The 143,869-nt window shown below is 39.7% G+C and overlaps 10 protein-coding genes across 13 annotated transcripts; 2 read left to right on the forward strand and 8 right to left on the reverse strand.

Moving 5' to 3' along the window:
* Nucleotides 1-4,085: 4,085 nt before the first annotated feature.
* LOC135626243 (uncharacterized) lies at nucleotides 4,086-13,232 on the reverse strand. 2 transcript variants are annotated; one of them, XM_065131418.1, is made up of 2 exons: nucleotides 12,762-13,232; nucleotides 4,086-5,464 (listed from the first exon to the last, which is right to left on the reverse strand). In XM_065131418.1, exon 2 carries the CDS (start codon nucleotides 5,396-5,398, stop codon nucleotides 4,466-4,468), a length of 933 nt encoding a protein of 310 aa, XP_064987490.1. In that variant the 5' UTR covers nucleotides 5,399-5,464; nucleotides 12,762-13,232; the 3' UTR covers nucleotides 4,086-4,465. The 2 variants fall into 2 exon arrangements, with proteins under 2 accessions (XP_064987490.1, XP_064987489.1); XM_065131417.1 differs by having other exon boundaries at nucleotides 4,086-5,512.
* On the forward strand, nucleotides 13,220-15,109 carry LOC135627537 (pentatricopeptide repeat-containing protein At2g27610-like). Its single transcript, XM_065133661.1, has one exon. The coding sequence runs from the start codon at nucleotides 13,220-13,222 to the stop codon at nucleotides 15,107-15,109; it is 1,890 nt and encodes a 629-aa protein (XP_064989733.1).
* Nucleotides 15,110-15,201: 92 nt separating this feature from the next.
* On the reverse strand, nucleotides 15,202-18,754 carry LOC135626242 (uncharacterized). The gene is made up of 5 exons (XM_065131416.1): nucleotides 18,457-18,754; nucleotides 18,002-18,130; nucleotides 16,440-16,604; nucleotides 15,554-15,859; nucleotides 15,202-15,454 (listed from the first exon to the last, which is right to left on the reverse strand). Exons 1-5 carry the CDS (start codon nucleotides 18,724-18,726, stop codon nucleotides 15,314-15,316), a joined length of 1,011 nt encoding a protein of 336 aa, XP_064987488.1. The 5' UTR covers nucleotides 18,727-18,754; the 3' UTR covers nucleotides 15,202-15,313.
* Nucleotides 18,755-20,052: 1,298 nt separating this feature from the next.
* On the reverse strand, nucleotides 20,053-42,025 carry LOC135626244 (uncharacterized). Of its 2 annotated transcripts, XM_065131419.1 has the most exons (7): nucleotides 41,882-42,025; nucleotides 41,728-41,776; nucleotides 41,502-41,639; nucleotides 40,253-40,486; nucleotides 20,538-20,577; nucleotides 20,360-20,457; nucleotides 20,053-20,289 (listed from the first exon to the last, which is right to left on the reverse strand). In XM_065131419.1, exons 1-7 carry the CDS (start codon nucleotides 42,007-42,009, stop codon nucleotides 20,272-20,274), a joined length of 705 nt encoding a protein of 234 aa, XP_064987491.1. In that variant the 5' UTR covers nucleotides 42,010-42,025; the 3' UTR covers nucleotides 20,053-20,271. The 2 variants fall into 2 exon arrangements, with proteins under 2 accessions (XP_064987491.1, XP_064987492.1); XM_065131420.1 differs by lacking the exon at nucleotides 20,053-20,289 and having other exon boundaries at nucleotides 20,364-20,457; nucleotides 20,538-20,579; nucleotides 40,254-40,486.
* A 1,154-nt stretch (nucleotides 42,026-43,179) lies between these two features.
* LOC135626860 (probable BOI-related E3 ubiquitin-protein ligase 3) lies at nucleotides 43,180-45,851 on the reverse strand. Its single transcript, XM_065132630.1, has 4 exons — nucleotides 45,692-45,851; nucleotides 45,517-45,602; nucleotides 45,129-45,415; nucleotides 43,180-43,928 (listed from the first exon to the last, which is right to left on the reverse strand). The coding sequence occupies exons 1-4, from the start codon at nucleotides 45,766-45,768 to the stop codon at nucleotides 43,407-43,409; spliced, it is 972 nt and encodes a 323-aa protein (XP_064988702.1). The 5' UTR covers nucleotides 45,769-45,851; the 3' UTR covers nucleotides 43,180-43,406.
* A 27,229-nt stretch (nucleotides 45,852-73,080) lies between these two features.
* LOC135627374 (uncharacterized) lies at nucleotides 73,081-74,781 on the reverse strand. The gene is made up of 2 exons (XM_065133454.1): nucleotides 74,016-74,781; nucleotides 73,081-73,452 (listed from the first exon to the last, which is right to left on the reverse strand). The coding sequence occupies exons 1-2, from the start codon at nucleotides 74,628-74,630 to the stop codon at nucleotides 73,378-73,380; spliced, it is 690 nt and encodes a 229-aa protein (XP_064989526.1). The 5' UTR covers nucleotides 74,631-74,781; the 3' UTR covers nucleotides 73,081-73,377.
* A 360-nt stretch (nucleotides 74,782-75,141) lies between these two features.
* On the reverse strand, nucleotides 75,142-82,981 carry LOC135626247 (mitogen-activated protein kinase kinase kinase 1-like). Of its 2 annotated transcripts, none has more exons than XM_065131425.1 (9): nucleotides 81,530-82,981; nucleotides 79,901-79,985; nucleotides 79,642-79,704; nucleotides 79,112-79,269; nucleotides 78,512-78,587; nucleotides 78,374-78,433; nucleotides 77,551-77,658; nucleotides 75,984-76,137; nucleotides 75,142-75,675 (listed from the first exon to the last, which is right to left on the reverse strand). In XM_065131425.1, the coding sequence occupies exons 1-9, from the start codon at nucleotides 82,639-82,641 to the stop codon at nucleotides 75,644-75,646; spliced, it is 1,848 nt and encodes a 615-aa protein (XP_064987497.1). In that variant the 5' UTR covers nucleotides 82,642-82,981; the 3' UTR covers nucleotides 75,142-75,643. The 2 variants fall into 2 exon arrangements, with proteins under 2 accessions (XP_064987497.1, XP_064987495.1); XM_065131423.1 differs by having other exon boundaries at nucleotides 75,889-76,137; nucleotides 81,530-82,978.
* A 1,093-nt stretch (nucleotides 82,982-84,074) lies between these two features.
* LOC135626249 (partner of Y14 and mago-like) lies at nucleotides 84,075-88,654 on the reverse strand. The gene is made up of 5 exons (XM_065131427.1): nucleotides 88,302-88,654; nucleotides 88,078-88,191; nucleotides 84,890-85,138; nucleotides 84,398-84,517; nucleotides 84,075-84,318 (listed from the first exon to the last, which is right to left on the reverse strand). Exons 1-5 carry the CDS (start codon nucleotides 88,476-88,478, stop codon nucleotides 84,229-84,231), a joined length of 750 nt encoding a protein of 249 aa, XP_064987499.1. The 5' UTR covers nucleotides 88,479-88,654; the 3' UTR covers nucleotides 84,075-84,228.
* Nucleotides 88,655-89,495: 841 nt separating this feature from the next.
* On the reverse strand, nucleotides 89,496-90,779 carry LOC135627538 (sugar transport protein MST6-like). The gene is made up of 3 exons (XM_065133662.1): nucleotides 90,321-90,779; nucleotides 90,036-90,206; nucleotides 89,496-89,957 (listed from the first exon to the last, which is right to left on the reverse strand). The coding sequence occupies exons 1-3, from the start codon at nucleotides 90,777-90,779 to the stop codon at nucleotides 89,496-89,498; spliced, it is 1,092 nt and encodes a 363-aa protein (XP_064989734.1).
* Nucleotides 90,780-91,964: 1,185 nt separating this feature from the next.
* Nucleotides 91,965-96,958, forward strand: LOC135626248 (uncharacterized). The gene is made up of 8 exons (XM_065131426.1): nucleotides 91,965-92,580; nucleotides 94,015-94,256; nucleotides 94,375-94,497; nucleotides 94,811-94,927; nucleotides 95,034-95,216; nucleotides 95,321-95,462; nucleotides 96,133-96,295; nucleotides 96,423-96,958. Exons 1-8 carry the CDS (start codon nucleotides 92,148-92,150, stop codon nucleotides 96,436-96,438), a joined length of 1,419 nt encoding a protein of 472 aa, XP_064987498.1. The 5' UTR covers nucleotides 91,965-92,147; the 3' UTR covers nucleotides 96,439-96,958.
* Nucleotides 96,959-143,869: the final 46,911 nt, after the last annotated feature.

Here is a 143,869-nt window from a genome sequence, read left to right on the forward strand (position 1 = left end):
AAGGGCGAAGCACCACTTAGGTAATGCAAGCTAAGTTCGCGGCCAATCGCGAGACATCGGGACTTGTCCGTCGCTCGTTCTTTCGAACTAATCAACTTTCTCTCTTTTACAAGTCCTTCGGGACCTGTCAGAGGTTACAAGTTGGCTGATCTTTATGGAGTAATATCGCAAGGGCGAAGCGCGACTTAGGCAACACAAGCTAAGTTCGCGTCTTGGCCGCAAGGGTGCCTCACGCCTTAAGCAATTCCAGCTAAGGCCGTGACAGAACATTCGGACTTCCGACGAACTCTCAAACTCCCAACAAAATCATGTTCTTGACTTCGGGACTTTATTTTGCTTTATGTCTTACTATCGTAGTTAATCTTGCACACATAAAACCTACTTTGATCTAGACAATTATTACAAAGCAAATCAAGTGTTGTCCGGCATGTCATTGGTTTATCGGTGCTTCGTCTGAATCGACGCATTGTCCTCTCTTACGGCCTATTACCCAATCAGTTAGTTGACCTCCGTAACTCTGATTTACTTGGCACAATTTTTGCTCTTCTTGGCCCAATGCCCGAACTCATAGCCCGAAGCCTTCTGCCGATACGTCGACCAATCCTTTGGCTCAACGTATAATCTTCTGACATGTTTTTCTCTGGCCCAACATAATTCTTCCTACTTTAATTGTCTCTCTCTGATCGAAGCATCCTGCATCACTCAAAACGTAGATCAAATCATAAACACTATCAATTGGTTTCATCATCAAAATCCAAAATTTAACATGTACCACCGCCTAGACTAGCGGTACCACCGCCTGACATAGTCTCGAAGATTATGCCACGACGGTTTTACCTATTGGGTCACTGTTTGGTCCTTTTCACTTGGCCCAACACAGTCCAAACTTGGGCTCAATTTTTTTCTAATTGAGTTGGCCCAATTCCAACCCAATTATATGCTAACTACGAATTTTAAGGCATACACTGAGCTAAATAAGCCCGGTAAGTCTAGGTTTCTTTCGGCGATCTTCCAACGAAATTCCGACGATCTCTCAGCAATGTTCCAACGGACTCCTAGCAAGCTCCTAGACTTCACGACGATCTTTTTGGCGAGTTCCAACGAGCTTTTTTGGTAAGCTCCTGGACTTCTCGGTCAATTCCGGTAGAACTCCCGATGAACGTCTGAACTTCCGACGAACTCTTGAACTACCAACGAAGTCTTATTCTTGACTCTAGGACTTCATTTTGCTTTATGTCTTGATCAATATCATAGTTAATCCTATACACTTAAAACCTACTTCGATCTAGACAATTATTATAAAGCTAATCAAATGTTGTCCTGCATGTCATTAGTTCATCAGCACTTCGTCCGAATCTTCGACGCATCGTCCTCTCTTGTGGCCTATTGCCCAATCGACCAGTTGACCTCTACAACTCTGATATCCTTGGCACAATTTTTGCTCTTCTTAGCCTGATGCCCGAACTCATGGCCCGAAGCCTTTTGTCGATACGTCGATCGATCCTCCGACTCGACGTCCAATCTTCTGACATGTTCCACTCTGGCCCAACATGATTCTTCCTACTTTTAATTGTCTTTCCCTAATCGAAGCTTCCTGCGTCACTCAAAATGTAAATCAAATCATAAATACTATCAATTTATTTCATCATCAAAATCTAAGATTCAACAACCACCACCTGACACTGGGTGATACCATCACCCAATCTGACGGTACCATCACCTGACATAGTCTCGGAGACTTTGTATTGGAGACTAAGCCTTTGGCAGTGCCACCACTTAGACTGACGATGCCACCGCCTGACCCAACTTTTGGGTCACTGAATGGGTTATTTTCTTAGCCCAAAATAGTCATTCTTTGGGTCTAGTTGGCCCCTAATTAAGTTAGCCTAATTACATTCTAAACCAATCCAATTAAGACTAAAACTACTTCAATCTAGACAATTATTACAAAGCATTAATCACATGTTGTCTGGCATATCATTGGTTCATCAGCACTTCGTCCAATATTTCGGCATATCATCCTCTTTTATGGCCTTTTGCCCAATCGACATGTTAACCTCCACAATTCCGATCTCCTTAGCATAATGTCTGCTCTTCTAGGCCCGATACCCGAACTCATGGCATGAAGTCTTCTACCGACTTATCGACCGATCCTCCAACTCAACGGCCAGTCTTCTTACATGTTCCACTCCGATCCAACATTTATTCTTCCTGCTTTAATTGTCTCTTTATGATCAAAGCTAGTCCTGCGTCATTTAAATGCACATTAGATCATTACTTTATCAATTAATTTCATCATTCAAATCTGAGATTCAACACCTAACACTTCTTCATCTAGACTCCCTCTTTTGTTATCTCTGCTGCAACAATGTACTCCACCTCTATAGTTGAGTTAGCAGTAGTATCTTGCTTGGAACTCTTTTAGTATACTACTCCTCTATTCAAGGTGAACACATACCCTAAATTAGATTTACTATCATTAACATCGAATTGGAAACTCAAGTTCGTGTAGCCCTCAACCCTGAGGTTACTTCCTCTATATACCAGTAAAAGATTTTTAGTCCTTCTCAAGTACTTAAGGATAGACTTTATTGCTTTCGAGTGCTTCAAGCCTGGATCCACTTGATACCTACTTGTGACACTTAAAACATACACTATATTAGACCTTGTACATAGCATAACGTACATGATAGACCCTATCGTTGAGGCATAAGGTATCCTATCCTTGTCTGTCCTTTCTTTAGGAGTCTTTAGGGATATACTCCTAGAAAGCGATATCGCATGTCTTATCGGTAATGAGACCTCTCTTGAAATTTTTCATACCAAACCTTTTGACAATATCGTCTATGTACCTAGACTAGAACAAGCCAAGCATCCTCTTGGATCTATCTCTATATATCCGAATCCCTAAGATATAGGATGCTTCCCCTAAGTCCTTTATGGAGAAATATTTAGATAGTCAAGCTATTACTTTGGAGAGCATCTATACATCATTTCCAATGATCAGGATGTCTTCTACATACAATACCAAAAAGTTGATAGCTCTCCCACTTACCTTCCTATATACACAAGGCTCATCTTCATCAGGGTCACCCTCATGTCATTGAATATACGCTAGTATTGCGTCGACATTTGCGTTAAGGTATTGTGGGAGAGCTATCAACTTATGGTATTATATAGGTTGACATCCACATACGCTAGTATTGCGTCGACATCCACATACAAAAAGGTTGGCTACTACTCCCCTGAATGAAAGTACTATAGATCAAGGGCAAGCCTCCTTGCTCGGGTGTTTGTTAAGAGAGTTGGTATATAGAAATTCCTATGGCATCTCCTTCTAGCGACAAATATTAGGGAAAAAAATTATTGACATCTTGGTCAGCCCGACATGGTTCGAATCTGTGTGCACATGATTGTTCGAGGTATCTCTAAGATAAAAATATCGAGCTCCCAAGGTGCCACATACATAAAGACCGAGGTCAGAAGAGGTTTCTCGACCAAGTCCATCTGATGCCCAAGTTTGTAACTCGAGATGTGTGAGTGCGAACATGAGTGGTCGAGCCAAGTCCTCCAAAAAGGTTAGTTTGTCCTATTTTATTATGCTTATCTTCACGATGAGTATTTATACCTAGTTATAAATGGCAAATAGGAAATTGGTCATAAAAGATAAAAAGGAAGCTCGTGATTATCTTTCTTATTATAAAGAGTAGGAAACAAACTTACGATTTCCTGCTTTGGATCTTCGTCCATGTGAGCAGATAGGTGAAGGGATGACCTTCGTCTTCTTTTCCCTCTCTAGATATCACATGACGATTACAGATGATGATTAGTCGATAATAATTTCCCTATCAATTTAAATGTACGATACAAATTCAAATAATTTTAGTTGAGTATTAGCAAGGAGAAAATTCATAACATTATCTGATGTCATGTTAAAGAACCGATTAGGTGACTATTAATTTGAAATTTTTAAGCTGTCATGAAAAGACGAAATTATTTATAGCCTTCAACAATATCTTTGCAGGTAATCAGAAAACAAAACAAATAACAGAAATTTGGAAATTCAACTTGATATTCTAGAAAAGTTGAAGATGAATCCAAGTGTCAGTGACCGGTTACATGAAACATGCTGCATCTACACTATAATACTGTTGTATACACCATTTTGTGTTGTGATATACCATTTTATACCAACCAAAACATTAAGAAAAAGATATCAATGGAGATAAATAAATGTATGTCTCTCCTGGAGGAACCAATCATTTCTTTCCATAAGTACATCACCATCTAAAGCATTAGTTTCCTTCATATTTTGGATCTGCCAACCATGTTATGCTAAGCAACATTAAGATGCCAAGAAGTTTCATATTTGTTGTAGTTTCTGTGTACGTATCTGAATACTTCTGATAGTTACACTGATACACCACGTGAAATCTACATGACAAAAGATGCTTATTCATTGTCATCAGTTGAAGAACCACTTTAGCTTCCGCATGATGAATCTTCGAGTTTTTTGAAGAATCGATTGCTTCTTCCTCACCTCCTTCTCACTGCTTTGCCTTCTTGCTCTCCTTCTCAGGTGCTGGTAGTATCCTTCAGTCTCTTTCAGCTTCCCTTGCAGTGGAGAAGCTTTGGTTTTGGTTTTCTTATCTGCTTCTAAGTGTGCTTCTTTCGACATGCCTCCTGATATTTCCCTCTCTCTTTGAAGAGCCTGCAGTCGTTGCAATGCATTAGCCTTTCTATCTGCTGCTGCACGACGCTTGCCATCCCACCATACAATCTGAGAACTTGCTGCTGCAGCCTCTTCCTCCATTCTCCTGCACATCACATTGTATTCTTCATGTGAGAGAGCTATCATCTTGTGATCCGCTCTCAGATGTTTTGCTTGATGCAGAGTGGCATCCACTGATTCATTTACTGCTTCCATCTCCATGTCAATCGCTCTCAACTTAAGTTGCAAGGCTTTCAGCAACTGGCTTTTGATTTGAAGCTTCATCTTTACCTTGTTCCTAGATGCACCCATCTCTTCCATCTCCACCTTCAGGCTCTCCATATCCTCACGTCTCCTGTGGGCTTCTTGACGCATCTCTGCAGCTGCCATCTTAGAGTTGCTCTCCTCTGCTTGTTTATGTCTGATGCTTCTGCCAGTGGAGTTGAGCAGGGAGCAGAGCGATGCAATGGCTGTGGTGTACATGGTAACTCTGTTTCTGGTTCTTGAGAGGACAGATCTAGAACTTTCGAGCTCATCAATGGAGGGCATGGAGTCTATCCAGGATTCCACCGCACTTTCCCGAGCTCTCTTGATCTCCTCTCTCGTCCGTACCAATTCCTCCAATGTGATATCCAGTGAATGCTTGTTCGGCATTCTATCTGCAGGATTGGTAGTGCATTCTTCCATCCTCTCCTCGATAAATAACAGGCAGAGTATTCAGGCAACTACAGGAACTTGTTGATGAACTTTGCTCTGTGATAGAACCAATGCTGAATTCGTCTTTTATGGTTTCTTACAAACCTGGTATGTAATTTTCTATTGCTTTTTAATATTGAAGTAGGTTGGTGATGAATACTAAGCATTCAAGACATTTCCATACGTTGGTTTGAATGTCATACTCAATCTGTTTGGATCTTTTGTGAAAGAGATTACTTTTGTCTTATCTGCATGTTTGAGGAAACATAGAAATATGGGAACATAATTTTCTGGAGGTTTAGAGAACCATTCCAAACTAGCACAGAGAACTGTGGAGGTTTAAACTTGATTGGATATATTGTGGTTCTCAAAATCCAGTCTATAGCCGCATGGCTACATGCATGTTAATTTTCTTAGAGGTTAAAAAAATATCAACCTCCAATGAAAAAGTTGACAATGGGCATTTGAGCCATTGAGGATACTCATTCAACTAGCTAATTTGTCATAACATCATCGACTCAAAGTGTAAGATTTTCCCATAATAGTCTGAATATAATAGATAAATATTCTCATAAACCAGACCATTGGGATTTCAATGCTATAAAAAGGGTATTTCCTCATATGTAACAGGAAACTATTTTTTTTCAATGTGGACTCCACTATACATATTTTGGGTGCTCCTGTGCCTCTATTTGTGCATGTCTTTAAGCCTGGCCAATTCTTTCTTGCCGATGCTATCTTCACACCCACCTCAAGTACTTCTTAATTCCAAAATATTTGGACAAAGTCCCTAGAAAAGCTTCTAATTTTAACTTTGTTCCTTGTAGAGCACTCCCATATAGCTTCTTTCTCGGACAACTAATTTATCTTTTTATTCCTTTTCCTCCATTCTAAGTTAAAACCAAATGAACCATATCATTGCACCACTTAACTCAATATTAGAGTGGTCTTAAATTAATAATATTCAATAAAATCAAATAATATTAATATATTTTCACTTATATCATCAAAAATATAAAATAATTATAAAATTAAACTTAAGATTAAAAATAAATTATTTTAAAAATAAATTATTTTAAAAATAAAATTTTATTAAATAATAATATAATCTAATATTATTTAATATTGACAAAATATAATATAATGATATTATTTGTATATTTTTTATGAATAACATTAATGTCATTAAATAAACCAACAAATGATAAATATTAATCTAAAAAAATTTAAAATTTTAGGATAGTTTAAAAGATAACTTACAAAGGTCTAACTGATCCTTTTTTTTATTTTTAAACTTTTAAAATAGGTATTTTCTATTTATTTCAGCCGTTAAAAGCATGAAATTAGTCTTTTTTTTTTAATTTTACCTAATTTAAGATGAATTTACAACTCCTTTGGGATAAAAACCACATAAATATTATTATAGAAGGTCTTCTTTAAGCCTTTAAAATAGGAAGCATGAAATTAGGAAGCTTTACAAATAACTTACAAAGTTATAAATACCATTCTTTAAGCCTTTAAAATAGCTATTTTTATATATTTTAGCCTTTAAAAGCATGAACTTATGTCATTTTCTTAATTTCATTCAATTTAAGGTAAATCTACCACCCTTTGGACAACAACCAACTAAGTTTTAAGGACATTAAAAAATTTTTGAAGACCTAAGACTAAATCACACTGTTTCTAAATGAGATTCCACCATTTTTTGGATTCTATTTAAAACAACATAACCTCATTAAAAAATAGTATTACTCACGTCCCACTTTTATAACAAAATGTTAAAAAAGATATTTTTACCTATTTCAGTCCTTTACAAATATAAAATAATGTTGTTTTTTAATTACCCAATTTAAGATGAATTTATCATCCCTTTGGGATAAAAACTTGAATGTTATTATAAAAGGTTTTTAAAGTTTTATGGTAAATTTTTGGAGACTTGAGTTACACTAATAATGGGTTCTATTATAAAATAGTGTAAACTCATTCAAAAATAATTTACCTCACATCTCACTTTTTCAATAAAAATCTCAAATTTTCTTAACCTACAAATAACTTCTAACAACCTAAATATGTATATTTTATCTATTCTAGCCCTTTAAAAGCATGAAATTATGTCATTTTTCCAATTTAAATTTACTACCTCTGTGGGATAAAAATTACTTGAATATTATTAGAGAAGGTTTTCTAAATTTTGAAGGACACGAAAGACTGTTTGTGGGACTTATTCAAAAACAATATAATCTCATTCAAAAATAGTGTAACTTATAATCTACCTTTTTCAAAAATTCTTAAATTTTAGAAAACCTTAAAAATAACTTATAAAGGTCTAAATGACTATTTTTTATTTTTAAACCTTTATAATACATTTTTTATTTATTTCAAGCCTTTAAAAGCATGAAATAATATCTTTTTTCATGTTATCCAACTCAAGATGAATTTACCACCTCTTTCGGATAAAAACCACTTAAATATTATTATAGGTTTTCTGAAGTTCGAAGGATACAAAACTTTTTTTAAAAAAAACCCAACCTAGTTTTTGAAATGGTTTGGATCCTATTCAAAAACAGTGCAACCTCTTTAAAAAAATATATAACATCTCACTTTTCTTTCAAAAGTCTTCAGTTTTTAGAAAACCTTGCAAATAACTTACAAAGGCCTAGTTGACCATTTTTTTCTATTTTTATGCCTTCAAATTTTTTTTTTCAGCCCTTTAAAAGCATGAATTTATGTTTTTTTTAGTATTACCCAATTTAAGTTTAATTCACCACCCCTTTGGGACAAAATCCTTGAAAACTATTATAGAATGTTTTCTGAAGTTTTAAGGACACAAAAAAAAAATTTGAAGATCTGAGTTACACTATTTTTTGATAGAGGGTCATACTGTTTCTGAGTCTAATCTAAAAAATTATAGCCCATATTTTACTTTTTCCATAAAATATCAAATTTTTAGGAAACTGACAAATAACTTATAAAGGTCAAAATGATTATTTTTTCTATTTTAAACCTTAAAAATAGATATTTTATTTATTTTAATCATTAAAAGCTTGAAATATGCTTCTTTTTAATTTTAGCCAATATAAGGTAAATTTACAACCTTCTGTGGCAAAAAACACTTACATAATATTATAGAAGGTCTTTTAAAATTTTGAGGATATAAAAAAAATTGGATACCTTAGTTATATGGGGTTTGGGTCATATTCAATATAACCTCATTCAAAAATATTATCTCTTTTTTAAAAATTCTGAAATTATAGAAACCCAAAGAAATTACTCACAAAGGTCTAAATAATTTTTTTTTTTTTAGACCTTTTAAAGTAGATTTTTATTTTTCGTGAAATTATGTTATTTTTAAATTTTACATAATTTAAGGTGAATTTAAAATTTGTATAGAAACAAAACCACATGAATATTATTATAGAAGGTCTTTTGATGTTTAATGACACAAAGAGTTTTGGATATTTGGATATCTTAGTTACATTGTTTTTAATAAAACTATACTATTTTTTAGTCCTTTTTAAAAATAGTATGCCTATATAAAATAGTGTAATTCACAACCCACTTTTTCAAAAAAAATCCCAAATTTTATAAAAAAAACTTGCAAATATTATACAAAGCAATGATTTCAATAGGCGCTCGAGCGCTCGACTAGACGCTCGGGCAAGGCGAGGTGAAGCTCGAGCGCCTCGCTTCATTTCCAGACGGCGCGCTTCAAAGAGGCATCACCTAGGCTCGGGCGCTTCAAGCGAGCGCCTGGGTTAAACCAGGCGACCGAAACAGCATTTTAAGTCTGGTTCGATCTCCGGCGCTTTAGTTGGTTCAATCGAACCAACTAAAGCACTGATATCAGTGCGAATTCCCCAACCCTAACCTTGCTCGTCGCTCTCGCTGTCGTTGCTCGCTGCTACCATTGCCATTGTCTCCACTCGCCGCTCCCGCTCCCATTGCTCGCTGCTGCCGCTACCACTATCGCCGCTTGCCACCCCCGCTATCGCTACTACTACTCGTTGTCACTATAGCCACTCGCCGCTCCCGCCGCTCGCTACTACTGCTACCGCTACCGCTGCCACTGTCGTCACTCGTCGCTGCTACTCCCGCTTTTCTCAGTCAGCACCCTTGGTCTTTCCTTAAACTCTTCTCTTCTCTTTTAATAGTATATTGTTAATAGTATATAGTATACTGTTAACTGTATCCTAGTAATAGTATTTGTATTTATTAGATTAATAATATATTATTTTGATTTTAATACTATTAATTTTTTATTTATTTGAACTTATTGTTAGGTTTTAGGATAAATAGAGTCTCTAATGGCATCAAAAAACGATCCTGCATGGAAATATAATTATCTAAATGATCTGATAGATCCTAATGCAATGACTTGCATGTTCTGCAATAAAGTATAATCAAGCTTTGAAGGCTCGTCATGATTTGCAAAATAGAATTGATCAAATCTCATTGCAAAATATTGATGATTCAAATGAGTAGTTGGTGGGATAAATGGATGCCAACTTGCACGATGCCGAAGACGAGCTTATATTTGAAGATGATAGATTGACATAGGGAGATGTGGCAAGAGCTTCAGGTGCTGGAGAATTACAAACATACAAGACAGATGACAAAGAAAAAAATAGTGAAAAAGCATCAAGCTCGACTCCTACTATTATTGAAGACATAGAAAATGAAACATATTTTGATGAAGAGGAAGGACAAGAGGAAGGACAAGAGGAAGAAGATGAATTCAATGAAGATGATTTGTATGAAAATGACGATAATATTGATTATAATAAATGACTTTGATGTAAAATTTTATTGTTTTGAATTTTGAGACTTTTTGTTAATGTGACATTATGATTTTATACCTTAGATTTTCTTAATTTAATAACATATTTTTATTTAAAATTTTAAATAATTATATTTATTAATTATATTATATATTTTTATATTTTAGCGCCTCACTTCGCTCGGGCGAGCGCCTAGCACCTCCGACATTTTTGGACCTTGGCATCTAGCTTTTTTTAAATCACTGGTACAAAGAACTAAATGATCATTTTTTTATTTTTAAGCCCTTAAAATAGATATTTATTTATTCAACTCTTAAGAGAATAAAATTATTATTTTTAATTTTACCTAATTTAAACTAAATTTACCACCCCTTTAGGACAAAAACCACTTGAATATTATTATAAAAAAATTTTAAAATATAAAACATTTTTGAAGTCATGAGTTACATAGGTTTTGAACAGGAATGGGTTACCGTGTTTTTGGGTTCTATTCAAAATAGTGACCAGTTTAAATACAGTATAACTTATCTTTTATATTTTCTAAAAATTCTTGTATTTTCAAGAAATATTGGAAGTGACCTACAAAAGCCTAAATGACATTTTTTTATATTTTTAAACCTTTAAAATAGTTATTTTTTATTTATGTCAGTCCTTAAAACTTGAAATTATGTTATTATTTTGTGGAAATTATTATAATTTTAACATTAAATTTATGTTTTTTATTTTTATTATTATAAATATAAATATAAATATAAATATAAATTATATTATTTAATTTATTATCTATTATTTATATTTTGGATCAATCTGAGTTTTGGCTTACTTAAACAGATTCGATTGAATTAGTTGGTTCACAAGAATGTGTCGGTTCAATATGAGTTTGAAAAGGGATGAAAATGAGGAAAAGGATAAAAGAATTGTTGAGGGTACTTTTATCATTTTTTTAATTAGGGACGCATAGCGAAAAAACTTATAATAGGGGTATTCTGTGGGGCAAAAAGAAAACATAAAACTAGGGATTGTTTTAGGGAATTTACCCAAAAAAGTGTCTCTTAGTGCTCTTAATGATTAGACAACCTTATATAAGGAAAAATGCACTGTCTTAGCTCTTATCTTCCACCTCGGATGGACGATCTCAATTTGTCTCATCCTATAAAATGAATAACTTGTATGCCTATTTAGTATGTAAATTTTTAGCATGGATAAAGCATATCTGCATAATTGTTTTTTCCTCTTCGTTAATTATTTATAAATATGTCCACTTGAAATTGAGATTGTTTTCACTTGCCATCAAGGAATTGCCAGTGTTTACACTCTTCCTAAGCCATGCATTAGTGGGAATCCCATGCAGTTAAAGCAACAAGCTTCATGTTTGGTTAATCATTTGTAAGTTATATGACTGGAGTCCAAAATCATAAAAATAACCTCTCACCTCTTTGCTTGTGAAGATTGTAGTTATGTTAAACCTTCCTAAATCTCACATTGGCAAGACCCTCGTGAGGTGGTTCATCTCTTTTTTATTTTAGGTAGACACTGAATTTGATTAAACTCACCGGTCATAAAATTTTGTTTCAAATTTACCAACCTATAGATATTTTTTTAGAAATCAAAAGCTTTTACCAGCAAGAAAAGAAAATAGTAAAAAAAAATACAAATTTCATAATTATATCCAGGCAAATTTCCTTACCTAGATAGTGGCAACATGATCTAGCCTACAAAAGAGTTATTACCTGCTTCAGTAATTGTCAAATTCAAGGAGCTATGAAATGAATCACAAGTCACCATATTAAACAATAAAATTCACAAGAAAATTAAAACATTAAAATGGTCACTATATTACGTTCTTATCATTTAAAAGCTTTGTATCACAAGTCATATAATTCATGAGGAAGTGATGTAGTTAGACAAAAAAAACTAATAAATTCATATGTTTAAGTTGTTTTATGCACCATACTTACGTTACTTGTAAATATAACCTAAGAACGGTCTCCTACTTTTCCCATCCTCTAAACAGTTCAAACACAAACAGCGTCAATTTGTAGACAGAAATAAGCCTCACCCCATCCAACAATTTACAATAGCTAAAACATGTAGATGGTCTCATCCCCTCTTAAAGTGACTTCCATGAACAAACAGACAATGTGATGTCAGTTTCTTTACTGCATGACCTAAAATGCAACAGATTCAGTAGGCTACCCTGACAACTGACCATTTGATTGTCTGTCATGACCAAAACTAGAATAATAAAGTCTTGAGGAACCCTTCCTTGAAGCCTTCATATCCTAAAATCTCTCATGCAGATTATGATGATACGACAACTGGTAGTAGCTAAATTATCCTCGAGACTAGCTATGACATTTTCATTCATGTTTCCAAATGTTGTCATCTTTTAGCAAGATCTTTAACTACAATAATGAGAACAAAAGAAGTAAATGAACTTTTAATAAAGAACTTATGAAATCTAAAGGAGCTGAGAAGCAAGTTTAACCGTAAGGAAATAACTTCAACAAATGAATTGGCAATATAAATAGAACAGAGCCGGTCAAGTAACAAATAAGGTTATCTAGCCTAATTACCTGGCAGTCAATCAAGGTTCCACTTGGTGAATCCAACCAATCAAACAAATGCATCAGGTTGGAGTAGGGAAATTGAATAAGGGATTGGAAAGGTAAGGGGGGGGCCTGTTGGCTATGGTCGTGGCGATCGTCTTGACGGCGAGAAAGAGGGTGGCGGTCAGGTTTTGTACCGAGGCTCTGCCACTGGCTGAGGGAAGAGGAGAGGAACTCCGCCTGGGCATCCTTTGGCTTTGGAAATGACGGTATGGAGAGGCTGCACTCGGAGCACGCCGTGTCCCCCACCGAATGGTCGGACACCACCGCAGTGCTCTGCGATCAATCTCTCTTGTTTGGTCTAATAGCAACAATGAGTGGTTTACTCAAACTAACCCAAATTGCGAACCGGACAGGTACCAAACGGCTCTCCCAGACCCAGATCATAAACCCTAACGATTGGCCCGGGCCGAAGTAATACCGAAATGAGATGGCGAACCCCGATCTTGTCGGCGTCCTCCGTCCGGTCGCTTCTCCGAGAAGTCGCCGCCACCAAATCCTTCCCCCAGATCGCCCAGCTCCACCAACACCTCACCGCCGCCGGCCTCACCGGGGACCCCTTCCTCTCCACCAAGCTCCTCGAGCTCTACGCCGACGCCGGCGATCTCCCCTCCGCTCTCAGCCTCTTCGCGGTTCTCCCCTCCCCCTCCGTCTTCGCCTGGACCCCCATCCTCGCCCTCCTCTCCCGCTCCGGCCACCACCCCCGCTGCCTCGCCGCCTACCGCTCCATGCGCTTCGCCGCCATCGCCCCCGATGGTTACGTCTTCCCCCCCGTCCTCCGCTCCGCTGCCGGCCACCACCACCCCGCCGCCACCGCCTCCCTCCACGCCGACGCCGTCAAGTTCGCCGCGGCCACCGCCCTCCCCGTCGCCAACGCCCTCATCAATGCCTACTCCAAGTCAGGCGATTTAGCCGCTGCTCGCCACGCCTTCGACTTCGCGGACGGCAGCGATCTCCTGTCGTGGAACTCCATCATCGCCGCCTACGCCATAGCGGGGTGCATCGAACCCGCGCTGGGCCTGCTCGACTCCATGAGATCGAACGGCTTCGACCCGGATGTGGTAACGTGGAACACCATAATGGACGGCTACTGCCGCGCCGGTCGCTGCTCGGAGGCTCGTGAAATCTTAGATGCGCTGCCGCAACCCAACGCGGTCTCGTGGACCACCGTGATCTCCGGGTACTCTCGCAGCGGGAATCACGAGGCAGCCCTGGAGATCTTCAGCCGCATGATGCACGCGGGGACTGTTCCACCGGACCCCGATACCTTATCCTGCGTGGCCTCCTCCCTCCGCCACGTGGAGGCGCTTCGGGCGGCCCTCTCGGTCCATGCTTACGGGCTCAAGACGACCGCGGTCGACGCGTTCTACGGAGTCGCTGGAGCAGCGCTGGTTGCGTTGTACGCCAGCCGCGGTCGAATCTCGACCGCCAAAGCGGTGTTCGACATGATGAGCCCGGCGGACGTGGTGACGTGGAACGCCGTAATCCTCGGTTTCGGCCGCGCGGGTTTGACGCGTGTGGCGCTGGAGTACTTTAGTGCGATGCTGTCGCGGGGCATCAGAAGCAACTGCACCACCATCGCCACGGTCCTCCCGCTGTGCGACATGAAGCTGGGTAAGGAAGTGCATGCACACGTGATCAGGCAAAGCGATGCGTACGCCAGCAGCACAGTGCAGAACACGCTGATAGATATGTATTCAAGAGCAGGGTGCGTCGATCGCGCAAATCAGGTGTTCGCGAAGATCGAGGTGGACGATGTGGTCACATGGAACACGATGATCGGCGCCTACGGGGCGCACGGACTGGGGACGCAGGCGCTGCAGCTCGCGCACCGGATGGTGAGGCGCGGGCTGAAACCCGACGCTGTCACACTCACCAGCACACTGGTGGCGTGTGCTCGCTGCGGCCTGGTGGGCGAGGGGCTCGAGTTTTTGGAGACGGTGGTGCGAGATCTCGGGCTCGTGCCGAGCAAGGAGCAGTATGCTTGCGTCGTGGATTTGCTCGCGCGGGCCGGGAGGTTCGAGGAAGCTGCCGGATTGGCGGGAACGATGCCGACGAGGGCGGGGGCGGAAGCGTGGGGGTCGCTGCTGTCGGCGTGCCGGACGCATCAGAATGTGGAGGTCGGCCGGTTGGCCTTCGAACAGCTGCTTCGGTTGGAGCCTGGGAATCCGGGAAACTACGTGACGATGTCCAACATATATGTGAGAGCAGCAAGGTGGGAAGATGCCAAGAAGGTGAGGTTGATGATGCAGAGGAAAGAGTTGTCGAAGCCATCTGGCCATAGTTGGATCGCAGCAGGATCAAGAACAAGATGATCAACTATATATATATATATATATATATGTATATATATATGTATATATATATATACAAGATGATCTGCTGTAGGCATTGCAAAACGAAGGGCTACTTACGATGCGGCTTTTATGCGTTTTGTTTCAATCACAAAAAGAGATATTGCCAACATACAAGCATAACGATAGTAATTACCACAATTATTTTTATTGGAATTACCGAATTTAGTACCGAATCATCCCCAATTCCTTGAGCCAAAGAAGGATCTCAGAAAGGCCTTCATGCAAGCTTCTAGGGTTATAACCCAGTTCTGCTTTGGCCTTATCACAGGAGTATGCCCATTGATGTCTCAACACCCTCACAGCCTGCAACAAATGAAGTAGAAAACCAACCGGGTTGAGAGAAGAGTATTCCTGTAAAGCAACCAAAAAAGAACAGTTAAAGAGGATTTCCAATTTGCATACCGGGTAGCTGATAAGTGGAAGCTTTCCTGTGATGTGAGAAAAGAAAACCGATATCCAGCCATAGATTTCTATTATTCCCAGAGGGATATGTAACAATGGTCTCCTTGTTTTGGTGATGGCCGCGACGATGTCTAAAACTTGAACGAATGAAGCGTTATCTCCAGTTAGCAAGTACCGTTCACCCGGTTGGCCCTTGTGCATAGCTGCAATATGGCCACTTACCACATCTTCAACGTGACAAAATGGCAGCCTATCATTCCCGTCTCCTATATAACCAGGTAATCTCCAATTGAATCGTTCGATCAGCTGCAAAAGGGCAAAGGGAACTTCATCATAATTTTAAAGAGAATGCATAAAGAGTTGCAGATAATTATTGATGAATAGATCAAAAAGGCAATACAGAGCAAAATGCCGATAGAGTTAATTTTAGATGGACCTCACTACCCTTTAAAATTAAATTCTCAAGGGAGTACCTGCGTTCATACTTGGTTTTATCAAATAACAGAGCAAAATCAATTTAAACCATGAAGTATTAAGTTCACAAGCATGCTTATGAAATTTTGAAATATCGGTGACTGTTCTATGCAGTAGCTGGAGCTAGTTTTGTCTACCCAGATACTCTGGAGATGTTAATGCATAAGTTGAGAATCCTAGGAATTTAAATCTATAATGATAACTCCCTCTGGTTAACATGAGAAGGATAGAGCCATAACAGTTATGAATAACTCTGATCATGGTACCTGTGCATCTTTTACCAAGAGTTCAATGAGAACCAGGAAAATGAGATTCTGTTAGATGCTGAATCTGTGCCCTAATCAAATAAAAGATTATCCCTATTTCACAAATTAGCATCCCTTATCATCTGAAAATGAAGAACAGTTCTTACTATTTTTGCAATAAAATTTCCAGATGTCAGTTTCCCTGAACCATAGATGACTCCTGGATAGAGAAGAACAATTGGTGTCCCATCAGCTGCAGCTTGCAATGCAATTCCATCAGCAACAGCCTTGGATTTTTCATACTCCGTGCAAAACATCTTTCCCTGATGCATCTGGAATTACAAACAATAGACAAATGATCTTGTCTTAATTGAACAAGAACCAAAGGCTAAGGCATTTCTGTGCATTCTAGAAAGTGAGATCCAAAATGAAAAATGACACTTGCCTACTTAGGAGGGAGATGTATAGCCGCAAGACTACTTCTGTGACTGTCTTTATTTGAAAGATTGAATAAACTGATGTGAAAGAATCATGAAACTTGATACTTCATCGAGATTAAAAACAAACTTCAAGAAATTATTAAACATTTTCCCACTAACTAGGACCAGTGATGTCCACATGCTCTGCATGAGGATAAATATTTATTCTAAACCTATAGAGAAGGCTTTTTTGAAGTCCACCAATAGCTCAACAATACAGACAATGCAGGCAGACAGGGAGAAAGTGGAAGGACCAAATAGGGAACATGTGAGGGGACATTCAACTCCAATCATGTGATGCCAACCATTTTCCAACATTTATAAGGCTACTCCAAAGATGCACTAATTACAAACAACTCATAGAGTTTCAAATAGGCACTAATCTAATCCCTCTGTATCAACAAACTAAAAAAATAACAGAAATAAGGTCAATGTTTTCAAAACTCACAGCAGATTTTTTTACTATTAATAAGAAAAGTACTGTGCCAATCACTCATCAAAGTCTAATGCACCAAAATGAATATGGTAAGAAGTGGCATCATAAACTTAAACTCAGTTGACACACAGCAATTTTCTGCAGCAAATATTTTTTAATTAGCTAGATCATCATATAAGGTTAATATCTCCCGAATATATATGACAAAAGATATTCACTGAAATCTCTGGATAGAAATTGTTAATTCACAATTAAAAAAAATATTACTCAGCCTTTTTGAAAGAAAATGATTTACATATTCATGATTACGTACATTCCACCATGTTTTGCAAAAACAAAAAAATTCTTTTCCACAGACATTTTAAGTCGGCAACTATGAATTCCATTCAGAAGCATGAGATATCAACTATTTAGCATAAAGTTAGCATCCTAGGTTGTGCATTACTCAAAACACTCCATTGCGAAGTTTGAAGAGCACATGACACTACAAGATTTATCTCAAGCACTCTTTTGATGAGGGTTTAAACTGTTGTCATGCAAAGGATGAGATATGAAGAATCAGCTTTGTTAGCTGATTCTTCTTATCTGGTATCAACTATTTAGCATAAAGTTAGCTTTGGTTTAATCAGAGAGCGTTAGCTGTATTTTCAGCTTTGTTTTCCCAACAAGACATCCCAAACATAGCTTCCACTGGGAATAATTACATAGCTAGAGCTTCCTCAAAACTAGAACAGTTGGGAACATCCTTTGTTATTGTCTAAATTTTTTAACTTTAAATATGAATCTGGTTTCCCAAATTAAGGATCAGAGATACCTGTTTCTCGTCTGTCACATAGCCATCTGTTGGTCCAAGAGCAAAAAAAGATGACGTATAAATTATCTTCCGCAGCGTCTTCATTGCTTGGAAAGCTTGCAACACATTTCTCAAGCCTCCTACATTCACCTACATTCAAGAAACAGGGAAATGTTTTCATTTCTGTTTTTAACGCTAAAATATAAAGATCCTAAACATCATTCAGATGAACCATACTGTGGAAGAACAAATTCTTGAACCAATTTGTGAAAGATCTGACAGTTAATTTCCTGAATGGTCATACTAATACACAAAACACAAGCAAACCAATATACCTAGCATAGGTAGAAAACTTAGCTTAAACTATTGAACCTTAATTGCAGTTCAATCAAAATCGAACTCTTCCATTCTACCAATCAGTGTCCTATCGATAAACTAAAGACCCCAAAGTAAGGGAAACAAGGGTTTATGTTCACAGCAAAGAATCTGGAAGGATCGAGAATCCAGGGTTCGACGAGGGCGGCGGTGTGGAAGACGACGTCGCAGCCGTGGAGGGCGTCGATAAGGGAGGGGAGGTCGGTGACGTCGCCATAGGCGAGCTCGAGAGTGGGGTGGGACGAAGGGAGGGAGCTGAGGTCGCCGCTCCGCCGCACGAAGGCCCGTACGACGTGGCCCTCCTCCAGGAGCCGGTGGCAGAGGCGGCCGCCGAGGTAGCCGGTCGCTCCCGTCACCAACACTTTCACCATTTCCTGATAGACGGAAGAAGAGTTGGGCATCGATTGGTCAAAAGTCAAACACCACCTCTATATTTGCATTTGAACCCCCCTGACTTTTTTGTGCATAAGTCCTTCAGAGATTATTATTTTATATAGTATATCCATTTTTATTTTTTTAAGTGCATTTATTTTATACTTATAGTCGATCTTATATTTTGTGTTTAACAAATTTTACAAAATCCCAATTATATTTTTCCAATGAATGTAGTAACCTTTTTTATAGTTATAGTCATTTTTTCCATAATAAAATTCCATTTAAACATTAACAGTAATAAAAATCAGTAGTAATCAAGCTGTCTATTTCCTTGATTAAGAAGAGCACAAAGGATAAATCTAATTGATTTGAATGACCAAAAGAGGCTCTTAACGATAAAAAGAAAACGTCCATTAATATATTGGTGTTAGTGACTCTAGTATTTTCAAACGAACAAGTTTTCCTCTGATTATTGAGAAATCATGAAAAAATTGCAGTGTGGAAGGAACTCACGTCATACTGACAGCTTCATCTCATTGAGCATCCCTTTCTGTTCTCCATCCATTTCTGTAGAACATCATGCTGAAATATTATTAGACAAATACTACAGCAAACTGTCTTCCTCAAATTATTTGCAAGACAACATATTACAGATCAAATGTGCCTGTAAAACAATTCAGAAAATTTAAGAGACATGCTATCTTATGGCACAAATCAAGGAGTACAGATTTCTCGGTGTAGCATCAAGCCGACATAATAGAAGACTTTTGTTGAAATACAACCAAGAAAGCTTTCAAAGTGTAAAAAGCTCGGGAGAATTTAGCAACATCCAAAGATTCCTTGGAAATATAGCAAATATAACTAAAATTTCTGAACAGGAGTTAAAAATATTTTTAAAAAATAGTACACAAATTAAAGACGAGGAATATGACATTTGTTCTAACTATCATCCTCATATTGCGGAAGATTGTCCTCTTTTTTTGCAATGGGACCTGCATAGAGATACATAATCTAATATTCATCAAGACTCTGACGCAAATAGCTGCCACTATCTTGTTTCATCACTAATCACCACATGAGAATGTCTTTTTTGAGGCAAGTCTCAGGAAAACTTAAGTTCTTATACCTTCATGAGATCACCAAGTTTAGAGCTATCTTGGTGCACCTCAAATAGCAAATTTTTACATGGTAACACATATTTGCTAAATTTAGCACAAGTGTAGAACTTAGCTGCATGGCCTCCATTGCAAGGAGTAACAACAGCTTCCACCATACATAGGCATTACCAAAATAGGAAATAACTCAGAACATGCAATATCTGCTACCGCACAAGATGATAAGTCAGCTGCAATTACTTATTTGATCACAATTGCAAGTTATTTATGTTACAGATCTTTTCCTTCACAGTGTTCATGAATAAATTACATGTTAGTATCATCAAAAAGTATCTTTCTATACAAGACAGTAGTAAAAGATTTGATCACTTGGAAGTCCTTTGTCTAGTAGCTGTGAACAGCTCTTAACATGTAGCGAGAAGAATATCATAGGATCTCAGAGATCTGCAGGGTGAAAAACTGACTCAGTCAATACTACGTCATTTACACAAATTAGCCTAAAAGCTCAACTCACATTTATGGGCATCTCTGCAATGATGAGACCACTGTTCTCCTCGAGCCCTTTAAGAGCCACTACCTCACCTCCAACAACCATGTTGATCACAATCCCATCTGCAGGCCCATCATATTAAGTCACTACTATGAATTCAGGAATGATGTGCTGTACAAAAGGTGAAACGAAAAGGGGAGACCTGCTGCTAAACAGGTTGACATACGTCTCAAATATGTTTCCTGCAGGCAACACAGAACTTCATAAGCAAATACTTCATTCCATGTTAAAAGAGCTTTACATTTAAACTGAACAAAAAATTGATATAGAAAGCCAACCCTAACAATAGTTCTGCTCATACATAAATCAATTCTATCTAATGTATTTTTAGTCAAAACCAATGTAGCCAAAGGCGCTAGGCGCTAAAAGGCACCAAGGTGCCAAAATGTCGACCCTAACAATAGGTGCTCGCAAAGCAAGACGCTCATGAAAAATAAAATTTAAAATATAAATAAGAAAAAAATATGAATAATAAAATAAAAAAGATAAAATTTAAGTATTATTAACAATGATTAACATTACAAGAGAAAGAAACAAAGGGATGAAGAGGGAGAAGAAGCTAAGAGGAGGAGAAGAAGAGGGGGGGTGGGAGATATTGGTCGGGAGGGTAGCCATAGGGGAGGAGGAGAGAGAGGGGGCTGACAGTTGGTAAGGGAGCAAGAAGACAAAAAGGGAGGGGACAGAGTTACTATAAGAAGCTGTCATTGGAGGGCCACCTTACACAAGAAAGCTGCTTGGCAATTGTCGAAGGGCTGCCTTCACGCACATCGTAGGAGGAAGATATAGTGTTCATCATTAGGGTTTAGGAGGAAGACACGATGATCTCACTTTATTCAGGTGCGTGACTGAGCTGCCCAACGTCTATAGGTTGGTGTTAGAATGATCTCACTTTATTCTACAATCTGCATCACTGAGTTAATGACTGTCTATAGGTTGGTGTTAGAATGATTCAACATCTTTCATGGTATTTCCTAATTTGTTATGAACTGACAAAGAAGATGAATAGGATGAACACACTTTTCTTTCCTTCGCCATCGTTTTCTTCCATGACATTATTATACAATATCTTTAGATGACAATTCATCATCCTTATCAGAATCTGCACCATACTTCCCAGTCTTACACTGTTTTAGAATTAGATCTAAAACATTGAGAATTTATGCGCCTCAGTGATTTCTACTGTGCAAGGTTGTTAGGATCCCTTTATTTTCTGAGCTTTTGAATAATGTTTATTAAGTTTGTTTAATTCAGTAAGAGTCGGATAGAGATTTATTTAATTTTTATTTATTTTTAAGAGTCCAAGTCCTGATGGACTCTGGATTGAAACTCTATAAATAGGGATGTAACTATTTCTTTTCGACAAGTAATAAAATATTATTCAGTCCTTTGACGAACCCTAAGAGGTCGATCCCCTCGAAATGATCAAGAAAGCCGATACCCTCGAAGTGATCAAGAAGGTCGATCCCCTCGAAGTGATCATCCCCTTTCTTCTATGATAAAACCCTAAGGGTCTTATCATTTGGTATCAGAGCAGTGATCCTCCACGTTCTCGTTGTAATTTCTCACAATACCTCGTCGCAGTTATCATCATCCAAGAAAAAAAAAGGGGGGAAAGGGAAAGAGAACGCAGCCACATCCTTCTCGAGTGAGAAAGAAGCCCGGCCAGCGAAACAGAGTCCATCGTCGCGGCCAGCCAGAGTCGCTGCCGCGACCACTACTACCATCGGTTGCCACCACCGCCGCCCCTTCTTCCTGGCCAGCACCCCCCCTCGTTGCACCGTAGCAGCCCTCCAGCCGTGCACCCTATCCCGCTCGAGCGAGAAAGGGTTGCCACCGCTGTTCCCGGCCAGCGGACCACCCCCTCACAGCGCCTAGCCTCGGTGACCCTTTGCTGCTACTCACCCTCAGCGACACTGCTCCCAGCCGCACCACCACTGCTACCTCTCAACCCCGACAGCAACCTTCCCTTCTCCCAGTGACAGAAACAGAGCATTGTTCCATGCCGCACCACCACCGCTGCCCCTTCTTCCGGCCAGCGACCACCGCTGCCGCTGCTCTCCGGCTAGCACCCCCCACCCCCCCTTCTCCATCAACATCCACAATAGTCGCTGGTTGCCACCGCAACAGGGAAGGAAGAAAAGAGGTGAAGCAAGGCAACCATAGCCATCGGTCCCTCTGCTACCGTAGTTGTCGTTGCTTCCCGACCAGCGACCATCGTTGCCCACCTCTCAACTGTGACCCTCATTGCCTTCCCTTAGGTCGCAACCACAACCACTAGATCCACCATCCCTACATCTTCTACCGCTCGACCATCCCCCCTCGTTCTGCCGTAGTCGCCCTCCAACCACAACCGTCGCAACCACCGCAGCCGCCGTAGCCACCTAGGCCTCAACAGCCGCACGCAGCCTCCCAGCCCTCGGCAACATGCCTCCTAGTCGAGAGCAGTGTGAGGGCAACCACGCCCCATCCTGCTCAAGCGAGAAAGGGCCGCCGCCGTTGTTCCCGGCCAACGGACCACTCCCCACGCTGACGCCGCCTCCTCGTAGCGACCACAGCGCTCTCACCCCAACGCTACCCCAGGCCAAACTTCATAGCAATCGCACCAAATAGTGCAATACTGATGCCCTTGACCCGACACCAAAAACAGGAATCGGAGATTATAGATCTATAGTCTTACGCAATGGCTACCAACAACTTAGTGAAAGCCCAATTAGAAACCTTGGAAACCATAATTGAGAACTGACTACAAGAAACCCTTAACGATTTTAAAAAGAGTCTATTAGAGAGCTTCAGCAAATTTCAACAAGATGAAAGTTCAAGTCTTACATTGAATCGATCTGAAGACATGGGAAAAAGGAACCAAGAACAGGACACAAGCTACCCACGCATGAAGGTGGAATTTCCAAGATGGGAAAATGAAGATCCAACCAGTTGGATCTCTAGGGCAAAAAAAAATTTTCGTTTTCACATAACTCCAGAAGAATCCAAGGTAGAAATAGCTTCAATCCAACTAGATGGAGATGCAATCCAATGGTATGATTAGTACGAAACTTGTCACGGGGTTCCCTCATGGAAGCAATTCAAGAAAGGACTTCTTATTCGCTTTGGATCATCTGAATACGAGAATGTTGATGGGCAGCTCGCCAAAATTCGTCAGACTTCCACAGTGTTAGAATATCAGAGCAGATTTGAACGATTGTCAAATCAAGCCAGAGATTAGTCCGAACAACAACTGATGGGTACATTTATCGAAAGACTTAATTCAGAAATCTGGTGAAGTCAATGTTAGGATCGGAGCAGTACTAAGGGGGGGGTTGAATTAGTGCAGCGGATTAAAACTCGTAAGTTTAAAAACGATTTCATAAATGCGTAGAGATTTCGATTCGACAAAGAATGACTTGGTAAAAGTAGCTCGAGTAAAGTAAAGAGTTGAAAACCAAAAATTTACTGCTATGTAAATAAAGGTTTCTGAAAGGTAAACACTCACACATTCAAGGAACACACCAATTTAAAGTGGTTCAGTCAAATGACCTACATCCACTTGCGAAGCCTTCTTCGATGAGGCTCCAAACTTCCACTAGCAAATCACTTTGAAGGGGAAGGACAAATACCCCTCTTACAACCTTTTACAAGTGGTTCACACTCTTACAGATTTTTCAAAGAGAAAGAGGGAAGTAAACACTTAAGCTATTGAAAACAAGACTTGCTAAATACTTTGCTAAGGCTTTTTCTTAATCTCTAACTTCTCAAAGGTTGTATTCTCTGCTGAGAATTGAGGGGTATTTATAGACCCTAAGAGGATTCAAATTTGGGCTCCAAATTTTGAATTCTCTTGGGTTCCCAATGCAGGTGGTGCCACCGCCTCTGTCTGTCGGTGGCGGTGCCACCGCCTGTCAGTGTCTGACACAGACAATGTACTGGGCGGTGCCACCGCCCAGTCCAACGGTACCACCGCCCGATCCTTGGGTTCTAGGCGATGCCACCGCCCAGTCCGGCGATTCCACCGCCCGACCTTACGGGTCACTAGATGGGCTTCAAATCTAGCCCAAACTAGGTAATATCGGGCCCAGTTGGCCCCTAACCAGGATATAGGATTATCCCTTAATCCTAACCCTAATTACATGCAAACTACGCAACTGAAAACATAGTTCAAGTTTTCAACCGGCAAATGTCGAGTCTCCTTCCGGTGAGCTTTCCGGTGATCTTCCGGTGAACTTCCGATACACCCTCGGATTTCTTCCGACGGACTCCCAACAGGCTCCCGATCTTGTGGCGAGTTCAGCGAGTAGCCGAGCCTTCTCGGTGATCTCCGCGAACCTCCGACGATCTCTTCGGCGGACTTCCGGAAACTCCGACAAGTCCCCGATTTCTTCTCGGTTTGTTCCGGCAGCATCTCCGACGAATCTTCGGACTCTCGAACACCCATCGAACTTGACTCCGGTAGACTTGCTTTATGTCTTCAAGCTATCGTAGTTAATCCTGCACATGTAAAACAAAAGTTCGATCTAGACAATTACTCCTAAGCAATTAATCAAGTTGTCCGGAATATCATTGGTCCCTCGACGCTTCGTTCGATTCTTAGGGGCATCATCCTCTCTTGTGGCCTATTGCCCAATCGGCCAGTTGACTCCGCAACTCCGATATCCTTGGCGCAATACCCGCTCTTCTTGGCCCGATGCCCGAATCCATGGACCGAAGCCTTCTGTCGATACGTCGACCGATCCACCAGCCCGACGTCCAATCTTCTGACATGTTCCTCCGGCACAACATGATTTTCCTGCTTTAATTGTCTCATCCTGATCGAAGCATCCTACGTCAATCTAAACGCAGATTAAATCATAAACACATATCAAGTGGTTTCATCATCAAAATACAAGATTCAACAATCAAAGCTCGCCAACCCCGCACTATGACAGTCGCAATATCATTTGCACGTTTACATGAGGAAAAAATCAGTAGGGAAAATCACCAAAAGTGACAACAAACAGATGATCAGCAAGCCACCTGCCCCCATCTATTCCCAACCGGAACCCTAACACTTGGAGGCTAATCCGAGAAGAACTCAAGGAAAGATCAGCGAAGGGTTTGTGCTGGCACTGTGATGAAAAGTGGAGTAGAGAGCACCGATGTAAACAAGGGCAACTTTTGATGATTGAACCAATTGGGAACTCATTTTCACTTTCGATTGGCATTTCGTTGAGAAATGAAGCGGACAATCGACTCTCAGTAGCACTGATCACCGTTGGTGAGGATATGATAACTATTGTCTTCCATTATCTTCGAAGGGTCTTTGAACCTGTGCAGAGCTCCTCTGCTAGATAGATAAGAGAATTGGGATACTCGGTTTCGCCCATTCTCTTAAGTGTTGAGAAGGCAAAGGTTACTTGACTTCGCCCGCCTTCTCGAGGTTGTACTCCATGCATCGAGCTGGTTACTAGCCTTCGTCTACTATTTGCTCACACTTCTGAAGCACTTGAAGTGTTTGCACTCCTTGCGTTGAGTTAGTTACTGTGATTCACCTTCTCAATACCATCAAACTTCTGGAATGCAGGAAGTTTTCACCCCAACTTGGAGTAAGTCTCTAGTAGTTTTGGTCGCCTTTGGGATTGTGCCGTCTTCTCCATCAACCCGACCGCCTACTCCACTGAGTAGCAAAGGTATAGTACCGCATACTACTTGCTTCGTTCCTTGGTCGTGCACTCTTGCATGACCCGAAGTCCTTCACTTTCGGCTATCTTGATGAGAAGCTCATTGACACCGATCTTACAAAGTTCCTTGGCCTCTGCCCTTCAGCCTTGTCTCGGTACTTGGAGTTTGCCTCTGCATGCTCCGCCTCCTCGGCCCTTTTCACGACCAAGCGCTCTCCCTCCATAAGAGCAAGGGATCAATGACTTTCACGGAAGTCCCGCCTCTGCGGTACCATGGCGCTACCATGCCCATGGCCCTACTATCTGTCACCTCGCATCTGCATCCCTTTTCTTCACGATCAGTAGATATGTCTCTGTGGCACTCCTCCGAGTTCACCTCCATTCTAACTGATGCTTGATTTTGGGTAGCTAAGTCCCTCTGGACTCATCGTCGCTTCCTCGCCCCTTTCGATCTCCTGCTTCAACACCTCTGTGTTCTCCAAGCAGCTCCCTTTGGTCGATGGAAAAGACTGTAACTCTCATGCATGACCTCTGCCATCACATTGTAGGATTTGCACCGATTCTGTTCTCCTTAGCTTCCTTGGTAGCAACGTTCGCTTACTCCACCTTGTCCTCTGACTTGCCGGGCTCCCTTAAGCAAATATGGGCTCTGGAGTAGTCCAACTCTCCAGCTACTTCGATCATACCTCTGCATGATCAAGTCCCTCCCATGGGACTCACTGGTACCTGCATTCGAACTTTTCCCTTGGTGGAACACAGCCCCCATATGCTGATGACCAAGGCTTTCATCCGATGCAAAATTCGATGCACGCACGGAAGACCCGCCTCTGCGGTACCATGGCCTTCACTCCTTGAATCCATAGCCCTTCTTATCGTCATGTTGTTCACCGAAGTGGAGCTTCCAGTAGCTCCCGATCATACCTCCATATGATCTAGTCCCTCACGGGACTATGTTATGTGTATCGCATTGCCACAAACTGTTCCACCACGATCCGCTGCACCATGTCGTCTCCTGGTGACATCTCTATTGCATTCTGATCCTTGTGGGATAAACTCGAATTGTGATCCCTCCATGTGTGGCCTCTGCCAATACATCGTAGGGTCTCTTTCACCTTCGATTTTGTTCGCTCCTTTGACAATCGGCATTCATCCACCCACTCTTGGGTCACACCTAGATGAAGCACCGCTCTAGGACAGTCCATCGCCTAGTAGCTCCCGAAGTCCACCGATTTCGTTGCAATTAGTGCACCATTGTCTGGATCCTGGGCCTCTGCCCCTACCAGCACAATCTCCGCTGCGCATCGCTTCCTGCCTGGCAACTTGACTGGCAACACTATGGCATATTCTTCAAGAGTACCCGCCTCCGCATCCTCTTGCCCCGTGCCAAGGCCTTCTGAACCCAACTTCGCCTCCGCAAGTTGAGTCACCTTGGTTCCTTAATGTTTCTCCGAAAGAAGGTGCATGTACCCAAAAGCTCCCTTCGTCTTTGGCACCATGCAATATGAGTCTGCTCCGTCAAAATGAAGGACCCATGGAGCAACATGATCCTGCTCTTGCCTCTGCAAAAGTTCATGTCCTTGACCTCTGTCCAAGGAAAGCACTGTGCCTCCGCTCCATGTTCCATCTTCTATGTTGGCTTCGTTCATGCAGCTTGGGTACTTTGCCAAGTTACACCGAAGTTGCTCCGCTCCTCGATTTTGCATTGAGTTGATGGTGGCCGTCGCGCCCACCATTCCACGAGTCAACCCTCCCATTGAGTCTGATCTCCATATCGACTCCAACTATGTCTTCATTTGTGTTGCCTTAGGTCGCTCCCCCACTTGATCTCGCAATGCATCCACCAATGCACTCTCTCAAGCGAGATCATGCGACGACTCCTCGTCGCTCGCTCGGTCCGTTGAGCATCGTGGAGTTGTTGTTTTTGAGGTACTACTCCTTAACATGTGCGGTCTGTTGCACATGATTCTCCCTCTGGAGAGCTGGGACTTATCCCTCCTGGATATCTATCCCGTTAGAGCAATATCTCTCTTCGTTTCGGAGACCACCATCCCCTTGGACTACTCTGATTTGCTGAACAAACTGCGCATTGTTCTGCCTCCTACAAACGCACTTGCTAGATTGTGACTCCACGTCAATACAGCCCCGCTGCACCACTCAAGGCCTAGCAACATGCTGAACTTGCTGCACACTTCAACCTCCTACGGACGTATCCTTCACATGCCGAAGAGAAAGTTTCAATGCTCCATGGCGCCGAGTATCGGTCGCATTGGGATGGCCGCGAACATTCCATCGTTTGCATACAAGCCCATGCATGAGTACCGAATTCTTCGAGTTCGCAATTCCCATCACCTCTGTGAGCTTTGCACAACTCTTTTGGTCGCTGAGCAACTCATTCCACCTTGCATGGTCTCATCCTTTACCAAGCGCCTCGCTTGCCTTGAGCACCATCAAGTATGGTTGTCAACGTTGAGCCGTAGCTCAAACATAGTCATCCCAACCTTTGTAAGCTCCGCATTCTTCCAAGTTTGCTTGTTCTCGTGGTGCCTCTTGCACGAAGGGTTGGCTATTCCTCTGAATGCTAATCTCAGATGCCCGCTCCTCCGAGCGGCTCCTTTTCCCTACATCTCCATGCCCGTTTTCCCCCAAATGGTCGTGCGTGTGCTGACTGCCCTCAACACAGCCCCGCTAGGTCCCCCACGTTTGCATGCCAAGTGTTTCTATGAGTGCTTGTCCCGCTCTGATACCATCTGTCACGGACTTAGCTGGTTTTGGCTAAGTCGTGCGGCACCCTTGCGTGTCCGTCCGCAAAGGTCAGCCTCCCCGAAGCCTCCCATGATCCCTTAGGACCTACAAAAGAGAAACTGGGTTAGAGAAAGCGCCTCACTCAGGATCCACAAGCAAACATTTCAGGAAACACTTCATAGACAATGCAAATTATAAACAGACTTTACAAGCTCTGAACAGTTGCACAACAAGGGGTCAAAATGATCCACTACAGATCGAAAATCTCTCACAAGTGTCCACATGACACAACCTTTATTTACAAGCCTAAAGCAGCCACCAAACCCAACTAAAATTGAAATATTAAGTCTTTGGTCATCCCTCTACATGTTGTGCAAAGCATGAACATACCAAAAGACACGGACATACATAAGCATTACATCAAACATCCTGTTTAGAAGTTTGTCCGTGACAGTCTGCTCAGCTCCATTGGGTAGCTTTATCTTGCGATCCGCCAAAATGGTTTCAACTCGCTTCTCGTAGGAGGCTTTGGTGGGGGGTAGCCGAGTTGGAACACTTCGGGAAGCATCCTGCGGATCTGAGTGGTAGGCTTTCAAGTTGCTGACGTGAAAAACGTTATGAATTTTAAGCCACGCCGACAGCTACAACCTGTAGGAGACGTTGCCCACTCTACTGATAATTGGAAAGGGCCCTTCATACTTACGCATCAATCCTTTTTGTACTTTGTTCCTAAAGAATTGGAGTGATGCTGGTTGGAGCTTCACCAACACCAAATCGCCGACTTTGAACTCTTACGGTCGCCTTCCCAAGTCGGTCCACTTCTTCATCTTTTTGGCTGCCTTCTCCAAGTCCGCGCAATATCTGCATTTCAGTGCCATTCCTTTTGCAAAGTGATATGTTGACGGACTACTCCTAGTGCATCCGATAGCCAAGGTGTAAGGAGTCGACGGTTGTTGTCCTGTTAAGATCTCGAAGGGGCTCTTGGTGGACGCAGAGCTCCGCTGCAAGTTGTAGGAGAATTGGGTTATGTCCAACAGCTTTACCCAATCTCGTTGGTTGGCACTCACGTAGTGCCGAAGATATTGCTCCAGGAGCGAGTTTATCCTTTCGGTTTGGCCATCTGTCTAGGGGTGGAGGCTAGTGGAGAAGTATAACTTAGACCCCAACAATTTGAATAGCTTGGTCCAGAATCGTCCTAGGAACCGAGCGTCTCGATCACTGATAATATTGTTCGAGACTCCCCAATACTTCACCACATTCTTCATCATCAGCTTGGCCGCCTCCTCTGCTGAACAGTGTACGGGTGCAGCAATGAAAGTTGCATACTTTGAAAATCAATCGATCACCACAAGTATCGATCCGAGTCCCCCTACTGCCGACAAGCTTGATATGAAGTCCAAGGAAATGCTCTCCCACAGCCTTTCTAGTATGGGCAACGGCTCCAAAAATCCCACCGGCTTCCGTTGCTCCACCTTGTCTTGTTGGCAAGTGAGGCACGTTCGAACATATTCCTCCACATCAGTCCCCATCTTCGGCCAGTAGAAGGCCCTCTCCACGAGAGCCAAGGTTCTGTGAATGCTCGAATGTCCAGCCCAAAGAGAATCGCGACACTCTCTTAAGAGCTCACACCTCAAATTGTCCACTCGAGGGACATAAACCCTATTCCCTTTTATGTAAACGAGTCCCTCCTGGACCCAAAATCGTCGTGCCTTGCCTTCTTTGATGAGTTGCATCAGGGTTACTGCCTGGGGATCATTGTACAATCCATCCCTAATCTTGAAAAGGAAGTTGGAGTGCAACTGACTTGCTTGGCCTCTGCCCTCCAACTGTACGGCATTCACTCGCTCCACTTTCCGGATCAATGTATCGGCCACGACATTTGCTTTTTCGGGCTTGTACTCCATTACTATATCAAACTCAGCCAGGAAGTCCTGTCATCGTGCTTGCTTTGGGGAGAGTTTCTTCTGAGTTTGGAAATAGCTCAAAGCGATGTTGTCTGTACTCAACACAAATCGTGATCCAAGAAGGTAGTGCCGCCAAACTCATAGACAGTGGAACACTGCTGTCATCTCCTTCTCGTGCACCGGATACCACCGCTCGGTCTCGTTGAGCTTGCGGCTCTCATAGGCCACCGAATTACCCGCCTGTATGAGTGCTCCCCCAATAACGAAGTCTAAAGTATTTGTATGGACTTCGAAGGGTTCCCTATAGTCCGGCAATTTGAGCACCAGTTCTTCCAACACAACAGCCTTCAGATCTTGGAATGCAGCTTCACATTTATCATACCACCTCCAAGGCTGCTCCTTCTTCAGCAACTTCGTCAGTGGAGTTGCACGCTTCAAATACCCCGCTATGAAGCGTCGATAATAGTTGACGAAACCAAGGAAGGATCTCAGCTCTAGCACCTTCTTTGGAGTTCGTCATTCCGCAACAGCTTGCACCTTTGATTTGTCCATCTGAATGGAGCCATCACCAATTCGATGCCCCAAGAATAAGATCTCTGTTTAAGCAAAGTAGCACTTCTCCCTTTTCACGAACAAAGTGTTCTCCCTGAAAACCTAAAAAATTGTCCGAAGGTGCTCGACATGCTCCTCGAGCGTTTGGCTGTAGACGACGATATCGTCCAAGTAGACGACCACGAACTTATCCAAATACTCTTTGAATAGTTGGTTCATAAGAGTACAGAACGTGGTTGGAGCGTTGGTTAAGCCGAAAGGCATCACCAATAACTCAAACGCCCCATACCTGGTCACGCAAATAGAGTCTCCAATGGCATCAAAAAAAGATCCTGCATGGAAGTATAATTATATAAAGGATCCGAAAGATCCTAATGCAGTGACTGGCATATTCTGCGATAAGACTACTAGAGATGGTATTTTTCATGCAAAACAACATTTAGTAGGAAATTTCAAGAATGCAGCAGTTGGCAAAAAGTGTCCACCTGAGGTAAAAGAAGAGTTGCTGAGTTATATGAATGAAAAGAAGACACAAAAGAATGAATCTTACAGGAATTTACCAGAAGACAATGTTGAACATCTCAGGGATGAAGAAGAAAATTATTCTATGAGTATTAACCCAAGTAGGAAAAAAGTATACGATAAAAAAGCAAAAGAAGTTATGAGCACTAAGAAGGGTAAAAAAAGACCGATGAATCTATATATGTTTCAAGGATCCCAGAAGCAACAAGGGCAAGCAGGAGGCTCAAAATTTAGACGAACAAATATAAGTGATGCTTGTGATAAAGAAATAAGAGGAAGAACAATTCAGCACATTGCTCGCTTCTTCTATCAGGTTGGTCTTCCCTTTAGTACAACTCGTTTAGACAGTTTTAAAGATATTGAAAAATATGGTGCGGGATTAAAACCTCCAAGTTATTATGAGATGCGAGTTTCATTATTGCAAAAATAGTTGAATTATACAAATGACTTACTAAAGGGTCATAAAGAATCATGGGCAACACATGGTTGCTCTATTATGTCAGATGTTTGGACTGACAGGAGGCGCAGGAGTATAATTAATTTTATGGTTAACTGTTTTTTAGGGACTATGTTTGTAAAGTCAATAAATGCTTCATCTTTTGTAAAATCTGGAGACAAGATATATGATTTACTTGACAACTTCATGGAAGAAATTGAAGAACAAAATGTTGTTCAAATCATAACCGACAATGGAAGCAACTATGTATTAGCTGGTAATATTCATCTTTTGAATTTTTTAATTATTTTATCTTCAATTAAATGTGTTAAAACTCTTAAGTCTTATCATTTTTGTTATCCTTTGTCTCAGGTAAATTACTTAAAACAAAAAGACAACACTTATATTGGACTTCATGTGCAGCACATTGTATTGATTTAATGTTGGAGGATATTGGAAAGATCTTAGACATCAAGAAAACCCTAGAGAAGGCAATTTTTGTTGTTGGATTTCTTTATAATCATATTGGGGCTTTGAATATGACGAGAGAATTTACAGGGAACAAAGAATTAGTTAGATATGATATCACCCGATTTGTTACTTCATTCTTGACATTAGTGATCCTTACATGCTCAAAGACCTCTGAGAAATGGGTGACAAGCAAATGGGCAAAAGAAACAAAAGGCAAGAGGGCTACTGATATCATCTTAATGCCATCCTTTTATAATCATGTAGTTTATATATCAAAGGTAATGGGCCCTCATGTTCGAGTCTTTCGGTTGGTGGATAATGAAAATAAACCTGCAATGAGATATATTTATGAGGCTATGGATAAAGCAAAGGAGACGATTAAAAGGTCTTTTAATGAAAATGAAGAAAAATATGATAAAATTTTTACAATCATTGACGAAAGATGAAATTGTCAACTTCATTGTCCCTTACATACAGTAGGATATTATTTGAACCTTGAATTCTTTTATAAGATTAAATCTGTTGGGTTTGATGCAAAAATTTTGGATGGGTTATATCAGTGAGTTGCAAAATTAGTTCCCAGTCTTGAGGTTCAAGATAAGATTATTCGTGAATTATCTTTATATAAAAATGTCGAATGTCTTTTTGAAATTTCAATTATCGTTCGATCTAAGACAACTACGTCTGCAGGTATTAATAATTTGATATAATTAATTTCATATATATTATGTTACTATGTTATTGCTAATAATAACATAAATTTTGCAGCTGAATGATGGAGTCTATTTGGAAATTCCACCACGAACTTACAGTAATTTGCTATCAAAGTACTTAGTTTGACATATAATGCTTCGGGTTATGAGCGAAATTGGAGTGTCTTTGAGCATGTAAGGATCACTAAATATTTTTATTTTAATTTATTTATTTATTTAGATAGATGTATTAATATATTTTTAAATTATATGACATTACAGATTCACTCGAAGAGAAGTAATCGGTTGGAACATCAACGATTGCACGATCTTGTTTACGTAAAGTATAATCAAGCTTTGAAGACTCATCATGATTTGCAAAATAGAATTGATTCAATCTCATTGCAAGATATTGATAATTCAAATGAGTGGTTGATAGGAGAAATGGGTGCTAACTTGTAAGATGCCGAAGACAAGCTTGTATTTGAAGATGATAAATTGACATGGGGAGATGTAGCAAGAGCTTCAGGTGCTGGATAATTACAAACATATACAAGACGGATGACAAAGAGAAAAATGTGTGCAAAAGCATCAAGCTCGGCTCCTGCTATTATTGAAGACATAGAGAATGAAACATATTTTGATGAAGAGGAAGGAGTCGAAGGACAAGAGGAAGAGGACGGATTCAACAAAGATGATTTGTGTGAAAATGATGATAATATTGATTATGATGAATGACTTTGATGTAAAATTTTATTGTTTTGAATTTTGAACTTTTTGTTAATATGACATTATGATTTTGTATCTTAGATTTTATTAATTTAATAGCATATTTTTATTTAAAATTTTAAATAATTATATTTATTAATTATATTATATATTTTTATATTTTAGCGCCTCGCTTCGCTCGAGCGAGCGCTTGGGCGAGCGCCTAGTGCCTCGAGCGTTTTTAGACCTTGGCGCCTAGCGCTTTTTAAATCATTGGTTCTAACTTCATAGCATTAGCAGCCACGAATGTTAATTCGTCTTTTCGTATCAGTTGTAATACCGATATCTGTTAAGGTTCCCTGGTTCCTCTCTGAGAGACGGGAACCACACAGGGGTCGTCACCTCCCATCATACATAGAGAGTTTAGGAATGACATTGGCATCAACTTCGCCGCGTGCATGAATTTCATTCCAAGAATCACTTGAAAGTCGTCCAGTGGCACCGCCATCATGTTTGTGCTCCCACTCCATGTTCCAATCTTGATAGGAACTCCCTTTGCCAATCTGGAGATTCGCTTGGCCTCCGAGTTCACCGCCTTTATTCGACTTAGGTTCTTCTCCAAGATCAGCCCAAGTCGTTTTGTTTCTCGATCGGCAATAAAGTTGTGGGTAGCTCCCGTGTCCACCATTACACGGGTTGTTTGGCCATTGAGCTCAATGTCCACGTACATCAGTTCACTACTCTCTACTTTCAATAGCTTTGCCTTCATGTTCTTCCCCACTTGACCTCGTAATGCATTTAACAAACGCATTGCTCCCATTCAGGGACCCTACGACTCCTCATCGTCGTTGCTAGATTCTAAACTGCTTGAACTAAGGGCGACGGCTTTGCCCTTGTTTGATTTAGGGGGATGGATGGAAGCTGTTAAAGCATTGAGTGCTTGTTTCTATGGGCACTCCCTCACCATGTGCGACCCTCCGCATAAGAAGCATCCGCCAGGTTTCGGGGCCTTGCCTTTTGAGCTTGGCCCTTTGTGGGAACTCTTCTTCCTCTGTTCGCCTCCAAGCTCCTTCCCTCGAGAATATTTTGGAGGGCGATTTCCTGAAGATGGTTTCCTTTTTCCCGGGTCCTCAGAGGAAACAAAGTCAATGAGCCTTTCTACGACAGCAATTGCCCCGATCACATCGGTGACATTTCTTCGATGCAGTTCTTGTTGAGCCCATGGCTTCAAACCATCAAGGAAGCTGAATAGCTTATCCTTCTCGGACATGTCCTGTATGTCCAGCATTAGCGCAGAAAATTGCTTCACGTAGTCTCGGATGGAAGTACTTTGGAGGAGTTGTCTCAACTTCCTCCATGCGACGAACTCTGTGTTCTCAGGTAGAAACTGAGTTCTCAACTCTCACTTTAAGTCCTCCCATATGTCCACCCGACACCGACCTTGTTGGATCTCCGTCCAACGGGTTCACCACCAAAGTTTTGCATCCCCATTCAAATATATGGTTGCTATCGAAACTTTTGTTTCTTCAGAATCAGACCTCGTAGCTCGAAATTATTGTTTCATGTCGAACAAGAAATTCTCGAGCCCTTTAACATCTCGGGCGCCTCCATAACAATGCGGCTCGGGTGCCCTCAAGTTTTGTGGCGGCGCAACACGGGTGTTGCTTCCTCCCGCATTCAATACCCTTGTGAGCATGGTCACCCTGGAAGTGAGTTCTGCCACGACTTCCTGCAAATGTTGCACGGATTCTTTGGTGTCGTCCAACAGTCGATCGACTAGGGCCTCGACCTTGTCGATTCGGGATTCAACTTCTTCTTGCGAGCTCTCTACTCCAAGAAGCCTTCGCTGGCCTTGGTAGAGTTCCTCCAAGCTCACTTCAAGAACATCCAAGTAGGTTTCCGCCGTTGTGAGTCTCTCCTTATGGCTCTTCTTCCCGATTGGCGTTCCAGATTGCGCCTCCTCCGCTCGCGGAGAGTAGCCAATTTCTCGCTCATCAGATTTGCTGCCACGATCCTCCAAAGCGGCTCCAACGACATAAGAGCGACTTTGCACTTGCAGCCCACCTACGGCTGTTTGGGGTAAAGGTCCGACTTGCCCTGCCTTGCTTGATTCTCCACGATGCTTTGTCATGGCGAATTTACAAAGTTCCTTAGCTGCTTGCTCGAATTGCTTGCCCGCTCTGATACCACAATGTCACAGACTTAGCTGAAATTTCCTAAGTCGTGAGGCACCCTTACGGCCAAGACGCGAACTTAGCTTGAGTTGCCTAAGTCGCGATGCACCCTTGCGCCAACTTCTCAAACTTAGCTGGGATTGCCTAAGTCTTGAGGAGTCCTTGGGACATATACGTCCGCAAAGGTTCAGCCTAGTTGCAACCTCGTACAGGTCCCGAAGGACCTGTAAAACAGAAAGTTGATTAGATTGAAAACGAGCGACGGACAAGTCTCGACGTCTCACAAAGAGGGAAGCTTTACAATCAATTCAGCAAACACCTTGCGTGCACAGGAGAAAAGAGAGGAAGGAGGAAAACAAGGACTTTAGAAGGTAAAACGAACAGTTGCAAGTCCACAAACAACTGCTCACCGAGTGTCAGCCGCGAAGGCAAGTTCCCGTCAAGAAAACATGCGAACTTGTGAAGATTGTTCAACGCCTGACAATATACCGAAGCCTCATCCAGCCCTGTGCCACCCGGGGGGTTCCAAGGTGCTGAGATGGCTGATATTTCGCGTGTTGCAGCGAGCTGCAGAAAACAGCCCGCGGCCCGCGAAAACAGAGCCATTTTGGGGCTTTTTGGCCCAACGCGATGAGCGATTGCACTGTGCACTGCAACCTATTCGAACATGTATTTTTACAAGCAAAAACACAAAACTAAGACAAAACAGGCTGCCATGTCTCTGTTCAAGCATGCAAAAGCGACGAACGGTTCGTTGAACGAAGTTGTTGCGAGTGCGTGACAACCGTTCATGACAGATTGGCTTACCACATTGAAGGCTATAACTAATTCAAAGTAAAGGTCGTTGATTGACAAATTTTAACTTGTGATAGCAAATGTTCAAAGATAAAGTTGATTATACAGGGCCAAGAGTTGCTTGTGGACTTCTTTTTGCTACCCTTGGAAGACTTCGAAGTGGTGCTTGGAATTGAATGACTATCAACCCTGGGTGATGTTTCGTGGAATTTTTCTAAACTAATCATGAAGTTTTTTATTAATGGAAAGCGGGTGATCCTAAAAGGAAGACGTGGAAGTAAGGTCACAACTGCCACTAGCCATTGAATGGAGAGGGTTTTTTAAAAGACTGTAACGACTACTACACCGAAAGGCCGACCTATTACTTACACTATCAAGAAGTGGAGACCGTATTTACTTGATCAACAGTTGTGATGCGCCGCAAATACCATGCGACTAAAGTGCTAAAAGAGAAACTCCCCGAGTTTGATGCTGCTCAACCTTAAGGACAAGGCTGATTTGAAGGGGGAGGAATTGTTAGGATCCCTTTATTTTCTGAGCTTTTGAATAATGTTTATTGAGTTTGTTTAGTTTAGTAAGAATCGGATAGGGATTTATTTAATTTTTATTTATTATTAAGAGTCCAAATCCTAATGGACTTTGGGTGGAACTCTATAAATAAGGATGTAACTGTTTCTTTTCGGCAAGCAATAAAATATTATTTAGTCTTTTGACAAACCCTAGGAGGTCGATCATCTCGAAGTGATCAAGGAGGTCGATCCCCTTGAAGTGATCATCCCCTTTTCTCTCATTTCTTCTATAATAAAACCTTGGGGGTCTTATCAAAGGTCAATCAAGATATGATATTATGTAAAAAGGAAATTGAAGGGTTGAATCATAATAATGTGGTTGCTGGATTGATTTTCTATAAAATGTTAGCACATCAAAAGAACATGGTTCAATAAACTAGCAATTTTTAAGCAAACCTAATTATAATGATTGGTTGGAACCAACAATTCAAAAACAAAACTTGTATTCGACTGCAAATAAGGTGTGCTTGATCTATTCTTAACCTGATGCACATGTACTCATTGTTTCAGGTTCATGGAATGCCAAGAGTCAACGAATTAACAAAGTGAAGCTCTCATAATTCATCAAGAATGGAACTAAAGTGATCCAAGAACTCAATCCAAATGCAACATTAAGGAAGACAAGAAAGTCTTTACAGCACTTCAAATAGAGGGAAGTATTATTAAATCAGTTTTGCATTCGTCACCTTTGCATGTTTTTACATGGCTCTTGGATGCCAAAAAAAGCCTATTTCTTTACTTGATCAAACAATGAAATCCTTCCTTTGGCAAAAAGATCATAATACTAAAGGCATGTCTCTTATTTCTAGGGATGTAGTTATCCATTCAAAAGATGAAGGTGACCTTGGTCTTCCTAATTAAAGTGTCCCAATTTGCTCTTCAAACTAAAAGAATATACATTTACCTTATTAAAGTCAAAAACCTTTGGATCGAGGTTGTTAGTGCCAAATATGGTTGGCACTCATTATGGACGAATACCTATCTCATTAAATCTAACTGGTGTTGGAGACTTTTCATTCAGGCTTCTATAGTTCTGAGATCTGGTTTTACTCATGTTATTGGTGATGGTACTTCTATAAAGTTTTTTAAGGACGACTGATTGTTTGACTTTCTTTACAGTTAATACTTAATACATAGCTTTATTAATATGGCGTTATAATAATCAAATGCATCTTTATGAACTTATAAATGATGGCAACTGAAATTTCATCTTGCTTCATGAGTTATTTGGTAACATTACTGCTTCTAAAATTACTAATATTGAGATATCTCATCCCCTAATGATGACTATATATGTTGGAGGTCTCACTCCAATGGGCAGACACCAACTAGAATAGCATATAAATTCCTCTGTTAAGGATAATATCTATGTCACAATTTGGATCTATGGCATGACTTTGGTTAATTCTTATCATTCCAAAAGTTATTTTATTTTGCAATTACCTACTTCTGTGAGACAAACTAAAATGGGAATTTGTAATGCACATTCTTACTATTTGTGTGAACATCCTTTTGTTGCAGCCTGCAGATATATGGTGGATTGTAGATATATCAAGAAGTCTGTAGGATTTCATGGTGAGACATCTCATGTTAAGGGGATATGGAATAGACCTGCATTCGGATGGGTCAAATTAAATATAGATGGTGCTTTTGATCCCTCTTCGGGTAAGGGATGCTTAGGATTTTGTTTACGATACAGGAATGGAAGATGTCTTTTGAAAGGTTGTAAACCAAATGAGGAGATGAATAACTGCTCAAATGAGGCACTTGCAATTAAGGAGGGCATCATACATGCAGGTAGAGAAGGTGTTTCCAATCTTGAGATTGAAAGTGATAACCTTTCCCTTGTAAAGATCCTAAACAAGGGCAATTCTCCTCCAAGGTTTATCAGAAATTTATTCAGCAACATATTTGATTATATGTCATATTTTCAAAATGTAAAAATCTCTCATAACTTAAAAGATGGGAATAGGGTTACTCATAGTTTGACGGTTCATGCAAAAAATTTAGGATAGAGCAGGTCTGGGGATCCAATTAGACTCTATTTCTATGTCTATTTTGAGCTCTAAAGAGCTTCATGTCAATTGTACTCATTTTTTAAGTTAATATAGTTAATTTTCTTTTGGAAAACAAATAGAAGGTTACAAAAGGAATTATTTACTTGAGTCTCACATTTGTAAGTTGGCAAAACTGTTGAATGAAAAGAAAATTTTGAACCAGACAATATCTAACTGCAGCTAAAAGGAAGTGTCATGATGGCATCTCAAAGACCGCCTTTTCAGAAATATAAAGAAGCTAGCTTCTTTCACTCCATACTATATCGTTCTAGATTTTATTAAACAAGCAATTTGTAAATTTCATCGTGTCAATATCTTAAAAGAAAACTGTTGAGCTCACAAGCCAGCCTATTTTCACAAATTTTGGCTTTCGATAAAAGGAGATATCAGAAAGCAGCAGCAGCAGCAGTTGTCAATCATGAACTGTTGTATGTCAATCTAATTATAAATGACTATAAAGCATATAATATAAAAATGACACATAGCTGGTAAAGGCAAACAAATATATATGAGAAATTTGAAAAGAGAAATACAGTGACAAAAAGAGATCGTTAAAATTTTTTAGTTTAACAAGCCTAAGACTTCACCTTTTTTGTTGGCAGTTCATAATTTATTAGGACACGAGCCAAAAGAGGTGCCTCTCCTGCAGTGACTAATGGTAGGCAGGCATCAGTTACAACTATCATACATGATTTTCGAGCTTCAGTACTAGATTCAAGATCATCCTCAGGAAAAAGGCTAGTGTTTTGGTTCCATTGTGCACTACAGTGGTGGAACTTTTCTAATACCATCGCACGCTCATTTTCTGCCAGATCACTATACTGCATAGGCAAAGATATGCTATGAGTTGTGTACATATTAACTACAAAAAATGGAAAACCATTAATTCAAACAAAATAATCTAGATTTAGATAGAAATCATAAAGGATCTCACTGCAGTAGAAGATGCATTTGGTATCAATTCCATGTTCAAATTACCGAAGCTGCTAATTACAGTGACTGTGTACATAGGGCTAACTCTCCTATTTAAGTAGCAACCATGGAAGAAAAGAAAATGAGGAAATTTTTCAGCTTATACTTGCTGCTAGCAGTAAGCATGTTACTCTAAGTTTCCATTGATTTACCCACATGATTAGTAACTGTTACCTTCATATGTATAAATAATGTAAATGCAAAAGACTTAGTTTAAATACTCAAGAAATGCATGACGAAGCTTACAATGTCACTAGACATTATTACATATTTAAGATTCAAAATACATGATGGCAATAGGATACTTGCAAAACGAGATGGAACAAACAAATGTGATAAAATGAACAATTCATGTAATAGAAGATTAAACTTCAGTGAGACAAGAAACATACATACATATGAAGTTTGGTTAACCATAACATAGGATGAATAATCCTTAACGGCACAGTTGGCTGCGCAAGACCTCTTGCTCCGTTGACCATTCAAATATTAATAAATCACAAACATTCACATTTTTACCCTCTTCCAACTTAAAAAATGATTGATTTATAGATCAGAAACGGAATTTCACATTACAATCATAACAAAATGAAAATGGCTTAAGAATGTACTTTATGCAGCAAACATCAAAAAAATGAAATCCAGTCAAAATTGGTATATTAAAATAAAATCATCAAGATAATTCTTCAATTAACGTCCAAACCTTTTAACTTATCATGTAATTGGCAAACATACCAACAAGTCCACGTGAAAGATCAAACTATCTTGTCACCACATATCCAAATCGAAAAACCTTTTTTCCCCCTCAAAAGCTTCATAAAAACAGTAGACAGTTTAAGAAAATTCGGGGAAAGGTACACCGACCAGTGGGGAGAGAGAGATGGAGGAGAGGTTGGAGACGGCAGCGCAGACAGCGTCCAGCTCGTCCCGCGAGCTGCAGCAGAGCACGATGGGGAGCGACGGACGGCGCCCAGCCACTCCGAGAAGATCCACCAGTGTCTCCTGCCATCCACAATCCAAACCAGATCCAGTTGATCACCAACCAAGATACATACATCTGCAAGATAAGAGTTGGGGGTTCCAGGCATACCATCTTGAACTGAAGCCGATCGACCGCGACGTAGTAGTGACGCCCAGGGCTGAACAACGGAAATCACGGAAAGAATCGTAAAAAACGTCAATCGATGAGAGATACGGGATCGAAGAGAGAAAGGTGGGAGAGGATTGGGGGTTTGGAAGGGGACCTGAAATGGGAGGAGAAAGAGGAGGAGGAGGGAGGTGATGGCGCGGGGAGCAACTCCAAGTGATCCGCGGCCGTTCCCCTCATTCTCTCTCGGTCTCTTTCCTTCGACGACCTACACGTATGTATCATAGCTCGGGTATGTATATCGATCTATGGTAGTTATGTATGTATATACCAATGCGCGTGTATTATATCTTAGTATATGAATGATAATCAACTTTGAAAAGCTTTACGAAATATTAGAAAAATTAATTTTAAAATTAATTTTTTAGTTTATAAAATTAGATTTATTAACACGAAAAATTAATTAAATCCTGATGTGGAATTACGAGCCCAATCGATAAAATCTTAGCATGGTCAAATATTAATTCCGATAGAAAATTAGGTTATGAAAATTTTCAATTCTAACTATTTAAGTTTGGTTCAAGTTTATTATATAAAATCCTTATTTCTCTTTTATTTCTTTCCTTCATTGACACCATAATATAAATTGATATACGATTTTATCATGGAATGTTGTTGTCAAGACATGTTCGAACCTTTTTGTTATTATTGGTGTTTTCAATTGTTTTTGCATAACCGATTTTGTGAGGGAGTTTATAACCTTAGAGAGTGTCATGACCATTACAAACGCATTTTTCTTGGTTGATAGTATTTTTCTTTTGTGTTTCTATTTTATAAAATTTGTAAACGATATACGTTGATTGACGTTATACAGAGGGGAAAATAGTTTTAAATGTGTCATGGATTAATTTTTGGCGCAGGATAAATATCTCAGCACCGTAGAACCCTTTGGGTGGCATCCGACGGGATGAAGTTTGGATTTAGGGCTACGTGTTGTCTTTAGTAAATCTACTTTTTCCAACAAAAGTGATACATAAATATAGACTTGCAGCTGCCTTTCGGTTATGAAAACCTTTTGTATCTAATAAAATCTAATAAATTTGTGTTGCTTGCCCCTCTTTTGTACCTAATAAAATCTAATTCCTTGTGCGTTGCTTGTGCATGACAACAATTTTAGACGCGCCTGATGCTCCGCATTGTCTTCGGCAAGACCGACTTCCGAGCAGGAAGTGATCTTATGTTAGTACATCGATACAAACTGAATATGTAAATTTAATCTATCTTATTCTTGATACCATGCCATGGCGCGTACTTACAAAAATCATCAATCTGAATCAAGATCATGAGCATGCAAATTTAAGCCGCCCAAAAATTTCATCCTTTAATGATCCGTCCACTACCAAGAAGCTCACCAAAATAGAAGCCAACACTGCAATATATTTCGCCAATAAAAGATTGAGTTAAAATTAATATCACGATGCTATAGAATCTCAAGCACATAAAGAGTACCATAAGTTCATGGTAAGTGGAACGATACAACACCAAGCAGAAGTCCACCTTCAAGTGCAGAACTTCCATACGTAATGTCCCTTAATGTCGATGGTCTCAAAGATATACAAAGCAACTAGGTCATGATGAGGACAGAAATGGTGGACACATCCAAGCAACACAACACAGATTCACTATAAATAGATCTCCATGCCAATGAACTTTGAGGACTGGCACAAAGGGCAGAAACTGAGCTTGCTCTCACACTCCTTGCACAAACAGAGATGTCGGCAAGGCAATAGAAGCATGCAAACCTCGTTCACTCCGCAGACCCTACAAGCCATCTCCTTTGAATCCTTGTTTTCCTTCAACATGAGTTGCAAACTGAAGTTTCCGTTGCAGCAAGAGGCCGTGTCATCGACCTCACTATCGCCACAACCCTCTCTGTTGTCCCTGTTCTGAGCATGAAGTTGTTCAAGATTATACTTGAGTGAATTAACCATGTTCTCATTGTACTTTGCTCGTTGCTGCCAGGCCCCGACTTCCATCACCAACTGTTTCATCTGTTCCTCGAGTTCCATATTTTTCTTATTGATGTTCTCCACTTCTGAATCTTTCTCCCTTATCTTTCTAAGAATCTTCTCCTCAACAAACGCAAGTGTTTGGAACTGTTTTGCTTGAAATTTCTCCAATATTGACTGCCTAAGGCGTTCACCCTAGAAATATATGAGCAGTTCTTGTTAGCACATGTTTTCCAATAATTCAAATCAGTATGCATAAGTACCCAAAAGGAAAATCCATGGAAGGATAATAAACATTAAAAGACACTCAAAGGACTAAAGGAAAAGACAATTAGTATCCAATGCTAGTAGAAAAAATCTATGCTGATATGGATGTTTAAATGCAAAAATTTATCATGTGAAACAATTAGCTCCTTTTGCTTCTACATACAAAGGAAATTGGTTTTATCTTAATCCTTTCTGAGAGCAACTACTACTATTTGATCAGTAGGAATAAGTAGATATTTTGATGAATACAATAAACAGCCTATCCTCCTTCATAAGACTTACGGACCAAATCTAGCACAACCTCAAGCAAGTTCACCAACAATGAATACTACTGTTAACTCGGAGCAATCAATGGGTTTCAAAATTGAATCAACATCAAAACAGTCATGCAAACTTTGACACTAGCATAAATAGAAGTATGATACAGAAACACCAGCAGTTAACAAATCCATCAAAAAGACAGTATGATCATATGTGAAGTTCAAAAAACAATGAGGATTAAAGGGAAGAAAACAGATTGATCGATTCACAAAACAAAAATTTGACCTCTTGTCAGTTTAATCAGAAGATAAAAGGTTTCTCAATATACAAGCAGTCGACTTAATGCTCGGCAGGACTCCTGATATTTCATAGGTCCACAGGAATGGTATAGCCATTAAATGTAATTTCACAGCTAGCTTAAAATGGGAGGAAGCAGACATCAATCAGGATAGAGAGAGAAGTTACAACTATGGGAGTAGCATTACTTGAATGCCAATCCAAGAAAAAATAACTCGTTAATCCAAAACAAAAGCAGTTCATGTAATCAATTGCAAACACAATAGTAAACTATTTTCTTCCAATCGACAAAAGCTGGACATCCTGTCCCCGCGAGAAAGTTACTCGTCACTGGTAAAGGCTTCATCGAATGCATAATCTAATGATGAACAGTTCACATTTTATCTTGACATCTCCCAGTAAGTCAGTGTAATGCAAAACAACGAATCAATTATTAATTGGAAGAGAAAATGTGGTATATCACTGGATAGACACATTTCAAACAATAATTTTCCAGGACTCAGCACAAGATAAGTAACAGAAGGTGACAGTATCAAACATAGTGAAAGATGGAGACAGTAGACACATTACTTCAATCTTGATGAAGCTGTCCATTTCGGCCACCATCCTCTGCAGCTCGCGATCAATATCCGCATCGACCATCGGGAGGAGCAGCGGTGACTCCCCAGAGGAAGCCGCCACCCTCCGATCATCCAACGACAGTCCCAGCCCGGTGGACACCGTCCCTGTCTGCAGAAAGTCGATGGACGATATCTGCGAGTTCTCTAGGAAGTCCTGCTCCTTGACCCGCTTCGTCCTCGGCTCCCATCCGTCCGCCGCCAAAACGGCGCTCGGTGAGACCCCCGTGACATTAGCTACTACAGAATCAAACACAAACAAGCGAGATTAGGTGGCAAGAAGTAATGCAAATGGGGAAAGTCGGAAACCCTAGAAACGAGTGAGAGAGAGAGAAGACTACGAGAAAGGTGAGATGGGTCCGGGAAGCCTGCGGCGTTGAAGAACGAAACCGGGGCGGAGAGATGGCCATCGATCGGCACAAAATTCCTGCTTTTTCTCGAAGGGATTTAAAATCGATTATTTTCATGTCGGATTTGAGGAAACAAAGAATCTAAAGGACGAGTTGGGATTAACACCTGAGGGGAATGGATTGCTGCTGCTGCTGCTGGTGATGGGGTTGATGGAGGTTGGGCTGCTGAGGGAAGAAAGCCATGGCGAGAAATGCGAGACTGCGAAAGGGGCAGAGATGAGAGAGAGAGAGAGAGAGAGCACAGGAGAAAGAGGTCAGATCACGTGACTTGATCCCCCAAATTGGGTCATTTGTAACAGCAAGCACGTGATTGGCCATGGGCTGAATTCTTCCTCCCAATTAATTAGAGGCCCAAACTTTTATCTTGCCATATAATAAGCACAATTTGATTGGGATGGGTTGGGTTTATAGTCAACGCTCCAAGCCTTCAAATCTTACGTATCTGTGTGTCACGATCGCCGGCCCACTGCCGAGGCGGATGTGACCAACGGTCGCGGCGGGGGTGCGACCGACGGCGGAGATGACGACAAGACAGGCCCCTGAGGAGCATAGCGTTGGAATTATAGTTTAAAATTCAAAAATTTATATAAATAATTTTAATATTAATAAAAATTATTTTAATAAAAGAATATATTGATTGGATCTTTAGGATATTTTTAGGTTTGATAAATAAAATAATAAATAAGAGACTCTCGTCAATATGAATATATTATAATTTATTAATTCAAATATCAATAATAATTTTATTTTATTTTATTTAAATTTTTAATATATTTTTATTATTTTATTTTGTGTTCACTAAATGATACTAGTTAAGTTACTCAGTGATCATATGTATAGTGATCATATGTATAGAAGAGATAATATCGATTAAATATCTGGTGAGAACCCTGATCAATCTCGGATGAGATTTCATCCTAAGATAGCATTTACACCCTTCCGATTTTTTTATAATTTTTTTAATATTTATTATTTTCAATTAGAATCCATATAAATTACTTTTTATCCCAATAATTTGAAACAAAAACAGGATGAATTTTGATTAAGAAATAATAGTGAAATCATCTCTTGGCTTCAGTATCATGCTTGAAACTAAGAGTATACTGAAATTGTAGATTCAAACGATACATATAACCATGTAATGGTCTTTGATCATCCTATCTTTAATCAATAATTTTTCATAGAAGCTCATATTTAAATAATAAATAATAACATTGAGAAAAGAATAAAATATGATAGATAATTTATCTTTTCTTGATGGAATTAAAATTAAATTTGATCTTCTTTGTTAACATAATGAAAAGGAATGACACTTGGTATTAGAGCTGTTGCTGTGAAGGCTACTTCTAAACATCTCGAAGTAGACCCGTCTTCCCGTCGGACTCTATCGAATCTGGGCTCCTTCTCCTACTGTCTCGTGGATCGTGACTCCATCTCAAAGTAGTGCAGCGTTTTCCACGGACGTCCTCCAGGATCGGTGCGTCAACCTTCTTCGAAGCTGAACAAGGGCCACCACGCCACGCCCTCTTCTCCTCCCTAAGCCAGCGATATTATTTACTGTCGCCCTTCCTCTGCCTCTTCCTGCGGAAGCAAAGTCGATGCAACCTTGCAACTGCAGAACTGTTGCACAGAGACTGCAGCACTACTGCATAGAGATCTGCAGCTTTACACAATATTGATCATTATCAATATTGATCAACAACCCACAACCCATTTGCCATCATTTGCCACCAACACCTCTTCCTCCCTGATCATTGTCTCGCTGCAGACTTCTAGTTGCTCCCACATATTGGTATATATCCTCCAAAAATCATAGTATTTTCCCACATACAAGCCTTATCTCCATAAATGTAGTAACCCTCGTTCCCTTTAAATTATCCAATGGTAGCAACTACGCATTCTGGCGCGCTCAATTCTCTAATTTGCTATTTGGCTATGATCTTTTAGGCTATGTTGATGGCTCCCTTCGTTGTCCACCAACGATGCTCTACATCCCAGGTGCACCCAGTCCAGTACCAAATCCGGACCACAAATTATGGTTACGCTAGGATCATCTCATCCTTCAAGCTATTCAAACCTCGGTCGCTGGATCCCTCGCCCCACTCATTTCTTCATGTGACATTACTGCCGAAGCTTGGTGTAAGTTGCAAACCACCCTAGCCAATTGTTCCCGCACTCGCATGCTTAGTCTCATGTTTGGTCTCATGACGATAAAACAATAGGGAAGTACTGTTGCTGATTATTTACATAACATAAGGATTATCATCGATAACTTGGCCTTGATAGGTCATTCCCTCAGTGATGAAGAAGTTACTGTCTATATCCTCAATGGCCTAGGAGACGAATACAAGGAATTGGCAGCAGCAATACACGCACGTGATTCGCCAGTGTCATTTGAAGGACTCTATGATAAGTTGACTGACTATGAGATATATCTCAAGCGTGAGGACAAGTTGCCAAGACCATCCATCATGGCTCAAGTCAGTCATAAATCTAAGAAGAAGAGCACCCTGTACAACAAATCTATCAACAAAGGTTTGGCTAGCATGCCTACACTTGTGGGCTCCAAACAAACCTCCCCTCCTCAACATTTCAATTACAACCATCAAGGCGGCTACTTCAATTATCCTCAACCTTGGCATCCTGATCACATAAATCAACAAAGAGTTATCTGCTAACTATGTGACAAAGTTGGCCACTCTGCAAAAGTCTGTAGAACTCGACCAAGACTTCCTCCTCCGTTGCATTGGCCTAACACAAATCTTACAATTACTTCAACTACTAGTCATCAAAATTGGATTATGGACTTTGGTGCATCTCATCACATCACCTCTGATTTACAAAACTTGTCCATCCAAAACGACTATGGCGAAAACGAAGACATCATCATCGGTGACGGTAACGGACTCCCCATTACTCATACTGGTTCTACAATGCTTAATTCACATAGCACTTCGTTTACGCTAGATGATGTTTTGTGTGCACCCCACATCAAACTAAACCTTATTTCTATTTCTTAGTTCTGCAAACAGAATTATACCTTAATTGAATTATTTTCTAACTCCTTTCTTGTCAAGGATTTGAGCACGAGGGCACCCTTGGTCCGAGGCCAGAGTAAAGACAACATTTATGAGTGTCCGTTAGTTCCACAAATCACCTAACTTAATACCGTCAAGTCCTTGGCTCCTTACAGTACTTATCTCTCACACATCTAGATATCTCTTTTGCAGTCAATAAATTATCTCAATTTATGCATCGACCATCTACTATGCATTGGTCTGCAATCAAATGAATATTGCGATATTTTCACCGGACTGTCAATCATGGTCTCTTTTTTCGCAAACACTCCCCCCTTCATCTCTATACTTTTGCTGATGCTGATTGGGCAAAGAATTTTGATTACAGGATATCCACATCAGGGTATATTCTTTTCCTTGGACCTAATCCAATCAGTTGGAGTTCCAAGAAGCAAAAGTCAGTTGCACGTTCTACAACTGATGCTGAATACCGTGCCATTGCCACCGCTACTACAAAACTCAATTGGATCATGAATCTCCTTAAGGAACTTGGCATCAACATCAACTCTACTCCTACAATATATTGTGACAATGTCGGAGCTACTTATCTATGCGCTAATCCGGTATTCCACTCCCGCATGAAACACATTGCCATCGATTTTCACTTTGTGCGAGAACAAGTTGTCAGACATCAACTACGTGTTTCTCACGTACATACTGCTGATCAACTAGCGGACTCTCTCATGAAGCCTCTCACTCGCAAATCGCTTTTACACATCGGTCCAAGATCGACTTCCTTGACAGAGATCTCCCCAACTACATGATAATATATCAGAAAGCTGTTAAGGATATTGAGAAGCAGATTTTTTATTTATCACTCCTATAGCCAATAGAAGAGAAGTGATAATGCTATTGAGATGTTAGATTTTATGACTGGATAAGATATATATAATATAATTAATTGGATTCTGATGAAATATTTTGGCCAATAAAAAAAAAGTCCACTAGGATTCCTTAGGAGATAATTAGGAACTCTCCTAATAGCTCATTTTAAACTATCTTTTCTTACCTATATATAGACAGGACCTCTAGGAACTAAATACAATAAGAAGAGAGAACATCTCACTAAACTCTTCTCCCTAAACCATAAATCTAGGTGGTCCTGTGAAAGGATAGGAAGAGATGAGAAGGATCTAGTTCCCCTTTATAGATTAACAATGATCTTGGATTAAAGACGGTGCTGTTGCAGATCAAACAGAGATCTCTTTTTTAGATGGCATCAAAAGATACACATCGTTAAATCAGATCTAAGTATTTGATTTCAATCCTGACATAAAAGATTGTTTTCGCATTTAATATAGCATATTATAGTTTTTATGTTTATAATTGGTATCAGAGTTTCGGTTTTTGAGATCAAATATATTAGATCTATTATTTTGTTTATGATGCATGAATGATCCCTTTTTCTCCAATGATCGACTTTGCTGTGAATCTGTTGATGACAATGTGCGTGCGTGCCGCAACGTGCATGCCGCAGCGCTGGGCAAATCTGTTGATGACAAAGCTACGCTGGGCAACGTCCGTGCCGCAACGCAGCATGCGGCAACCATACACAAGCATCACAGTGCCCATGCAACAGCCAACCGCACGAAGGCAGAATCCATCCAGGCGCTGGCCGCACAAAGGCAGACAGCCCCAACGGCGACCGCGCACGAGTAGCGGCAGTGTCGCATGTGCAGGCGACGGCGTAGGCTGGAACCGTCGTAACGGCCTCGCGCGAGCAACGGTAGCGCGCACGCACAGGCCGATTAGGGTTTTGGCATATTTATAATTTTGTCCTACATGCTAGGTTTCGTTAAATTATAGTTCTGCCCTTTATAGATTTAGTAATTCCAATTTATGTCCTGACAATATATTTACAGTTTTACCCTTATGAAATTGAGAATTTTAATTTATATTCTCAATTGTAAAATTGATAAATATGATTCATTATAATTATAATTGAATTTAATCATGATTATATTATGACTCTTTAATTAGAATTAATCTTTGATTTAAAAAATATATAAATTATGATTTAGTTTTTATAGTTTTCTTATATGAATTATTGATTTTACATGTAGTAAATAAAATCTAAATATTGTTCTTGAATATTCATTTAGTTATTCACATGTATATATTTGAAATTATGAAATAATGTTCATCTTTCAAGGCATGATTTATACATTATCATGATTATCATATGAGTTTCCTTTTGCTGATTAATGTTCAATAATTATTATTATTCTATTATTGAACTACTTAATATTAATGTTCAATAATTATTATGGTTGTTATTTTATTATTGAACTACTTAGCATTAATATTTAATAATTATTATGGTTATTATTTTATTATTGAACTGCTTAGTATTAATGTTTAATAATTATTATGATCATTATTTTATTATTAAGCTACTTAGTATTAATGTTTAATAATTATTATGATTGTTATTTTATTATTAAACTTCTTAGCATAAATTAAATTAAAAAATTTTGATGAATATTATTTATAATTCATCTCCCTATGTTTTATCTAACTTGTAGCTGCCAAAGTGGCCTGGGATGATAGGCTTGTGATGTGAATTATAATAAAAGTTATCATTTATAGAATATTTTAAATAATATTTTTTATTATTATATTACTCTTGTAGCCACCAAAGTGACCTAGACCAATAACTTATAAAATAATATTAAAGAATCAGTCCTAAATGATATTAAGGAAATAATATTCATAATGACACACATAATTAGGAGATTTAGATAATCCCAAAGGAGAATCTACTTGATGGGTTAGGATGATACTATTTTGGAAATCCTTACAGTTTAAGTTGTATACCCAAAGATAATAATACTATTCCACAACGATGGTATCAATCCTCTATAAATGATCTTGAGTGAACAGTAGATATGTCAATATTTCACCCAAAGGTGTAATATAGATGATATCAATAGTTCATCAAATTTTTAAGAAATTTAAAACATTAATGTTATTTTATATTTTTACAGTGGTACTTCCGTTCATACATTCATATGCTTCTAATGTCCATGTACTCTCTGGATCAAATTATTCAGAATGATTAGAGAATATGCAATTCACAATGAGTGTATTAGATCTTGATTTAGTATTACTTGTTGAAAAGCCTACAGACTTGACTAATGAAAGTATTGTATAACAAGTTAATGAAATGAAGGCTTGGGAAAGATATGATAGACTTAGTTTAATGTTCATAAGAATGACAATTACAAATAATATAAAGACTTCATTACCGATTGTAACTAGTGTACAGGAATATTTAAAGGTTATTGAAGACAGATTTAAATCTGTTGATAAGTCATTGGCTAGCACACTAATGAAAGAACTGACTACAGCTCAGTATGATGACACTCGAGGAATTCATGATCATATCCTTAATATGGTTGATAAAGCTACAAAACTTAAAGCATTATGCATGAATGTTGATGAGTCTTTCCTCGTGCAGTTCATTCTCAATTCTCTTCCTTCTCAGTTTGGTCCATTCAAGATTCATTATAATATAAATAAAGATAAGTGTGACTTGAATGAGTTAACTAGCATATGTGTTTAGGAAGAATTGAGATTAAAGTAGAAAAGTTTATATAATGTCATAACTACTACTCAAGGTGCTGGTAACAAGAAAAGAAAATTGAAGCATCATCAATCAAAGAAATTTATCGATCTGGAAATGTTAAACAGAATAATGAAAAAAAAGCTTTTACTATAAAGTACTTTTTTTGTGGCAAGAAAGGACATATGAAGAAGGACTACATTAAACGCAAGACTTGGTTCGAAAAGAAAGGTATTAACTCGACCTTTGTATGTTTCGAATCAAACATTACAGAAGTTCCTTCTAACACTTCGTGGATTGATTCAGGTACTTCAACTCATGTTACCAATAATATACGGAGATTTCATTCAATTCAAAAACCGAAAAAACATGAAAAATTCATCATTATGGAAATCGTCTTAAAGCGAAAGTGATATTAGTGGAAACTTATCATCTACGCTTAAAGAGGGGTCACTTGATGGATCTTGTTGACACATGTTATATTCCTACTATTTCTAGAAATTTAGTTTCTCTATCTAGAATTGATGAGTTATGATATTGTCTTTCTTTTGGTAATGGTAAACTCAATATATTTTGTGATTCAATAAAAGTTGATTCTAGAATTCTATGTGATGGTTTGTACATAATTAATTTGGATCTTGAGTTTGTAAAGACATTATTGATCCTACAATCAAGTGTTAGATTGAAACATAGTTTTAACAATGAAAGATCTTCTATATTGTGGCATAAATGATTGGGGCATATCTCTAAGGAAAGAATTGAAAGATTAGTGAAGGATAATATTTTGGAACATCTAAACTTCATTGATTTTGATGTTTATATAGATTACATTAAGAGAAAGCAAGCTAAACATATAAAGAAAAATGCCACAAGAAGTAAAGAACTCTTTAAAATTATTCATACTGATATTTGTAGACCACTCCATGTTTCTTGTTTTAGTAGAGAAAAGTATTTCATCACATTTATAGATGACCTATTTAGATATGGCTATATTTATCTAATGTTGGGAAATCTTGGGGGCGACATCACATGCGCAGCGGAAGAACAAGAAAACAAAATCCTCGATTCCCAAAAAGATGTTTGTCTTCGTGCGAAAATTGGTGCGCAAAATCCGCGAAACTTAAAACTACGTATAGAGTAGATTGTATTACCTAGGGGGATCGTATATCCCTGTTTCCTTGCAGATCCTTAGGAGAGGGTGAAGGAGGTCAAGCTCTGGCGGTGATCCACACACCAGGGTTGCAACAACGCTCCTCAAAACTCCAGGCCTGCTCTGAGGTGGAGAGGGAGAGGAGAATAGAAAAATGCAAGCAAAGGCTCTAGCCTATGAGGCTCTGAATCCCTCCTATTTATAGAGGTCCCTTGTCAAACCCTAATGGGTCCTCCCCTAGTGGGTATTGGATCTGCATCCAATAAGACAAGGGCTCCGTCGGATATCTCATATCCGAACCTCGACTCATCGCAATGCCTACCATATGTGTGTGACCCTCTAGGCCCAATATCGAGCTGGACGTGAGTCATACCCGTCAGAACTCCTTATAACTCAGTGAATTATTATCTCTATAATAATTCACTTGACTCATCGACTACGGACGTACTAGGCCACTACGCCGTAGTCCCCAGACGATACAGGGGAATCCAATCCATTGGACCTGTCTATCATCAGTTACCGTGTACCTATAGTCCCTCATCCATCTAATATCCCAGAGACCGTATATCGAGCATGGTGCTGTCAGACCCATACGGTTTCTACTCGAGTCTCGCTCTAATTGGATTCTCCTGGAGAACTCTTTCTCTCTCAACTCGAATGACCCTGGCTAGGGATTTGTCTGAGCAAGAACACATGGGATATTCCTCTCATGACGCCGAGAGTGGATGATTCTCTATCGACACTCAATAGCCCTCGTAAGGTCGACTAACACTCCCAATGACCAGCTGTACTAGATCTGGGACAACCAAACCTATAAGTCTGGTATCAAAGAGTGGAGCACTCATACAAGACATCCTTGGTGTCTCAAGTCTAAGGACCAGATATACCACTAGGACTATGGAATCGCTGTCTGACAATAAGGCATCATCAACCATCCAGCATTCCGTAAGCGGATCAATCAGTGCACTCATTCTCCAATGAGCACCTGTACTGTATCCCTAGTGTCCCTAGACGAGCAGCTATGTGACCAGCTGCATCCATCATATGGACGGGTATACAGCACACCAGTCTATCCGGTTATCACGATGTCCCTCTCGAGTAACCTATGACCGGGATTATTTAAGATATGTGTTTAAAGGTGAATCGATCTCATTATCGTGATCTCATCACGATCCGATTCCCATTGCACAAATCCAAGGGCATCACAATATATATATATATATATATATATATATATATATATATATATATATATATATATATATATATATATATATATATATATATATATATATATATATGCATTTATGCAATAGTTATAAAGTGATATACGCCAAAATATAATAAGCAAAAAAGATTCTGTATCAAGTCACACGTGCCATCACTCACGTGATTGGCTTGTTGGGCACCTATGACTAGCAATCTCCCACTTGACCTAAAGCCAATCACCTATGTGTCTGATCCCCATCAGACCCCTGTGACGATCAAAGACAATATGAGATAACGGCTTTGTCAGTGGATCTGCAATGTTATCATCGGATGGAACTCTTTCCACTGCTACATCTCCTCGGGTTACGATCTCTCTGATAAGCTGGAACCTCCTCAGAACACTTCTGATGAGACCTGGGTTCTCTTATTTGAGTAATCGCCCCATAGTTGTCACAATATAAGGAAGTCGATTTCTCGCTATCCGGAACGACTCCCAAATCTGTAATGAACTTCTTCAACCAGACTCCCTCTTTTGTTTCATCTGATGCAGCAATGTACTACGCCTCAGTGGTCGAGTCAGCAGTGGTATCTTGCTTGGAACTCTTCCAGCACACTGCTCCTCCATTCAAGGTGTACACATACCCTGAATTCGACTTGCTATCATCGACATCAGACTGAAAACTTGAGTCAGTGTAACCTTCAACCTTAAGGCTATTACCTCCATATATAAGTAAAGGATCCTTAATCCTTTTCAAGTACTTAAGGATACACTTTACTGCTTTCCAGTGCTCCAAGCCTGGATCCGCTTGATACCTGCTTGTGACACTCAGAGCATGCGCTATATCAAGCCTAGTACATAGCATGACATACATGATAGACCCTATTGCTAAGGCATAAGGTATCATATTCATGTTTGCCCTTTCTTCTAGAGTCTTTGGGGACATACTCGTAGAAAGCGATATCCCATGTCTCATCGGTATGAGACCTCTCTTGGAATTTTCCATTCCAAACCTTTTGACAATGATTTCTATGTACCTGGACTGGGACAAGTCAAGCATCCTCTTGAATCTATCTCTATAGATTCTAATCCCCAAGATATAGGATGCTTCCCCTAAGTCCTTCATGGAGAAGTGTCTAGATAACCAAGCATTTACTATAGATAGCATTCCTACGTCATTCCCAATGATGAGGATGTCATCCACATATAACACCAAAAAGGTGATAATACTCCCACTTACCTTCCTGTACACACAAGGCTCATCTTCGTTCTTAACGAAGTCATAAGATCTGATTGCCTCATCAAATCTTATGTTTTAACTTCGGGAAGCTTGCTTTAGTCCATAAATGGATATAAGCAACCTACACACCTTATCTGGGCAGTTCTTGGATACGAATCCCTCAGGTTGCATCATATACACCTCCTCCTCGAGGTTCCCATTGAGGAATGTGGTTTTCACATCCATCTGCCAGATCTCATAATCATAGTGTGCTGCAATAGCCAATAGAATTCTGATGGATTTTAGTATTGCTACGAGTGAGAAGATTTCGTCGTAGTCAACACCTTACCTTTGACGATACCCCTTAGCCACTAGCCTTGCTTTATAGGTCTCTACCTTTCCATCTACTCCGATCTTTTTCTTAAAAATCCACTTGCAACCGATGGGTACAATACCTTCGGGCGCATCAACTAGGTTCCAAACCTTATTAGAGTACATAGAATCCATCTCAGAATTCATGGCTTATTGCCACTTCCTGGGGTCTATACTCATAATAGCCTCCTCGTAGGTCTGAGGATCAATATCCTCAACATCCTCTTCTCTAATATGTCCCACATATCTCTTAGGGGGATGGGATACTCTATCAGACCTGCGTAAAGTTGAAACTTGTGTATTAGGTACTTGAACAGACTCGGGCTGTAGAGTGGTGCTTGAGCTTGGTTCTCCAACCTCGCTCAACTCTATCATTCTCCCACTGTCTCCGCCAAAAATGTGTTCCTTCTCAAGGAACACTGCTCTCTTAGCTACAAAGACCTTTTGGTCCTCGAGATGATAAAAAAAATACCCACAAGTTTTCATGGGGTATCCCACAAATTTGCATCGCTCTGTCCTTGATTCTAACTTATCAGGGTTGTGTCTTTTAACATGGGCAGGGCAGCCCCAAATCTTAACAATCTTAAGATCAAGTTTCTTCCCTTTCCATATCTCATATGGTGTAGACACTACCGACTTAGTTGAAACTCTGTTCAGAAGGTAAGCTTTGGTTTCTAGGGCATATCCCCAGAATGAGATAGGTAGGTCAGCGAAACTCATCATGGACCATACCATATCTAATAACATACGATTTCTCCTTTCAGAGACACCATTGAGCTAAGGTGTATAAGGAGATGTCCATTGGGATAATATCCCATGATCCTTGAGGAACTGAGTAAACTCTGCCTAAGTACTCACCTGCTCGATCTGATCGAAGAGTTTTGATACTCTTTCCAGTCTGGTTCTCCACCTCATTCTTATACTCTTTGAATTTCTCAAAGGCCTCGGACTTGTTCTTCATTAAGTACACATATCCATACCTTGAGAAATCATCATTAAATGTAATGAAGTAGGCGTAACCACCAATGGCATGAGTTAACATGGGTCCACATACATCCCTATGTATGAGTTCCAACAGCTCAGTGGCTCCCTCTCCAATTCCACTAAATGGAGAGTTGGTCAGTTTTTCACGAAGGCAAGGCTCGCAAGTTGCATATGACACATAGTCGAATGGATCTAGATATCCATCATTTAGCAACTTTTGAAACATTCCCTCATGGATATGACCTAGCCTACAATGCCATAGGTATGCACTGTTCACCACATCTCGTTTCCTCTTAGACACTTTTACATTCATGATATGTGGAGTAGTGTCTTGCATAAACAAACCTTTATGCAATATTCCTCTCGTCAATCTCCCCTCAGCTTTGCTAGAATTTACAATAAATTGTAGATATAATAAGCAATACTGGTATCCAATACCAATGCACTATCACAAAAATCTGCCAATTGGAGATTGATCATGAATGTACCTGAAGCTTCTCCAAGCTTCTATTTCGCCCTTTCTGCAAGGTACTCTTTGTAGTTCCTCTTCCAGTGCCCATCTTTACCACAGTAGAAGCACTGGCCTTTGTCCTTTGCTGGGTCTTTCTTAGCAACCTTTGCTTTACCAGGTTTGCCCTTGCCCTTTCCCTTCTTAAGGGACCTTTCTGCTTTCCATTTCTTTCTAGTCTCACCAATGTAAAGAACTGGCTTCTCTTTCTTAATAGTACACTCTGCCTCCCTCAACATATTGAGGAGCTTTGGGAGAGTCACCTTAAGCTTGTTCATATTAAAATTTATTATGAACTGTGAAAAGGAATCAGGTAGGGACTGAAGCACAATGTCCACACACAAGTTATCCTCTAGGACCATTCCTAGACCTGTGAGTTTCTCTATCCACTCAATCATCTTTAGGACATGGTTCTGAACCGATGTCCCCTCATCATCCTAGCGCGGAAGAGGCTCTTGGATATCTCATATCGCTGAGTCCTTCCCTGTTCCTCAAACAATTTGCGGACATGTAGGAGAATAGATCTGGCATCCATCTTTTCATGTTGTCTCTGTAACTCAGGAGTCATAGAGCCCAACATATAGCACTGAGCAAGAGTGGAGTCATCAATGTACTTCATGTAGCGAGCGATCTCATCCTCGTTTGCCCCTTCTTCGGGCGTAGGCATCACTATACCAAGGACGTACACGATTTTCTCCGCTGTGAGAACAATTCTCAAGTTACGGAGCCAATCCATATAATTTGGACCAGTGAGGCGGTTGACATCAAGTATACTACGTAAGGGATTTGAAAGTGACATTTTATAAAATAAAGATGCAGTAGAAATGAATAACATGCAGATTTTGCAAGAAATAAACTATCAAGATATGGACTTCTATCTTAATATGCTCCCACTATTTTACTAACGAGTCATGCGACACCCTCAGCACGTGAAACGGAAGTCTCCGGCAGACTTCTAGTGGGGATCAAGATCCAATCAGCGTCTTAGTATAACCTCGAGGGACTCGACCAATCACACTAAGCCTAAAAGGTAGGCAACTCTTGCCGATCACAACTCCTTGTGATTCCCGTCATGTTCGGCCTTCGAATCACCATGGCCTCAAGGGACTCAACCAACCATGATGCTCGGTTAAGTCAACACCTTCGTTACAAGATGAGTCTGATTTGATGATATACCCTCGAGGGACTCGACCAAGCATACCATGCCCTCAGGTCACCGATGACCTCTCTCTGTCGTAAGCAAGATAGCGAATCGCGATATAGGTGAGTCTCGAGGGACTCGACCAACTCAACCTACACCGGGAATCAGTTTCTACTTATAACGATGGAAGGCCACGTGGGTCAATCTAATTGCCTCACGTTTACCGACTTAATATTATCGAGAGATGTTTCTATGATTTGGTCTTCTAATATGACATATCATATATATACATATTTAATATATATACATATCTAGTATGTGTATAAGCAATCACACCAGATGATCATGGTGTTGCGAAATCTTGGGGGCGACATCATATGCGCAGTGGAAGAATAAGAAAACAAAATCCCCGATTCCCAAAGAGATGTTCGTCGTCATGCGAAGATTGGTGCGCACAATCTGCGAAACTTAAAACTGCGTATAGAGTAGATTGTGTCACCTAGGGAGATCGTATATCCCTGTTTCCTTGCAGATCCTTAGGAGAGGGTGAAGGAGGTCAAGCGTCCTCCTCTCTAGTAGTGATCCACACAGCAGGGTTGCGACGACGCTCCTCAAAACTCCAGGCCTGCTCTGAGGTGGAGAGAGAGAGGAGAATAGGAAAGGCAAGCAAAGGCTCTAGGCCATGAGGCTCTGAATCCCTCCTATTTATAGAGGTCACCTGTCAGACCCTAATGGGTCCTCCCCTAGTGGGTATTGGATCTGCATCCAATAAGACAAGGGCTCCGTCAGATATCTCATATCTGAACCTCTACTTATCGCAATGCCTACCATACGTGTGTGACCCTCTAGACCCAATATCGAGCTGGCCGTGAGTCATACCTGTCAGAACTCCTTCTAACTCAGTGAATTATTATCTCTGTAATAATTCACTCGACTTATCGACTACGGACGTACTAGGCCACTACGTCGTAGTCCTAAGACGATATAGGGGAATCCAATCCATTAGACCTGTCTGTCCTCAGTTACCGTGTATCTATAGTCCCTCATCCATCTAATATCCCAGAGACCGTATATCGAGCATGGTGCTGTCAGACCCATACGGTTTCTACTCGAGTCTCGCTCTAATCGGATTCTCCCGGAGAACTCTTTCTCTCTCAACCCGAATGACCCTGGCCAGGGATTTGTCTGAGCAAGAATACATGGGATATTTCTCTCATGACGCCGAGAGTGGATGATCCTCTATCGACACTCAATAGCCCTCGTAAGGTCGACTACCACTCCCAATGACCAGTTGTACTAGATCTGGGATAACCAAACCTATAAGTCTGGTATCAAAGAGTGGAGCACTCATACAGGACATCCTTGGTGTCTCAAGTCTAAGGACCAGATATACCACTAGGACTACGGAATTGCTATCTGACAATAAGGCATCATCAACTATCCAGCATTCCGTAAGCGGATTAATCAGTGAACTCATTCTCCAATGAGCACCTGTACTGTATCCCTAGTGTCCCTACACGAGCAGCTATGAGACCAACTGCATCCATCATATGGACGGATATACAGCATACTAGTCTGTCCGGTTATCACGATGTCCCTCTCGAGTAACCTATGATCGGGATTATTTAGGATATATGTTTAAAGGTGAATCGATCTCATTATCGTGGTTTCATCACGATCCGATTCCCATTGCACAAATCCAAGGACATCAAAATATATATATATATATATACATTTATGCAATAGTTATAAAGTGATATACGCCAAAATATAATAAGCAAAAAGATTCTGTATCAAGTCACACGTGCCATCACTCACGTGATTGGCTTGCTGGGCACCTATGGCTAGCAATCTCCCACTTGACCTAAAGTCAATCACCTATGTGTCTGATCCCCATCAGACCCCTGTGACGCTCAAAGACAATCTGAGACAACGACTTTGTCAGTGGATCTGCAATGTTATCTCCCACTTGCAATGTTATCTCCCACTTGCAATCTGAGACAATCTCCCACTTGCAATGTTATTTTCGAATGAAACTCTTTCCACTACTACATCTCCTCGGGTTACGATCACTCTGATAATCTGGAACCTCCTCAGAACACTTCTGACGAGACCCGGGTTCCCTTATTTGAGTAATCGTCCCATAGTTGTCGCAATATAAGGAAGTCGACTTCTCGCTATCCGTAACGACTCCCAAATCTGTGATGATAATCTTCAACCAGACTCCCTCCTTTGCTGCATCTGATGCAGTAATGTACTCCGCCTCTGTGGTCGAGTCAGCAGTGGTATCTTGCTTGGAACTCTTCCAGCACACTGCTATCATCTACATCAGACTGAAAACTTGAGTCAGTGTAGCCTTCAACCTTAAGGCTATTACCTCCATATATAAGTAAAGGATCCTTAATCCTTTTCAAGTACTTAAGGATACACTTTACTGCTTTCCTGTGCTCCAAGCATGGATCCGCTTGATACCTGCTTGTGACACTCAGAGCATGCGCTATATCAAGCCTAGTACATAGCATGACATACATGATAGACCCTATTGCTAAGGCATAAGGTATCATATTCATGTTCGCCCTTTCTTCTGGAGTCTTTGGGGACATACTCGTAGAAAGCGATATCCCATGTCTCATCGGTATGAGACCTCTCTTGGAATTTTCCATGCCAAACCTTTTGACAATGGTTTCTATGTACTTGGACTAGGATAAGCCAAGAATCCTCTTGGATCTATCTCTATAGATTCTAATCCCTAAGATATAAGATGCTTCCCCTAAGTCATTAATGGAGAAGTGTCTAGATAACCAAGCCTTTACTGTGGATAGCATTCCTACGTCGTTCCCAATGATGAGGATGTCATCCACATTGAACACCAAAAAAGATGATAGCGCTCCCACTTACCTTCCTGTACACACAAGGCTCATCTTCGTTCTTAACGAAGTCATAAGATCTGATTGCCTCATCAAATCTTATGTTCCAACTTCGGGAAGCTTGCTTTAGTCCATAAATGGATCTAAGCGACCTACACACCTTATATGGGCAGTTCTTGGACACGAATCCCTCAAGTTGCATCATATATACCTCCTCCTCGAGGTTCCCATTGAGGAATGCAGTTTTCACATCCATCTGCCAGATCTCATAATCATAGTGTACTATAATAGCCAATAGAATTCTGATGGATTTTAGCATTACTATGGGTGAGAAGGTTTCGTCGTAGTCAACACCTTGCCTTTGACGATACCCCTTAGCCACTAGCCTTGCTTTATAGGTCTCTACCTTTCCATCTACTCCGATCTTTTTCTTAAAGATCCACTTGCAACCGATGGGTACAATACCTTCGGTCGCATCAACTAGGTTTCAAACCTTATTAGAGTACATAGAATCCATCTCAGAATTCATGGCTTCTTGCTACTTCCCGGAGTCTATACTCATAATAGCCTCCTCGTAGGTCTGAGGATCAATATCCTCAACATCCTCTCCTCTAATATGTCTCACATATCTCTTAGGGGGATGGGATACTCTATCAGACCTGCGTAAAGTTGAAACTTGTGTATTAGGTACCTGAACAGACTCGGTTTGTAGAGTGGTGCTTGAGCTTGGTTCTCCAACCTCGCTCAACTCTATCATTCTCCCACTATCTCCGCCAAGAATGTGTTCCTTCTCAAGGAACATTGCTCTCTTAGCTACAAAGACCTTTTGGTCCTCGAGATGATAGAAATAATACCCATAAGTTTTCATGGGGTATCCCACAAATTTACATCACTCTGTCCTTGATTCTAACTTATCGGGGTTGTGTCTTTTAACGTGGGCAGGGCAGCCTCAAATCTTAACAACCTTAAGATCAGGCTTCTTTCTTTTCCATATCTTATATGATGTACACACTACCGAATTAGTTGGAACTCTGTTCAGAAGGTAAGCTGCGGTCTCTAGGGCATATCCCTAAAATAAGATGGGTAGGTCAGCGAAACTCATCATGGACTGTACCATATCTAATAGCGTACGATTCCTTCTTTCAGAGACACCATTGAGCTGAGGTGTATAAGGAGATGTCCATTGGGATAATATCTCGTGGTCCTTGAGGAACTGAGTAAACTCTGTACTTAAGTACTCACCTCCTCGATCTGATCGAAGAGTTTTGATACTCTTTCCAGTCTGGTTCTCCACCTCATTCTTATACTTTTTGAATTTCTCAAAGGCCTCAGACTTGTTCTTCATTAAGTACACATATCCATACCTTGAGAAATCATCAGTAAATGTAATGAAGTAGGAGTAACCTCCAATGGCATGAGTTGACATGGGTCCACATACATCACTATGTATGAGTTCCAACAACTCAGTGGCTCTCTCTCTCTAGTTCCACTAAATGGAGAGTTGGTCCGTTTTTTACGAATGCAAGGCTCACAAGTTGCATATGACACATAGTCGAATGGATCTAGATATCCATCATTTAGCAACTTTTGAATCATTCCCTCATGGATATGACCTAGCCTACAATGCCATAGGTATACACTGTTCACCTCCTCTCGTTTCCTCTTAGACACTTTTACATTCATGATATGTGGAGTAGTGTCTAACATAAATAAACCATTATGCAATGTTCCTTTCGTGATGATCTTATTATCTAATAATATCGAACAACCATTGTTCTCAAAAATAAATTTATATCCACTAACTATTAAACATGAAATGGAGATAATGTTTTTGATAATAGAAGGAACAAAACAACATGCATCTAATGCAATAAAAACTCCACTAGGCAGATGTTGGGCGACCTCGCCAACAGCTACTACAGCAACTTTTGCTCCATTACCCATCTTGAGGTCCATCTAGCCTCTCTCTAGTCTCCTAGGCCTTGCCAGAATCTGCAACGAATTGCATATATGATAAGCACTATCGGTATCCAATACCCATGTGTTATCATAAGAGTCTGACAAATGGAGACTGATCATGAATGTACCTGAAGCTTTATTAAGCTTTTGTTTCGCCCTTTCTGCAAGGTACTCTTTGCAGTTTCTCTTCCAGTGCCCATCTTTACCACAGTGGAAGCACTGACCTTTGTCCTTTGCTGGGTCTTTCTTAGCAATCTTTGCTTTACCTGGTTTGCCCTTGCCCTTTCCCTTCTTAAGGGACCTTTCTGCTTTCCTTTTCTTATTGGTATCACCAGTGTAGAGAACTGGCTTCTCTTTCTTAATAGTACTCTCTGCCTCCCTCAACATATTGAGGAGCTCTGAGAGAGTCAACTCAAGCTTGTTCATATTAAAATTCATTATGAACTGTGAAAAGGAATCTGGTAGGGACTAAAGCATAATGTCCACACACAAGTTATCCTCTAGGACCATTCCTAGACCTGTGAGTTTCTCTATCCACTCATTCATCTTTAGGATATGGTTCTAAACCGGTGTCCCCTTAGTCATCCTAGCGCGGAAGAGGCTCTTGGATATCTCATATCGCTGAGTCCTTCCCTGTTCCTCAAACAATTTGCGGACATTTAGGAGAATAGATCTGGCATCCATCTTTTCATGTTGTCTCTGTAACTCAGGAGTCATAGAGCCCAACATATAGCACTGAGCAAGAGTGGAGTCATCAATGTACTTCACGTAGCGAGCGATCTCATCCTCGTTTGCCCCTTCTTCGGGCGTAGGCATCACTATATCAAGGACGTACACGATTTTCTCCGCTATGAGAACAATTCTCAAGTCACGGAGCCAATCCGTATAATTTGGACCAGTGATGCGATTGACATCAAGTATGCCACGTAAGGGATTTGAAAGCGACATTTTCTGAAAATAAAGATGTAGTAGAAATGAATAACATGCAGATTTTGCAAGAAATAAACTATCAAGATATGGACTTCTATCTTAATATGCTCCCACTATTTTACTAACGAGTCACGTGACACCATCAGCACGTGAAACGGAAGTCTCCAGCAGACTTCTAGTGGGGATCAGGATCCAATCAGCGTCTTAGTGTAACCTCGAGGGACTCGACCAATCACACTAAGCCTAAAAGGTAGGCAACTCTTGCCGATCACAACTCCTTGTGATTCCCGTCATGTTCGGCCTCCGATTCACCATGGCCTCGAGGGACTCGACCAACCATGATGCTCGGTTAAGTCAACACCTTCGTTACAAGATGAGTCTGATTTGATGATATACCCTCGAGGGACTCGACCAAGCATACCATGCCCTCAGGTCACCGGTGACATCTCTATGTCGTAAGAAAGATAGCGAATCACGATATAGGTGAGTCTCGAGGGACTCGACCAACTCAACCTACATCGGGAATCGATTCCTACTCATAACGATGGAAGGCCACGTGGGTCAATCTAATTGCCTCACGTTTACCGACTTAATATTATCGAGAGATGTTTCTATGATTTGGTCTCCTAATATGACATGTCACACATATACATATTTAATATATATCTACATCACATGCAAATATATATACATATCTATGTGTATAAGCAATCACACCAGATGATCATGGACCACAACCTAATATGATTAGGCCCGAGCCAGTAGGCCTAATCACTCACATCAAGATCTATGTGTGCAACGGTGCATCTCCATGCCCTATGATCGTCTATCTCGTCCTCGTCGGTTTCGTCGACATCTTGATGCATCTTCATGCATCACGATCGTCCGTCTCGTGGGTCCCGCTATCGCATCCACGCTCCCGCTGTGCCTCCTCATGTGATTACAACTTAATCATAGGCACGCGGGCCCGACAATAAACGAGAAATATAATAGAGGCTCGTAGACCTCAATAATAACAATCACAAGTACACACATCACACGGTCCATGATCATCCGTCCACACATCATACATCACATGTATAAATAATCATCATCATGTAAGACTACTAGATAATAATAAAAAATAATAATCAACTAAACCTTTTAATTAATTAATATTTTCTGAAATCAGGGACATATAGGGAATTTCTGAATTTATAGGGGTATTTTCGTAATTTGGACAAAAGACAGAAACTGGAATTTCTCAAATTTTGAGGGGCAAAACTATCTTTTACCCAGAAAACCCTAATGCCCTACTACCCTTTGCTGCTGCCACCGCCGCCGCCGCCACCCTGCTGGCGGCGGCCTGTGCGGCGAGGGGCGGGGCTCTGCCCTCGCCTGCGGGCGGCACGCCTGCTGGCGGCGCTGCCGCTACAGGTGGGCGCCCCCGCGGGCGTCGCCGCCTCCGCGGGCAGTTCTGCCGGCGGGGCAACGCCCGCAGGCGGTGCTGCCCCTGCAGGTTGGCGCCCCTACGGGCGCCGCCACCCCTGTGGTGGGGGGGGGGGGGGTGGGGGGGGGGGGGGGGGGGGCGGTGGTTTCGCCCGCGGGAGAAGCCGCCGCAGGCGCCTCTGCCCGCGGGCTGCCAGCTCCGCCGGACGCAAGCGTGCTGTAAGCAGGCCGCCGGCCGGCTGCTGTAGACGCAGCCCCTATGCTGCCTACCATCGGCTGTGCTGCACGCACGCAGATCGAGGGCAACGCTGTTCTTTCTTACTATTGCGTCAACGATTTTAACATCAAAAGTTTTTCCTAAACACAACACACGCAGTTCAAAACCAATCATTCGCACGAACAACCTAGCTCTGATACCACTGTTGGGAAATGTTGTGGGCGACATCACAAGCACAGTGGAAGAACAAGAAAACAAAATCCCCGATTCTCAAAAAGATGTTCGTCGTCGTGCGAAAATTGGTGCGCAAAATCTGCGAAACTTAAAACTGCGTATAGAGTAGATTGTGTTACATAGGGGGATCGTATATCCCTGTTTCCTTGCAGATCCTTAGGAGAGGATGAAGGAGGTCAAGCGTCCTCCTCTCTAGCGGTGATCCACACAGCAGGGTTGCGACGACGCTCCTCAAAACTCCAGGCCTGCTCTGAGGTGATCGTTAGAACTCCTTCTAACTCAGTGAATTATTATCTCTGTAATAATTCACTTGACTCATCGACTACAAACGTACTAGGCCACTACGCCGTAGTCCCCAGACGATAGGGAATCCAATCCATTGGACATGTCTGTCCTCAGTTACCGTGTACCTATAGTCCCTCATCCATCTAATATCCCTGAGACCGTATATCGAGCATGGTGCTGTCAGACCCATACGGTTTTTACTCGAGTCTTGCTCTAATCGGATTCTCCCGGAGAACTCTTTCTCTCTCAACCCGAATGACCCTGGCTAGGGATTTGTCTGAGCAAGAACACATGGGATATTCCTCTCATGACGCTGAGAGTGGATGATCCTCTATCGACACTCAATAGCCCTCGTAACGTCGACTACCACTCCCAATGACCAGCTGTACTAGATCTGGGACAGCCAAACTTATAAGTCTGGTATTAAAGAGTGGAGCACTCATACAGGACATCCTTGGTGTCTCAAGTCTAAGGACCAGATATACCACTAGGACTACGGAATCGCTGTCTAACAATAAGGCATCATCAACCATCCAACATTCCGTAAGCGGATCAATTAGTGAACTCATTCTCCAATGAGCACCTGTACTGTATCCCTAGTGTCCTTACACGAGCAGCTATGAGACCAGCTGCATCCATCATATGGACGGGTATACAGCACACCAGTCTATCCGGTTATCACTATGTCCCTCTCGAGTAACCTATGACCGAGATTATTTAGGATATGTGTTTAAAGGTGAATCAATCTCATTATCGTGATCTCATCACGATCCGATTCTCATTCCACAAATCCAAGGACATCACTATATATATATATATATATATATATATATATATATATATATATATATATATATATATATGCATTTATGCAATAGTTATAAAGTGATATACGCCAAAATATAATAAGCAAAAAAGATTCTGTATCAAGTTACACGTGCCATCACTCACGTGATTGGCTTGCTGGGCACCTATGACTAGCATCCAATACATGAAAAGTCTCAAGCTATTGATACTTTTGAAGTGTACATAAATGAGGTCGAGAGACAATTAGATAGAAAAGTTAAAATTATCAGATCTGATAGGGGTGGTAAATTTTATAGTAGATATGATGGATCTGGTCAGAATATTAGTCATTTTGCTAGATTCCTAGAATAATGGGGTATTTGTGTTCAATATGTATTACCAGGTGTGCCACAGCAGAACGGTGTTGCTGAAAAGCAAAATCGTACTCTTATAGATATGGTTAGGAGTATGATGAGTTATTCCTCTGTACTTGAGTCGATGTGGGGTGAAGCTCTTATGACAATTATATATATCTTAAACATGATTCCTAGTAAGTCAGTTTCATTAACTCCATTTGAGTTATGGACTAGTAGGAAGCTCAGTTGGAGACATTTACATATTTGGGGATTTTAGTCCACATGAAAAGAAATTAGATCCAAGAATTATTTCAGGATATTTTATTGGTTATCCAAAAAAATCCAAGGAATACAAATTTTATTGTCCTAATTATAGTATGCGGATAGTAGAATCTGGCAAAGCAAAATTTCAAGAAAATGGTGAAATCAGTGGGAGTGAAAAATCTCGAAGGATCAATTTTGATATCGAAGATATTCAGGTTAATTCTTCTATATCATCTCCTATTCAAGAAATTGTTGTTCCTCAAATCAATGAGAGTATTGATAAGGGTGAACAACAAAATAACATCGAAGAACTCTCAGATGATGTTGATGTCGTCGCTGATGATCTTGTAGAATAATCACAATTGGCAACTTTGAGAAGATCTCAAAGGAAAAGGAAACATGTCATTTCTGATGATTATATGATATATCTACAAGAATCAGATTATGATATAGGAATAAAAAAAGACCCTTTATCATTTTCATAAGCCATAAAAAGTAACGATTCTGAAAAATGGTATGATGCAATGAAAGAAGAGTTAAAATCAATGGTCCAAAATTGTGTCTGGGAACTTATTGAATTGCTCAATAATTGTAAAAAAATCGATTGTAAATGGGTCTTTAAGATAAAACGTGACTCAACGGGCAATATCGAACGATATAAAGCCAGACTTGTGACCAAAGGTTTTTCTCATAAAGAAGACATTGATTATAACAAGACATTTTCTCCAATTTCTAGGACTCGTTGAGAATCGTCATAGCATTAGTAGCTCATTATGATCTTGAGTTACATCAAATAGATGTGAAAACAACATTTCTGAATAGGGATCTGGATGAGGAAATCTATATGAAATAACATGAAGGATTCATAGAAAAGAGAAAAGAAAGTTGGGCTTGTAAACTTAAGAAATCCATTTATGGCCTTAAACAAGCTTCTAGACAATGGTATATAAAGTTTCATTATACCATTACTTCTTTCGGATTTAAGGAAAACTCTATTGATCAGTGCATATATCTGAAGGTAAGTGGGAGCAAGTTTATTATATTGGTCTTATATGTGGATGATATTTTACTTACCAGTAGTGATATTGGTTTATTGCACGAAATCAAGATATTTCTCAACAAGAACTTTAAGATGATTGATATGAATGAGACAACCTATGTTCTTGACATTGAGATATTCAGGGATAGATCTCAAGAATTATTAAGATTATCTCAGTAAGGATATATTAATCGTATCTTTGAGAGATTTAATATGCAACTTTGCTCAACTAATGATATACCTATTACTAGAGGTGATATTAAATCAAATGAAGAATACTCCTTATGGGTCCGTAGTTGGAAGTCTATTATATGCTCAAACCTGTAAAATACCATATATTAGTTTTATAGTTGTAATGTTGGGAAGATACCAAAGTAACTCAGGAATAGAAATTGGAAAGCTGCAAAGAAAATAATGAGATATCTGTAAGGGATGAAATATTATATGCTCACATATAGGAGATCATATTAGTTTGAAGTGACAGGATATTCAGATACTGATTTTGCAAATTACCTTGACAGTAGGAAGTCTACTTCAGGATTTGTATTCATGTTAGTTGGTGGGACAATGTCTTGAAAAAGTGCAAAGCAATCGCTTATTACGTCATCAATAATGGAAGCTAAATTTGTGGCATGCTTTGAGGCCATAAATCAAGCTTTATGACTACGAAATTTCATCTTAGGACTTGGTGTGATCGACTCAATTATTAAACCGCTGAAGATATTTTGTGATAACACTGTAGCAGTTTTCTTCTCTAAGAATAGGAAGTACTTTAGTGGTTCCAAGCACATTGAGATAAAGTACTTGGTGGTTAGAGAAAGAGTCCAGAAACAGCAAGTATCAATTGAGAACCTAAGCACCACTATGATGATTGTCGATCCATTGACAAAAGTCTTATAGTGTAAAATATTTAAAGAACATATTCTTAGAATGAGGCTTGTGAGCAAATCATAAAAGATATAGTGATGTATGTTTATGTGGATGCTATTATTGATATTCTTCTTGCTTAATTTACATTTATGTTTATACATATTATGGTTGAATGTAATAACAGAATTATCTTGACAAGATAAATTACAAGGGTTATTATGAACTATATTAAGAAAGACTGACAATGTTGTGGTACATAGAAGAGAGTATGACATTGATGATATACAACCGTTATGACTCACATAGTTGGACTTAATATAGTATTATTATATTTATTGGACTTATTGGCTTATTTTAAAATTCATAGTCATGTATAAAATACTTTTTAAAATTCTTTGGAATCCAATTAGGTAAAATTATTTTCCAACATTTTTATTTATTTATTTTGATTTTGAATATCTCTTTTATATCTTATCAATTAATGGTCAAGTAAGAGAATGTTAGATTTTTTGGCTCTTTATTATTGGATAAGATATATATAATATAACTAATTGGATTCTAATGAAATAGTTTTGCCAAGTCCACTTAAAGTAGAATTCCTTATAAGATAATCTTGATAGGAGGAACTCTCCTAATAACTCATCCTAACCCTCTGCTCTCGCCTATACATAGACAAGACCTCTGGACCTCTGGGGACTGAATACAATAAGAAGAGAGAACATCTAACAGAGGTTACAGGTTATAGTTGAGCGATTACAGTCTTCCCCCAACTCTTCTCCCTAAACCATCAACATAAGTGCTCCTGTGAAAGGATGGGAAGAGAGAAGATGACATCAAACAAAGTTTTTTTTTTTTTTTTTTTTTTTCAGATGACATCAAAAGATATACATCGTTAAACCAGATCTAAGTATTTGATTTTAATCCTGACATAAAAATTATTTTCGTATTTAATACATTAATTTTTTTTTATGCTTACCATTGAGAAGTAAGATCAATGACATTGAATAGATGGTCAAGTACATTCACAGCACTCTCTCATCATGAGGTTAGGGCTCGCGCTCATCTCCGCTCATTCATTGTATATTACATGTGGTTTATCTTCAAAGTAGTTCTTCTTTTTTTTTTTTTTCCTTTTTTAAATAAAGTTAATTGAGTTGACTCGGTAAACTTGAGTCGTTCAAATCAACCCATCTTACTGAATCGAGTCACACGTCAACTTGATTCCACCCTAGGTGTAGGAAAGAGTTTAATTCTAAAAGAGTATTAAGAAAATATTTTATGCAAGATGTGATTCTGTACGTATTCTTGGTATGAGTTATCATAAAAAAGAGTATTTGTATACTATGACAATTAGAAAATTGACCAATCCTGTAAGCTCTCATGATTAATCAAAATTCTCATGCACAACCATTATTATACAACCTAACAATTAGTCATATGTACCAGGTGTGAAAAGTAGAAATCTAGGTTAAAATGTAGTTGGTTCACTCATTACTACATATGAAGGCTATTTACACTAAGAGAAGTTTAAATTGTATTAAGTACTTCAGTGAGTGACTGCATAGTTAAACATCAAGAAGTACTTTCTTAATTTTCCTTGATCAATACTACCAAATATGAAGATTGACTCACAGCATAAAGACTACCCTTATAATACCATTGCAAAATCATGAGATAGATCAACTCGAGATACTATCTTAGATCCTATACAACCTGGGGTTCATAAGGTTCTAGGGTTATGATTTTGGACTTATGGAAATGTTAGCGTTAAAATCATGATTATGCTATTATACAAAAAGTTTTAATATCATAAATTAAAATCAAATGACGATAAATCATATTTACGATGTATATCTTTTCGATACTATTCAATAAATCTTTATTTAATATGAAAGCATCGGATTTGAAGGCTGCAGCAAGATCAATCTATAAGAAGAACTAGACTCATTTTCTCTTCCTTTATATCCTTCATAGGACTATAATGAGTTATGAATTAGGGACAGAGGAGAAATAAGAGAAGATTTATAATATCTCAATAATATCACATTTTCACATTGAGTTATAAAAGATTATGTCTATTTATAGGTGAAAGTTCCTCCTATCAAGATCATTTCCTAAAAAAATTTACCATAATTAAATTTATTTTATATTGATAGATAATCATAATTAAAATCCAATTATATCTATAATATATCTTATATAATTAGATAGTATCATAAAATCTAACATTCTCCTATTTGGCTATTTGGCCATTAGATGATAAGATATAAAAAATTAAAATTAAAATAAATTAATCAAAAATATATTTAAAAAATTATCGATATGAGATCCAATCCACACATATAACATTTCAAAAATGTTATCTAAAAATTGAAGATTAATTATGAATTACTTCTATAGTTAATTAACTTTGTACCTTGGTATCTACGTTTTAAAAAATTATATTGATAACTCTATAATTATAAAAATAAAACATCTATATCCATTTACCATAACACTATCAGTTTTATCAATAAAAATATAAAAATAATAGATAAAAAATAATTTTAACATTCCAATTAGTGATGATAGACAACGTTGATGATAGCGAACGATAACATCGCTAAAAGCCCGAGTGACTATTATGAATGAGAAAAACGATAATGAAGGTAAAGATCACTTTACATATGTATCGACGTAATTATCGAACAATATTGCTTTACATTGACATTAATATAAATACAAAATAACCTTCATTTACAATAACTACCCATGACCCCATGTTATCGTTTGTCATTATCAATATCGTCTATCATCATTAATTAAAATATTAAAATTATATTTTTATTATTTATTTTTATTTTTTTATTTATAAAATCGATGAATAAATGATCTTACTATATAATTTTTTAAAGTATAAAGATCGAAATAATAAAAATAATTAATTATAAGAAATACTATGTAATCATTAAATAGGAAATCGCTACCAAATGCATGACAGGTGGTATCACCCAATACTCATCTGTTTCCTGTTTAGTCAGCAAAGCCGAGAAGAACATGCCACCCACAACAACATTTCACCAAAAATCTTTAAAAGACAAACCAAGGTTGAGAAGAGGCTGTCCTCCTCTTCGTGCCTACCCTTTTCCAGCACAAAGACCTCAGAGAACCCAACGAAACAAAAAGGTTCATGAGAGAGAGAGAGAGAGAGAGCGCACCGCCATGGTGTTGCGGGCACCAACTTGGCCATGATAAGCATCCCTTCACCGATACTTTGCCCCGAAGCTAACTAAACTAATAGAATTAGAGCTTCCAAGCACATACAAATGGAAAAAGAGACTCATTAGAGATGTACTCAGTCGACTCCACATTGCTGGTAGATGAGCGATTGCTTCCTGGGGCTGATCACGATTGCACAATCCACCGACACCTATTAATTTATAGGAATAAGAAGGATTTAATTGAATATATATTATATATTATATATTAATTCAGACAAAAATGATCATTGAATTTTCATCAAATAAGGGTAAAAACGAATCGATGTTATCTAACGAGAAGTAGGTCTCATGATGGTATTGAACATGCCGTATGAAATGATCAACCTATCATAGTCCATACAAGGAAAAAGATTCCCAGTTGGAACCATAAGAGTAACTATAGTTTCATTAATGTTGATTATTTATGTGAAATCAAAGATATTTAGAATTTGATCTCTGATGACGCTTTAAAGAAAAAAATTTTAACAAAAAAAAAAGGTTTATTATAGACTCCACATACATACAACTGCATTATATGAATATTATAATATTTTTCCGTAAATTATTAGAAATTGTCCTACATGAAACCTCTTCTATTCCGTACTTACGAGAACATTTAAGCTGGATTATCAATTTACTTCTTTGTCTTAAAGAAAATTAATTATTGGGAATTTTGATGTAAAATAGAAGGAAAAAAAGATGGAGTAGGAATTAGGGTTAGCAAGGAGGTGACCTGAACTCTGGGGGAGGAGAGGCCGAGGACGAGGATCTTGGCGGCGACGTCGCCGGTGAGGCGGAGGTCGACGCGGTCGTTGAGGGCGACGTCGCGGACGAGATCGAGGGCGTCGGCCTGGAGCACGTTGAAGCGGTCGACAACGACGCGGGTCTGGACAAGGCGGCGACTCTCCGCCGGCTGCTCGAACCCCGGCACTGTCGCCACCCCCAGAGGCACCCCGCCGTACATCATCTCCAGCGCCGCCGCCTCGTACCGGATCCCCACCCTGTTCGGGTTGTTCGCTATGAACAGCAGCGTGATGTTGAGCGACAGATACGCTGCCGGTGGCTGGGCCCCGCCGAGGGCGGCGGTGGTGGAGTCGATGAGTAGGTACTGCACGGCCACCTGCTGAAGATCGAACTGAGGCTTCTTGGGCTTGAGGACGAGGACGACGACGAGGGCGACGGCGACGGCGAGGAGGGCGAGGAAGGTAAGGAGGAGGAACAGGCAGCAGCAGCAGCCCTTGAAGGAGGCGGCCGAGGAGGAGGTGGATATGGGCGGGCCCATGTAACGGCGGTGCCGGCGGTCGTCGAGCGGAGAATATCGCCGGTGGTGGTCGACTGGGGTCGTCATCGCCGCCGAGATCCTCCCCCTCTTTGGATTTTGGAGCCTCTTCTCTCTATATCTCCATAAGTTGTGCGTGCATATAAAGGGCGGACGAAGAGGGAAAGGGCGGCGAAGCGAGCTAGCGGGGTGACGGTGGAGGCGTCAACTGTTTGTTAGTGCGGCTTTAAGCAGTATTTGCTTTTATTACCTTTATGCTTTCAGATTAATAATTGGAGTAGAGTCGTTTGAAAATTTCGGATTCGGACTTGAATTGTCATGATATCCGAATCCGGCCTACACACCATTCAATCAAAGGAATTTATAATGACAACTTTGTGCATCTGCACTTAAATTTTAATGTTCACAAGCTGGTTTGACGATGAATAGATCCTGTGTCATTTATTAGATTGATTTTTAGATGAATTCAAAATTAATGTGGAAAAATAAACTAATTCTAACAAAAATAAAGAGCCAATTTCGAATAAGCTCGGTTTTAGTCATCCGCCACGGACGAACGATCTCAATCTAATATCAACAATAATCAACAATTCGATATGATATTATTATATTATAAAAATGGATCATATTGGAAGTACTATGGAATGATATGAAACAATATGATACGTTGGACTCCGCATACTATGGAACTAAGCATAAAAGCTTGCCTAGTTGATAGTTTGCTTTAGGCTTCTACCTCAAGATCAATACAATCTGAACAACAGCTAAAGAATACAAACACCAAAATAGACAACATCATCTACTCAAAATAAACAGCAACCTTGATGACACTGGGACTCAAAAACCATGCATACATATACACAAGGACATGCACTCATCTTGCTCCACAACAAGGTTTCGGATCCACTTGTGTCTCGTGCAAGCCCAACGCATGAACATATCGATCGCCAGATATGAGCAGCTTTTGAGAAAGAACGACAGCCAACAGCGCAAGTCCAAGCTGTTGAGCACCAACCCAGCAACATTACTATATGCTATCCACTGAGGCTCCGCTAGTGAAGAATCATAATATCAGCCTTGAATTAGTGCATATTAGCAGCATATCGCTGAAGATCTGCACAAAAAGAATTGAATTTATACAATAAACACATCCAATCTAAAACGGTTTCCAGTTCATTAAAAATAAACTGATGGCACGATTCAGTGTTCTTAAATAAGCATCCCATTCTAGTAGCATCTTGTGAAAGCATATACCAACAAGATTGCTAGGACAAAACTGACCGCTTGAAACTTCAAGACTAACAAAAAGGGTGACAGAGTGCTTTACCCATATGTTTTTTGAAGCGTCATTACTGAGTTAGTGAGTTCATCTCTTGTTATTAAACAAAGATAAATTAGATCCTGAAGAAGCTCTCAACGAACCCCTGACAAATGAATGCTCAAGCAGTTGTGAAGCAGTGGGTCGATCGTTGGGGTTCACTCTTACACACTTGCTGATGAAATCACGTGCATCTCCAGACAAGTGGTCTGGAATAGGAGGCTGTTCGCCACGGCCAATTTTAAACAAAGCTTGTGTCTGCAAATTAGAATGAACCAGTAAGTACTATTGACACCAAATGTGTTGACATTGATATCGTGCCTTTCCCAAACATATACAAGTAGCAACTGAAAATTGAAACTCAAGACAAGCAAGACGACTTAGCAGTAAAAGCAATTATAATAATTAGTAGTAATAGTAGTAGCAGCAGCAACAACAACATTAGTAGCAGCAGTAGTTGTAGCAGCAAAAGTAACAACAGCAGTAGCATAGTAGCAAGTCAACATCGGCAAATGCAAGCCAGAATAGTTAGCTCTTTCAAAAGAAAGGTCACTCATCTCTATAGATCTTGCAATTTTTATAATTCCATTCTCCACCACAAAAAGTATAATAGAGAAACTTTCTAGTGACATGCATGTTCTATTATCACATTATGATATACGAGAAAGTGACTTGGCAAGAATGTTCCGTTATCATATTATAATATATATGATAGTTGTGTCATCATTCCTAAGTCTAGCACTGTTCTGAATCTCATATAATCTTAAAAATGTTCTACTATCTAATCTCTAATCTTCAATCAAGTCGAGTATTAGTCATATGTTCTAAGCAATATCAAATGTCAGAATTTTTGTTGGTCTCTTTTTAGTATGCATTTGTAAAGTTCTTTGTGCTTCCTTTTCTACTTTTGTAAACTTAAAAATTTAATGCTTAATATATCATGATCTTTTACTTGGCTATCAAATAATAAGGCCAAGTCATCTAGATTTGTCTAAATATTTAATTAAACTAAATAAATGTTCTCACTGGTCTTTGATATGGCTGGCTGCTTGACAGCAGTGACATTCTTTCAGGTCATATAGAAGTAATAATGTAATGTATGAACTCCAGATAACATATTTGTATGAAGGACTACAAGAAAGTAATGAGATTTACTATTTTGTTACTAAAATCAAGGTAGGCAATACTGAATGATACCGCCCGGTACGGGCGGTATGTACCGGTCCGACGGTATACCGGTATACAGACTGCCCGCTACCGGGAGGGACGAAAAATAATAATAAAATAATATATATATATATATATATATATATATATATATATATATATATATATATATATAAACGAGGTGACGTCGCCGAGGCGATGCAACGTCGCCTTTTAAATTATATATATATATATATATATATATATATATATATATATATATATATATATATATATATATATATATATATATATATATATATATATATATATATATATATATATATATATATATATATATACTGAGCGGTATACCGAACGGTATACCGCTCGGTATACAGTTTCGTACCGTACCGAACGAACGTCTAAACTCCGGTACGGTACGAAATTGCAGACCTTGACTAAAATGACAACAAAAAGTTTTATTTGAAGCACTTGAGAGAGAGAAAATTGCATATCACTCACCCACTCAAGGTTAGGATAAGGTATCTGGCGAGTCAACATCTCCAAAACAGTGCACCCAAGGCTCCATATATCAGCAGCTGGTCCGTATGTTCTTCTAGGATTAACAACCTGGGAAAATGATAATAGTGATACCGGTGCTTTCAAATGAATCTAGAATTTCCAAAAATTTCATTAATTTTTGTTTACAAGATAATTAAACAAAATGGCTCAACAATCTTAGCTCTCATCCAAGAGATTAGTTAAAAATTGGCAGGCTCAAAACCAATATAAAAAGCAGGAGCTGCAGCTTATTATCTATAGTTTAAAACTTTAAATACAACAAGATCTGAAAAGAAACCCACAAAGGCAAAATATGATACTGAAGTTTTAGTTTTGATAGGTGCCAATGGGTAGAAAACTCCTAAAATGTGTTATTTCAATGGATTAAACCAAAAGCAGACATGGTCCTGGTCACCACATCACCATCTAAAAATCCTTATATATCACAACTTCTGATTGCAGCCAAAGATGAAAGTCCAATATACATTGATGTGGGTATATGTTCTATCAAGACATAATTTCCTCAAACAACATAAATAACAGATCTAAACTTTTATTTTACTTGACTCTATATGTTGATATTGTGCACCCCAATAAAACAATTCTTGCGGTTGATATTTACATACTAACATTTTTATGAAGTTTGTCTAGATTTCTTAGCAGAAAACCTTCACATCACCTAACCTACTTGGCACTATTTATGAAAAAAGCCGGTCTTCTTGGTCTGTCTGTTAGTGGAAAAATACAGATTTTCTTTTTTGAAAACCAAAGAAAGAAAGCTAACCTCTGGAGCCATCCAATATACACTTCCTTTGCAAGATTTCAGCATGTTGAATTTGGTCATCTGAAATTTTTCACAGAAGCAATATAAAGATACTATGTTAAAAATCAGAAACATAAAGTTTGAGAGAAACAGACCAACCTCCTTTGCCAATCCAAAATCCGCAAGTTTTACAGAGCCATTTGCATGAACCAATATATTTGCACATTTGATATCTCTGCAAAAGAAGTTGCCTTAAGGTTATATTTCTATAAAGCAGAAAGGAATGACAAAGGAAACCCTAAGTACAAGAATTGTATTATCTTCAGTCCATGCTGCTAATGAGAACATCTATACAAACTTATATGAAAATCTGGTCCCATCACCAAGCTATTTCTGATGATTGACAGAATTGAAGAATCAAAGACGAAGGCACGGGTGGCCCAGCTGGCACATGCCACCAAGATAATGGCACAGAACAGCATCACATGCCCTTCATATATATTATATAGTTTCAATCTATATAAACTTTTAGCAGTGCATGTTTGCTGGAACACATGATAAAGTATAACACGTGCCAACAGTGCCATGCACCATTATGCAGGGACACTACTCATATTGATAAACTGTAAAGCCATGGCACATGGCCCCAACTAAGACTGGCTTGGAAAGCACAAGATCCAAAAATTATAACATCATATCTTGAAGAGATCAAATTTACAGATACCAGAATAGATGTAAAAGTTAAAAAAGTCGCATCACCTGTGTACCACATTTCGCTCATGAAGGTAGTTTAAGCCATTTAGAATTTGCCTGGTGTATGCAGAAACTTGGGAATCTCGTAAGTGATACTTGTGATATAAAGATGCAAGGGAACCTTGCGTGATAAGTTCAAGAAAGATATATAGTTTTGAATCCTCCTGTAAAGATTACAAAACAAATAAATTTTCATTAGATAAGTTAAACTAATACAGAAAACTAACAAAAGCTTAAGAACAAGAATTAAAAAGGTTTAAATATCCCTAATTTGTTATTTCACAAATTGATAAATTTGCAACACCTAATCTTTGTTTTTTTAGGACATTTCCAATGCCATGATAGCAAAACAAATTTAAGGTGTGTTGTAAAATTAGTTTCTGGAAAGGAACCACTAAAGACGAGAACTAAGAAACGTGCATAGTTGATGAGACTTGATTTACAAATTTCTTTACTATATAAATATCACTTATCAGGAGAACTTTATACACAGTTCAAAAACTTGATGAAATATCGAGATTAGAAAAACTAGATACCTTGTCTGTCCCATAATACTGAACTATGTTTTCGTGTTGGAACTGACTTAAAAGTGCGATCTCCTGGAACAGAAAAGTCAAGAAATAATGCTCAGAACTGAATTTAGTTGAACTTCAAATTACCCTTTAGAACTATGTATATGCAATAACATGTATAACCAGAAAGAAAAGAAAATAATTTGCAAAGAAATTATTAAGCAACATTAAGAATTAGTGCAACTCGATAATCATCACATTATAGAAATTGGCATCATCCTACCTGCTCAAGTTGAAGAATACATTGTTCAGCATTGCTCCCTTGATCAAGCAAAGATACTTCTTTAACAGCAAAAAATACACCCTCGCTGTACACATGAAGAAAGAATATCTTAGTTGCAGAATAATATGACCATCCAATGACACTTATATCAATGTTAACCTACAGAAAATAAAACATTCCAAAGCCACAAGACCCTCCAGATGGTTATCCTCATTAGCAGATATATGGAATTATATAATGCTGAACATAATGGAAATATCATCCACGAAAAATCAAGTTTCATGTGATAATAGACCTCCAAGTAAAGATCGATACATACAACCAACAAGCAAAGTTTGGCTGATTACAGGAAGCTAAAAATACAGTAAAAACTGACTAAATACTATCAAGAACCTATTGATCCTTACATATATGAGAGGGACACCCAAGAAGATGTAAATTTGTGAACGCTTTCAGGTATAAGCAAATAAAGTTCATTTCTCCCTAATATGACAAACACATTATTAATTGCTCATTTCTTTTTATAATATCCAAACTCAGTAACTACTTTATAAAGCTTAAAATACTTCAATTTAATAGAGTTGAGCCAATACCTACTTATTCTTGAAATTTGTAGACCTTCTAATTTTTCATTTAAAAAAACTCTGTTCTATTTGAAGCACAAAGACCTGAATAAAATAGAAATACTGCATACAGAAAAAGAAACTTTTGGATAAAGAGATGATTCATGCAAATGGGTTGATCAACTCATGAACAACTGTTGGCCAAATAAACAAATAACTTTATTTATTTAGCCTCTCTCTATTCTCCTAAATTAGAACAATCTCATCAGCAAATGTCGCAAACCAGGGAACTTCATCCAAAATATGCATTCTGACTCCACTTAGAGCTTAAACAAATAATTAAGGACTAAAGAAAATGACGCTTGGACTAATATATTAAAATTGAGAAATCAGTAAAGTAAGCTGGTGCATATCGCTTTATCATTAGTAGTTCTACTATTTTAAATGCTTCAGCATATCTGATAGGCAGTAAATAGCTTGCATTTTGAGACCCACAACATTAAATCTCCACAAAGTATACACACTGTCATTGTGAAAAACATTATATGTGCAAGTTTCTCTCAGTATTTATTTCCCCATAACTTGTCTAAGTAAATAGTTACTTTGTCATAAAAACCTTCTTTACATTGCATTCTAACATGAATCCAACCAAATTATAGTTATACTCATCTCACAACTTATTCTTTATTTCTTTCTCCTTAAAAATTTCATAACATATTGTTTGTGCACCTATGTACAAAGTTGTAATGGATAAAGTACAACCAAGTGTAGCTCTCCTCACAGTTAAAACTATGAGTTATTACCATCGCAAGTACATTACTTTTAGTTTGCATATCTCAAAAATTCAAGAACCGAAAGATATTTGAAAACTATAATAGACCAATTTCTTTGAGTCAAGGAGTCTATACAAAAATAAATTAGCCTTCTTTATGAACTATGGGAGTATTCACAAGGTATCTTAAAATTCAAAAGAAGAATAGTCTAGATATTGCAACGTTGAGAATCTAAGCCATACACATAAATCAAAACGAAGTTCTTGGAATACTGATTTTGCATCATCACTTACTCGCTGATTCCTTCATACACCATTCCATATGAACCACTCCCCAGGAGCACACCACGCATCCATGATTTTATCCTCCTCTTGAACCTACCATTTGGCGAAATCATGAACATCGGTTCAGTAGTCGTACTGGATGAATCATCATCGTTCATCGTTGAGTAAGAAGATATTCCATTGAAGTCCTCAGCAGTGTCCCCCAACCACAGCTCCCTCAACTCCTCCTCAGTGACTTCATCTGCCTCAAAGACCCCCTCCTTGTCTTCGTTCTCCACAGAATCCACGGATTCCCTCCTACCTACCTCAAGTACACCTCTCTCTGGAGCAAATGATTTGATAATATCCCAAGTCGAGCTCATCTTGTCAATGGCTGGAACTGACATCGATGGAGGCGGCTTAAGAGTTCGTAGTGGATTGTCATTTGTAGGTCTCGACGGAGGAGGTTCAAAGTTTGACATAGGCGGTGGAGGAAGAAGGACCGGTGGCCGGACACCTCGAATTCCTTCATCTCCTCCTCTGGACCTCGGAAGAGTACATGGAAGCTCGACAGGTTCAGAGTCTGTAACCCTTATTCCAGGGTTCGAGCCATCAAGGAGCAGGCAATCTTCCTCCTCCGCGATCTTTTGGCTTATGTGCTCTTCTTCAGATACCAACGAGGGCCGAGAAGGCACAGAATTGGACGCCAAACTGGGATCTTCGTGGGTCGGGGTGTCCATCTGCAGGATTCTGGACCTGGGGAGGATGTCGAAGGACGATCGCACCTTGCGCCTCTCCCAGTCGTCGACAGAAATGGCGAAATCCTCGGGGCCACTGAGGCCGAGGCTATGGCACAAGATTTCGACCTCGCCCTCGATACTGCCGTCGATCCGGAAGCTCGTCTGACGAGCGCACGTGGCCGGCCAGAGGTCCAGCGACCGGGTGCCGCGTAGGTCGCGGGGTTCCTCGGAGGCGGTGGAGCACGCGGACCACGACGCCCGCGCTGCCGGCGCCTCGTAATCGATGTTCTTGACCGCGTTGCATCGCTCCAACCTCGGCCGCGACCCCGTCCCCTGCTGCTGCCGGTGCCGGGAGCCCATCGCGCCACGAGAGCCGTAGTTCTTATGGTTGGAGAAGACCATGGTTCGGAGGTGACGCAAGACCCATCATAAAGAAGCGCCCCAAAGGCGAGATTTTGACAAGCTCATGCGGTCAAGGAAGCCAGAAGACGCAAACCTGGGAACCAGAACGCCAAATCCACAAGAAATTTCCGATGGAACGAGCTCTCACGCAGAGAAGGGGATTTGAGAAAGCCGCAAACTTTGAATCCAAGCAGAGGAATGGGCGAGAAATTGCGAGCAAATCGGGAGGGTACGGGGGGCGGTGGGTTTCCGATTGCACTCGAAAAGATGCTTGGGGATTCCGCAGGATGTTTCGGCTTCGGAAAAGGGGCGAGTACGGAGGAGGACTTGTCCGAGCGAGTAAACGCGGCGGGGAAGACTTGATTTCGGCCGTCCGATTCATCAGTTAGCAGCCCCAGCCGCCGTTGGATCCCGGGAAGTTGGCGTCTCGGAAGTGCCGTCATTGGCCGCTTCGAGCCCGCCATCGTGTTCGTCGGTGGCGTAGTAACTCGTAAACATCACAACAGTTTGCACGGCTGAGATTTTTTTATTATTATTCTTTTTTTTTTAGGGTAGTGTGTTTTCCAAAGCAAGAAAGCAAATTCGATTACATTATTATGAATAATGAAAACATCATCGGAGCATTAAAAAAATAGATTAAAGATAAATTGGACCTTCAGATCTGATAAGATTTATAAAATTCAGCATGCGTAACTAACGAGCACATCAATTGGTTTCTAGAAAAATATAATAAATTTTATACTTTCGAAAATTAAAATATAAAAAATGATAAAAATATCAATGAGAGATGGCTATTGAAACATCTTAATGGTTAGTAGTCCGCTATTACGTAGTTCATAGGTATTTTTGCTCAAGTTGTTAATGAAAATATTTTGTACCTCATTTAATATAGTAATTAAAAATTAATTTTTAAAAATATATAAGATGAATGGAAAGACCAAGGGATATGCTCTTCTGTCCGGTTCATAAATAAAAAAAAGAAACAAAAACGTCGTCCAACGACTCAACATTCACAATCTCAATTTGTTTTTGTATTCCCTGATTAGATTCCTTAGCAGTCAATAGATAATTAATGGAGGAAAGCAGTGTTGATAAGCTTGATTGAATGAAAGTAGCTGTGACTAGATTTTGGATATTTCTTCGAAATTTGCGATTCATTTTCAGGGGAGACTTAGGAATAGGCAACCTGAAACACACAATCTGGGTGAAGATACATCAGGCTACAAATAATGTGTACAACTGCACCTTTTTGTATCAAGTAATTTTTAGTTGCTCTTATTTTTGAGCGATTTACTATATGCATCCAAAAAAATTAAATAATATATATATATATATATATATATATATATATTATAACAACATTTTGCAAAATTATATTCCACTTGAATTTCTATGATCATTCATCAAACAAGGGATTCTTAATATCCCAAAAGTAGAAAAAGAAGTTTCCAACAATGATGATGATAACCATTGACACTGAAAGGAGAAACTCCATGGCGGTATCAGTACTTCCAGATGAACGATTCACCGATACATCAAACAGGATAACTACAAAGCTCGAGGGCACACACCAACAACGTAAATTGCCTACCCAAATGCTACAGGTTTTGGTGTCGGTTCAGCACACCCACAATTAGAGAAGATTGTGCAGCCCACATAAGAGAACACCCAAGAACACTGAACAAGCACAACCAGTGGAAATTAGATCTTACTTGGTACTTCATCAGGCAATCGCCACTCATGACACTAAATTCACCTTTCGGTCCTCCAAGAGTTTAAGTTCCTCGCGCCACCCATCCATTTTTCTCATCTTCTCCACTTGCTCAGGCTTCATGCTTTGCTGGTCACCCTGTAGCTGTGCTTCTGCGAGTCGTATCTGCGTTTTGGGAATCCTCAGACAGTTCAGATGCAGATCTTGATACAACTTTTTCGCAAAATACAGAATACTCATACTGCTAATTCTTTAATTTATCAGAAAAATTCAGACTAAAATGTCCAATAGCTATCACAAACTAGGTGGTGTATACTAACATTATTTCCATGGGGCACAGAATTTCTAAATTCCATAAAGTTCAAATTTTGATCAGTGATAAGGTTCTAATCAGGAAATTGCTGCACAAACTCTAATGATATCTGATCAATAAAAGGTTGCCCGACCAATTACCAGATATTTGCACATCTTGAAACATACAGAAAGAGTGTCTGTCCAAGCAAATATTTTCAGAACATAGAGGCATATCAGAGATACCTTCTTTTTTAGTGCTCGAATTCTTTTATCTAAATCCACACCAGAAGACTCGGCTTTGGGAATCTCCACTGTATCAGTGGAAGGGCTGACCACCACTGGTGTTGCAGAGACAGATATCCTACTTATCTGATCTGTAACAAATTCCACGGATTCCTCTCCTTGAGCAATACTTTCGGCAGAAGGAACCGGTTCAGTTTTTATTACCTCAGCTTGTTCTGTATCCAAGGTCTTTTCCTTTTCAAGAGCAGCCTGCATTTAGCTAGCTGGTCATACTTCCAGAATGTAATAAGTCTAATCTACTAAAATAAACCACAGACAAAAAAGGTATAGAGACATATGCTGTGATAAAATAACCAATATAGAAATCTAGCCAGTGCATAAAACAATCCAGGTAACAAAAATCAAGCTAAAAAAAGTAATCTCTTGTAGAATCATAATAAATAAATTTGAATATATGGCACTGGAGCAGGAGTTGGTGAATGGTGATGATGCATCATGGTATGAAACAGTCAGCCCATGGCTCAAGATTGCTACAAGTCTCAGTCAAATGAAAGACATTACGAGGAGGTCTGCTATACAAGGTAGAAAATGCTTTGTACTTGGAGGTGTCAGCACGGGAAGCATGTAAAAATAAGAGAGGAGTCTGATCAGAAATAATTGGGAAACATAATCGACAGCATATTCTTAGACCCGGAAACATCTTTTTAATAAATTACAACATATATTAACTTGAGGTGTATTCTTGAGACCCACAGAAGATGTACACTTTCACAAATCACATTTGATATCGATCATCAAGTTGCAATAGCAATTTCAAATTTTAACTTGTTATTTATATGATAATCAATTCAACCAATTTATAGCTTTATTATGGCTTCAGCCAACTGAAGGTTGCATTTGGCTCAAGGGTGTAAGCTAGATTGACTGAGCTGCTGAACTATCACCCGCTTTATCAAATAAAAATAATTTATTAAGATTGGATCCTCTTATAAGTTGGTTTATAAAAGGCTCCAGTTCTGTAAAATAGAAATTTTAGATAAACTAAATTGCCATTAATGTCTAGTTCATCAGAAAAAAAAATTAAAATCTATCTTTCTGGAGTGGGCCTAACATATATGTCAATATCATTATTCAATAATAGCATAAACCAAAAGCTAATTTCACTAGCTTCCATAAAAGTGAAAAATCAAAAGATCAAACTAAAAATATGTATATAATAAAAATGAAATGTATGAAAGATCATCATATACTCTTAAGTGTTCAGAATGCAACTATTTAGTATAAATGTCATTCAATAAGCTAAATATACAAACTCTACTAGTTAAAGATAGATATAATTTTATGAAATTAGGTGAAGTTACTAGGAAAGGTAAAACAAGACAATTATGAACAAGGATAGTTCTGATTCAAAATAAACTAATAACAGCTCACATGTTTGAAAGAAACTTAGGAATGGATCATTGTTGTTAGTCCAGTGAGCCCTTCTTTTTCAGTCTTGATAAGTAACAATAAACAATGAAGTAAAAGAGACACTGATATACTCAAAGGAAAACAAAATTATGAAAAATCTATTTTTGTTTACTAAAAAGAAATCTACACATGACTCCAAATATGGAAGGAGACAGAGTTCATATTGGATCATCAAAGATCGAGACAATTACCTTATGAATGGCATGCTCATTTCTTTGGATAGGTCATAATATTGGTATAAACTAGAGACAATTTTTTGATGGCTTCAGGGATTGAAGTGGCTAGTTGATGCACCTTGCATATAGAATATTTAACTACCATCAATGCAAATACAGCTTTTAACTCATAAAAACTTTGCCACTGTAAATTCTTGTACCTAGAATGTATAAGTAATGACCTTAGGCCTTGTATGCTGATCCTAACTAACAAGTTATACAAGGAACAAATTTTGAAAAATATTAGCTTCACATGTTGTATCTCAACTATGAGACTCTGGAATTCCACATGGCAATGTCCAGTGCCAGGACCCTCATCAACAGTGCAGAAAATCATGGAAACAGAAAGCAACTGTGTAACATTCCATTAAGCATGTTAAAATGTACCATCTAAAAGATATGCAAAGATATCCGAAATCTACTATCAAGAAAATTGAGCAATTACGGACAATAACCACATTAAACATTTGAACTGCCAGAGTAGATCTTGGCATTTGTCTGACGCTCTGACTCAATAAATTCTGAGAACAGTAATGCTAAATTACCTCTGATCCAATCAAGAATATACCACTCGGACACAACTCTACCAGCCACAGTCAAAAACACCTAATCCAATCAAGAATCATCCAATTTTCCATCTTCTTGAGTATAACAATCAGAAAGTTCTTAACTTAATCATGCACAAAAACTAAAACATGGCTGCTACTGGCTGAAATCATTTAACAAGATCTGAGACAACATAAGCTTAGCAATCATATCCAAGAAATTCTTCTCCATCAATCTCCTCTTCAAGCCAATCATAAGCTTTAACACAAATCTTATGTTCTTAATGTAATTATCTTTTACCAATGGCTGCTGATATATCATATTCCTTCGCCTCAAGAAAACATATGATATTTCTCAAAATATGACCACAATGGGGAGCATAGACTAGGTACAATGGACATCTTTAAATTGGTTGATAAACATGAGAACCCATAATCTGCCAATAATAAAAAGAGACAAGCGCATATCATGGTTGGCATGTATATTACACAGATCTCCTTGAATCACAAGACACATCCAACAGTTTTCACAATCATCAGACAGTCAAAAGCACCAACACAATCAGATCTGCCATGGGGGCCTCAAGTAATATTGAAAGATGTCCAAAGATGCTATCTAGATCTCTAACAAATTATTAAACAAAACGTTGTACTTGTATGTTCCGCAACAAATCAAAAACACTGTTTGACCTAAGACATCACAGCAATCTAACAACATCAGTTTGATGCACAGGATATCCCTGATCGTGTTCTATGTTTAGGTAAACATTTGACACAATTTTGAATTTTAAGATCCTGATAAGATCTGTCAAGATGCCAATAACAAGAACTATTTCCAAAAGAAGAATCACTTTCACCAACACGGAATTGCCTCTAAATATTTCTGGCATCATATCTTTTTTAAATGCCTAATTATGGGCCACAAGAACAAAGAGGAAGGTGGGAAATAATAGACAACCTGATGCCGCTTCTCCTTCTTCCTCTCATTCCTCTTTGCCGATTTGGTCTTCGGTTTCTCAGCCAGCGCTGGATCGTACCCCGGTGGCACCTCGGGCTCGCTCGCTTTCCTCAACTGCATTCCACCACGCCCCAAGACGAGCGCCAAGAAAGAAGGCACCATTAGCTCAAGAATCAAGACAAGATCCAAAATTTAGCAAACCAGAGAGTCGAGGAGAGGCTCACGAGCACGCCCTTGGACTGGTAGATGGCGACCTCGTCCTGGGGGACGTAACCGGCGCGGATGCGGATGGGTTTGCGGAGGGTGCCGTCGGGCCTCCGGGTGGGCGCGAGGATCCGCTCGCCCTCCTTGGGGATGGAGAGAAGGCGGGGCGGCGGTGGGTCGTCGCCAGCACTGGCCATCGCCGCCGCGGAGTCCAAGGGTGGGAGGAGGCAAGGGTGGGGGAACTAGCTGTGCGTCCTGCTGGGGTTTTGCCCTCCCTCGTCTTTCTCTTTCTTGTGGACTATTGACCCAATGGGAGAGCGAAGAAGGTGATAAAAGAGGGATTAATGAGTAATTGTGTGGGTTAGTGTTGGCTCGGCGTTAGTTCGACCGAAACCGGAAGTAATTTATAGGCGTAGGAGAAATAACCTAAAGATTGGAATCTTGAAAATATAATTATCTATTTCAAGATCGAATATATTAATCACGATTAAGTCTCGAACATTGCATTTGTTCTTTATTACACTACATCACAAACCCTCGATTCACAAAACAAAAATATTATATAATATTAATTTTTTTGTTTTATTTATTTTTGGAACAAATTCCCTAGAAAAAGCTATGTTTTTACGTTTCTTTTTGTCAAATGTTCATATTTGAAGTTTTTTTTTTCCGCATAGTACCCATAATCTCCAAATATAATAAAAGCATCCTCAACTATTCTTTGACTGTTTTTCTGTTTCTCCCTAACTTTTTAAACTCGTATTAAACCGATATATTATTTGAATTAACTCATTCGATTAACCAGTTTAATCGACTCAAAATAGAAACCAGTTAGGTCATTGAAAGTCATTTGCATGATTTTAAATTACAGAAAACGAGATATGATTTACGTCGTTTGCATGTATGTTTACGTCATACTAATAAAGTATAATTTATTTTATTTATATATTTTGTCAATCCGCGTCGTTTGATTCACTAGTCCAATCAACTAACCAGTTTGGTCAGATTGGTATTTGATCGGGATCCGAGTGCTTTATCCACCAAGCAAGCCGAAGAGCTTCAACAAGACTCTGTAACGGAGAGGCACGTTATAGGGAAAGAAATTGAACACGATGAAGTTTACGTAGTTAATCAAAAGTGTGGGATTTCTCAACGGCAACAAATAAGAAGATGAAGCCTACTACTCTCAGCATTCAACTCTCGTTCCTTTTGTCTCACACGGCTGCTTCCAAGTTGCCGACGTGGATGTCGTCGTCGCTGATGAACTTGCCCCAGAACCAGTAGCGCCTCCACAACAGGATCTCATCTCCTCGATGGGCACGTTCTTGGTGTCCGGCAGGAAGAGGGCGATGAAGGCGGTCATGACCACCACCCAGCCGGCCAAGAAAAAGAAGAGGCCCAACTTGAGGGAGCAGAGCCGAGGGCGGTGAGGAACACCTGCGCGATGAGGAAGGTGAAGAGCATGTTGACGGGGACCGTCGTGCTTGCCCCGCTGACCGGATCTCTAGGGGGAAGATCTCAGTGGGCACCGGCCACCTCTGCGGGCTCCACGACCATGCGAAGGCTGCCACGTACACGCTGATGAAGAACACCAGGATGCTGGCGTAGCTCTGCGTCAGCTCCGCCGCCACGCCGCTGGTCCCGAACTTGAGGGCGATCAGTGTCCCTAGCACCACCTGCATGCACATCGTCCGCGGTCTTCGCCGATGATTGTGCTCGTGAACACGAGTGTCAAGATCGAGTTAATCTAGTACCTGAGATACGAGCATCTGCATGCCGTCCTGCAGGAAGAGCGCGCGGCGACCGAGCTTGTAGACGGTAGCGATGGAGACGAAGGTGACAGAGACGTTGACGACGCCGTTGATGACAGCGGACACGTGGGAGGCATCGTCGCCGAAGCCGATGGTCTTAAAAAGCACGGGAGCCTAGAACATGATGGCGTTGATGCCGGTGAGCTGCTGGAAGAAGGGGATGAGGATGACCATCGTGAGCTAGGGGCCGTATTTCCTCTGCAGGATGTTGGACCGGGGGTGCTCCACGCTTTTGGCCTCCTCGCTGGCCACCACCAGGTCGTCGTACTCGGCCTGGATGTCGTCGGTGCCACGGAGCTTGCGGAGCATGGCCTTGGCCTCCTCCTCGTAGCCGCGCTCGATGAGGGGGTTGGGGGGTGTCGGGCAGGACGAGCGCGCCGATGGTGATGATGACGGCCGGGACTGCGGCCAGCCCCAGGTTGACGCGTTGACGCGCCATCTCAAACGTACTCGTCGGTAAACCATTACAACACAGTCGCTTCTCAGCATCTCTGTCTCTACCAGCATAAATGGCACAATATTACATGTATGTAATCTTCCCTGGTTAGCGAAGCCGATGCCGATACCGAGAAGGACACGGCCGAGGATGAGCACGAAGACGTTCATGGCAGCGCCGTTGACAGCGGAGCCGATGAGGAAATTGACGCCGCCAAGGAACATGGACCATTTCCTCCCTGACACCCTCATCACAGTGGAGGCAAGGAAGGACAAAGGCAGCGCCGCCACGTAAAGTGAGGAGGTGAAGAGGGTCAGCAGCTAGCTGTCGAACTTGCAGTACTGGTTGGTGCTCGAGTTCGCCATCTGCTGCCGGGACACCGACGGAAAAAACCGTGACAGGAACGAGTCCATCGACGTCACCCCACCTTCAAAACCCATACATATGTATCGATTGGAACAGATGAAGTGCTGAACAAGACCAACAAGAAGCTTCAACATCCCACAAAGATCACCAGAAATGTCGATTGCGTATCCGAAGTTGAAACCGCCGGAGGAGGCGACGAAGCAGGTGAATAATTTTCTAATTTTGATTTTTTTAATGATTTTATAATTCACCTAACAGATCTTTTTATTTTTATTTCTTATTTTTATATTTTTGTATATTATTATGGATTTGGCTGACTTGTTCACCAAATACCAAATGAAGGCTAGTCTGGATTGATGAAAAGATGAGCGCAACCTCAAGACTTGTATTCTCGTAAAAGAGAACTGGGATCCCATCGGAATTACATTTGATGGAATTTAAAGGTTGCATTTTAGTATGGATTTCCTCCATTTCAAACTCTCTCAATCAAATTAGATCAATGCCTTATCTCACCGTACCACACATTCCAGAACAGCATTGGTGATGTGGAAAGTAGCTTTAAAAGCAATAGGTCATAGCCCTCCATCGGGTCACTGATCTCACTAGTGAGTCAATCGATCGAAATTAAAAGTAATATGTTTGCATAAAGCGATATTTTTTCATTTAATTTTATTTATTTATTCCTTCTCTGTTCTGTATGAATCATACATAAGCATAATTATCATAACAGAGTTGTCTGACCCATAAATTTTTATGTCATTGGGTTAGAATGGAGTTAGTTCATCAATCAAATTTAAGTAATAAATTTGAAGAAGAGGTAAATTTTCTGTTATCTCATATTTCCTTTTTATTCTTTTTTTTTTTCTCTATGTATTTTTTTTTTGTTCTCTTTTTTTTTTACTTCTTTATCATCGAAGATTGAGATAATAAAAAATAATTCTATTTTATACGTTTGTGCATCACATCGTTCATCATGTCATTACCAACATATCCATGATATTATTGTTTGTGCTTTCCCTTTTCTTTTTCTTTTTTTCCTTCTTTGTTTTCTGTGCACCAAATTTTTACGGGTCAATTGAGGCTGTTACATCCACGTCAAAATGCCCACCTCCACCAATCCGAATGCTATCGGAATCCACCTCTCAGCGGATTTCCGATGAACACAGTAAGCGATTCACTTCATCGGTCTTTCGTACACGACGAAGAACGACTGTTAGGCCTCCCTCGAGCAGTGCTACTCGTGGAGCGAGGCGATGCCTTCCTCCTCCGCTTGGGTTTGGAAGGCCGTCGTCGGCTCCCCTCTCGCCGTCTCCACTCTCTCCTCCTCCGCCTCCTCTTTCTCGATTCCTGACGCGAATAGAGGAGTGAAGAGGACCAATCGACTCGCCAGGTGCTCGTTGAATGGCGAGTCTGCTCCTCGTTTGCCCCATCGGGTTCATTCCAGCGACCGAGCCGAGTTCGCTTCTGCGGCCGATGAGCCTGTGCGGGTTGAGGTGAACAAAGGGCAGAAGTGGCTGGCTATGTTTTCGTTCGTGGGAGACGAGAGGTTCGCTCCTCTTAGCCGGAGGCCCCGGTTCAGGTTGCGGGCCAAGCCCTTGCGGAGGCGTCCGCTGTGGGCGAGGATCTTCTTTGCTTCCAAGAAGGTCAGGAGCATCATCCTGCTCAACGTCCTCACTGTCATCTATGGTACATTAATTGGCCTTGGCCCCTCGTCTGTTAATTGTTTGGTTTAACTCCTAGCTAAATCGTATTTGTTAATTGCAAATTTGATTTGTTGTTGTTGATTTGCTGCAATTAGATAGGTGAGATAGGGTTTCATGGTTGTCGCTTCAGAAAATTCATGAAAATTTGTATCATGATCCAGCCCAGTGAAATATCTAACAAATTAACTTGTTGAGTTGAATCATTAGACCAAAATACTTAACTCCATCCATCTTATAAGCCAATTTAAGTCTCCTCTATGGTACATATGAGGTCTGGCCAAGTGGTGGCTCCAAGCATTAATGTATTTTGAACTCCATTAACGATGTACTCTTTAATACTCAAGCTTCTCACCATGTCTAATATTAGATTAGTTATACCATTTGTCACGATCCGACCCAATAGGATAACCGATCTATTCAGTTCAACCATTGACCTAAAATACTTAGGCTCAAGTTAATGTTAGTATGCCAATCTTACAAACCAACTTAAATCTTCCTAAAATACTTAGGCTCAAGTTAGTGTTAGTATACCAATCTTACAAACCGACTTAAATCTTCTTGCACTTCTAATGGAGGACTAAATTAGAGGTATTATAATTTAGATCATCTTAGAAAAGATGAGAGGTTAGAAGAAATTGAGTGAAACAAGAACATAGCTATCTCAAAGATATGTATTTTGGAGCCGATTAGATATGAGGATTTTAACTAGGCCTAGTTTTACTGGCACAAAGATGAATGATTCAGTGATTCATTCTCCAGTGGTCTTCTTTCTTTGATACCCTCAATTATTCTCTACTAGTCTTATCTAAAGCAGATACCTGCAATATTTTTGTTATCCTCCCTTTACTTTTGTTTGATTCTCCTAACTTATTGGTCACATCTTTTATCTGTTTTTTCTGCTGTTTCTTTTGTGATCCAGAGCTGGGATGCTGTTCAAGCTCACAATCTAAAATTCAAGACTTTCTAAGTTGGAAATTGTTCTTTTCTGGATGTGGTACTGAATCCACTCAAATTTGGTACTTAAAAAAAAAAGTCTATCAGCTGCTGGAATATAATGATGGAAAAAAAATCAAACTACATCCATTTCTTTGAAACAAAAAAGAAATAATAGAAGCATGAATTCAAGCTGTAGCACATCAAATTGTTAATTGCTTTAAGCAACTGAATTCATCTTGAAATTCATCAAACTACTTCAAAAATGTCTTAATTGAAGTTTCCACCAAGCTTGAGCACGGCCTGTGTGACAGAAGCCTTGCTTAATTAAATTCTTGATGCAGTCAAGTTTTTTGGATTTCCATATGTGAATTTCTACAAGTACTTTTATGTTGGTTGTTTAATAGCATTAGCATAAATTATTTTCTTGTCTTTGGTTATGAGTAACTATTTTAAATGTTTTACAAACCTTTCTATTTTTCAGCCAGTGATATTCCGGTTCTCAAAGAAGTTGAAGCCATTATGGAGCCTGCATCCTTTAATATGGTGCGCTTTGTTGTTTCAGCGATTCCCTTCCTACCATTTATCCTCCAAGAACGAGGGGATAGTCATACTCGATCCACTGGAATAGAATTAGGTTTTTGGGTGAGCTGTGGCTATCTTAGTCAAGCTCTTGGTTTGCTAACATCTGAAGCCGGACATGCGTCGTTCATCTCTGCCTTTACGGTAAGTTCTGCTTCTTTCAGCTTGTTTGCTTTTCCCAATTGGCATTTCTGGATTAGAAGAAAGAAAGATCAATGATGAACTACAGGGAAGTTCTGAAGAATTACATGATAATCAACAGGTGATCGTTGTTCCACTGGTGGACGGAATGCTTGGAGCAGCTGTGCCTGCGCTCATATGGTCTGGAGCAATTGTATCTCTCATAGGGGTTGGATTTCTAGAATGTGGTGGCTCTCCGCCTTGTGTAAGTACTGCATATCTCTGTAATGAGAAAGGAAAAAATTCATCTAGCTAAGTCATGTCGTCACCAATTTGCATCTGTTTTACTTGTTCATTAATGAAGATGGACTACCTTGTTACCCAACCATGAATATGTTATGTTATGCATCTTGATGCACTTGATAACATCACTAAGTTGGGATGTTAACATAGCATTCTTCAGGTAGGAAACTCACATGAAAATAACATATTTGGAGCCATGTCTACGTACAGATTCATGACTATGCTGGATTATATGTTTGACATTGTTTTGTGTAATGGACTTCTTATCCTTAAAGGCCGGTGATATCTTGAACATATTAAGTGCGGTGTTCTTTGGGATCCATATGCTTAGGACTGAACACATTTCACGAACTACAGAAAAGGAGAAAATTATGGCACTCCTTGGCTACGAGGTTGGTTCAGCTAATGCTAGTTCTATATTTTGCAGCATCTTACACATTGTGTCTCCTCAACATCTCTCATAGAAATTTCATTCTCAAATTAGTCTTTTGGATTTAGGTGTTCACTGTGGCCTTATCATCGGTCATCTGGTTTCTACTGAAAGATATTTTTGGCAATGTGCATTACTTGAACCTAGGTACATGGACATGGTCCATGATGTGGGATTGGATAAATTCATTCCCTTGGATACCTGCATTGTACACAGGGGTGTTCTCTACTGGTTTATGCTTATGGGCGGAGGTCTGTCTATCCCTTTTTTTTCAATTCTCTTTTCCTAAAGGCTTACATTTTTGAAAATGTAATTTAGAGAAAGAGAGAAAGAAGCAATGTTTTATTTTCTGCAGATGAATGCTATGAACAATGTATCAGCGACTGAAACTGCAATTATTTATGGGTTGGAGCCAGTGTGGGGTGCTGCTTTTGCATGGTTTCTATTGGGCGAGAGGTGGGGAAAAAATGAATGGATTGGAGCCACTCTTGTATTGTGTAAGTATGAAATTACAGAATTATGATAAGAACTTAGGGTTGCAATTTTTACGGACCAATGAATCCTGATTCAAATTACAAATTTGAGACAATAATTTCTCTGTGAAGAGTTATAGGAAAAGAAAAGATTTCAATCATCAACTATTAGGTGTGGTCTTGATAGGGGATATGATGATAAAAAACCATTTAAAATGATATTAACATGTTCTAAGGATACATACAAATGTTGTTGTTAGAAAAAAATGAATTTATTATGATTGTTGGTATGAGAGATAGAGGAAGACTTAAAAACATTTTACTAGAAACCATAAAAAAAAATTAAAACTCTTAATTTGACTAGGATTTGGTTTTTTACATGACTCGATGGCATTGAAACAAGAGATCCACATAACCTATCTTAAATAGTTGAAATATTGTGACTTTGTTATTGTTGTTATCTTCGAACCATCATCCTTGGTTATTCTAATTATGTTTACACTTACCTGGTAGCTGCTATCTTGTGTGAAGTTTCTGTGAAAGAAAACTTTGTGATGGTAGCAGTCTTAAATAAATAAAATGATTTGTCAAGCTGCTGATCTTATTTTACATTTTTTATCTTGGACTGTATTTGATTTGCTTTTTGCTGCCTTCCCATGTTTATCCTGCTGACCCATCTTTTCTTCATTATCAGGTAGCAGCTTAGCTGTCCAGATCCTTGGTTCAATATCTGACAAATCCAAGGATGAAATCAGCAAAAACTATTTTCACTTAAATGCTCCAGGAAAGCAAAATGATCTCTCTTTTTCAACAGTTGTAGTCAACCAAAGAAAGAACGTCAGTGACTTGATCAGGAAGTAAGTCATATCTGTGACCAGCACAATCAAGTTCTTTACCATGCTTTGAACAATTTTATTTCGATTAGTCTGTTCATAGGATTATAGTATCAGCATCTGACGAAGTCCAGGTTACTGTGGTGAGCAGGCAGGACGAGTTATAGTGATAATGGGCTCAGTAATGAGGAAGAGTAGTAGTGGAGAAAGGTTCATCTGTTCAGCCTTTTGTGATCTACGAGGATGTTTTCCCTCTTGATGCATCAGGAAGAATCTAACATCCATCTATTAACATTCGTGCAAGCAAACCTGGAGATTCTTCTCGGCAAATGTTCTTGTTCATTACAATGAAGATCATCAAGTTCTAATGCTCCAAGAATATGCAACCCTGCAGATCTGATATTTGTAGGTAAGCCAATAAGATGTTCTGATCATGGAAAAATTACTACTCCTGTATTTGCAGGATTGAAACAATTTCTATATGGAATGCTTGACTAATTCGTGGAGTTCAGCTGGCAAAATAAGATCATCAAACCATGTACAGAATATTGGGGATCATGTATATATTTACTGGAAACCCCATTATGATCACAATCCATAAAAGTTTGCCATCTTATTTGTAACATTGTCAAGATGGTTCAGTATCATCAATTGTCTTATGAAATCTGTGAGAGTTCTGCTTTTGCATTTGCAACATTGTTAAGATGGTTGAGTATCTACTGCTGTGTTACTAAATCTGTGAGAGCTCTGCTTTTGCATTTTTCCAGTAGTAAAACATATTATTCTGGTTAAAGAGTATCAAAATTCCTATAAGCGAACTCAAACAGTTGGGATAATTTATGTTTGTTGTTTGTTATTGTAGCAATTTGAACAGATTTAATATGGTGTTCCAATAAATAAATAAATAATACGTTTCAAATCTAAATCTATCAAGCCATTTAAATATTCAAATCCAAATAAATTTCAATTTAAAAATTTATCTTTTTTATTGGAATGAATCATAAACTTGACTAAAAAGTTCTCCAACCTGAATTTAAGAGAATTAGATGGTTTTTTATTTTTAGATAAATAAGAAAGATGAGATTTTGGACTATATTATCAAAATCTCTATCAGCCAAAATACTAAGAACATAATTGAACCAAAGACTTCTAGAGAAAATAAAATCAGTTTACCATATCTACTACAAGAGAATTAGATGGTTCTAAGCACTAAAAATATTCAGTTGTCACTGGATCACTGAAATCAGTTGTATGGGATCAGTAACAATCTAAATGAATTTATGTAAAAAATATATATCACATCCAACGAATAATCATACCCATCTATGTGTATGATGGAAATTCTAGGATGGAAATTATAGGATGGAAAGCTACGTTAGGAATGAGTCGGTACTAAGAGGGAGTGGTGTGAATTAGTACAGGGGATAAAAGTCATAGATTTCGAAAAATATTCATTCGTTGAAAACCGATCCGAAAGATGTTAACTTAAAAACACATTCGTAAGCATCTAACGAGGAAGTAGAGTAGTGAGCAAGTAAAATGATTTGTAGCAAAAATAAACAACAAAGTAAAAGACAACAAATCGATTTTATAGTGGTTTGGTCATCGTGACCTACATCCACTCCCGATTCCTCTTCACTCGAGGCCATCAGCTTCCACTACCGATCTTCCTTCAATGAGTGAAGATCAACTACCCTTTTGCACCTTGATTCTCCTTTTGATAGATTTAGGAGAGAACCTTTACACCCCCTTTTTACAAAGCTTCCCTCACACTCTCCCTGGAATGGTCTCTAAATTTTAGGAGGGACTCTATACTTTACAAGGGTTTTCAACTCTAGAAACATAGAGTTTTTGTTCACTTTTCTTCTTACTCTATGCAGGAATCGTTGGGGTATTTATAGACCCCAAATGGCTTCAAAACTTGGAACCAAAATTCAAATCTTCGAAATTTCGGGGTGCAGGCTGTCATGGACTTAGCTAGAATTGCCTAAGTCGTAAGGCACCCTTACAACAAAGACACGAACTTAGCTTGAGTTGCTTAAGTCATGACACACCCTTGTGCCAACTTCTCAGAACATAGCTGAGATTGTCTAAGTCATGAGGCGCCATTGTGACATATGTGTCCACAAAGGTTCAACCTAGTTACAACCTCGTACAAGTCCCGAAGGACCTGTAAAATAGAAAGTTGATTAGATTAAAAATGAGTGACGAACAAGTCCTGGTATCTCGCGAAGAGAGAAGCTTTACAAGCAATTTAGCAAGCACTTTGTGTGTATAGGAGAAAAAAGAGGAAGGAGGAAACCAAGGATTTTAGAAGGTAGAACGAACAGTTGCAAGTCCACAAACAACTGCTCACTTGGTGCCGAGCGCGAAGGCAAATTCTCGTCAAGTCAATGTGCGAACTTATGAAGATTTTTCAACGCCCTACAATATACTGAAGCCCCATCCAGCCTTATACCATCCGGGGGGTTCCAGGGTACTGAGATGGTTGACATTTCATGTGTTACAATGCCTACAGAAAATAGCCCGCGGGATACGAAAACGAAGCCATTTTGGGGCTTTTTGGCCCGGCGCAGTGAGCGGTCGCACTATGTATTGCAACCTATTTGAACATGTATTTTTACAAGAAAAAACACACAAAACCAAGGCAAAACAGGCTGCCATGTCTCTATTCAAGCATGCAAAAGCGATGAATGATTCGTTGAACGAAGTTGTTGCGAGTGCGCGATAACCGTTCGTGACATTCTCCCCCACTTAAATTGTCGACGCCCTCATCGACGCTTGTTGGTAGTTGTTGATAATTACTTTTTCATGTCGTAGGGTATCTTCGGGCTTCTAACTGACTTCAGTTCAGGGAAGCTTTTACCACTTCACTAAATACTCGGTCTGCTCAGCTCCATTGGGTAGCTTTATCTTGCGATCCACTAGAATGGTTTCAACTCGCTTCTCATAGGAGACTCTGGTAGGGGGTAGCCGAGTTAGAACACTTCGAGAAGCATCTTGTAGATCTGAGTGGTAGGTTTTCAAGTTGCTGGTGTGAAAAACATTATGAATTTTAAGCTGTAGGAGACGTTGCCCACCCTATTGATAATTGGGAAGGGCCCTTTATACTTATGCACTAATCCTTTGTATACTTTGTTCCTAAAGAATTGGAGTGATGCTGGTTGGCGCTTTACCAACACCAAATCGTCGATTTTGAACTCTTGTGGTTGCCTTCCCAAGTCAGCCCACTTCTTCATCTTTTTGGTCGCCTTCTCCAAGTAAGCCCACGCAATATCTGTATTTCAGTGCCATTCTTTTACAAAGTGATATGCTGACGAACTACTCCTAGTGTATCCGATAGCCGAGGTGTGAGGAGTCAATGGTTGTTATCCTGTAATGATCTCGAAGGGGCTCTTGTTGGATGCAGAGCTCCGCTACAAGTTGTAGGAGAATTGGACTATGTCCAATAGCTTCACCCAATCTCGTTGGTTGGCACTCATATAGTGCTGAAGATATTGCTCCAAGAGTGAGTTTATTCTTTCGGTTTGACCATCCGTCTGGGGGTGGAGGCTTGTGGAGAAGTATAATTTAGACCTCAATAATTTGAATAGCTCAGTCCAGAATTGTCCCAAGAACCGAGCATCTCGATCACTAATGATATTGTGCGGGACTCCCTAATACTTCACCACATTCTTCATCATCAGCTTGGCTACCTCTTCAACTAAACAGTGTAAGGGTGTAGTAATGAAAGTTCCATACTTTGAAAATCGATCGATTACTATGAGTATCGATCCAAGTCCCCCTACTACCAGCAAGCTTGATATGAAATCCAAGGAAATGCTCTCCCATTACCTTTCTAGTACGGGCAACGACTCCAAAAGTCCTACCGGCTTCCGCTGCTTCACCTTATCTTGTTGGCAAGTAAGGTACATTCGAATATATTCCTCCACATCAGTACCCATCTTCGGCTAGTAGAAGGCCCTCTCCACGAGAGCCAAGGTTTTGTGAATGCCCGGATGTCTGGCCCAAAGGGAATCATGACACTCTCTTAAGAGCTCACGTCTCAAATTGTCCACTCGAGGGATATAAACCCTATTCTCTTTTGTATAAAGGAGTCCCTCTTGGACCCAAAATCATCATGCCTTACCTTCTTTGATGAGCTGCATCAGCATTGCTGCTTGGGAATCACTATATAGTCCATCCCTGATCTTGGAAAGGAAGTTGGAGTGCAACCGACTTGCTTGGCCTTTACTCTCCGATTGTATGACATTCACATGTTCCACTTTCTGACTCAATGTATCGACCATGACATTTGCCTTTCCGGGCTTGTACTCCATTGCCATATCAAACTCAGCCAGGAAGTCCTACCATCGTGCTTATTATGGGGAGAGTTTCTTTTGAGTTTAGAAATGGCTTAAAGCGATGTTGTCTGTCCTAAGCACAAATCGCGATCCAAGAAGGTAGTGTCGCCAAACTTGTAGACAGTGGGCCATTGCTGTCATCTCCTTCTCATGCATCGGATACCATCGCTCGGTCTCATTGAGTTTGTGGCTCTCGTAGGCCACCGGATGACCCCCTGCATAAGTACTCCCCCAATAGCAAAGTCTAAAGCATCTATATGGACTTCGAAGGGCTCCCCATATTTCGATAATTTGAGCACCGATTCGTCCAACATAGTAGCCTTCAGATCTTGGAATGCAGCTTCCCATTTATCAGACCACCTCCAAGGCTGCTCCTTCTTTAGCAACTCTGTCAATGGAGTCACTCGCTTCGAATACGCCGCTATGAAGCGTCGATAGTAGTTGATAAAACCAAGGAAGGATCTCAGCTCTGGCACTTTCTTTGGAGTTCGTCATTCTGCAACAGCTTGCACCTTCGATTTATCCATCCGAATAGAGCTATTACCGATTCGATGCCCCAAGAATAAGATCTCCGTTTGAGCAAAATAGCACTTCTCCCTTTTCACAAACAAAGTGTTCTCCTTGAGAACCTTGAAAATTGTCTGGAGATGCTCGATATGCTCCTCAAGTGTTTAGCTGTAGACGACGTTATCGCCCAAGTAGACGACCACAAACTTATCCAAATACTCCTTGAATAGTTGGTTCATAAGAGTGCAGAACGTGACCGGAGCATTGGTTAAGCCAAAAGGCATCACCAAGAACTCAAACGCTCCTACCTGGTCACATAGGTAGTCTTCACTTCATCGCCTTCAGTAATGCACACCTGTCAGTACCTCGACCGGAGGTTAAGTTTGGAGAAATACTTGACTTTGCCCAATTTGGTCGAACAAGTCCATGATGAGCGGGATGGGATACTTATTCTTCACCATCACTTTGTTGAGGGCTTGATAATCGATGCATAGTCAGAGGCTCCCATCTTGTTTCTTTTGGAAGTGAATTGGAGCTCCGAATGGTGCTTTAGAACTGTGGATGAGACCAGCACTTAGTAGTTCACCTAACTGCTTTCTTGTTAGGATCAAGAGCACTAAGAGGGGGGGGGGGGGGGGGGGTGAATTAGTGCAGCAGAAAACTTTCTGCGATTAAAACGAAACTGCGTTCGAACGATAAAAATGATTTCTGTGTGAAAGCCGATTCTAAGCAAGATGATGTTAAAGTCAATCTATGAAGGCAATTTGCAGCTATGATGAAAACCAGAATATAGGCGCAAACTGAAATACGACGTTCGTATGAAGAAACTGATTTACGTCTAAATGCTGATTCATAAATCACTTGATTAGGCAAGATGCAGTTTAAGCTGTTGAATCTCGTATTTTGATGATGAAACTACTTGATATATGTTTATGATTTAATCTGCGTTTTGAGTGACGCAGGATGCTTTGATCAGGATGAGACAATTAAAGCTGGAAAATCATGTTGTGCCGAAGGAACATGTCAGAAGATTGGACGTCGGGCCGGTGGATCGGTCGACGTATCGACAGAAGGCTTCGAGCCGTGGACTCGGGCATCGGGCCAAGAAGAGCGGGTATTGCGCCAAGGATATCAGAGTTGCGCAGTCAACTGGCCGATTGAGCAATAGGCCGCAGGAGAGGACGATGAGCCGAAGAATCGGACGAAGCGTCGAGGGACCAATGACATGTCGGACAACTTGGTTAATTGCTTAGGATTAATTGTCTCGATCGAAGTTTTGTTTTAATTGTGCAGGATTAACTATGATAACGATGAAGACATAGAGCGAAACAAAGTGTCGGAGTCAAGCGCGAAGGATTTGTTGCGAGTTCGAGAGTTCGACGGAAGTCTGAAGGTTCGTTGGGAGTTCGCGCAGCTTGCCAAGAAAGATCGGAGCTTGCCGAAGAAGCTCATTGGAACTCGCTAAGATCAAATCGTGAAGTCTAGGAGCTTGCCGGGAGTCCGCAGAATGGTTTCCGAGAGTTCATCGGAAGACCGCCGGAAGTTTGCCGGAAGCTCGCCAGAAGAAGTCTTGACTTGCGGACTTTGTAATAGCTTAGAAAATGTCTTTAAAATCATAGTTAGCACGTTAATTAGGGTTAGGATTAGGTGTTAATCCTATAACCCAAGTAGGGGCCAATTAGGCCCAAGTTCGGACTGGTTTGGGCCAAGTTTGGAGCCAAACCAAGTGAGCTGAAATAGTGAAAGAGGTGGCACCGCCCCAGCCAAGAGGTGGCACCGCCTGGGCTAAGCCTCCCAGAGACTAGGCGGTGCAACCTCCCTAGCCAGGAGGTGGCACCGCCTGAGCTCAGTCTTCGAGCAAGACTGGGCGGTGCAACCTCCCTAACAGAGAGGTGGCACCGCCTGAGCTCGGTCTTCGAGCTTTGGCAGAGAGGTGCAACCGCCTCAGTCAAGAGGTGGCACCGCCTGGGCTCAGTCTTCGAGCTCTGCCAGGCGGTGCAACCTCTCCAGTCAGGAGGTGCAACCGCCTGATCCCGGAATTCCGGGATTTGATCGTTTTGAGCTCCAAATTTGAATTGGGTTGGGGCCTATAAATACCCCACCCATTCAACACTGAGATAGCAAGAACTTACCCGAAATCTTGATCTTTTCAGTGGTTCTTAGAGCTCAAAACTGCTAGTTTTCCTCCTCCTTATGTTCTTCAAGTTTGAGTTGTAAAGAGAGGAGAGAAAACATCTGTAAGGGTTGTCTCCTAAGCCCGTCAAAAGGAGTGAATCTGTAAGAGGGTAGTTGGCCTTCGCCTATTGAAGGAAGGCCTCTAGTTGACGTCGGTAACCTCATCGGTGGAGGAAGCCAAAAGTGGAGTAGGTCAAGACTGACCGAACCACTCTAAATCTCTGGTTTGCGTTTATTTTGAGCACTTTATCATTACTGCAAACCTCCTACATAGCTACTGCTCTCTGCGCTTTTACGAACGAGTTCTGTGCAGTTTACGTTCACGTCTTAATTCCATTTACAAACTGCAAACTGCTCTCTGCGCTTTTACGAACGAATTCTGTGCAGTTTACGTTTACGTCTTGATTCCATCTACAAACTGCAAACTATCTCTCTGCGCTTTTACGAATGAGTTCTGTGCAGTTTACGTTTACGTCTTGATTTCACTTACAACTGCAAACTGTCTTCTGCGCTTTTTTACGAACAAGGTTCTGTGCAGTTTACGTTTACGTCTTGATTTCATTTACAACTGCAAACTGTCTTCTACGCTTTTACGAACAAGGTTCTGTGCAGTTTACGTTTACGTCTTGATTTCATTTAGAACTGCAAACTGTCATCTGCGTTTAGACGCAAACTACGTTTAGACGCAAACTGCGTTTAGACGTAAACTGCGCTTAGACGCAAACTACGTTTAGACGCAAACTGCGTTTAGACGTAAACTGCGTTTAGACGTAAACTGCGCTTAGTCGCAAACTGTGTTTAGACGCAAACTGCGCTTAGACGCAAACTGTGTTTAGACGCAAACTGCGATTAGACGCAATCTGCGCTTAGACGCAAACTGCACTTAGATACAAACTGTGAATCAGCTTTTGCATCATAATAGTTTCTATCGTACGAACGCAGCTTTCGGTTTTAATCGCTGTAAAATTTCCGCTGCACTAATTCACCCCCCCCTCTTAGTGCTCTCGATCCTAACAATTGGTATCAGAGCGGGGTATTTCTCATTTCGGATTTACACCCGAGAGAAATGGCTCTTCAAGAGGGCTTTTCGGTCTTTCGTCCACCGTTCTTTAACGGATTGGACTACACTTATTGGAAAACTCGAATGAGAGTTTTCTTGATTTCTCTAAATCTGGATTTATGGAATATCGTTGAAAACGGTTTTCAACTTCCCTCTAAACCGATGAACGAATGGTCGGATTTAGAGAAGAAGTATTTTTCTTTAAACGCAAAGGCTATGAATGCCTTATTTTGCGCTTTGGACAAAAATGAATTCAATCGGGTTTCTTTGTGCGAAACGGTTTTCGATATTTGGCGCGCTCTTGAAATCACGCACGAGGGAACTAGTAGAGTCAAAGACTCGAAAGTTAATGTTTTACTGCATGATTTCGAGCTTTTTCATATGAAACCAAGCGAAACCGTTGTTGACATGTACACCCGTTTTACGGATGTCGTCAATGGTTTAAAATCACTTGGTAAAAGCTTTTCAGATTTTGAACTCGTTAACAAAGTTTTGCGCTCACTTTCTAAAACTTGGGATTCAAAAGTAACTGCTATTCAAGAAGCTAAAAACCTAAACAACTTACCACTTGAAGAACTAATTGGTTCATTGATGACATATGAAATGGTGCACAATGCACATGATGAACATGTTGAACACAATCACCTTCCAAAGAATAGGAAGGATTTGGAACTCTAGACAAATGAATGCCACTTGAGCGATGACTCAAGTGATGAGGACAATGATGAACAAAACAACCTTCCAAAGAACAGGAAGGATTTGGGATATAGAACATTTGAAGACCACTCGAGCATAAGCTCAAGTGATGGTGAACTTAAACTACAAATGAAACGAAAATTAAAAAGCAAAAAGAATCGAACTACTTGCTTTAAACGCAAGAACAAAAATTGGGATGAATCGAGCTCCTCCGAAGAAGAAAAAGTCAACAAAAGCAAGGCGACAAACTATGCCTTAACAGCCTACAATGATGAGGTAATCGAAATCCCCCTAATTTATTTTGAAATTACTTGATGCTTTCATAATGTATTAGTTTAGAATTAATTTTCTTAAAAATTACATGTTAAAAAAAAATATATATATATATGATCATGCTTGTAATTTTGAAAATGAAAATGAAAATTGCATGTCTTATGTTAATGCAAGATAGAAATCTAATGATTGTACACCTAGTGAGATTAAATCTTATTTATGTGCTTGAGAAGCAAGAATGTATATTTTGATGATTTTTGTGATTGATGGTTTTATGATCCTAAACGTTGATGCATGTTTTCATTTGACATAAATGAAAAGGCATGCTAACATGAAATCGATCACTTAAGATGAAACACTTAAAAAAAAGGGGAGAAATATATGAATTGATGCTATAAACACTATGCTATGATTATCCCATGCTTGTATCACCAAGAAATATATGATTGCTATCATTGCTATATGCCCTGTATCAAGATATCAAACAAAAATTTACATCATACGAGCATTGATATCTTACCATATGATAAAATGCTACAATTGATGAACACTTGAAATGTAATCCTCTATCTTATTGATTTTTCAATAAATCTATGCTTGTCATACATGAATTTATTGAATGTAATTTTGAGGATGATTTCAGATTTGACAAATGCTTGATTCGTATTTACGACATAAGATACACTTTAAATATGAATCATGCATCAATCATGTTAAATGCTTCAATCATTTTCTATCTCTAGAGTTCTCGATTTTGATGAAATACAAGTGATAAATTCATTTATGATATCTTGTAAATCACTTGAATTATGAATGAGTTTTTTATGATGTGCTAAAAGAATCACTTAAAAAGAAAATGCTTTTCCCATCTTATCGAGATTAATGATTTCATGATATTGTGTGAATCTCGAAATTGATTTTGATGAAATAGTAATAACGTTATTCATGTTATGAATCTTAAAAATGATAATATGCTTCATGTGATAATATGAATACATGAAACACTTATGATATTCCGTGTATTCATAAAATATTTATCTCATCATCCAATAACTCTTCTTGATATTGCTTATGAGATGAAATGAAATAATGCATGAAATACAAATGAGGAGTCAATGATCATGCATAATAGGATGTAATGAATTCTGACATTTAGATACCATCGTTTGAATATCCATGATTATGTTGCCAAAATGATATATCATGAATGCTTGAATATCATGTTTGATATGCTCATGATGATGATTGATTTTTCGGTATCGTGCATAAAAAAAATAAAATGTAATGTTAATGAATTTGTGCATTGAAACTATAATGATGCACAAATAAGAATGATTACTTACCTTTGTCATAATTTAGAAATTGATGTAAAGGGTTTTTCCCTTCTTTTTGACAATGACAAAGGGGGAGATAGATTGCTAGCACAATTCAAGAAAAAGGCAAAAATTACAAAAGAGAAGAAAGAGCTTGTTATCTTGAACATCACAAGCTTGCCAAACAAAAATTGCAAAAGTGCTATCTTGCCTATCTCAAGAAGCAAAACTTGCATATCGTAAAAATTTGCTAGCTTGCATGTTATAAAAGTGCTATCTTGTATGCTGTAAAACTTACATATCTAAAACTTGATAGCTTGAATGTTCTAAGCATGATGTAACATTTGCTAAATTTTTCGGCTTCAAAACTGCATGATGATAAAACTTGATATTATGTTTTTCATGCAATAAGTTGAACCAATATCACAAACACTTGATTGTGGTACTTCTCCTTTTTGTTGATGACAAAGGGGGAGAAGTATTTGATGACATGACATGCATAAGTTTATGCATAAGATCATGATAACGTGTTGCAAGTATTCATGATGAATATTGCAATGACTTGAATTCAGTTTGAATTCAAGGTTCTATCAATATGGCATATTGATAGGGGAGTTTGTTTAAACTCTGGGAGTTAAGGTTAACTCCGTTTATGATGACATGTTGCTTAGATTTTTGAATCTAAGAGTTTATATCAATATGACATATTGATAGGGGGAGTTTGTTTAAACTCCGGGAGTTAAGTTTAACTCCGTCATCAAGTGGTTGTCATCATCAAAAAGGGGGAGATTGTTGAATCTCGTATTTTGATGATGAAACTACTTGATATATGTTTATGATTTAATCTGCGTTTTGAGTGACGCAGGATGCTTTGATCAGGATGAGACAATTAACGCAGGAAAATCATGTTGTGCCGAAGGAACATGTCAGAAGATTGGACGTCGGGCCGGTGGATCGGTCGACGTATCGACAGAAGGCTTCGAGCCGTGGACTCGGGCATCGGGCCAAGAAGAGCGGGTATTGCGCCAAGGATATCGGAGTTGCGGAGTCAACTGGCCGATTGGGCAATAGGCCGCAGGAGAGGACGATGAGCCGAAGAATCGGACGAAGCGTCGAGGGACCAATGACATGTCGGACAACTTGGTTAATTGCTTAGGATTAATTGTCTCGATCGAAGTTTTGTTTTAATTGTGCAGGATTAACTATGATAACGATGAAGACATAAAGCGAAACAAAGTGTCGGAGTCAAGCGCGAAGGATTTGTTGCGAGTTCGAGAGTTCGACGGAAGTCTGAAGGTTCGTTGGGAGTTCGCGCAGCTTGCCAAGAAAGATCGGAGCTTGTCGAAGAAGCTCGTTGGAACTCGCTAAGATCAAATCGTGAAGTCTAGGAGCTTGCCGGGAGTCCGCAGAATGGTTTCCGAGAGTTCATCGGAAGACCGCCGGAAGTTTGCCGGAAGCTCGCCAGAAGAAGTCTTGACTTGCGGACTTTGTAATAGCTTAGAAAATGTCTTTAAAATCATAGTTAGCACGTTAATTAGGGTTAGGATTAGGTGTTAATCCTATAACCCAAGTAGGGGCCAATTAGGCCCAAGTTCGGACTGGTTTGGGCCAAGTTTGGAGCCAAACCAAGTGAGCTGAAATAGTGAAAGAGGTGGCACCGCCCCAGCCAAGAGGTGGCACCGCCTGGGCTAAGCCTCCCAGCGAGACTGGGCGGTGCAAACTCCCCAGCCAGGAGGTGGCACCGCTTGAGCTCAATCTTCGAGCAAGACTGGGCGGTGCAACCTCCCTGACAGAGAGGTGGCACCGCCTGAGCTCGGTCTTCGAGCTCTGGCAGAGAGGTGCAACCGCCTCAGTCAAGAGGTGGCACCGCCTGGGCTCAGTCTTCGAGCTCTGCCAGGCGGTGCAACCTCTCCAGTCAGGAGGTGCAACCGCCTGATCCCGGAATTCCGGGATTTGATCGTTTTGAGCTCCAAATTTGAATTGGGTTGGGGCCTATAAATACCCCACCCATTCAACACTGAGATAGCAAGAACTTACCCGAAATCTTGATCTTTTCAATGGTTCTTAGAGCTCAAAACTGCTAGTTTTCCTCCTCCTTCTATTCTTCAAGTTTGAGTTGTAAAGAGAGGAGAGAAAACATCTGTAAGGGTTGTCTCCTAAGCCCGTCAAAAGGAGTGAATCTGTAAGAGGGTAGTTGGCCTTCGCCTATTGAAGGAAGGCCTCTAGTTGACGTCGGTAACCTCATCGGTGGAGGAAGCCAAAAGTGGAGTAGGTCAAGACTGACCGAACCACTCTAAATCTCTGGTTTGCGTTTATTTTGAGCACTTTATCATTACTGCAAACCTCCTACATAGCTACTGCTCTCTGCGCTTTTACGAACGAGTTCTGTGCAGTTTACGTTCACGTCTTAATTCCATTTACAAACTGCAAACTGCTCTCTGCGCTTTTACGAACGAATTCTGTGCAGTTTACGTTTACGTCTTGATTCCATCTACAAACTGCAAACTATCTCTCTGCGCTTTTACGAATGAGTTCTGTGCAGTTTACGTTTACGTCTTGATTTCACTTACAACTGCAAACTGTCTTCTGCGCTTTTTTACGAACAAGGTTCTGTGCAGTTTACGTTTACGTCTTGATTTCATTTACAAATGCAAACTGTCTTCTGCGCTTTTACGAACAAGGTTCTGTGCAGTTTACGTTTACGTCTTGATTTCATTTAGAACTGCAAACTGTCATCTGCATTTAGACGCAAACTACGTTTAGACGCAAACTGCGTTTAGACGTAAACTGCGCTTAGACGCAAACTGCGTTTAGACGCAAACTGCGTTTAGACGCAAACTGCGTTTAGACGTAAACTGCGCTTAGACGAAAACTGTGTTTAGACGCAAACTGCGCTTAGACGCAAACTGTGTTTAGACGCAAACTGTGTTTAGACGCAAACTGCGCTTAGACGCAATCTGCGCTTAGACGCAAACTGCACTTAGATACAAACTGTGAATCAGCTTTTGCATCATAATAGTTTCTATCGAACGAACGCAGCTTTCGGTTTTAATCGCTGTAAAATTTCCGCTGCACTAATTCACCCCCCCCTCTTAGTGCTCTCGATCCTAACATAAGCAAGAGTATAAAGGCAGTTTGCAGTTATGGTAGAGCTAAAAACGCAAACACAATCTGAAATATGATGATCGTACGAAAAAGCAGATTTACGTCTAAACGCTGATTTGGAAAGTGAAAGGCTTGAAACCCGATCGTATATGCACAGAAAGTAGTAAGCTTCAGAGGAGGTTTGCAGTAAAGATAATATGCTCAAAGTAAATGCAAACCGAGATTTAGAGTGGTTCGGTCAATCTTGACCTACTCCACTTTTGGCTTCCTCCACCGACGAGGTCACCGACGTCAACTAGAGGCCTTCCTTCAATAGGCGGAGGCCAACCACCCTTTTACAGTTTCACTCCTTTTGACGGGCTTAGGAGACAATCCTTACAGAAATTTTCTCTCCTCTCTTTACAACTTAGAACTTGGAAGAACAGAGGGAGAAGAACTTTTGGCCTTTACAACAATTTTGAGCTCTAAGAATCACAGAAAAGAATCAAGATTTCGGTGTTAAGTTGCTGCCTTTTAGTGCTGAATGGGTGGGGTATTTATAGGCCCCAACCCAGTTCAAATTTGGAGCTCAAAACTGTCAATTCTCGAAATTCCGGGATCAGGCGGTTGCACCTCCTGACTGGAGCAGTTGCACCGCCTGGCAGAGCTCGAAGACTGAGCCTCTGGGCGGTGCTACCTCCTGTCAGGGGTGGTTGCACCTCCTGACAGAGCTTAAAGACTGAGCTCAGGCGGTTGCACCTCCTGACTGAGGCGGTTCCACCGTCTGCCAGAGCTCGAAGACTGAGCTCAGGCGGTGCCACCTCCTGTCAGGGGAGGTTGCACAACCCAGTCTCGCTTGGAGACTGAGCCCCAGGCGGTGCCACCGCCTGGCTGGGGCGGTTGCACCTCCCAATCTCGCTCGGAGACTGAGCCCAGGTGGTGCAACCTCCTGCCTTGGGCGGTTCAACCGCCTGGCAGAAATCAGGGTCCGAATAGGTTGATCCATTCGGCCCGATTTGGGTTTTTCAGGGGCCCAATTGCCCCAAAATTAAGTTAATGAGATCACCTCCCATTTCCAACTTAATCAATGTGCTAACTATGATTTTTCCTAAGACATTTACTACAGCTTACTCTGGTGCGTCAATCGCTTCTTCCGGTGAGCTTCCGGCGAACTTCCGTCGATCATCCGATGAACCCTCGGTGATGCTCCTGCGGACTTCCGGCAAACTCCTGGACTTGCGACGATTCATTTGGCGAGTTCCGACGAGCTTCTTTGGCAAGCTTATGGACTTCTCGGATTTGTTTCTGCAGAACCTCCGACGACTGTCCGAGCTTCCGTCGAACTCTCGAACTCCCAACATGATCTATGTCTTGACTCCGGCGCAACTCCTGCTGCATGTCTCACTTTCATCGTAGTTAATCCTGCACACTTATCTCAACATATAGATTAGATAACAAATGACAATTGACTTCATCATCAAAATCCGAGATTCAACAATCTCCCCCTTTTTGATGATGACAATCAATTGATAATGGAGTTAACCTTAACTCCCCCTATCTATATGCCATACTTGAGATAAGTCATTCTTGAATTCAAGACCTAAGAATTCAAGCGACATATTGATAAGTTAAATCATTTGAACTTATCAATACTCCCATCATGATTCCCATCATGATGTATCTCTCTGAAGATGATGTCAAGGCTTGACATTCATTTTCATAACAGTTTTGAATGATGGTAATTGTAGCAATTCATCATATTGTAAGATATCAACATGTAAAGCTATGAAGTAAGATTTTGATATCATTACATGATGTACTCATTTCAAATATTTTAGCAAGTGTTGCATTTCTTCACATGGTAAGATATCAACTCAAGGCAAAATACAATTTAATGCATGGCATCTATTCATATATCTCTTGGTGATGCAAGCATGACATAATCATAGCATCAGTGTTTATAGCATTAATTCATATATTTCTCCCCCTTTGTCATCAACAAAAAGCATGGTAGATGTGATACTAGGAGAACAATATAAGCAAGTTATCAAGCATATAAAGGAAGGCATGATACGTAGATTGCTTTGAATACTTCTTCCTTTTCTCTTGTTATAATCCTTTGTGCATGAAGGAGGAAAGCCATTTGTGATTCCAACTATTTGTGAGTTCACTTTGAGTCAAGATATGTGTTTGAAACAGCTTTTTGCAAGTAAAAATACTATCATCCATATTTCAAGATGGAATTCATAAGCAGGAATCATTTCATCAGATCCATTTCAGAAAAAATATTTTTCATAAGAGTGTATGAGAAAATTTGATTTTTAGCATTCCAACTGTTAAACGAATCCAAAAATGAGATGAACACTTTCATGCATTCGGATAAGACTATGCTACAGATTTTCAAATACAATCATGAAGACAAAACATTTCAACAAATGTTATGTAATGGCAATCAAGTGATTTGATCATTCAATAAAGTCCGAAAAATAATTTTAACTAGTTTATCTATTCGGACACATCAATATTCCTAATTCTCTTCTTATGAAATCAAAATGTCAGCTAGTCGATGTTTAGTATTAATGGCAATAACTTATCAACTGCATTGGTATATCATTTTTTCAAACTATATTTATCATGGAAATCAAGGCACAAGGTTTTCAAAACATTTAGTTTCAATGTTAAATCCGAGATAAACAACGATAGATGTTTACAACTCTGCATATGCTCAAAATATATCAGGTAACCATATCAAGGATCAAGGCAAAGCTCATCATGGTGAATAACATAAGGAGTTTACAATAACAACAGATGATTGTGTTCATACAAGCTCATTCATGAGGTGGAAAATTAAAGTGCCTAAACAAAGAGTCAAATTGTCGATGAATTTGCTGCAGCTCAGATAGGATTTGATCTTGTCGATGTTCAAGCCATTCTTGTCTTTGTTCGAATCGGTCCATCCGAATCCCAATATCTTCGACAGATGATGTATGAGTTTGCTCAAATGGATGTGTTTCCTTAAAGGGACAGATCGGAGGAGATTGGGTACCCCTAAAAACTGGTGTTTCCGGTTCTGGTTCATGTTGAGGGGGATCGGTTCTTCTTGGCATTCTAACCCAGTTACCGTTTCTATAAAAATATCTTAATCGGTGAAGTAGATTTTTATTTATTATGCTAAATCTATCTACTTTTATTACTTCTTCTTCCGGTGGTATTAGAATATCGTAGGCTTTCATTATTCTAGTGATTATACCACCATATGGGAGCATCATGTCTTTCTTAGATAGTTCTAACATGTTTTGTTGGATAAGATAACCAAGACAGATGTCATGTCCTTTCATGATTAAATACATATTTCCTAATTCTAATTGGCTTACTTCATCATGATGGTATTGTTTAGGGAGAATGATGCTGGTTAGGATATGATGAAGTACCTTAGTGTTTAGAGGCAGTAGATGTTCACAACTTTTAGGAATAAATGCTAAGTTGGGATTGGCAAAAATTGTTCCTAAGGCTTCAACATATGTTGTTCCAACAGTTTCATCATCCCATGATCCTCTAAAGTAAAGTCCTCTACTTTTCATGGGAATGCCTATCATGTCGCAAATGAATTTATCCGTAATTGAGATATGTTGTCCTAAAAGATAAGTAGACATTCTTTCTTCTTCATCTATTTGTATGTTGTTGTAAAACAATCTAACAAGTCTTGGATAGATGGGTTCGTTAATTTGCAAAATAGGAAGTAGATCTAAGTTTGCAAACCATTTGATTGTCTCTAAGTCTCTTGGTTCATTTAAATCTACATATTTTCCCTTATTGACACTCCTAAGTTCGAAAGAGGAAAATTTTTCAGCATGGTATTTTGAATCGAAAAGGGTGAGATCAAAATCTTCTACTAATCTCTTCTTTCCTTTGTCCCTTGAGGATCTTCTAGATCCCATAACTACTGCTGTTTAGAAGAATAGTGATGAGCAAGAGTAAATGAATCAAAAAACAGAATTTAAGGGCTTCTTAAAGAGTACCAGATCTTCAAGAGAGGGAAGGATTGTTGATGTTTTGCTCCGAAATGAGGGGTATTTGGGATGCTATGAGGGGAGAAATGGGGATGGAGGAGGCTTGGAGGAGTAGAGAGGGGAAGGGAGTGAGTTGGGGTCGGTTTCACCGCCGGCCCTAGCTTGGGTTAAAAAGGGCAGAGTTGCGGGCGGTTGCACCTCTGGCTGGAGCGGTGCAACCGCTTGCAACACGTGACAGTTGGAGGTGCTACCTCCAGCTGGGGCGGTGCCACCGCCTGCAGGCGGTGAGCACTTGTTCTGATCGCAGTGTAATCTAATTTGAGAGTTTTTGTCTTGAGAAGAATTTTCATTCAGAGCAATCAACTTTACTTACGTAATTACGTAAGAGTTTTCATTTTAAGACAAGAACTTTTGCACGATCAAGATAGATCTTTTAACGTGCATACTCTCAATGTCGTACACATGTTTGTGATAGTTTGTTCAAGTTGGTAAGCCTTGCAAGTTCATGACTGACCTAGTCAGTTCATGATACAGAGTTGGATTCGAAAGTTATGAACGGATGAAGTTGATGGGTTCGAAAATCCAGAGGATATGTGAATTTGAGAATCATACGTTTCTAATTCCGAAAAGTCAAATAAGGTTGTATCTAAATCGCATTTGTGATTTTAAATTTATAATCTCCATCTGTTATTTAGGCTAGAGAGCATTGCGAGTTCCTTTTTGGATCTTGGGTCATGAAAATCGAGAATCCAAGGAGCAGAATATTATTTCTTGCTCCAGCCTAACTTTTTTTTTTTATGTTTTTAATATTTTTACAGGAAGGGATGATTTTTAGGTACCTATTTGCTTTTGGGTGCCTCACAAATAGATCTACATTGTCTATTATGTTACATAGAATTTATCATGGTTCCTTTAGGAACCCAAATCAATTTGTTTGGACTAATTTTCTTGAATGGACAATAATGCGTCTTGTGTCTAAATTTGCAACAAAAGTTGTATTTGTTTTGGTGTCGAACATGTAAGATGGGGCATTTCACGAAGGTGGTTGGATTTTGGTGAGAACTTCTTACAAATCCAATTCCACTTCTTTTGGGAACGTGACCCTTGTTTGCAAGGATCATGTTCAATGACTTGCTACCAACCTCGAATTTCTTCAAGGTGTCCTTAAGTAGCAAGTTTTCCTTTTGGAGAGTTTCTAGATCATGGCATTTGATGCATGAATTTAAACTATCATGATATTCAGTTTTTAACTTATCAAAATTATAAGTAAGACTATCATGCTCCTTTTTTAGTAATTTATATTTTCTATTAATAATCTTGCATTCATCAAATAAGTCATGGAAGGAATTTAATAATTCATCAAATGATAAATCTACATCTATTAAATTTGTTACCTTATCTCCGATGGCCATTAAGGCGTAATGAGCAACTCGCTCGGTGTTGGACTCTTCTTCTTCGGACGCGCTCAAGTCATCCCATGTTGCTTTGAGCGCCTTCTTCTTTAAAGTTCTCTTTTTGACTTGGGGACAATCACTCTTGTAATGTCCCGGCTTTTTGCATTCATAGCAAATAACTTGGTCCTTCTTGGGTTCAAGTTTATTTTTTGCGTCATTCTTAAATTTGTTTCTTTTAAAGAATTTTTTAAATTTTCTTGTTAGAAGTGCCAAGTCATCATCACAGTCCTCATCACTTGAGTTTTCTCTCAAGTGGCTTTCTGAAGTTTCAAGTGTCATATCCTTCCTGTTCTTTGGAAGGATGTCTTCTTGCTCTTCATGAGTTTTACAAGTCATCTCGTAGGTCATTAATGACCCGATTAGTTCTTCAAGAGGGAAGTTGCGTAGATCTTTTGCCTCTTGAATAGTAGTGACTTTAGGATCCCAACTCTTAGGAAGGGATCTTAGAATCTTATTTACGAGCTCAAAATTCGAAAAACTTTTTCCGAGTCCTTTTAGACCGTTGACGACATCCGTGAAATAGGTAAACATGTCGCCAATGGTTTCACTCGGTTTCATCCGGAAAAGTTCGAAAGAATGTAGCAGAAGATTGATTTTTGACTCTTTCACTCTACTTGTGCCTTCGTGAGTCACTTCGAGTGTGTGCCAAATATCAAATGCGATTTCACAGGTTGAAACATGGTTAAACTCGTTTTTATCAAGTGCACAAAATAAGGCATTCATAGCCTTTGCATTAAGAGCGAGAGCCTTCTTCTCCAATTCATTCCAATCGATCATTGGAAGAGAAGACTTCGAAAATCCGTTTTCGACAAGATTCCAAAGTTCAAAATCCATAGAAATAAGAAAGATCCTCATTCGGGTCTTCCAATAGGTGTAGTCCGTCCCACTGAACATGGGTGGATGTGTAATAGAATGGCCCTCTTGGTTTCCGGCGTATGCCATCTCTCTTGGGTTTTAATCCGTTAGAGAGTTAACCCCGCTCTGATACCAATTGTTAGGATCAAGAGCACTAAGAGGGGGGTGGGGGTGAATTAGTGCAGCGGAAAACTTTCTACGATTAAAACGAAACTGCGTTCGAACGATAAAAATGATTTCTGTGTGAAAGCCGATTCTAAGCAAGATGATGTTAAAGTCAATCTATGAAGGCAGTTTGCAACTATGATGAAAACCAGAATATAGGCGCAAACTGAAATACGACGTTCGTACGAAGAAACTGATTTACGTCTAAATGCTGATTCATAAATCACTTGATTAGGCAAGATGCAGTTTAAGCAAGAGTATAAAGGTAGTTGCAGTTATGGTAGAGCTAAAAACGCAAACGTAATCTGAAATATGATGATTGTACGAAAAAGCAGATTTACGTCTAAACGCTGATTTGGAAAGTGAAAGGCTTGAAACCCGATCGTATATGCGCAGAAAGTAGTAAGCTTCAGAGGAGGTTTGCAGTAAAGATAATATGCTCAAAGTAAATGCAAACCGAGATTTAGAGTGGTTCGGTCAATCTTGACCTACTCCACTTTTGGCTTCCTCCACCGACGAGGTCACCGACGTCAACTAGAGGCCTTCCTTCAATAGGCGAAGGCCAACCACCCTTTTACAGTTTCACTCCTTTTGACGGGCTTAGGAGACAACCCTTACAGAAATTTTTTCTCCTCTCTTTACAACTTAGAACTTGGAAGAACAGAGGGAGAAGAACTTTTGGCCTTTACAACAATTTTGAGCTCTAAGAATCACAGAATATAATCAAGATTTCGGTGTTAAGTTGCTACCTTTCAGTGCTGAATGGGTGGGGTATTTATAGGCCCCAACCCAGTTCAAATTTGGAGCTCAAAACTATTAATTCTCGGAATTCCGGGATCAGGCGGTTGCACCTCCTGACTGGAGCGGTTGCACCGCCTGGCAGAGCTCGAAGACTGAGCCTCTGGGTGGTGCTACCTCCTGTCAGGGGTGGTTGCACCTCCTGACAGAGCTCGAAGACCGAGCTCAGGTGGTTGCACCTCCTGACTAAGGCGGTTCCACCGCTTGCCAGAGCTCGAAGACTGAGCTCAAGCGGTGCCACCTCCTGTCAGGGGAGGTTGCACCGCCCAGTCTCGCTCGGAGACTGAGCCCCAAGCGGTGCCACCGCCTGGCTGGGGTGGTTGCACCTCCTAGTCTCGCTTGGAGACTGAGCCCAGGCGGTGCAACCTCCTGCCTTGGGCGGTTCAACCGCCTGGCAGAAATCAGGGTCCGAATGGGTTGATCCATTCGGCCCGATTTGGGTTTTACAGGGGCCCAATTACCCCAAGATTAAGTTAATGAGATCACCTCCCATTTCCAACTTAATCAATGTGCTAACTACGATTTTTCCTAAGACATTTACTACAGCTTGCTCCGGTGCGTCAATCGCTTCTTCCAACGAGCTTCCGGCGAACTTCCGTCGATCATCCGATGAACCCTCGGTGATTCTCCTGCGGACTTCCGGCAAACTCCTGGACTTGCGACGATTCACTTGACGAGTTCTGACAAGCTTCTTTGGCAAGCTTATGGACTTCTCGGATTTGTTCCTGCAGAACCTCCGACAACTGTCCGAGCTTCCGTCGAACTCTCGAACTCCCAACATGATCTATGTCTTGACTCCGGCGCAACTCCTGCTGCATGTCTCACTTTCATCATAGTTAATCCTGCACACTTATCTCAACATATAGATTAGATAACAAATGACAATTGACTTCATCATCAAAATCCGAGATTCAACATTTCTGAGCTCTGCCAACTTTGGAGGGGGCATGCGGTAGGGTGGTCTCGCTGGAGGCTTCACTCTTGGCCCCAGCTCGATATGATAATCCACGTCTCTACATGGTAGCAGAGTCTTCGGCAACTCAGGTAGCATAACATCTATGAACTCCTATAGAACGTTTGCCACCACAACAGGTTCATGAATGACCTTCTCGTCGAGTGGTTCTAGCTTTATAGTATGAATGTTAATTCACCTTTTCATACCCCATTCTTCAGTTGTAATGCTGATATCTGTTAGGGTTCCCTAGTTCCTCTCTAAGAGACAAGAACCACACAAGGGTCATCACCTCCCATCATACAAAGGGAGTTTAGGAACGACATTGGCACCAACTTCATCGCGTGCATGAATTCCATTCCAAGAATCACTTGGAAGTCATCCAGTGGCACCACTATCATGTTTGTGCTCTCGCTCCATATTCCGATCTTAATGGGAACTCCCTTTGCCAACCCGGAGATTCGCTTGGCCTCTGAGTTCACCACCTTTATTTGACTTGGGTTCTTCTCCAAGATCAGCCTAAGTCGCTTTGCTTCTCGATCGGCAATAAAGTTATGGGTAGCACCCGTGTCCACCATTGCATGGGTCATTTGGCCATTGACCTTAATGTCTACGTACATCAGCTCACTACTTTCTACTTTTTGTGGCCTTGTCTTTATGTTCTCCCCCACTTGACCCCGTATAGCATTCAACAAATGCATTGCCCCCATCCAGGGTCTTTGCGACTCCTCATCATCACTGTTGGATTCTGAACTACTTGAACTAAGAGCGACAACCTTGCCCTTGTCCGATTTGGGGGGGTAGATAGAAGCTGTTAAGGCATTGAGTGCTTGCTTCTATGGGCACTCTCTCACTATGTGCGGCCCTCCGCGCAAGAAGCATCCGCTAGGTTTTGGGGCCTTGCCTTTTGAGCTTGGCCTTTGTGGGAACTCTTCTTCATTTGTTCGCCCCCGGGCTCCTTCCCTCTAGAATATTTTAAGGGGCAATTTCCTAAAGATTGTTTTCTTTTTCCCGGGTCCTTAGAGGAAATAAAGTTGGTGAGCCTTTCTGCAGCAACAATTGCCCCGATCAAATTGGTGACATTCCTTTGATGTAGTTCTTGTTGCGCCCATGACTTTAAACCATCAAGGAAGCTGAATAACTTATCCTTCTCGGACATATCTTGTATGTCCAGCATTAGTGTAGAAAATTGCTTCACGTAGTCTCAAATGAAAGTACTTTGGCGAAGTTGTCTCAACTTTCTCTTTATGACAAACTATGTGTTCTCAGGTAGAAACTGAGTTCTCAACTCTTGCTTTAAGTCCTCCCATATGTCCACCCGACACCGACCTTATTGAATCTCCTCCCAACGGGTTCGCCACCAAAGTTTTGCATCTCTATTCAAATACATGATTGCAATCGAAACTTTGGTTTCTTCAGAATCAGGCCTCATAGCTCAAAAGTATTGTTCCATGTCGAACAGGAAATTCTCAAGCTCTTTAGTATCTCGGTCACCTCCATAATAATGTGGCTCGGGTGCTCTCAAGTTTTGTGGCGGTGCAACGCGGGTGTTGCTTCCTCCTGCATTCAGTGCCCTGGTGAGCATGGTCACCCTTAAAGTGAGTTTTGCCACGACTTCCTGCAGATGTTGAATGAAGTCTTTGTTAGGATCAAGAGCGCACTAAGGGGGGGGGGGGGGGGGGTTTGAATTAGTGCAGCGGAAAACTTTTGCTATTTCAAAAACCTTGTTTCGATTAAAGCCAATTCAACGAGAATGATTTCAACTCAATTCGTTTCGAAAGGAATTTGAGCTTGAGGTCTTAAGTGAAAATGCAAGAGAAGACTAAGGTGATTTGCAGCAATGTAAATCACACAAATGAAAAAACGTAGATTTTGTAAAATCTTCGTAGAAAACCGATCTCGGAAGATGTTTTATATCAAAGTGAATGTAGACGTATTTAAAGCATAGTAAAGAGGAGAGATAGTTTATAATAAAGGAAAGATGCTCAAGTAAATGCAAACCAAGATTTTAGAGTGGATCGGTCAACGTGATCTACATCCACTATTGGCTTCCTCCTCCGACGAGATCACCAGCGTCCATTAGAGGCTTTCATTCAATAGGCGAAGGCCAACCACCTTTTTACAGCTTTTCTCCTTTTGACGGGCTTAGGAGACAACTCTTATAAGTTTTCACTCTGTTAGAACCCTTGCAGATTCTAAACTTGGGGTTAATCTCTTTAGGGGATCGGCCTCCTTGGAACTCTATAGGGGTTCCTCCCTCCAAGTTGTTGCTCAAAGGCTACAGAAAAGATTCATCTATTGCTTAGTAAAAGAGGAGAAATACATGGTTATTTATAGGGCTTCTAAACCCTAACTCCTAATATGACTCCTACTCAAGACTCCTACTTCTAACCAACTCCTAATAGGACTCCTACTCAAGACTCCTATTCCTTTACAACTCCTAATTCTTCTCTAAGAAACAACCTCCTAACCCTAGCCGGCCTCTTCACCTCTTTAATAGGGGTTGGCTTAAGTAGGTTTTACATGAATATCCCTCTCAATTAGGACTCTCCTAGCTAGAGTCCTAATAGACCCACCCTCTTCAAATCAACCTTGTCCTCGAGGCTAACGATTTATGAATTCTAGGAATTTGATCTTCAAATCGTCATAGTTCTCCCAAGTGGCATCTTCTGTTGATAGGTTCACCCACTGTATTAGCACTTCAGTAGTGGGTCATCGTCGTTGAGTCATGATCCATCGATCAATAATGGCACTTGGCTGGGTCTGGAGTTCTCCTTGGGTAGTCATATTTGGTGGGTGGCTTTGGGCTGTCTCCAAGTACCTATTTACAACTTCCGTCTGGCCGTTGGTTTATGGGTGATATGCTGTACTCCTTTTTAATTTAGTACCCTGTATATGGAATAACTTTGTTCAAAATCTGTTCATGAAGATGCAAGTAGAATTTGTCATAAGCACAATGCGTCCTTTATAGTGTAATTCTTTTGAATCCCAATTGTAATGAGCCATAGAGCTTGGTGCTTCCTCCAATTTTTTTATGATCTTACTAGTCTCTGAATCTTCTTGCCATTCTATCTTAATATCCTTAAGGAAGTCACTAGTCGAAAGTGAAATGGCCAAAAATTCAGCTTGCTTAGGTAGCCGTAAAAGCACATCTGCAGTAACATTCTCTTTCCCCTTTTTGTAAGTTATTTCATAATTATATCCAAGAACCTTTGTTACCCATTTTTGCTGCTCGGGGGAAGATATCTTCTGCTCCAAGAGATATTTTAGGCTTTTATGGTCGGTCTTGATTTGAAAGCATCGCCTGATCAAGTACGATCTCCACCTCATTATTGCGTGCACAATGGCGAGCATCTCCTTATCATATGTTAATATGTTTTGATAGGGGGGAGACAATGCCTTGCTAATGTATATGAGTGGTCAACCATCTTGTATGAGACCGTCTCCCATTCTATCTCCAGATGCATCGACCTCAATGATGAAGGGTCCGTTGAAATCTAGTAGCGCTAGCACCGGCATCGTCGTCATGGCTGCTTTAAGTTTGTCGAAGGCAGCGGAGGCTATGTCCGACCATTGGAAGGTATCATTTTTTAGTAGAGAAGTGAGGGGTGCACTGATCTTTCCATAGTTTTTCACGAATTTACGGTAGTAGTCTGTTAAACCCAGAAAGCCATGTAGCAATTTTATGTTCCTCGGGGTAGACCAGTTTTGCATTGCTCCAATTTTGAAGGGGTCCACCGTCACACCTTCCTCTGATATATTATGCCCAAGATATTTCACCTTTTTTTAAAGAAAGTAAAAATTCGTAGTGGCCGTTGTGTGTTCGAAAGACAATTTTCGGTATGACTTCTTTGTACACTTGTATTTGATGATACCCGGATCGAAGGTCTAGCTTTATGAAGATTTGTGCTCCCTTTTATCTAGCAATTCATCTACTACTGGAATAGGGTATTTATCCTTGATGGTTATGCCATTGAGAGCTCGGTAATCAACACATGTTCGCCATATTTCGTCCTTCTTATATACAAGTAGCACCGGTGAAGAGTAGAGGTTGTAACTTGGCCAAATAACTCATGTTTCGAGCATCTCTTTTATAATCCTTTCTATGTCATCCTTCTAGAGATGTAGATACTGATATGGTCAAGTATTTACTGGAGGTTTGCCTGAAAGAATCGTTATATAATGATTATGCCAACGGGTAAGAGTTAGGTTGTGCGGTTCGTTAAATATATCTGAAAATTCAGCAAGCAAAGGAAGTAGGTTTGGATCTTCAAATTCTATTGGCTCTCCCTTAGTTTGCTGCTCAAGTTGTGCCAAAAATCGGCTGCATGCTTTGTGTAAAACCTTCTCCATTTGTTGTGTGCAAATCGTCGTTACGTCGCCCCCACGTTTCCCGTTCAGTATCACATGTTTCTCCTTACTGTAAAATTTCATAATTAGTTGCATAAAATTCCAAAAAATATCACCTAATATCATCAACCATTTAATTTTGAGCATAGCCTCATGATCATCAAGAGGGAGAAGGAAGAAATATGCAATTATCTCTTAGTAAGGCCTCATGATCAGCAACAGTTTCACTTGCGGGTGCCTACGATCGTACTTCAAAATCCATCCATCGACAACCTTAACGTTAAACCTGCTGCAATTCTCGATAGGTAAGGCCATCTGGATAGTAACCTTACTATTTAGAAAGTTATTAGTACTGCTTGTGTCGATGAGAATAGTGATCGGTTGTTGTTTGAGAAGGCCTCTAACTTTTATTGTTTGTAGGTTTGAGTAGCCGACTAGTGCATGTACCGTAACTTCGGTCGGTTGTGGCTCTTCTTCCGCATCTTCTTCTTCATATTCAAGGCTCTCTTCTGGATGTTCAATGACATCTTCTTCTATTGGTTCAATCATAAGAAGTCTCCCTTTACTACAGCGATGCTCACGACTCCACGGCTCATCGTAATGCCAACATAACCCCTTCGCATATCACTCCTGAAGCTCTTCTCTTGTTAATCTCTTTGGTGTAGGGACTCGGTCGACAGTAGGGGGGGCTGAGGGCTTCAATATTGCTGGTTGAGGAGCGACCCTAGTCCTCCGAGCTTCATGGTTCAATTGCTCCTCTTGATGTCGTGCGAAAGAGATGGCTGCCATAAGAGTGTATGGTTGTCGTGCTTTAACTTCTCCTTGGATCTTTGGCTTCAAGCCCTCAATGAAGGTCCTCAATAGCTGTTTTTGAGACCAATCACAAGTTTGATTAGATAACCTTTCAAACCTAGTTTGGTACTCCTGAATGGTGGAGGTTTGTCGGATCTTTGCTAGTTGTCCGTCAATTTTCACGTAATTGGTTGGTCTAAAGCGGATCAGCAATCCTTCTTTGAATTGTCACCATGAAAGGACTCCATAAGTGTGTTCAAACTAGTCAAACTACTGTATGGCATCCCCTTCAAGATGTATAGCTGCAATTTTCATCATAGATGCGTCCGCGGTTTTGTGGTACCAAAAATATTGCTCTACACGCGAAATCCAACCAATCGGGTCTCCTTCTTCCCATCTAGAGAAGTTCAATCTCATACGTGAATAGTTGGGGTCAGTCATAGAGCCTCCCCTCCCTTGGAAGTCATCTCTTCGGGCTTGGTGTCATTGGGCAAAGCTCTCTCCTTGATATGATTTCTTCGGGCTTAGTGGTCGGCCCAATCTGAGTTCGGTAAAGAGTGTCTGAATCTTATCCTCCATTCGCTCCTCCAAGGCTTCGAATTTAGCATTGATTGCCTTTTTAGATGCTATAGTATATGCCTCAAAATCTATGATGTTAAGATCTCTCTTTTGTTGTTGGGTTAAAGGCATGTATAGGTTGAGAGAAGTGATGGTCGAAAGGGTTGGTGGATTGGTGGATGTAGGTTACAGTTTAGGCTCGTTTTGTGGCTGTTTTGGGTACAATTTAAGGGTGTGGTTTAATGGATTTTTAGAGCTATAGATAAAAGTTTTGGATCAGTAGTAGATGGCAGCATAGGTTTGATAGAAATCAGTGGAAGTTGCTGCAAATATATGCTGTCTTGTAAGAGCAGAATTGTCGTCGAAAAAATAGTGATTTCTCAACGAAATTTTCACCAAAAACTTAAGAGATTTAAGGAGAGAATTGACAGAAATATCTTAGTTTATATGAAAGTAAGGATGTCCAATTTAATCAAGAAAATTTTGGTAGTATAACAGCAAGGAAATTGGTGCAAGTTGCGATAGCAGAATTCTCATCGAAAAATTTCAATAGATTATGACAAAAATTTACAGCAACATAAAATCGTTTTTAGAGTTGAATTCCTCAATAGATAAATCTTAGATAGAAGCCAAAATGATCTATGAAGTGTATAAGAAATTTCATTCAAAAAAGATTGCAAATAGAAGGGTTAAGGCAATAATATGCGGCTGAAATTTTCTGCAGCACAGATTTTTAAGTATAGCAGATTGGACGTAAAAGATCAGTGGTTTATATTGAGAATTTTTTGATGAAACTAAAGGGATATCTACTGTTAGGAAGTGTCAAAGCTATCATAAAAATTTCATAGAGATTTGGATAGAAACAACATAGTATCAAGACCAAACAAATAGTGCTATGCGGCTGAAATTTTATAGTACAGATTTTCAAGTATAGCAGATTAGACGTAAAATATCAATGGTTTATATTGAGATTTTTTTGACAAAACCAAAGGGAAATCTGCTGTTAGGAAGTGTCAAAGATGTCATAAAAATTTCGTAGAGATTTGGATAGAAAAAACATAGTAGCAAGATCAAACAGATGGTGCTATACTGTTGGAATTCTGCAATGTATCTTTCGTCGTAGAGATGAAAACTTTATGACGAAAAGTTTATGCACCAATATAGGAATAATTTTTTTAAGATTTTCAAATAAGGATAACTAAATTGCAGCAGTAGTAAGGTAGGAAACCAGAACCTGTTGCAATTCACAGGGATATCAAAGGATGATCCGTGGTGGTGGAGATGACGGCGGAATTTGGCGACGATCTTTTAAGCAATTGTGGGAATTGCTTTGGACGGTTGTGGAGGGTTGATGGATTACTGTGGAAGGGCAATGAGATGCCAAGAACGCTGCTCTGATACTAAGTGTTGGAACCCTTACAGATTGTAAACTTGGGGTTGATCTCTTTAGGGGATCGGCCTCCATGGAACTCTATAGGGGTTCCTCCCTCCAAGTTGCTGCTCAAAGGCTGCAGAAAAGGTTTATCTATTGCTTAGTAAACGTGGAGGAATATATAACTATTTATAGGGCTTCTAAACCCTAACTCCTAATAGGACTCCTACTCAAGACTCCTACTTCTAACCAACTCCTAATAGGACTCCTACTCAAGACTCCTATTCCTTTACAACTCCTAATTCTTCTATAAGAAACAACCTCCTAACCCTAGCCGGCCTCTTCACCTCTTTAATAGAGGTTGGCTTAAGTAGATTTTATATGAATGTCCCTCTGAATTAGGACTCTCCTAGCTAGAGTCCTAACACACTCCTCTCTTGGATGATCTCAACACTTAGAAAGGAGGAGAACTCTAGCTTTTACAATACTTTAAGGCCTCAAAGACTCAAGATAATATCAAGATTTCGATGCCCTTTCATGCAGGAAAAGGTGGGGTATTTATAGACCCCAGTGAGTTCAAAAGTGGAACCTAAAAATGTTCATTCCTAGATTTTCGGGGTCCTGGCGGGACCACCGCCATTACTGGGTGGTACTACCACCTGTCATCGGGCACTAGGCGGTACTACCACTCAGTTTGGGTGTTACTATCGCTTGACAACGCTCAAAGACCGAGCTCTAGCGGTACCACCGCCTGACAGGGGTGGTACCATCGCTGACAGCAATAACTGCCAGCGGTACCACCACCTGACAGGGGTGGTACCACTTATAACATCCCATTAGTCCCACATCGGAAGTGGGAAATGTGTATGATTAGCTTATATGGGCCTGATGAGTATACTACGTTAACTCCCGCTTAAGCATTTTGGTCCGTGGTTGAAGGACCAAAATGGAGTTATTGGCCAGTTGGCTCATCAGACTCGGGTCGTGACATTTGGTATCAGAGCCGACCTAGTATTTGGGCAGGGTGAGAGGGCTCAAGTAGGAAAGGGCTACCCGTGGATGGAGTCGAGAACTCATCACGGTGTGGAGCCACCACTGAGTTAAACCTCACATGCACTATGCTAGGGTTCGATCTGGGTTATGTCGGGCCTTGACGAGGATGTCAAGCTAATTGAGTTGGGGATATTATAACATCCCATTAGTCCCATATGGGAAGTGGGAAATGTGTATGATTAGCTTATATGGGCCTGATGAGTGTACTACGTTAACTCCTGCTTAAGCATTTTGGTCCGTGGTTGAAGGACCAAAATGGAGTTATTTGGCTCATCAGACTCGGGTCGTGACACCACCGTCAATCGCTTCTTTCGGCGAGCTTCCGATGAACTTCCGGCGAACATCCGACGAACCCTCGGAGATGCTCCGATGGACTCCTAGCAAGCTCCTAGACTTTGCGACGATCTTATTAGTGAGTTCCGACGATCTTCTATGGCAAGCTCCTGGACTTCTTGGCTGGTTCCCGCAGAACTTCCGACGAACTCTCAAACTCCTGGTTCCCGCAGAACTTCCGACGAACTCTCAAACTCCCAATGTGATCTTGGTCTTGACTCCGGCATAACACCTGTTGTATATCTTACTACCATCATAGTTAATCCTACATACTTTTCTCAATATATAGATTAGATCAACAAATGACAATTGACTTCATCATCAAAATTCGAGATTCAACAATCTTCCTCTTTTTTATGATGACAATCAATTGATGACGGAGTTAACCTTAACTCCCCCTATCTATATGCCATACTTGAGAAAAGTTATTCTTGAATTCAAAGCCTTTGAATTCAAGAGATATATTGATAAGTTAAGTTCATTTAAACTTATCAATATACCCATCATAATTCCTATCATGATGTAAATTTCTGAAAATGATGTCAAGGCATGACATCCATTTTCAAGTCTTATATTTGAAATATGAAGGATAACAATCATAACAATTCATTCTATGATAAGATATCAATTTGTAATATTTCAAATTAAGCTCTAGATATCTTATCATAATGTAAACATTTCAAGTGTAAAATTACATATATTTATCATCAATTTACCATATATTTCTCCTCCTTTGTCATCAACAAAAAGGAGAACGATTCAACAATAAATGCAAGTGTGCTAAAAAAAATATTCATGTCACAAAATCATACCAATCATATTTCAAGCATTCATGACATGGTATCATTCAAAAGTTCTCAACATTAAGGAGATAGCTTTCATTACTTCTCCCCTTTTATTTATCATCAAGGCTTTGCATGAAGGAGGAAAGTAAGGAAGGTAAAGCCATTGAGAACCAACTTTAAATGGAGTTAAGATCGATAAGAGAATTTCATTATGGTTCATTTTTCACAAGGATCAAGATATACATGTGAAATTAAATCCTTGCAAGTATTCATCTCAAAAAATCTTCCTTCATCAAGAAGGAATTCATGTGAGAGAATCATTACATCAAATCCATTTCTCAATTAAAATTCACAAAAGATAAATCCATGAGAGATGCATTTATCAATTTATTCCATGTAAAAATTATTAAGTGATGGAGCATGGATATGAAATAAACTTGATATGGCATAGACTCATGAAAGCTCCATTTAAGAAATACATTGAGTCTAGAAGAAAAATACAACAAAATCATGCATTCGGACAATGTTTTGTCATAGCTTTTCAATCATAATCATGAAGATAAACATGATATTGCATGATCATAGAAACTTTTAGCATCAAGGCACACAATTTTCAACACAGAATTTAAGTGAATGATCAAAGGGCCAAGAAAGTTCGAAATTTAACAAATTCATGCATTCGAACAAATCAACATTTTTAATTCTCTTTTAATAAAATCAAAATATTCTTTACTTAAAAGTTTTATAAAAATATCGATCAATTGATGTTTTGTATCAATAAACTCTAGGATTACATCATGATTAGTGATATGATCTCATATAAAGTGATATCTAATGTCAATATGTTTTATTCTAGAGTATTGAATGTGATTCTTTGTTAAACATATTACACTTGTGTTATCAAATTTTATGGGAATATTTTTAAGATAAATCTTATAATCCTCTAAAATATTTTTTATCCACACAACTTGTGCACAACATGCATTAGCTGCAATGTACTCAGCTTCGATTGTAGATAGTGCAACCGAGTTTTATTTCTTGGATGACAAAGAAATAAGTGCGTGTCCCAAAAATTGACATGTTCCTGATGTGTTTTTTTATCTAGTCTACATCCAGCAAAATCCATATCAGCATAAGCAATTAACTCAAAATTCTCGGATTTTGGATACTATAGTTCTAGATTTGTGGTTTCTTTTAGATATCTAAGTATTCTTTTAATTGTTTTGAGATGAGATATCTTAGGATTAGATTGAAACCTAGCATATAGTCCTATACTAAACATAATATCCGGTCTAGTTGCAGTGAGGTAAAGTAAAATTCCTATCATACCCCTATAAGTTTTTTGATCAAAGCTTTCTCCACTTTCATCAATTTCTAACTTAGTAGAGGTGCTCATAGGAGTGTTGATAGATTTTGAGCTATCTATATTAAACATTTTTAGCAAATCTAAAGCATATTTTATTTGACTAAGAAAAATGTTATTACTTAAGTTGTTTGATTTGTAAGCCCAAAAAGAAGGTTAATTCTCCTATCAAACTCATCTCAAATTCAAGACTCATACTTTTAGCAAATAATTCACAAAGAGATTCAATCATGGAACCAAAAATAATATCATCAACATAAATTTGAACAATAAAAAAATTATTTTCAAATTTTTTGATAAACAATGTAGTATCGACCTTGTCTTTAAAGAAATTATTTTTAATAAGAAATAAACTAATTCTCTCGTACCAAGCTCTTGGGGCTTGTTTTAAACCATAGAGAGCTTTAGTCAGTTTAAACATATGATTAAGGAAACTATCATTCTCAAATCCTGGAGGTTGTTCAACATAAACTTCTTCGGAAATAAAGTCATTAAGAAAAGCACTTTTACATCCATTTGAAACAACTTAAAATTATTACTACTAGCATAGGAAAGGAGCATCCTTACGTCTTCTAATCAAGTCACAAGAGCGAAGGTTTCTTTATAATCGATACATTCTTCTTGGTTGAAACCTTTGGCCAGTAATCTAGCCTTATTTCTAACCACGATACCAGATTCATCTTGCTTGTTTCTAAAGACCCATTTAGTACTAATAACTAAATGGTCATTTGGCCTAGGAACAAGCTTCCACACCTCATTTCTCTCAAATTGATTTAACTCATCTTGCATTGCGATAATCCATGAATCATCTTTCATGGCTTCGTCAATATATTTAGGTTCAATTTGTGAGAAAAAAGCGACGTTGGCACAAATATTTTTAAGAGAAGAACGTGTTTGAACCCCTTTAGGTGTGTCTCCTAAGATTAGCTCCTTAGGATGAGCATCTATATACTTCCAATCCTTGGGTAAGGATATTTCGGAAGTGGATGCATTCAAGTTGCTAGTTGGAGAAGGGGTTTCATTTAAATTCAAAGTATCAAAATTAACATCATCATCAAAATTATTTTTCGTAATTTCGAAAATCTTATTAAAAACAACATGAATGGATTCTTCTATAATCAAGGTTCTTTTATTAAAGATACGAAATGCTTTAGAAATCGAAGAATAGTCAAGAAAAATTCCTTCATCGGATTTAGCATCAAATTTTTCTAAGGCATCTTTTTCATTCAAGATAAAACACTTACACCCAAAAATTTTAAAATATGAAACATTAGGTTTTTTGTTGTTCTATGATAAGACCCTAAAGTCTTATCATAGGCTTTGATACCAAATGATAAGATCCTAAAGTCTTATCGTAAAAAAGAAGAAGAGAAAGGGGATGATCACTTCGAGGGGATCGGTCTCCTAGGGTTTGTCAAAAGATAAAAATAGTATTTTTCATAGATGATCGAAAAAAAGCAGTTACATCCCTATTTATAGAGTTCTGACTTTAGCTAAACTAAACAGACTTAATAAATACGCAGAAAATAAAAGGAAAGCATAAAAAACAAAAGGAAAAATAAATGGATCCTAACAATCCTGCCTCCTTTAATTCAGCCTTGTCCTCAAGGCTGAGCAGCATCAAATTTTGGAAACTTCTCCTTTAGAATGTTGTAGGACTCCTAAGTGGCATCTTCCTTTGGTAAGTTGGCCCATTGCACTAGCACTTCAGTTACAGGATGTCTGCAGTACATTGCAACTCGTCGATCAAGTATGACTTGTGATTGAGCTTGAACTTCCCCAGTAGTAGAAGTGTCCAGCAAATGGCACTACACTATTGCATCTTCACCCAATTCCCTTTTAAGGCATGCAACATGAAAGACTATATGTATTTTAGAGCTAGCAGGCAAATCCAAGCGGTAGGCCACTGGTCCAATGCGTTCTAATACCTTATAAGGCCCAAAAAACCGAGGAGATAGCTTCATGGAAGATCGGACCTTTATGGAAGTTTGCTTGTAGGGTTGAAGACGAAGGAAAACCCAATCACCCATAGTAAATTCTCGTTCACTTCAGTGTTTATCAGCTTGTTGTTTCATTCTTGCTTGTGCGGCTGTGAGGTTATCCTTTAAAAGCTGAATAATCTTATTTCTATCCATCAATTCCTTGTCCACTTGATCAACTTTAGAAGAACCGGGTACATACTTTGTAATTGTAGGTAGGGGTTGGCCATAAACTGCTTCAAATGGAGTCATTTTAATAGAAGAATGGTAAGAGGTATTATACCACCACTCTGCCCAGGGAAGCCATTTGACCCATTTCTTCGGCTTGTCGCTAGTAAAGCATCGGAGGTAATTTTCTAAGCACCTGTTTACCACTTCAGTTTGCCCATTTGTTTGCGGATGATAAGCAGTGCTCATATTCAGCTGAGTACCTTGTAAACGAAAAAGTTCTGTCCAAAAGAAGCTAGTAAATATCTTGTCTCTGTCACTAACAATGGAACAGGGACTCCCATGCAATTTAGCTATGTTTTCCACAAAAAACGAGCAACACTTGCAGCAGTATAAGGATGTCGTAAAGCACAGAAATGAGCATATTTTGTAAGTCTATCCACGACTACAAGTATAGTACTCTTTCCTTGAGATGATGGGAGACTGTCAACGAAATCCATAGATATGTCAGTCCAAGTAGCATCAGGAATAGGGAGGGGCTGTAGTAAGCTTGGGGTGGCTACTGTCTCACTTTTGTGACGTTGGCAAACATCACATTCAGCAACAAATTTCTTAATAAAATTTTTCATACCTTTCCAGTAAAAAAGTTGTCGAACTCGCTTATAAGTGCGGAGAAATCTCGAGTGACCAGCAATTGGTGATGAATGGAACTCCTTCAGAATTATTGCCTGGCAAGAAGAATGTGGGGCAACCACTATTCGGCCTTTATAGCGTAAGTCTACCGAATCCCAACTATAATTTGAGACAGAACCTGGGGCTTCTTCTAATCTTTTAATGATATTTTGGATCTCAGGATTATTTATCCATTCCCTTCTAATAACTTCCAAAGTCTCATAAATAGGAATAGAAATAGCTACTAGTTTAGCTTGTTCTGGAAGGCATGAGAGGGCATCTGCTACTAAATTCTCACTCCCCTTTTTATAAATGATCTCATAATCGAATCCCAGTAGCTTTGTGATCCATTTTTGTTGCTCTGGAGAAGAAATCTTTTGCTCTAGAAAATATTTGAGGCTTTTGTGATCAGTGCGCATTTGAAACCATTGACCAATTAGGTAGGGTCTCCATTTTGTGGCTGCATGTATTATAGCTAGCATCTCCTTGTCATAAATAGATAAACTCAAATGGGAAGGGGAAAGAGCCTTACTTGCATAAGCGAGAGGCCGACCTTCCTGCATTAATACAGCCCCTATTCCAGCTCCAAAAGCATCAGATTCAATCACAAACATCTTATTAAAATCAGGTAAAGCCAGCATGGGTGTAGTAGTCATTGCAGTTTTCAAGAATTGAAATGCCTAAGTTGCCTCTTCTGACCATCTGAATGCATTTTTCTTTAGAAGTGACGTCAAGGGGGCACTAATTTTGCCATAATTCTTCACAAACTTTCGATAATAGCCTGTTAGTCCCAAGAACCCCCTTAAAGCTTTGATTGACTTTGGAATTGACCAGTCTGTCATCACTTGGATTTTTGAATGATCAACTGCAACACCCTTTTGAGATATGATATGGCCGAGGTACTCAACCTCAGGTTGCCCAAAACTGCACTTGGATTTCTTGACAAAAAAACCATGCTCATGAAGAATATTAAAGACAATTCATAAATATAATAAATGACTTTCTAGAGAATGATTGTATATTAAAATGTCATCAAAGAAAACCAAAACAAACTTACGGAGATGAGCCCGAAATATATCATTCATTAAACTCTGGAAGGTAGAGGGCGCATTGGTTAACCCGAAAGGGATTACTAGAAACTCATAATGGCCGTTATGTGTCCTGAAGGCAGTTTTCTGAACATCCCTTTCATGTACTCTGATTTGATGATAGCCCGATCGTAGGTCCAATTTAGTGAAGACCTGAGCTCCTCCCAATTCATCCAAGAGTTCATCCACTACTGTAATAGGATATTTATCTTTTATTGTAATGTTGTTAAGTGCTCGATAGTCGACACACATCTGCCATGATCCATCCTTCTTTCTGACTAGTAAGACTGGGGAAGAATATAGGCTAACACTAGCTCGTATAACTCCTGTTTTGAGCATCTCTGTGACAATCCTCTCTATCTCTGCCTTTTGGAAATGTGGATATCTATAGGGTCGGACATTGGTTGGTGCCTTCTCGGGTAATAGTGGGATCCGATGATCATGACATCTAAGAGGTGGAAGTCCGTGTGGCTCTGCAAATATATCCGCAAACTCTGTTAGCAATGATTCAATATTTCTAACGGGAATGTTCACTGTCATTTCCTTTTCAATGTTATGCAATTGTATGAAAAATCCAGTGTGTGTCTTCCGAAGGACCCGCTCCATCCGATGGCTAGTGATAGTTGTAACCTTACCTCCACGTCTTCCTTTGAGAGTCACCTGTCTTCCATTAATAAAGAACTTTATAGTCAGTTTAGAAAAATTCCAGGAGACATCACCTAGGGTTGATAGCCATTTAATTCCGAGCACCACTTCATAGTCTTCCAAGGGTAATAAAAAGAAATCTACAACTAATTCTTGACCTTGCAAAATTAGTTTTATCTTTAAGCACTTGTTGTCACAGGTTAAAATCCGTCCATCGACGACCTTGACTTCAAATTTGTCACAACATTCGATGTGGTAAGCTAATCGGGTTGCAACTTTTCTATCCATAAAATTATTAGTGCTACCCGTATCAATCAAAACAGTGACAGACTGGTGTTTCAGAATTCCCCCAATTTTCATAGTTTGTGGATTAGAGTAGCCAGCCAATGCATGCACTATATGTGTGACGGCTTCAACATCATCATTAGTTTCCACTTCTTCATGATCGGAATCCGATACTTCTACTTCCGGTTCATCCTCGATCGGTTTAATCATCAAAAGTCTTCCTTGTTTGCATCGATGCTCCTTACTCCACTTTTCATCGTAATGCCAGCACAAACCCTTTGCTAACCTTTCTTTGAGTTCCTCTCGGGTTAGTCTGCTAGTGTTGTGGTTTCGACTAGGAGTAGATGAAGTAGGTTGCTTGCTAATCGCCTGTTTATTAGCACCTCTATTTCGACGATATTCCACACTGATTTTTTCTTCATGTAGGCGTGCAAATGAAATCGCAGCCATCATAGTGCAGGGTTGATGAGCCTTAACCTCGTACCGGATCTCGGGAATAAGCCCTTCAATAAATGTACCCAGAAGTTGTCGTTCTGACCAATCTCTAGCTTGGTTGGACAATCTTTCAAATCTACTCTGATACTCCAACACTATAGAAGTCTAACGAATTTTGGCGAGTTGGCCATCAATATTCTCATATTCGGATGGGCCAAAGCGAACAAGAAGTCCTCTTTTAAACTGCTCCCACGATGGAATTCCATGGCAAGTTTCGTACCAATCATACCACTGAATTGCATCTCCATCAAGCTGGATTGAGGCCACTTCTATCTTGGATTCTTCTGGGGTTCTGTGAAAACGAAAAAAATTTTCCACCCTAGAGATCCAACTGGTCGGATCCCCATCTTCCCATCATGGAAATTCTACCCTAATACGTGGGTAGTGTGTGTCACCATCCTGGGGCCCTTTTCCTGTATCTCCCGATCTGTTCAGCGTAGAACTTGAGCTCCCATCTTGTTGAAACCCACTAAAGTGCTCCAACAAGCTCTTTTTGAAATAATGAAGAGTTTCTTGTAGCCGATTTTCAATTCTGGATTCCAACGCTTCCATTTGTGCCTTCACTGAGTTATCGGTAGCCATTGCGTATGATTGCAAGTCAGTAATCCCCAGTTCTTGTTTCTGATGTCTAGTCAAGGGCATCTGCACAGTAGCTGGCAGTAGCAACGACGATGGCGACAGCTGGCAGCAACAAGCGACCCCATGCGGTTGTGGTGTGGCTGAAAACTAGGGTAGAGCAAGTGTGCTATGTTTCGGTTAGATGCAGAGCTAGTTGGTGTGACGGCGGTTGGGAGGCGAGCGGCGATCGTTGCACGGTGGCCCACAGCGGTGATGGGTCGGCTGGGCAGCGACGACACTCGAGGGGAAGAGGAGTGCTGGAGGAGGCGCCGTTGGAAACAAGGGCAGTAGCAGTGAGTTGCCCTATTTCGGTCGCCGTGAGGAGGGGGGCAACCGGCGGCTGCAGTTGCGACCCAAGGGGCGGGGCACGGCTAGGATTGCAGCTGGGAGGCGGGCTGTGGTGATCGATTGGCCGGGAAGTAGCGGTGGCGGTGGAGAAGGAGTTGCCTTGTAGCGGCGATAGAGAAGACGAGCAGGGCTGTGGCGGAGTGGGACGCTGGCAGCGTCGTCTCCTAGCAGCGGTGGTGGCTCGGTGGGAGGCGACGATGGACTCTGGCCGGAAGTGGGGCAGAGCCGGTTGCTGGCCAGAGAGTAGTGACGGGCTGCGGGTGGGCTAGCCGAAAGCAGGGGAAGCAAGGGTGCGTGGTGCGGTTGCTACTTCTTCTTCTCTCTTTCTTTCTTTCTTTCTTTCTTTCTTTCTTTCTTTCGTTTTTTTTTTTTTTTTTTTGATAGCTTCGTTGCAGCGAGAACACCAAGGATCGTCGCTCTGATACCAAATGATAAGACCCTAAAGTCTTATCGTAGGCTCTGATACCAAATGATAAGACCCTAAAGTCTTATCGTAAAAAAGAAGAAGAGAAAGGGTATGATCACTTCTAGGGGATCAGCCTCCTTGATCGCTTCTATGGGATCAGCCTCCTAGGGTTTGTCAAAAGATAAAAATAGTATTTTTCATAGATGATCGAAAAGAAGCAGTTACATCCCTATTTATAAAGTTCCGACTTTAGCTAAACTAAACATACTTAATAAATACGCAGAAAATAAAATAAAAGCACAAAAAATAAAAGGATCCTAACATTCTATACATCATAAGGAGTTTTGGTAAGGGTCTTACTAGAACTCTATTCATGACATAGCATGCTGTGTTTATGGCTTCGGCCCAAAAATATTTGGGTAGGCTATGTTCATTCAACATAGTTCTTGCTATTTCTTGTAAATTTCTATTCTTTCTTTCTACTACTCCATTTTGTTGAGGATTTCCTAGAGTAGAGAAGTTGTGGTTGTATCCATTAGATTCACAAAACTCTTGGAAATCACGGTTTTCAAATTCATCACCGTGATCACTTCGAATTGACGAAATCATAAAACCCTTTTCATTTTGAACATGTTTACAAAACTTAGAGAAATATCTAACGCATTCACTTTTGTGTGCCAAAAAATAAGTCCATGTGTATCTACTATAATCATCTACAATGATAAAAGCGTATTTGCTATCTCCTAGGCTTGATGTAGAAATTGGTCCGAACAAGTCCATATGGATCAATTGCAAAGGTCTAGAGGTGCTTATTTGATTCTTAGGTTTGAAGCTACTTTTATTTGTTTTCCTAATTGATAAGCATCACACACATTATCTTTGACGAACTTGATATGAGAAATTCCTCTTATTAGTTTTTTAGACGAAATTTGGGTAATTAGTTTCATACTAGCATGACCTAATCTCCTATGCCAAAGCCAAGCATTATCATTCAAAACCGAAAAATACATTTCATTGCAAAGATCATTAATGTCAATTGTGTATATGTTATTTTGTTTTAATGCAATCATAGATGTGTTTTTGTATGGTTTTTCAATAATGCAAGTATTAGATTCAAATTTAACAATATATCCTTTATCACATAATTGACTAATGCTCAAGAGGTTATGTTTTAAACCATCTACTAACAAAACATCTTCAATAAAGAAGTTGGATTTATTACCTATAGTTCCTTTGCCAATGATTTTACCCTTGTTGTTGTCTCTGAAGGTGACATATCCTTCGTCTATGCTAGTGAGCTCAGAGAATTGAGATAGATCTCCGGTCATATGCCTTGAGCATCTACTATCAAGGTACCATCTCTTGCTCCTAGCTTGTGATGGTTTATGTTTCTACAAAAGAGGATGATTTTTAGGTACCCATTTGACTTTAGGTGCCTCAAAAACCGATCTAAATTACTTATCATGTGCATGAAATTCTTTACGATTTCTTTAGGAACCCAAATCAATTTATTTGGACTATACTTTTTAAACATACAATGATAAGCTTTATGTCCACATTTGCAACAAAAGTTGTATTTGTTTTGGGGCGAAATATGCAAGATAGGGCCTTTAACGAAGGTGGTTGGATTTTGGTGAGAGCTATTCACAAATCTGATTCCACTTCTTTTATGAACGTGACCCTTATTGGTAAGGATCATGTTAAATGACTTGCTACCAACTTTAAATTTCTTCAAGGTATCCTTGAGTAGCAAGTTCTCCTTTTGAAGTATTTCTAAATCATGGCATTTCGTACATGGAGCTAAAGTATCATTATGCTCAATTTTTAATTTATCGAAATTACTAACAAGAGAATCATGCTTATTTTTTTAACAATTTATATTTTTTACTAATTATTTTGTATTCATCAAATAAATCATGAAAAATATTTAATAATTCATCAAATGATAAATTCACATCAATTGAACTTGATACCTCCTCTCCAAGGGCCATTAGTGCATAGTGAGCAACTTGCTCGGTGTTGGGCTCCTCTTCTTCGGATGTGCTTGAGTCATCCCATGTTGCTTTGAGCGACTTCTTCTTCGGTGTCCTCTTCTTAGCTTAGGGACATTCACTCTTGTAGTGTCCTGGTTTCTTGCATTCATAGCAAATTACTTATTCTTTCTTAGGTTCAAATTTATTTTTAGTGTCATTTTTAGCTTTGTTTCTTTTAATGAATTTTTTGAATTTCATTGTTAAATGTGCCAAGTTATCATCAAAGTCCTCATCACTTTAGTTTTCTCTTAAATGGTCTTATTGTGTTCTTAGTGTCATATCCTTTCTGTTCTTTAGAAGGGTGTCCTCAAGCTCTTCATGAGCTTTGCATGTCATTTCATAGGTCATTAATGACCCAATTAATTCTTCAAGAGGAAAGTTATTTAAATCTTTGGCCTCTTAAATGACCATGACTTTAGGGTCTCAACTCATTGGAAGAGATCTTAAAACTTTATTAATGAGCTCAAAATCCAAAAAAATTTTACCAATTCCTTTTAGACCATTGACGACATCCGTAAAGCGGGTGTACATGTCTCCAATGGTCTCATTCAGTTTCATTTGAAATAATTCATAAGAATGTACTAAAAGGTTGATTTTTAACTCTTTCACTCTACTAGGGACTTCGTGAGTCACTTTGAGTGTGTGCTAAATATCAAAAGTCGTTTCACAAATCGAAACTCGATTGAACTCGTTTTTATCTAGAGCACAAAACAAGACATTCATAGCCTTGGCATTTAAAGTAAAAGTCTTCTTCTCCAATTCATTCCAATCGATCATTATTGGAAGAGAAGACTTTTGAAATCCATTTTCTATAATATTCCAAAGCTCAAAATCCATAGAAATTAGGAAGATTCTCATTCTATTCTTCTAATAGGTCTAATAGGAACATGGGTGAACGTGTAATTGAGCGACCCTCTCGGTTTCTGGCAATTGCCATCTCTCTTGGGTTTTAATCCAACTGAGAGTGAACCTCGCTCTTATACCAATTGTTAAGATCAAGAGCGCACTAAGAGGGAGGGGGTGAATTAGTACAGTGGAATGTTGAATCTCGTATTTTGATGATGAAACCACTTGATATATGTTTATGATTTAATCTGCGTTTTGAGTGACGTAGGATGCTTCGATCAGGATGAGACAATTAAAGCAAGAAAAATCATGTTGTGCCGGAGGAACATATCAGAAGATTGGACGTCTGGTCGGTGGATCGATCGACGTATTAACAGAAGGTTTCGGGTCGTGGACCCGGGCATCGGGCCAAGAAGAGCGGGTATTGCGCCAAGGATATTGGAGTTGCGGAGTCAACTAGCCGATTGGGCAATAGGCTACAGGAGAGGACGATGCGTCGAAGAATCGGACGAAGCGTCGAGGGACCAATGACATGCTAGACAATTTGGTTAATTGTTTAGGATTAATTGTCTCGATCAAAGTTTTGTTTTACATGTGCAAGATTAACTATGATGGAAGTAAGACATGCAGTAGGAGTTGCTCCGGAGTCAAGACTATGATCACGTAGGGAGTTCAAGAGTTCGACGGAAGTCTGGACAATCGTCGGAGGTTCTACGGGGACAAATCCGAGAAGTCCAGGAGCTTGCCAAAGAAGCTCGTCGGAACTCGCCAAGTGGATCGTCGCAAGTCCAGGAGTTTGCTAGAAGTCCACCGGAGCATCGTCGAAGGTTCGTCGGATATTCGCCGGAAGTTCACCGGAAGCTCGCCAGAAGAAGCGATTGACGCACCGGAGCAAGTTACAGTAAATGTCTTAAGAAATATCGTAGTTAGCATATAGATTAAATTAGGAATGGGAGGTGATCCCATTAACTTAATCTGGGGGCAATTGAGCCATTGATAGACCCAAATTAGGCCGAATGAATCAAACCATTCGGACCAGAATTCCTGCCAAGCGGTGGCACCGCCCAGGAGATGGTCTCCCAGGAAAGCTGGGCGGTGCAACCACCCCAGTCAGGCGGTGGCACCGCCTAGGATCAGTCTCCGAGCGAGACTGGACGGTGCAACTGCCCCTGACAGGCGGTGGAACCGCTTGAGTTCGGTCTGCGAGCTCTGCCAAGTGATGCAACCGCCCCTGACAAGAGGTGGCACTGCCCAAAGGCTCAGTCTCTGAGCTTTGCCAAGCAGTGCAACCGCCCCTAACAAGAGATGGCGCCGCCCAAAGGCTCAGTCTCCGAGCTCTGCCAGGCGGTGCAACCGCCCTAGTCAGGCGGTGCAATCGCCAGACCCCGGAATTCCGGGAGATGACAGTTTTGAGCTCGAAATTCAAACTGGTTTGGGGCCTATAAATACCCCACCCTTTCCTGCATGAAAGGGCACCGAAAGGTTGATCTTACTCTGTGATTTTAGAGCTCAAAAGTGTTATCAAGGCTAGAAGTTCTCCTCCCTCTTTTCTTCCAAGTTTTGATCTTTTAAGAGATGAGAGAAAATTCTGTAAGGGTTGTCTCCTAAGCCCATCAAAAGGAGTGAAACTGTAAAAGGGTGGTTAGCCTTTGTCTATTGAAGGAAGGCCTCTAGTGGACGTCGGTGACCTCATCGGAGGAGGAAGCCAAAAGTGGATGTAGGTCAAGATTGATCGAACCACTCTAAATCTCGGTTTGCATTTACTTTGATCATCTTATCTTTACTGCAAACCTCCTCAGTAGCTTACTACCTTCTGCTCATTTACGAACATGTTTCATAGTTAAGTATTTTCCGAATCGACGTTAAGATAGAAATTAGTTTTATCGTACGAACATCATATTTCAGTTTGCGCTTACATTCTGATTTCTATCATAACTGCAAACTGCCTTTATATCTTTTCTTTAACTATATGTTGCTTGATCACAAGTTAAAGTGATTTACAAATCGACTTTCTTACCAAAATCGCTTTTATTGTACGAATGCAGTTTTAATCGTCGAAAGTTTTACGCTGCACTAATTCACCCCCCCCCCCCCTCTTAGTGCTCTTGATCCTAACAATTGGTATCAGAGCCCGGTATTTCTCATTTCGGATTTACACTCGAGAGAAATGACTCTTCATGGCTTTCAAGAGGGCTTATCGGTTGTTCGTCCACCATTGTTTAACGGATTGGACTACACTTATTGGAAAATTCGAATGAGAGTTTTCTTAATTTCTATGAATTTGGATTTATGGAATATTATTGAAAACGGTTTTCAACCTCCCTCTAAATCGATGAACGAATGGTCGGATTTGGAGAAGTATTTTTCTTTAAACACAAAGGCTATGAATGTCTTATTTTGTGCTTTGGACAAAAATGAGTTCAATTGGATTTCTACGTGCGAAACGGCTTTTGATATTTGGCACACTCTTGAAATCACACATGAAGGCACAAGTAGTGTAAAAGATTCTAAAGTAAATTTTTTAATGTATGATTTTGAGCTTTTTCGAATGAAGCCGAGTGAAACCATTGTTGACATGTATACCCATTTTACGGATGTCGTCAATGGTTTAAAAGCTCTTAGCAAATGTTTCTCGAATTTTGAACTTGTTAGTAAAGTTTTACGATCACTTTCTAAATCTTGGGAATCAAAAGCAACGGCAATACAAGAAATAAAAGATTTAAATATTTTTTCACTTGAAGAACTAATTGGTTCGTTGATGATATATGAAATGGTGCATAAGGCACATGATGAATAAAACAACCTTCCAAAGAATAGGAAGGATTTGGGACATAGAATATTTGAAGACCACTCGAGCATAAGCTCAAGTGATGGTGAACAAAAATTACAAATGAAATCTAAAAAGTTCATAAAACAAAAATTAAAAAGCAAAAAGAACGGAACTACTTGCTTTGATTTGAATGCAAGAAAAGGAATACAACTTGGGATGAATCGAGCTCCTCCGAAGACGAGGAGAAAGTCAAGAAAGGCAAGGTGGCAAACTATGCCTTAACGAAATTCAACGATGAGGTAATCAAAACCCTCTTAATTTATTTTGAAATTACTTGATGTTTTCCATGATGCATTTTCTTTTTTAGAATAATTATTTTTCTTGAAAATTACATATTAATTTTTTTTTTGAAATTGTAAGAATATGATCATGCTCGTAATTTTGAAAATAATAATGAAAATTACATGTTTTATGCTAATGGAATAAAATGTTAGATTTAAATCTAATGATCATATGTATGTTTTTCTTAATAAGAAAAAATGTATATCTTGATTATTTCCGATTTTGATTAAAACCATGCTTGATGTCTTAATGAAAGTATTAAGAAGTTTAATATTATGCTATATGTGGTTAAGAAGTAATAATATGTATCATGTTGATTTCCATTGTTATTTCTCGATTTTGATTAAATAAAATCATGTTTGAAGAAATGCATAATGATGTAATATTAAATATTTTGATACCATGATTGACAATTTTATGCATGAGATTTTAAGTTATACATGATGATGAGCATGTGTTATTTTCATGAGTGTATTTGAAAAATATATGGCAAAACCATGTCCGAATGCATGAAAGTGTTAAATTTTATTTTCGGATTTTCTTGATCCTAACAATTCATTTTTGAAAATCTATTGATCTTGATTTGATGATTTAAATGAGCTTTATCTTGATTTTTCGAAATTTATAAATTGAGATTTCTTATGCTTAAATCAAGATTTTATATGCATGAATTAATATCTTGTTCTCTTACAAAATTGAATGAATTCTATCTTTTTCATGATCTCCTAAGAATTCTTTATGTTATTTCTTTAAGAGGAGATTTGTTAAAATGAATCATGGTTTCTTTTGATTTTTTAAAATTATAACTTGAGTATTCATTTTATAAATCAAGATTGTTTATATGTTCTCTCATGACATCTTTTAAGGCTTATGACTTGAATTTTGTTATGTAAAATTCTTTGAATGAATGAAATACATCTCATCACCTAATAATTCTTCTTGATATTCCTTATGTGATGATATGAATACATGAAATATTCATTAATTTATTTTGATGTATACAAATAAGAAGTTTCGATCATGTATGGTAGGATGTAATTTGACAAAATTGGTACCATCATGATGTGAAATAAATGATGATTTGGAATCATGCATTAATAATGATTTTATATTTTATGATTTGGTATGATGCATGCAATGATGAAATATTCATGAATTTGAAATGATGCATGCAATACTTATGACAATGATGTACATGATGTATTGCATATGATGTGTATCATGAATGCTTTAAATGATGAATGTTTGGTATCATGATCAACATGTTGATAAATACAAAAATTTTAATATTTGAATATCATGTATGATATACTCATTAATGATGATTGATTTATTTTTCTGTATTGTACATGAAAAATAAGGTTTTTGAAATTATGTATGTTTTAATTTGAATATATGATGATGCACAAATAAGATTGATACTTACCTTTGTCATAATCTGAAAATTGATATAAGGGTCTTCCCTTCTTTTTGACAATGACAAAGGGGGAGCAAGAATTTCTAGCATGGACATCATGAAAAGAGGCAAACTAGCTAGCTTGCACAATTCAAGACGAAAGCAAAAATTGTACTTCTCAAAAGAGAAGAAATTGCTATCTTGAACATCACCGATAATTGCTAGTTTAAAATCTCAAGAAGAAGCATGCTAACGTGCACATCTAGCAAACTTGCATATTTCAAGAGGCAAGAGTTGCTTTCTTGAACATCTCTAAATTGCTAGCTTGCATGTTCTAAAATATTATAATATTGCTAGCTTGCAAGATATAGAGCTTGCTATCTTGAACATCTTAAGAAACAAAAATTAAAAAAGTGCTATCTTGCCTATCTCAAGAAGCAAAAAATGCTAACTTGCGCATCTAGCAAAGTTAACAAAATTTACATATTTCAAGAAGCAAGAGTTGCATTCTTGAACATCTCTAATTTGCTAGCATGCATGATGTAGAAGTTGCTATCTTAAAAGAAGCAAAAGTGCTATCTTGTAAAACTTGCATATCTAAAACTTGATAGCTTGAATGTTCTAAGCATGATGTAACATTTGCTAATTTTCTAGCTTCAAAACTGCATGATGATAAAACTTGATATTATGTTTTTCATGCAATAAGTTGAATTAATACTACAAAAACATTAGAGTTGGAACTTATCCTTTTTGTTGATGACAAAGGGGGAGAAGTATGATGTTATGCATAAGTTTAAGCATAAGTTCATGATGACATATTGCAAGTATTCATGATGAATATTGCAATGACTTGAATTCAATTTGAATTCAAGGTTCTATCAATATGGCATATTGATAGGGGGAGTTTGTTTAAACTCCGGGAGTTAAGGTTAACTTCGTCATCAAGTGGTTGTCATTATCAAAAAGGGGAAGATTGTTGAATCTCGTATTTTGATGATGAAACCACTTGATATATGTTTATGATTTAATCTACATTTTAAGTGATGTAGGATGCTTCGATTAGGAATGATTTCAACTCAATTCGTTTCGGAAGGAATTTGAGCTTGAGGTCTTAAGTGAAAATACAATAGAAGACTAAGGTGATTTGCAGCAATATAAATCACACAAATGAAAAAAAATATAGATTTCATAAAGTCTTCGTAGAAAGCCGATCTCA

This window comes from Musa acuminata, chromosome BXJ2-11 (assembly GCF_036884655.1).
Source record: "Musa acuminata AAA Group cultivar baxijiao chromosome BXJ2-11, Cavendish_Baxijiao_AAA, whole genome shotgun sequence".
NCBI lineage: Eukaryota > Viridiplantae > Streptophyta > Magnoliopsida > Zingiberales > Musaceae > Musa > Musa acuminata.

What these genes read in the sequence shown, in the direction of transcription:
- LOC135626243 (XM_065131418.1), bottom strand. Translation starts at nt 5,398, where the DNA reads ATGGAAGAATGCACTACCAATCCTGCAGATAGAATGCCGAACAAGCAT.
- LOC135626249 (XM_065131427.1), bottom strand. Translation starts at nt 88,478, where the DNA reads ATGGCCAGTGCTGGCGACGACCCACCGCCGCCCCGCCTTCTCTCCATC. An exon ending in ACCAGTCCAAGGGCGTGCTC is followed by an intron (nt 88,192 to 88,301) that starts GTGAGCCTCTCC and finishes GGTGGAATGCAG; the next exon opens with TTGAGGAAAGCGAGCGAGCC. An exon ending in TTCGAGCACTAAAAAAGAAG is followed by an intron (nt 84,518 to 84,889) that starts GTATCTCTGATA and finishes CCCAAAACGCAG; the next exon opens with ATACGACTCGCAGAAGCACA.
- LOC135627538 (XM_065133662.1), bottom strand. Translation starts at nt 90,779, where the DNA reads ATGAGGGTGTCAGGGAGGAAATGGTCCATGTTCCTTGGCGGCGTCAAT. An exon ending in CCAGCGAGGAGGCCAAAAGC is followed by an intron (nt 90,207 to 90,320) that starts GTGGAGCACCCC and finishes ATCATGTTCTAG; the next exon opens with GCTCCCGTGCTTTTTAAGAC. An exon ending in TGCAGATGCTCGTATCTCAG is followed by an intron (nt 89,958 to 90,035) that starts GTACTAGATTAA and finishes ATGTGCATGCAG; the next exon opens with GTGGTGCTAGGGACACTGAT.
- LOC135626244 (XM_065131419.1), bottom strand. Translation starts at nt 42,009, where the DNA reads ATGATACATACGTGTAGGTCGTCGAAGGAAAGAGACCGAGAGAGAATG. An exon ending in ATCGGCTTCAGTTCAAGATG is followed by an intron (nt 41,640 to 41,727) that starts GTATGCCTGGAA and finishes TGTGGATGGCAG; the next exon opens with GAGACACTGGTGGATCTTCT. An exon ending in ATGAACTGCCAACAAAAAAG is followed by an intron (nt 20,578 to 40,252) that starts GTGAAGTCTTAG and finishes TGTTGCCTGCAG; the next exon opens with GAAACATATTTGAGACGTAT.
- LOC135626860 (XM_065132630.1), bottom strand. Translation starts at nt 45,768, where the DNA reads ATGGCTTTCTTCCCTCAGCAGCCCAACCTCCATCAACCCCATCACCAG. An exon ending in CAGCAATCCATTCCCCTCAG is followed by an intron (nt 45,603 to 45,691) that starts GTGTTAATCCCA and finishes GAGAAAAAGCAG; the next exon opens with GAATTTTGTGCCGATCGATG. An exon ending in GGACCCATCTCACCTTTCTC is followed by an intron (nt 45,416 to 45,516) that starts GTAGTCTTCTCT and finishes TTGATTCTGTAG; the next exon opens with TAGCTAATGTCACGGGGGTC.
- LOC135627374 (XM_065133454.1), bottom strand. Translation starts at nt 74,630, where the DNA reads ATGACGACCCCAGTCGACCACCACCGGCGATATTCTCCGCTCGACGAC. An exon ending in TCTCCTCCCCCAGAGTTCAG is followed by an intron (nt 73,453 to 74,015) that starts GTCACCTCCTTG and finishes ATAAATTAATAG; the next exon opens with GTGTCGGTGGATTGTGCAAT.
- LOC135626242 (XM_065131416.1), bottom strand. Translation starts at nt 18,726, where the DNA reads ATGGTGAAAGTGTTGGTGACGGGAGCGACCGGCTACCTCGGCGGCCGC. An exon ending in GAAATTTTATTGCAAAAATA is followed by an intron (nt 15,860 to 16,439) that starts GTAAGAACTGTT and finishes GCCCTTTTGCAG; the next exon opens with CTGATCGAACGATTCAATTG. An exon ending in TTCCACTTATCAGCTACCCG is followed by an intron (nt 15,455 to 15,553) that starts GTATGCAAATTG and finishes CATTTGTTGCAG; the next exon opens with GCTGTGAGGGTGTTGAGACA.
- LOC135626247 (XM_065131423.1), bottom strand. Translation starts at nt 82,641, where the DNA reads ATGGTCTTCTCCAACCATAAGAACTACGGCTCTCGTGGCGCGATGGGC. An exon ending in AGTATTATGGGACAGACAAG is followed by an intron (nt 79,270 to 79,641) that starts GTATCTAGTTTT and finishes TAATCTTTACAG; the next exon opens with GAGGATTCAAAACTATATAT. An exon ending in GAGCGAAATGTGGTACACAG is followed by an intron (nt 78,588 to 79,111) that starts GTGATGCGACTT and finishes CTTCTTTTGCAG; the next exon opens with AGATATCAAATGTGCAAATA.
- LOC135626248 (XM_065131426.1), top strand. Translation starts at nt 92,148, where the DNA reads ATGCCTTCCTCCTCCGCTTGGGTTTGGAAGGCCGTCGTCGGCTCCCCT. An exon ending in GTGGTGGCTCTCCGCCTTGT is followed by an intron (nt 94,498 to 94,810) that starts GTAAGTACTGCA and finishes TTATCCTTAAAG; the next exon opens with GCCGGTGATATCTTGAACAT. An exon ending in GTTTATGCTTATGGGCGGAG is followed by an intron (nt 95,217 to 95,320) that starts GTCTGTCTATCC and finishes TATTTTCTGCAG; the next exon opens with ATGAATGCTATGAACAATGT.
- LOC135627537 (XM_065133661.1), top strand. Translation starts at nt 13,220, where the DNA reads ATGAGATGGCGAACCCCGATCTTGTCGGCGTCCTCCGTCCGGTCGCTT.